We start from the raw sequence: 144,179 nt of genomic DNA, 5'->3' as shown, positions 1-144,179 counted from the left end.
AGAAAGTACATGTCAGAGTTGTTCGTTGCCACGGTGACGACGACGAGAAATTAGGTATTTTATTTCAAGCTGAATCCTCAGCCCCCTTTGAAGAGTTATTACCTGAGTAAAATGTAGTTGGAAAGTTTGATATGGAAATACAGACCGACGATTTTCAAAAGAAAGATATTAGTGTTCAGACCGAATATAAGTTTCCTAAAATGATCCGGATTGACACAGACCGTGAACTTAAGGTTCTTCGGACAACAGCTACCCAAACCAACCCTGTCATGTTTGAAGATGTATGTTATCTATACTGTCTAAATATTGCAGTTTCTCTTGGAGGGTAAGGCTAACATACTCAGAGTAGTTAGTAAAGTTAGGTGGTCAAACGGAGATATTAGTAGTGCCGACTCAGATGGGGGTGAGTCGTTGAAAGACAATTGGTTAGGTTACGAACTACAGAAATTACAAAACGAAGAAATAGCGCAAATACAAAACGACAAACCGGAGTCTCCTCCTGCGTCATTCCCGGAGGATGAGTCAAAACCTTCATGGAACCCCGAAGAAGAACTCCGATATGACCACTGGGATCCTCCCACGGTTTCTACTCCCCGAGCAGCGAACCAAGACCCTCCCACAGAGTACGCTGACCAGAGAAATGACCTCGTCGCCCCTGCTCCAATTAAGAGGAGGTTAGGCGAAGAGAAGAAAAGTAATGATGCGTTTCCCTCAGTTTGCTCTGACCACCAGAAGCAAATTGAAGAGGAAGAAAAAGAAAATAACGATTCCTGGTCTGAAAGTAGAATAAACGAAAACATTGGTAAAATCTTTGATTATGCGGAATTTGGTGCGTCTGTAATTTGTTTAGATGAAGTAGAAAATAGAGACGATCCCTCAACCTCTCCAACCCAAAGTGAATCTAACAAACAAACTGATAGTGTTAAGAATATTGGTTTACAACCTTCAGCTAGTACTAGTGCTAAATTTAGATCCTATAATGAAACTGGTGAATCACCTGCGACCAAAGAAATGAAAAAGTACCAACAAGAGGAAAAGTTAGATCCCTTACAGATAGTGTTTGTTTCGCCACCTAGTAGCGTAATTACACCCACGACCCCAGTGGAGAAATTAGAGTTTAGCGAAGGGGAAAAGACAGAAAAATCAGTATTTAGCGAACAAGATAGAACTTATACATCAGAATTTAGTTCAGAACAAACCTCCGAGTTAGAAAATAGAAGCGTAACTGATACCGACTATAGGTCCGTCTCTGAAAATTTCAACACCTCGGCTTCTTTAGACCGGTCCTTAGATCTGAAAGATGAGCCCGTTTCACATTCATCAAGTGAAGATAAGACCTCTGATAAGCAAAAATCAAATTTTTCGTCCTCTGCAAAATTTGATCCTGAGGATAAGCCTCACATAAATTTAAAACCTGAGCAAGAAATTAAAACTAGTCCGGTTACCGAGCCATCAATACCATGTAGTTTTGAGAAACCTAAATTTACGGATACAGTAGTAACAGGCAAAGTTAGCAACCCTCCTCCCGAGGGTGACAATCAAAATTCTACTATTGGTGCTAAACCACAAGTATTAAAGATCTATCCAAATGTTGAAATTCCCTCCTTTTCTGGTAATAGACATGAGTGTGTGGAACTTTTCCTGCAAGAATATGAATTAGTGGATAGCATATACGAATGGTCAACCCTAGAAATAGTAAATAATCTTCCTTACTGTCTAAAAGGGGAAGCTTTCTCCTTCTATTTAGTAGACCTAGCAAACATTTTACCTTTAAACTATAGCGAGATGAAGGAAAAACTTAAAAAGGCTTTTCCTAGTATTGAGTATACTGCAAGATTAGAATATGACGTTGATACAAGAAAACAACGACCCCATGAGAGTACTTTAGCGTTCATTTATCAGTTAATAAAGAATTTGAAATTCTTGCGAGGTTGGGTTAATGAAAGTGAATTGATGAGTAAACTTAGAATGAGTTTGTTCCCAGACATCCTCAATAAGCTGATGCTTGAAGTGGATGATTGCGATAATCTCGAACAGTGCCTACAATATCTTAGAAAATTTCACACAGCGCAAAGATTAGTTAGTCAGAGAATTAGCCATGACGTAATATGGGAAAATGACCGCTTGGACTGGTCAAGCATTAAAGAACAACACCAACCGGGATTTGTACAGGTTAGTTCTTGTTACTCAGACGAAGTAGTAGCAGAACCGGGTTACAAAATGTATAGGAACTGTCACCAAAATACCTATGGCCTTGGCCATGAGCAGGCGCAGCTTTGTACAGTCAAGATAAAAATAGGAGACCGCTGGACGCAAGCTCTTATAGACAGTGGCTCTGAAATTTCGATAGCTTCAAAAACCCTCTTACCCCCAAGATTTCCACTAACGGAAAGACTGAAGGGTTATGTAAAGCTTCGTGGAGTAGGTGCCCAGCCCACAGATTACATTCCTGTGGTGAGAATAGCATGTTGCTTCAAAGATCACTTGAAAATAACCAATCGAAAGTTTCTAGACGTAGCTATAGTTGACCCACAGTTTTGCGCCTATGACGTTATTTTGGGGATAGATTTTTTGCACAAGTATGTCACAACCATTCATTCCAAATATATGGAAGTAGCCGATGAAGACGGGAATCATGTCGAAGATCTATGGTTTACAATCCCAAAAAGCACATATGGGTATCGTCAAGGTGTGATTCATACCTTAGACTTAAAACATGTTAAACGATACTCACCATCAGTAGGAAAAAGATCGTTTAATGAGTTCCAATCAAGACAGAACGATAATGCTAGACAAACGGCTTTCTCTTTCCACCCTCATAGAAACAAACCAATTTATAGGAAACGGAACCTCCCATACAGGAGGAAGGATCCGTCTCCAGAATTGGTCACCGGAGATCACATAAACCCAGTTAGTGTACCTTAAAAGAGACAAAAACTCCCTGTTAAGGAAATTATATCTGGTGTATTCGTGTGTTCCAGGGAAACTACAAAATTTCTCTCGGAGCCTACGAATAGAACAAATGGGAAAGTCAATAGACGTAAAAAGGCAAGACGTAACCGTACTAAGAAAAGCAAGGTATCTTCCAGTGCTCCTGAGCTGGAACTTACCAATTCGCCTGACTTAGAGAAAGAGGAAAGGAACCTATCCAACTTTGACCCTCAGTGGAACTTTGGTAGCTAGTTCTACAGAAAGTAAGAGTACAGAAATTATTCCGAGAAAGAAAAAGAATGCGTCTTATGCGACAAGATATAGCAAAAGAAGCCAACACTCTGTAAAGCCACCCCTGGCCTCACAGGCGCCAGATGAGCCTGTAGAGGACCAATCAAATAGCGGACATTTAGAAACTTTAGAAAAACGTTTGACAACGCAAGGAAGTGTAAATGACCCCGCAACCCTCCCTGATCTAGAGAGTTTTGCTCAGGATCATAGTAAGAAAGAGGTTGTGCCAGAACCCTTGGGGCTGAGCGACGAACTTTTTGATATCTATCCGGACACTACTTACAAAGTACACCTTCCAGCAACTGTCCGCGTGCCGTCCAAGGCTTCATATGACATAGAAATTACCGCACCAACTGGGAACGTGCATCTTTGGGAATTCTTACCGTCCCAAGGAATTCGATATTGGCACTCCTGTTTGATCCCAAGAGGTCCAGTTTTTACTGACAATGGAAATATTACTCTGACTATTTTCAATAGTTGAGATCGAACCAGATCTTTGTCTATAAACCTTTATTTAGGGAAACTTGTTCCCCAGGTCGAGTCCTTAAATGACGAAACGGAAAATAACGTACAGGCCGTTAATCAGATCATACACCTTACTAACAAAGATGAAACAGATGACGTGGAAGTCCCTGAACAACCCCAGAAAGTCCCCCAAAGAAAGGAAGAATTAGCTCAAGCACTAAATATTGGCCCAAACTTAAACCCAGAAGAAAGAAACCAATTACTGGACTTATTGATGGAATTTAGGGACGTTGTAGCCTGGGACAAGTCTCGTCTGACTGCGGCTACCGATAAATTTATGTGCCCCTTAGAGGTCATTACAGATATACCTGTTTCTCACCCCCCATATAGAGAGACACCAAAAAAGAAAGAGATAGTCGCGGCAGAGATCCAAAGAATATTAGACAGCAATATTATCCGAGAAAGTCAAAGCCCATATTCTGCACCAATTGTGATAGTAGCTAAAAAAGATGGCTCCCCGCGCATATGTACGGATTTTAGGGGACTGAATAGGATACTAAGGCCTAATTATACGCCAGTGCCGCGTATAGATGAGATACTAGCGTTTCTGAATGGTACCAAATACATAAATACGTTGGATATGCAAAATGGTTACAACCAATTATTAATCCGTCCGTGTGATATAGAGAAGACTGCGTTCATCTGTAGCCGTGGAAAATTCGAATTTTTAAGACTACCATTCGGCCTAAGGGCCCCGGCCCTTTTTCAAAATATGATGAATGTTATATTTGGTGACATTATGTGGAAATATGTAATCTGTTATTTAGACGATTTGGTTTGTCCTAGTCCTTCTTTCCCAGATTTAATTGAAAGAACGAGAATTATTTTATCTCGACTTCGGGAGGCCAACTTAAAACTCAACCCTAAGAAATGTTACTTTGGTTACGAAGAAGCATCGGTGCTTGGTCACATCGTCGGCAGGCGAGGGATTTGTGTAGATCCTGCAAAAACGGAAGCTATATCAAAGGTGCCATACCCCAATGCAGTCAAAGAAATACGTAGTTTTATTGGACTTTGTTCATTCTACAGAGCTTTTGTCCAAGGGTTTTCTACTATTGCCAAACCACTCATTTCGTTGACTAAGAAGAACGCCAAATTCGAATTTGGGGAAACTGAGAAACAAGCATGGGATACTTTGAAATCTTGTCTTATATCTGCTCCGGTCCTTGCCCACTTTGACCCAAATCAGGACGCCATAGTCTATTCGGATGCCTGTCGAGACGGAATAGGTGGATATGTTGCACAAATTAAAGAAGATAATAAAGAACACCCAATAGCTTATTTTTCGAAATCTTTGTCTCCAGCGGAGCTCAACTAGTCTACGGTCGAGCTCGAAGCGCTAGGAGGTACTAAGACAATTATGCATTTCCATTTTCTATTGGCAGACCGTCCCTTTATTGTGCGGACCGATGCTCACGGTATATGTTACCTCAGAAATAATAAGATGCTAAATTCTCGTTTCATGCGTTGGGCAATTCGTTTGCAGCCCTATCAATTTACGATTCAACATGTCAAAGGTCGCAATAACGTGACCGCCGATTTTTTGTCAAGATGTCCGCTAAAGGATGAATTACCCTCCAAATTTGGTCAAGAAGAAGATTGTGCAGACGTGTGCAAATTAGTGTTATGTCCCAAAATAGATATAAAAAAAATGCAAAAAGAGGACGATAAAATTAGAGAACTAATACAAAAGAAGAGAGATAACCCCACTGATCGTGCTTTAAAACCCTATATTGTAATTGACGATGTGTTATATCGAGTCATGAACAAAGATAAGAAACTAGTGATACCAGAAAAGGCTATCCCCGACATATTACAAGAGGCCCATTCGTCTCCGCTGTGCGGAGGTCATACGGGATTTTCTCGCACTTACTCTAAAGTAAACGAACGTTACTATTTTCCGAACATGGGGAAAATAGTTAAGGAATACGTGCGCTCTTGTGACGAATGTCAGAGGGTGAACATCCCTAGAGAAAAGAAACAAGGTTTTCTTCATCCCTTACCTGTAAAAGAGGAATTGTTTTCCCGCTGGAGTTTAGATATTTTTGGCCCGCTACATAGTAGCGCAGGCTACAGTTATATCCTGGTTATGATAGAATATCTTAGCCATTTCGCAGTATTAGTACCGCTACGAAACATGAAAGCTCCGACAGTGGCTAGAGCCATCTTGGACGAGTTAGTCACGCGTTTTGCCCCCCAAAAGAGATACTAACGGATAGAGGTACAAATTTTGTCTCGGCGATAATGGCAGAATTGCGTGGGACGAAACGCCTTTATAAACGAGGCCTGTTCGCCGCTTCGGTTGATTCTGTAGTAGACCGACCTCCAGTGTACTTCGCTCTTGTTCGGGACGCTCTTCAGAAGATCAGGTATGTGATTATTTTTTCTAAGTTCCCCCCCTCAACTCGGGATGAGCACTTTGAGATTTGTTAGTGAAAAAGTTTTTAGATTCAATATGAGACCAAACTCCCTTTTCAAGAATTATCATTTTTCCTTACGGGCCAATGCAAGTTGCAAGTGCGGGCTATCAAATTCACTACTTTCAATAAATCGCGGCTTAGCATAAAAACCTTCTAGCACCCATTGGGTAGTGTAGGGGTTGTGCTCCCACTTAAGTGATGTAGTAAAACTTTCAAGTTGTAATTCCAAGTAACTGATTTTGTTAAATTCATCTGTATTCTTATTTTTATTTTTTTTAAAATAAAACGTAAAGTGGAATGGTCTCTTTAATTTAGACACGCTAATCCCACCTGTCTAGATTCGGCTCACAGTCTTCATATGTTCCTGGGTTTCGATTTCCAGTACCAAGCTCTACCACTGTTAGTGCACTTTCTCATCATCTTCGAACCAGTAAGCCAACGACGTTTTCGAGACCGAGGCTAAAAGGGAGTTGGATTCCGAACCAACTTTGTAATACTGGGTGGAGAGTGAAGAAGTGATCTCAATTACGATTTCACAAAAGAAAGTGTACACAATTGCTACGCCAATCTCAGAACAAAACATCATATAACAACTAACACATTTCGCAACACCTAAATAGGAAAGGCTATGAGCAATTTTTAAAAATTCCTTAGCATATCCTAGGGGTGTACTTGTCCGTTTTATAACCACATTTTTAAACTCCTATATTAACATAGCAAAAATTACATAAGACAATGAACACAGAGACTACAAACGCATATTTAACAGCATTCCTATGTAACGTAGAAAAGACTAAAAACATAAGAGAGAATAACATAGGGTGTACTCGTGCCCTTTTATCAACCACTATTTGAACACAGCAGAGATTGCACAAGAGAAGCTAGTAGCATTTTTAACATAGCAGAACTGATAAAAGAGTATGGCCTATTTTTAACCTCTATTTAACAATGCACAAATTACGAATAAGAAAAAAGGCTATGCTTATATTTTATGACATTGAGAGTCGGTAGGATGAAACGGCGGATGAGTTAGAGAATTTTTTGGGCATGTACCAAATTTATTAATTTCTCATCCTGTGTTATAATTGAATATCTATAGATAATTATATAAAAGTCAATTGCTTAGTGTGTGGTGTACTTTAAAGGTGACGGTTGTGTTTTATAGTTTTTAGACCAGGGATGGAAATAAATACGTACATTTCTATGCAACTCCTCTCACAACTACTGTCTAAATCCATCTTCAATATGGCTTTTATCATGGCTCTCATATTCTTATTTCTCAACATCCCCTCATTTTTCACCCATAAACTCCTGTTTGAACAACTGCTACTAGAAGAAAAAGTCAATACTTTCCTTCTTAATGAAACGCACCTTACACCCAAGCTCACTTGCCGCCTTCCAGGATATCATATTCATCGCCATGATAGTACCATACCAGCCCGCCGTGCTAATGGCGGCGTTGCCATAGATTTTGCACCTCTTATAACTCATCGTATTCATTCCGCTCCGATTCAAAATCTACCAGAACATCTCATTACTACTCTCTATTATAAGTTATTATGTGTAACAGTAGCCACCATTTATTTTCGTCCCGGTCACACAATTCCACTATCATTCTTTCACTACATCTCTAACAACTTCCGTCATTACATCATTTTAGCAGACATTAACTTTCACAGCCGCTCTGGTAGAGATAAGACAACCTTCACGAATTTCATTGTCACAACTACGACCGGTATAATTCGTCCTTTACCTAAACCCACCCGCCCAGAATCCAATACGACTCCAGACGTCACTATAACTTCATCCTCTTTATCACACCGTATTCACATCGATATCTTAGATCCAATAGGAAGCGATCATGTCCCAATTAAACTCAGCCTGTGAGTATCCACTACCTCTATCACCAACACACCACTCCCTCCCAGACTCATCCCCCGCTATGATAAAGCAGATTGGTCGAAGTATCGAACTTACTTAAGTCACTCTCTTAAGCAATGCCTTTCTCCCACTACGGACGATGAGTTATACTCTACCCTGGATCATATCACTAATCATATACAAGTTGCCTCCGAACAGTTCATTCCTAAATCTACATATTCACCCCTTAAACCTAAACTACCCCCACACTATATTACTCTCATATAGCGCACCCGTCAGTTTTATAAAGAATATGTGCGATCTGGAAACCGTGAAGCTCTTCAACATCATCGAGCCCTCCATCGTACAGTCTCAAACTATGTTAAAGCTTATAAATTACGACAATGCATCAAGGCTTGCAATTCTCTTTCTGATACATATCACCCTACAAATTATTGGAAGCGCTTCAACACACTCACCGGAAAATTCACCAGAACATCCTATCCACCCATTCATCATGATCAAGCACTCCTCTCAGACCAAGATAAAGCTAATCCTTCTCTACCTATTTACAGGATATCTTTACGCCTTTATCAGCTACACGTCATTTTCGTCATCATCCTACAGAACACTTTAACTTTTGCTCTCCACATCTTCAACCCAACGTGAATCGCACAGTATCTTCTCACAAAGCTCTCACTGTCCCCATCACTCCTGTCGAGGTAAAGCATGTAGTTACCCCCAAACACAACACAGCACCAGGCATCGATAACATCTCGTATCGCCATGTGAAAGAAAGACCAACTGTTGTGATAAATATTCTTGCCCTGATTTATACTTTTGTCCTTCGTGCTGGCTATATACCCTTTCCGTGGAAAACGTCTAAAGTTCTTATGTTTCTTAAACCCAGAGAAACCTCCCGACCAAGTATCCTCTTATCGTCCGATTCAGCACAACCCGGTTTTCACTACAATTCTGGAAAAAAATCATAGTACAACGCCTTCATCTCCATCTTTCACGATACGATCTCTTGCCAGTCCACCAAGCAGAACTCCGCCCACTGTTCAGTATTAACAATCAGTTCATGCGTCTTCTAAACTACATTACTAATAACTACAATACGACAAAACCATCCTGCCTGGTCCTTTTTGATCTGGTAAAGGCATTTGATAAAGTTTGGTATCAAGGACTTCTCTCTAAGTTACTCAATTTTAATCTCCTCCTCGCATACATACGATTCATTTATAATTTCTTGCCTGGACGCCTCGCATACGTTTTCATCAATCAGCAGTCATCTCATCCTATCTTCCTACATTCCGGTGTACCACAGGGCTTATCGCTCTCTTCCCTACTCTACCTGCTATATGTTCACACTGTTCACAACTGTTCAGGTCGCACTGTTCACCAACTTAACATAGCACTGCAGGAGGCGATAGATACATTTGTCCTGTTGTGTGATAAATGGAGGCTTAAGATCAATGGCAGTAAAACACAAACTACAGTATTCGTACCACCCAATAAACGCTCCAAAGTCCACCGCAGTCCCTCTCTATTAAATCTTACAGTTAACGACACTCGTCTTCAGCTTTCTAAACAGTCAAATACCTGGGACTTACATTGTAGACACCTTTCTTGGAAAGCACACCTGCAGGATGTTACATCAAAAGCTTACAGTCGACTTAACTTACTTAAACACATAACTGGTACCACTTGGGTCTTCGTTCAGAATTTCTTTTAAACACCTACAAAGTTTTTCTCGCCCAGTGCTGACTTACGGCCATCCTGCCTGGATTGCAGCTCCTCCTTCTTATTATCACAAACTTAAAGTTCTCGAACGACACGCCCTTCTTATAGCATACCGCATCAAACTTCCCAGTGCAACTCAGATTCTATACGAGCGACTGACTTTTTCTCACATCTTATTCCAGCTCGAACAACTTCGCCTTAAGTACTCTCAGACACGTCTCAAACTTCATCACCCGCTCCTCCGAGATACTATTAACGCTCATACCAACTTCGATTTTCCACATCCCATCACACATTCTTCTCTTTCCCTCCTTTTCATACTGTATCATTACTCTCTACTACCCGACCACCCAGATCTTCCACTGACTCGAACTTTTCTCATAGACCATCCTCCACCTCATATCACACCGTCATATTCCGCACAGTAGTCCTCTGTTACTAACAGGGCTTCCCTTTGTCTCTCACCAATACCTGGAGCAGCCCCCAAACGAGAAGATTAACTTGCATCTCTCCTCTAACAATGACCTTCGTGTTGTATTGTCTAGTGCACCTCATCTCATAGTCATCTCATTCTTGTCTTCTTCCATATAGGAAGTATTGTCTAATAATACAATCACTCGTGCAATACCGAGATTCCCCTACCTCATGATTGCTATCGCAAAGATAGCAATATCCACCTGCTGATTAATAATAAATTTTATGAAATAAAGTGATAATAAAATAATGAAAATTCCCTGAGACCATCTCCCAGTCCTTTCCTCCCAATTCTCAAACTTCTTTTTCCGTATGGAGAGTTTAACCCTCGGGCGGGCAGCTAGCCTCAGCTAGCAAAAAGAAAAAAACTTTCAACTTCGAAATAAACTCAGAATTCAGGATAGATCATAGATTCATATATCTGAGAAACGATTACTAACACTCTGCGAGCATATAACAGTATTTTTGTTCATTTAGGGAGGATTGTTCTGCTACATACAATCGACATCCCCTTGTAGTTTGTATTGTTGACTCATGTGGGAGCCGGCGACCATCATCGTTTAGTCTTTTTCACCTATTTTTGTGGAGAGCCACTGCTTGTACTGACCAACATCTCCGCGAGAACATATTACTGCCTAAAGTGAGAGCAGCAGTGGGCTTTTCCTGCCACCTACTTCATAAGATTGCCTCGAAAAACGTTCCTCGGAGTTATATCCTCTGCTAGGTTAAATCATTATAATGCCCCCGTCCCCGACGAGGCGAAAGGTACAGCCACGACACCAGGTCACTCTGCTGGTACGAAGACCACTAAAGCTGATACCTCGAAACAGGTTGAATCCCGATCTCGCTCACGATTTTCAATCGGACACTTCAAGCAATCAGAGCCTAAGAAACCAAGGCATTATAGCTCTGATGGAGAAGCTTCCACTGCCTCAGTGAATGCAAGAAACACAGAGATGGATTGGGCTAATGCTCCACCGTCTCCCAGTTTGCCACCTACTCAGGGTATAATATATAATTTCATATTAAAGAACTTCGATGGTAAGTATCGAACTACACGAGCAATCTTCATGCAAATCAATAAATATGTACCGCGCACTGATGTGCATCAAATTATACCTACTAGGTACGGCATAATCTTCAAATCTCCTAATCCTAACTTTCATATACATGTTCGAAACAAGGCTACCTTGAAATCTTTCGACTGCAGGCTGTGTTGACGCCGCTAACCCAGAGCCAACGAAAATCACGTCCACCTCCTCGTCGACCACCATTGGTATCAGTTGTAATCAGGGGTATTGAACCTGAACTCACCGACGACGAGATATTTGATAAGCTTTGCTAAAAGGGTCTCGAAATCAAGAAATGCATTAGGATACGTAACAACATTGGTCCTACCTACCTCGTTCGTGTCTTGACCGACCATCAACAAATCTCTGATCATCTCTTAGCTAATGGGGCCTATGTATATCGCCGCCGTTACAAGGTAGAACCGTCTCGAACGCCTCCTCCACTTCCAATCCGCTGTGAGAAATGTCAGACTTATAATGATGATTACACTTTTAACTCCACCAACACTACCAAAAATAAAAGGGGAAAATAATTGTTAAGTAATGAAATTTGTGATGTAATTAATAGTGATATGAGTAATAAATCTAGGTCTCAAGCAGCGTTCCAATACCTTGGGAAGCAACTCAAAGTAAGAAGAATGTGGATGAGGGCACTTCTTTTTTAGTTCAAGGGTAAATTTAACGCAGCGAGTAGGCTTGCTTATCTTTCATCAAAATGTACAAGGGTTTTCCATCGGGAAACAATTAACGATGGAAATTTTGTTGACGGAAACTCTGAAAGGTGTAGATATTATTTGTATAACCGAACATTGTTGTGCACAAAACAATATAGAAACTATAAATTTACCAAATTTCAAGCTAGCAAGTAGGTACTGTCGAGAAAAGAAAACAAGGAGTGGTTCAAGCATTTTTGTAAAACATAGTTTAAAATTTAAAGAATGCACTAAGTTTAAACATATAAACGATAAAAAAAATTTTGAATGTTGTATTTTGGAGCTCCCAGTGGAAAAAAATGTAATAATCTGTATATATAGGACACCGGATAGTGAAGTTGGAATTTTTATGCGTAACTTAGAAGTAATACTCTCACATTATAGTTGTACTAAATACAGCCCAGTAGTAGTAGGAGATCTAAATATGGATTTTTTGAAAGATATTGATGTAAAGATAAAAACATTATTGGGTACGTTTAATTTAAAACATTTAATAAATAAACCTACTAGGATAACTCCAACCAGTATATCAGCACTAGATCAGATAATTCTAAACTCTGACCACTTGAGCTCAAGGGCACAAGTGATTAGTACCGGATTTTCTGATCATGAAGCTCAGTTTGCTGAAATATGTGATAAACGCCTCTCTGTAACTCAAAAGTGTAAGAAATATAGTGTAAGAACTTTCAAAGTTACAAGGGTATTCAGTAATCAGAATATCAATTATTTTAATTATTTACTTAGTCACGAAACATGGGAAGGTGTACTTTCATTAAACAACGCAAATGATATATATAATGAATTCATAAATATTTTTTCTTACTATTTTGATATAGCTTTTCCTAAAATGAAACTCGTGTTAAAATCCCAGAAGAAGGGACAATGGGTTACTCCTGAAGTACTAAAAGCAAGTGGTACAAACATAAATTTACATAAACTTAGTAAGGTTTTTAAAACTGGTTGTGCAAAGTCCTACTATAAACAATATAAAAAAGGTACAAGGAACTAATTAGAACGACTAAAAGGAACTACTACCAACTTAAACTTGCTTATGCATCCAATAAAACTAAAACCGTGTGGAACATTATAAATGAAGAATTAAATGGTGACTAAGACACACCATATGTGGATACAATAATACAGGAAGGGAACAGTGTAACAAACCCAAGAGAAAAAGCACAAATATTTAACAATTTTTTTATAAATGTTGTCGCAAAAATTATGGATGATGATAACGTAAATAAATGTAAACAGAATAGCCACAAAGTAGTTACTGTAAATAATTTTAAACAAAGTTCAAATAAATGTGAAGAAACAATCTTTCTACAGCCTGTATCAGAAGATGAAATAGCAAATATAATAAAATCTCTCAGAAACAAAAATACAGCTGGAATTGATGAAATCTCAGATAATTTATTAAAAAGATGTTTCAATCAGGTGACAAAGCCACTTTGTCATTTAGAAAATATATCACTTACAAATGGCGAGTATCCACTAAAGTTAAAAATTGCTAAAGTTAAGAACTTGTTTAAAAAAGGTGAAAAGCAAAACATAAATAACTACAGACCAATATCTCTCCTACCTGTCGTTGGAAAAGTTTTGGAAAAATTATGTATAACAGGGTAATTAATTTTTTATTGAAAGAAAATGTTATCTCAGCAAAACAACATGGCTTCCTTAAAGGTCGATCTGCAAACACGGCAATATTTAATTTCATTGAGAAAGTAAGAAATATTGTAGATAAGAAAGAAAACTGTATAGGAATCTTTCTTGATTTGTCTAAAGCTTTCGATACAGTACAACACAGTTTACTTTTGAACAAACTGGAGAACTGTGGAATACGTGGTAAAGCAAGGGACTGCTTCAGTTCGTACTTAAAAAATCGTAGGCAGGTCGTAGAAATAACACATAAGAATAATAACGTTGTAGAAAGCTACTTCTCAGATGAATTATATATAAAACACGGAATTCCAGAAGGATCTCTTCTAGGACCATTGCTCTTCCTTTTATATATTAATGATTTTGAAAAAAGCATATCTTCGGCAGATGTCACCTTTTTCGCTGACGATACCACTCTGCTAGTGAGTGGAAAAAATGAGAAATTATTGGAACAGAATGCTAGGCAAACACTAAATGAAGTATCTCTTTGGATGAAGAACAATAATCTTTTTGTTAATGTTGAAAACTTCATTGCTATAAATTTTCATAACAAGTGCAGTAAACCAATATACCCTAACCTATATCTGAACCAAAATAAAATTAACTGTACAACACAATGTTCGTTTTTAGGTCTTACTATAGATCATAACCTGACATGGGAATTTCATATAGAGTCAGTTATTAATAAATTAAATAGAATTTGTTATGCACTAAGGATTATTAGAAAGAAGGTAAGTTTAAAATTAGCTGGGGAAATTCAAGTCAGAGATTTAATGTTTTCTAAATTCAGAAGAAAGCCATAAGAATACTTTGTGATAAGAAGCCGAATTTTTCTTGTAGACATTTGTTTAAGGAGGTCAATATACTTCCTCTGGATAGTTTATATTTGTATCGTCTCTTTTTGACTTTGAAAGAACACTCATCGGCATTCGTAACAAATAAGGATGTACATAATCATAATACGCGAAATCAGGATGATTTTCATTTGCGTAATCACCGGTCAGCAATGTATCAGAAAAGTGTAAGTTATGGTGGTGTTAAGTTGTACGACATGTTGCCTATTGATATAAAGTATGAAGAAAATATGAAAAGGTTCAGACAAAAGTTAAAATTATTTCTATTAGAAAATTCTTGTTATACGATTGAGGAGTACGTAAATATCATGACAAGGTAATATTACTTTATTTTAATCATGTAATTTTTTTGTACATATGACGCATGTTACACTTACTTGAGGACATTCCTCATACTTGTAAGTTCATACAAAAGAAATAAGTACAATACAATGCGGATATTGTAGTGGGAGTCATCTGACCCGAAATTGACCAAATTCAAGTGCACCTCCTCAATGCACCACGCGTCCTGAAAAACATCCGACTTAAATTTATCGATGTCGTGGCAAGCCTGCTTCTACTCCTGATAAGCCAGAATTAGTAGCTTATCAAAACTTCCGATGACCCCACTCCACCTGCAAACTCGCTGACACATCCTGTTGCAGTAGAAGATCTAATACGATTCTTAACTCTGACCTTAAAAATCATTCTGGCATTTCAACGCCCGCACATTCTCAATCATATCATTCACTCTACTAAACTTTTCTATAATCTCCATCTACATGACACATATAGCGTATCCAACGTCCATTTCCAAATACAACCTACTGTATCAACTGTCTGAACATGACTTGTCGTCTCTACAATACTATCATTCTTCTTGTCCTATACGTTATGGCATATAACCTGTTATTTCTTAACATACCATCTCTCCTCATGCATCAAGTGCTGTTTCAGCAACTTCTTTTGGAGGAGAATATCGCCGCTTTTGCACTCAATGATACATTTCTAGCTCCTTACATAACCTGCTTTATTCCCAAATAAACTCTCCGCAGACACGATGGACCCAGTGGTGCACGTCCCAAGGTGGAACAGCCATTGGTTTACAATATCGCATACCACATCGCAATATTACCTTACCACACACATTCCAGTTGCCAGAATATAATGTTGTATTATTATATCTCAAGGATATTACAATAGCAACCATCGCAACCATCTATGTCAGGCCGAGACAAGATATACCTTAATTTTTTTTGAATACCTCTCCGATACCTATCGTAAATTCATTATCTTGGGAGACATCAATTTTCATACCAGGCCTCAGCATGAGAAACGGTGATTTTTGGATTTTATCGTTCTTCATACAACCGGCAAATTTCATGTTCTACCACAGTCAACTCGTCCGTCTAGCAACACCCCACCAGATATCGTAATTTATTACACAGCGATCAAATTTCATATCACTATTGACGTTTTAGATTCTTTGGGGAGCGATCATGTTCCAATCAAGCTATCCTTAACTACCAATACTTCTCCATACAACACCATACCCAAGAAGAAAGTGTATAAATTTCATCAGGCTAACTGGCCAACCTACCATGAGACCATTGCACACTCTCTCTCAGTTAATTTACCTTAATGTTAGAAGATGACCTTGACAACACCGCTACCCTACTCATTCAGACTTTACAAACAGCATATTCTAACTACCTTTATTACTCCACATAAACCTAAACTTCTTCCACGAAACCTACTTCTAATTACTTCAGCTCGGCGTGCTTACAGAGAATACACACGCAGTCGTAACTTGGAAGCACTTCGCCTCCATAGACAGTATCTGCGCCTCACTCACAATTACATCGTTGCAAACAAACACCTTCTATGGACCAGAAAGTTTAACAAACTCAACGAAAACACATATCCTACCAAATATTGGCGGTAGTTCAATCAGCAAACCAGAAAATTTCAACGGACGCCCTACCCATTAGTTGTTAATCAGCAAGCACTCTCTTCTGATCAAGAAAAAGCCAACACATTTGGCCAACACTTTCAAAATAACTTCACTCCTCTACCTGGCTGGCATAATCCATAACATCTAAAAGCAGCTATCGATAGTTGATCTGACCCCAATTTATCACATTTACAACCTGATCCCAATTACGCCCTGGAATTAGATCATCCACTTCCAGTACCGATTCAACCTACTGATATCCAGGCCAGACTCTTCAACAAACGAAATTCCGCTCCAGGCTTTGACGCTACTACCTATACTCTGATTAAGAACCTGCTGTCTTCAACATACTGAGTAACATTTATACATTCATACTTCGAACTGTTTTTTTCAATACTTAGAAGTACTCAAACGTCTTACTTTTTCCAAAGCCTAATAAGCCTCCTCTGACCTCACGCTTTTTCGGCCTACGAAACTAATATCTACACTAAGCAAAATTTTGGAACGCATATTATTTCGCCGCTCCATGACAAATTTGCAGAACCACGAGTTACTACCTCTGGAACCAAGCTGGATTTCGACCTAACTATAGCATGACAGATCTCTGTTTACGACTTAGTACTTCTATTCAATCGAGGCAATAAATCTAGTCTGGTCACATTCGATCTAGAAAAGGCGTTCGATAAAGTTTGGCACAAGGGTCTCATATTCAAGTTATACTGTTTTCAACTTCCGCGCTCTTACATGAGAGTTATACATTTTTTTCTTACAGCCTGACTTACCTATATCTCCATCAATGATGCTCTGTCCTGTCCAGTCTTTTTCAATTCCAGAGGGATCTTCTCTTTCACCCCTATTATATTTCCTGTACATATCCGACTTGCCCACTATTCCTACCGTACAACTTTTCCAATTTGCTGACGATACTGGATTTCTAGCCGTCGGTCTTACAAGTTAGTACTATTCAATATCACCTTCAACTGGCCATTGATGCTTTTGTCGACTGGTGAGACATCTGGAGATTTGAAATCAATCGTTTTCTTACCATTTGGACAACGAAATCCATCCCCCGCTTGCTACGTCTCCATGTTGAAACTATCCGGTTACAATCCATAGTACTCTTATATATCCGTATTTGACGTAGTATTTGACTCCAAGCTCACTTGGATGCCTCATCTCCTTACTGTCATCGAGAAAGCCAAACATAGACTCTATTTACTAAAGCGCCTAACAGGTACCACGTGGGGTCTAAATTCTTCTCTCTTTCTCAATAAATACAAAGTTTTCATGTGCCCAATTTTAATTTATGGCCACACAGCCTGGATATTAGCTCCCCCTAAATATTATCTCAGATTAACCATTCTCGATTAGCCATGCATTTCGTTTAGCCTTTCATATCCGTCTCCATCATTCGACACGCCTTCTTTATGAGCGCGTGAATTTTCTTCCATTATTATCACATCTCGAGGGCCTCCGCTCAAAGTACATTCAGAAACGCATTGAGGCTATTCGTCCCATATTCCTGATCATTCTCCGCAATGACCGAGACTATGACACTCCCGCTGTATATTATTCCACACCTCTTCAGCATCTGATGACCCTTTACCATCTCAACATTGGCCAAGACAACATTGATTCAGAAGTTTCTGGCATTTATCATCCTGGCATAGTTTCGCCACTGATCTATCCATCTCATGCACAGTAAACCATCCACTAACAGGGCTTCCTTTGTCTCCATTAGTTCCTGTGTTACCCCAGAAACAGAAGATAATAGTATTTGTCTTACTAACATCACCCATGTGTTGTGGCGTCGCAGCACTTCATCCTCATACCATCCATCATTACAGATCTAATGACTGTCGTATACTTAGCTGTTACAAATAATGCTTTCATAGCTCTTTATGTATTCAACTAACCATCTGTTTGATGTATCTATTCATTTCAGGCACCGCAGTTAAAGCAAGACAATAACTTGTATGCCAGCCAGCCAGTCTGGACCAGCACGCACTGCAACTGAGGCTTGTCCTCACTCAATTAATCACCCTCCCCGTGAAAATGAATAGTTTCAAATAAATTGATAATTAAATAGCACCTAGACCCTTTAATAATAACTTGGACCTCTTATGCTATTCTCTCTAACTCTTACCGAAAAAAGGGTGCAACCCTTTGAAGGGTTAAAAGTAATAAAAAAAGTTTCCAAGTTATAAAGTTAAAAAGTGCCCATCTATATTGTGCCCAGTAGCTATGCCTGCAGACAATTCAGGATATCGTTATCAGAGATGCCTAACAGTGGAAGGAATTGCTGACGAGTTAGCTGGAATTGATTCATCATAAACCATAACCGATGATGTTGTTACTATTCTCCAGCCAAGTGCCAAAAGTTATATTTCATACGAAGAAAAGGAAAATGACCAGGACATTGTTGAAGTGGGCGTTGTCGATGTTCCGGGAGAACTCGAGTTGCAGTGTATAGTTGTTCATCATCTATGCACTGATAACCAAGACGATAACCTGTCCATGAACAGCAAATGTACTTTTGAGTATGAAACTCTTATATGGAGGAAGAAAGAACTCTGAATTCGAAATTTCTGAATAGTGACTGTGATGGTGCTGCAGTAACATCTCAGAATCTCAAGGACAAACTACAGAGCCATATTTCGCTCCAAATGTTTGAAGAATTCAAAACGTTTGATGTGTTAGAGCATAGTGTGAATGAAAGTGTTCTCTATGCTTCTACTATCAGGTATGATACCAAGTTCGTTTTCTCAGTGGAAGAGTTTTCCTCGGCATTGTTATCCTTTCAGGTTACAATAGATTGCCACAACAGAAGCTATATTGGAGCCAGAGTGAAGGCATAGGTGTTTCCGTTGTATCTCAGTCAACGCCAAGAAATTGGTTTCAGAAGTTGTAATCATTTCTACATTTCAACGACAACAATGGGGTAAATTTTGACAAGCCATTCAACCTTCGACCATTGATCGATATGCTAAATTTAGGTTTTCAGAAATTCGATGTATTTGAAAAGCATCTTTCAGTGGACGAAACGATAGTAAAATATTTCGGTCACCACAGACTGAAACAATTCATGAAAGGAACGCCAATTCGATTTTGTTACGTTTTGGGCTATATGCGAAGCTGATGGTTACTGCTTCAGTTTTGATTTGTATTGTGGACGCGCATCTGACGATAACAAGGATAGGATACCACTTGGAACAGAAATTGTTGAAAACCTTATCACTATTGTAACTGACCCACTCTCCTACGAACTGTTCTTTGATAATTACCTCACTAGTTTCCAACTTAGGTGTGAACTTAGTTCGTTAGTGTTCAAAGCAACAGAAACTGTTAGTGAAAATAGGTTGAAGAAATTTCCGCTTGCAAGCAACAAGAAGCTCCAAAAGATAGGAAGGGGAGCCTATGACTTCAGATTTGATTGAAGAAACGTACTTGTAGTGGTAAAATGGAATTTTAACAAGTCTAACACCTCTGTAACAAATTACGATGAGATAAAACCTACTGGACAAGCCAGAAGACATTCCCGTGAAAGAAATGAAAGAATTACTACTCGGTAATCTCAAATCGTTGCAAATTGAAACAAGAATATGGGAGGGGTTGATTTGCATGATTGGCTGGTATCAAAGTATCAAGTTCCTATCCGTGGCAAAAAATGGTATTGGCCAATATTCGTGTGAATGCTTGATATGTAAATTGTCAACGCTTGGTTGTTACACAAAAGGGTGAATTCGCAAAAAAAAAAAAAAAAAAAATAATAAAAAATTACTATGCCAAGCTTTAGAAGAACAATTGCCTTGTCAAGTGCTTTTGAAGAAAAGTTAAGTCAAACGGCAATGAATGGTCATTGATGCTATGACGCTCTGCGAAGGGTTTAAAGCATCAAAAAACAAAAGGCAACAAATACAACAGAAGGGAGGTCGAATGAAAGCATGTTTTTCAAGTTTTGGCTTAGAAAGCCAAAAGCCAAGCACGCCTCAACTGGCCAAAAGCTTTCTTTTTACTAGGATAATATAGAGGTTAGATATTCAAATAAATGACAACACACTAATATTAAATTGACAATACCTTGATTTTGCATGTGTGCCACTTGTCAGTATAAATGTGGTAAGAGCTGCCTATAGTAGCACCCACACTCGTCTAGAATTCTATAACTTTTTAGATAAACTAGAAAGTATGTTCTATATCTTGATACGTATAGCATAATTTACGTAGAGACTCCAGATGGACCAAAGTTTTACACTGGCAATACCTTAGATGAGTTAACGAATGAATTAGAAACATATGGAAGTAATTTATTTATTACTGAATTTTGTTCTGTAGGACCAAAAAACTATGCATTTGAAGTATACTACCCCAAACCTGGTGAAAGATCAAATGTGTGTAAGGTCCGGGGTATTATACTCAATTATGAAGATTCCAAGAAAAAAGTATTTTTGAAGAAATAAAGAATATGACTCTCTTTAATAACACGTCACGTGTATAAGTGATTTGAGTTAACAAAATTACTGAAAGAAACGATGACATTATTATTTCTTAACCAGAGAAAAAATAGCAATTTGTTTATACAAAAAGAAAAATATGTGATTAGAATTATGACACCCTTCCATTTGATTTTAAAAAGCACAAAATTGTATCATGTACCTTTTTAAGTTTATTAGCAGTGATATAGAATGTAATACGGAATTATGACATGCCTTCTCATGCATTATAGCAGGGCCTACTGGGTGCTAGAAATCATGTTTTATCAGAGTATTTTTTTTTAAATACTATGATGAAAAATGGAAAAATACAATATGGTGCTATGTTGAGTGGAAGCCTGTGTACGAACCTCTCTCCTCCCGTTGTACATTTAAAGAAATATTGCCCAAAACAGTAGATGTTTCATCCCAAGCTGGTCCACATCTTGTAATTATTGACGACTTAATGCGTGTGTGTGATGTACGAATTGTTGATTTTTTTTATTAAAACTACCCCCCACCGAAATTTATGTGCTATTTTTGTAGCACAAAATATCTTCCACAAAGCCAAAGGTTTGCGAGTTAAATCATTAAATATTCATTATAGGGTATTTTTTTAAAATCCTAGAGACCAGACTCAAATTAGTTATCTAGCACGTCAATTATTTCCAGAAATTTTTTTCAAGAATCGACGCAACCCGAGATTCTCGTATTTGTTTGGTTTTGGTTGAAAACAGGAACATCGTGTTCAAACGAACATTTTCCCCTCACATTCTTACAATTATGTTTATGTATCTGTAAACAAATAATATCATTATTTTTTATATTTTAAACACCAATTTTACTATTATATATGTAAAAATGATTAGTAAGAAACTGCGCACTTACCAAACCTTTTAGCCAAAGCAAAACGTAAAGTACGGGATGCAATATTACAGAATGCACATCCCAATTTAATTCGATCTATTTGTTAATGCTCCTATAACGTATTGCAAGGAAACTTTATTTTAACTGAAAGAAAGAGAAAAATTGGGAGCAGGCACGTAAGCGAAGGGGTTGTACGCATGAATATAGGCAGTAGAAGAGCACACTTACACGTACAATACTTACACTATCACTGAAAATTCTTTTCAATATTCTGTGCACTGAAAGTAAGTACTTGTATTCACACTCTCACTGATTCATGCAAAATGTTTCAAACTATATGTTACTTATAGCTTTTCTATTTGATATAAGGCTAACCGTCTGCTCGAGTGAACCCTTCCTTCGGTCTAGATTGTCAGAATAACCAACATTCGACGTTTGGTCTCTGGGACGTGGGATTCTGAGTTCGATCCTGTAGTTACCCCTACCCGTGTGACAGCAACATTTCGGCAAGGATATAGATTAATGACCCATATCTCCTTTAGTTATAATAATGGAAGAAAACAACGTACCGTGAGGGGTTCTACCCTGCATTCACTCGATATCGCTCGCACCGCAATACAATGTGAAGTGAGTATTGATATTTGATAATGAACGGAACCAAACTGGCTACTAACCTGCCACGGGGGTAGGCATTCTATAGCCTTCTCCTATATTTTCTGAGAAATTTGACTTCGATCGTATAATGAGTAATTGTAGCAACGTTTTCCATCTTTGATCTAATATGCGATTACACAAAAGCTCAACCCAGACCACAAATATTCCTGTCAGTTAATTGTATATGCGTCCCTGCACCTTTATTCCATGATGGAACTTAGGCACATGTAAGTGCTTGAAATAGTAACAACCCATTCCAACTCCGTTCTTTATAGGGTACTCAATGTAGCTTCCCCGTGAAGAAACACTTTCTAAAACACTAAGGGAGCACTTGGCGCTAAAAGAATTCAATATTTCATGAATATAAGTATGTTCCTCTAAAACAGAATAGTTCATCTAAAACACTTCCTTTTGTAGTTATAGGCTGCATAAAAAATGAAGAAATGAAATTCAATGGTTCGTAGCTCCAACATTATGGAACCCATCTAGTCGAATCAAGACTTCCCTAAAGAACTGGTGTATCTCCTATCCAATATCCAAGTTTCAGAATCCTGAAGTTCTTCCGCAACAATTTTTATAGAGTTACTTGGTGAGTACTTCAAATTATACGCCCATAGCGAATCTGCCTCTTGTGAAGGAAAGAATCGTTGTAAGGGTCCGCTTGATCCAGCTGAATCCACATTAATGAATCCATGGCCATGCTGATGTCTTAATAGTTACTGCTGTTTCATGAAATGTCGAATGAAATCACAAAGTTTCTCTGGTAGCTTCAGATAACATTCTGGCCATCTTTGTGCTACGATCCCTAATGAACCAACAATCAATCCCCTCATGACTAGCCTTAAGTCACATGATGCCCAATTTAAGATATCCGAAACACGATTGGTGATATGAAAAACATACCTTTTGAGCACGCCATGATACTACTTCTGGTTTTCACATTAAAGAGAAAAATGTCTTAAATTATCCTCGAAAACAAGGCACAACTGCAGGAAACCGTGATCATTAGATCAACTGAAGAATTACAAGTTCAACAGTCTTGGAACAAAGACCGCAGAGACTACCTCAATTCATTTAGTAACTCTGCCTTCAACGTCATCTGAAAATTCAACGTCAACACTTCCTCTGAGTTTACCACCAAACACAATAGTAACTAGAAAATGATTTGGAAACTTCACAATGGGAATGGACACTTTTAAATGACAAATATATTCCTGTGCCCAACATACTACCGCCTGCACCCGAGGAGCTACAACACATAATATCCTGCAACTGCAAGGGTGGCTTCAAAGAAAGAAGTAACTGCAAATGCAGGATGACAAGGCTTCCATGGTCCACAACGTGTGGATGATGTTATGAACTGTATCCAAAGAAAGTAGTTAACTATGAGAATAAAGCAGACGAAGTCCATTTCCTCTCTAATGAAACAAGTTTAGAAAATATTTATCTTTAAAAGATTCATTTTTACTTTATGTATAATTGCAACGTGTTTAAAAAAGAACCGCTTGGCTGTATTACGTTAAAGTAGACCATTTTTAATAATGCGATTTTTTGGATTTTGAGTTTAACGTCCCCTTCAGCATGATCGTGTATCTACTGATTAACTAGGAATCCGAATCATATAAGCTCCCGTCGGGTATCGATCAAAGTCTCCCACGCTAAAGGTGAGGTTGCTAACCGATTAATCATGAAGAAGCTCACACTTAATAATGAATTTAACTATGTGATGATGATCGTAAATATACCTTTTAACTATAAAATGCATAAACGAGAAAGTGGCGAAGAATATGACGACTTATCGTCGCCGGAGCTCAGTGGTCACGTAAATACGTGAAACCACGACGTCCTTTGTTTAAATATTTATACACTCTCAACTAGTGATCCTAGATATATAATAAACACTTATTTGGAAACCTATGCCATTGGATTATATCGAGAATTTTGCAATATCTGCAATACTAAGGCTTCCAGAGTAAAAGAGAGGAAAAAATAAATTGTTTATTCTAGTTTTTTATATATAAATTTTATTTCCTTGTACGAGAGTACATGATTTAAAATGAACAGTTCACAATAAATCCAATTGTTTATATTTTATTCGAACCCTATTTGAACTACGGAAGCCTATTCTTTTAGATGTATGAGGGATTTTAACGATTCCTTTCTTTTCTCCAGCGTTCTATCATTTAAGCTGTCCGGAATTCCATGAAGCGAGAACGGAGATTAGGGAACTATCATATGTAGTTCCGGACATCAAATAAAGGAAATTTTCAAATTTTCAGCTCCATTTGTTATGTTATTACGTAAAGCGTCTGGCCTAAGGTGCTCACAAAATGGTGGCGTGAATTGCAGGCAATAGTGCAGATCATGCCAGTTAAATGGACCTCTCCTATGGAAACATGAAAGTTTGCTGAAATTTTTTCATACGAGTAGTTTTAAGATATCTGCGATAGCAAAACTTCCATAACCAAGCAAAGAAAAAGCAAGTTCCTTTCATTTCCACTTTTGAGGGGTTCAGTCGTTTCGTGCATTCTTGTATAGTTTGTAATTAAACCAATATACAGCTTGAACTGAAGTCCTACTATTTGTCATTCATTTAGCACTTATTTCAGTTTTGTAGGTTTAGCTGTTTGTATGTAACAGCAATTCTAGTGGTAACTTCTGATTTTCCAGCACTCTAGACCTTAAGCGCTTGGAATTCCAGGAAGATACCAAGGAAGATTAGGAGACCTTTGATGTTATTCAGGACATCTAATAGAACAAATTTGACCATTTTCAGCATTAGACCTTTTTCCACAAGGTTCAAACCGAAAGTGACTGTGCTAAGTGGAAGCAATGGGAAAGATAATTCTTTGTGTGTAGTTATGACCTTACTTGACTCCACTTTGTCATGAATATTCCACTTTTCTCATTTCAAGCCTGATCCGTAGGACTAGATTTACCGGTGTGGCACGATCTGTCGTGTTAAGTGTATCGCCCAGATATGGACAATTAAACACCCCAAAACTTCCTCTTTTTTACGACCTATTTAGGGGTGCACTCGTCCCTCTTTTATTACCACATTTCATCCCTCATTTTAACATAGTGAAGATTACACAACACATGCTACAAGCATTGTTCTCAACATAGCGTAGATTATGAACACACAGCAGAGAATAATGGGGTCGTACTGGTTCTCTTTTTTGAACCCCTATATAACATAGCAGAGCAGTTAAAGAGTGTGGGACCTTTTTAATCTTTATGTAACATAACACGCAGATGTCACAGAGACTACGAACAACTATTTTCGCAATCTCACTATGTAACATAGCAGAGATTATAAAATATAATATACGACCTTTTAGGGTGTAGCTACCCAAACCTTCCTCCTTTCTCATCCAGGGCTTGGGATCAACAATGGTGGAGTTAAAAACTTGGGCTATTAATTTTGCATATATTTTACGGAGATCATCAAATACTATTTTTTGCCTTTTACGACCATTTTTTGACAGCAAAAGAATATGTCATATGTTTTAACATAGTAGAGCAGAGATTAAAAAATAACTTTACCACTTATAGCACACACACACACACATACGTGGTTGAAGTAGAACTTAAACTCGCTCCAGGGACCATCACACGTGGTCTCCCGAGAACTTAATTTCATTCCAGTGATTATCACATTCTCATAAATGAATATCATTAGCATCAGTAGTAGTGATTAATAATTTATTTAAGAAAACCTGTAGTGAATAAGCAGACATTCGACATGCTAAATATATAAAAGAGTAATGTCCACAAAATTGAGATAAATCACCTTGTGTACGTCTATTATTTCATGTATAATATAGACAATTTCGTTTAAAATCCTTACATGATATCTTATAAAGGGTGGTACAATATAGCTAGCGAAATACTTTCCCACACTCATACTAGATATATAAACTGCAACCCAATGTTCACCAGGCTTCTTGCTGGACTGAGTATAAATAAATATGACTTCCGGAAATGTATGAATTAAGTGAGGTAGCTCATCCGCTGCATATACACCTATAAAATTATTTTAGGCAAATTTTGTTGTAATGCCTGTTAAAGTTCAAGGGTATTTAACATTCTAATTAATTAAAATATATTTTTCTCTGGAAATCAATTTCTAGCTCTGGGGAGAATTCATCGTAAATAATAGCTGTTAAGGATATGGTTGTCCTTTAAAACGAACCTTTAATGCACACATCTTTGACGTTCTGGACTAATATAAAATGCAGCACTAGCACTAGAATCACGAGTATAATCTAATAATAATAAAGAATATTCATTAGGATATTTGGCAAGAGAAATATCATTACTTCGAATAGAATAATAAATATCAGACCCCGTAAATATCGTAGAATATACTTGCATATATAGCTTATTATCAAAATCTGGATTTAGTGGTTTGAATTGTAGAGGCGTTACGTACGTCTGATGAGGATCTTGGCTAGAAAATCGGAACGTCACGTGTAAATATGTTTTTTATAATAAATAAGTGCAGTCTTGTTCAGCAGTGTGTTTATTTTTCTAAATGCCTGCGTTCTTTATTTTTTCATTTTCTAAAGATTGTGCTTTAATTTTCGCCCCCCATATAATATCTTTTATTAGCATCATATAGTGCGACTTACTATACTATATGTTAATTATAAAATAGTGATAACAAAGAAGTTATAAAGTTGATTGTGTAATGTAAATTATACTTTTCAAACAAATTATTCATTAGTGGAGGATAATGGCAGCAATCACTCTTTGCCACGTACAGAAGACACTGTTGACTTAACTTTAGCTCGTACGGATATTTTGATCTTATATAACTTCATTTGACTTACATACTTTGTCATTATCTTGTGCTTGATACTTTTTTCTTTTATAAAGTTTATTTTTATATTACTTTGATTCATTTATGTATTTTTATTGTTATACAGTTTTCTCAAGCAGTTACTGGAGTAAATTTCACTCGAGTAGAACAAGGACAACTTTAATAGGAAAAGGAAAACTTTACTCCGAAGGAACAATCGTAAATAATTTATTAGTGACGAAATTCTGTAAAATTGTTCTCTTATTTCAAGCATAGCCTAAGTCTTGAATGTTAAAGACTTTCGTTGTATATTGTTTTGTGTAATACTTGACTTTAGCTTAGCGTAAGTAAGTACAAGTTAAACCATAAGTACCAAGCGACTGCCACACAGTTTTTTTCTGAGTTGAAATATTTGGTGCATATTCCAATTCCCACTTTCTTGTTTTCACGCTAGATATCTTTGCAATTCGCGTTTGTTGTCTTTGCGATATTTGTTAGCCTAGCATGGTACGAAAGTACTGTGGTTGCTAATACGCCTGCGTTTCTGTGTGGAGTTGCTATCATCGTAGTAATTGTTACGAACTCTTTCTACCATCAACTTACTTTTTCCAAAGAAATAGCTGCAAAAATTTGCTGGATACAAGTTCCTTAGCTTCCAAAAGTCAATCGTACTACTGAATCTCAGTTCGGTTCTTTTCCAACTGAGAGAGCAATCAAAGACTGGCGAAGGCAAAATAAACCTTATTGAAGACCCTGTAGGTAAAGAAGACCATGAGAGGCAAGTCAGCGAAATGGTTAATGAGTTTCGATAGGCTGAGGAAAATTTTCACAGACATAATTAATTGTAATGAGCGTTTACAACGATGACTAGCGTACGATTTTTATAATAAATAGAACCAGACTCAATACCTTTATGTATACGATAGGTACAGTAGCGGTTTTTTTTACTTTTTTCTAAATTTCGTGTCCGAAAATCAAGTTGCATCTTATACATTGGAGTGCCTTATACATGGGGAAATGTTTTATTTAGCAAATATTCGTATAATTCTAACTTTGAAGTTTATTAAGATTTCATGAAGGACACTCAAATATAGTAATGTTGTCGTTTCATGAATTGAAAATTCTTCAAAAATGCTAAGTTGATACCATGGTTTGAAATCCCGTTTTCAAACTCAGGTTACTGGAGCATGTATTCTGCATTCATATTTATAGACCGTATTTCTAAATTACTGTATCACCACGAGAAAAAAGTTTCATTTCTTCATGTGAGCATTATGTGAGACCCTTGGGATGTAGGTTATGTTTTTTTTATTCAATTCTAATTTATGAGATAGAGAGGGTCATATTTGCCGAAGGCTGGCAATATGGATGATGTTGGTTTACATTTACAGTCAAAGGGATCTTGGCATATGATGAAGACCACGTATTTCGTAAATACAGTATGATAGAAGATTCAAAATTATGTGAGAAATTTGCAAAAATACTTATAATAATTATATGTGAATTTTCTTGCTCCCTTTGTTTTATTCAATACTATTTCGGATATCGAGAGAAAATTTTTAGTTCAAACGTTAATGAGCGAACAGGCATCTTTCGGAAATTTTGGGCTTACTTTAGCTGGAGCGGCGCAAAAGATAAAAGTGTTAGTGCCGAACACAGCATACGGTAGTTGAAAGGGCGGTACATTAATTTTTTTCAGTATATAGCTATCTCATCTTGAAAAATTGTTGTGGAATTGCAGGAGGATTCTTAAATATACAGTTTTGGATTGGACACATACTAGTTCCTAAGTGATATCTTGAACTGACTACGATAGATCCCATAATAGTGGACCGATGGTCCCATAGTCTCGTTTTTTTCGCGTTTTCGGCAGACTTTAACAACGAAACTATGCACGTTCGACCACAGGTTAGTTTGTACTTTCTGTCTTATTTATCTTAATGAGGCATCACCTCCCAAACGTTATTTCGAAACACTCTGTATTTATGTATGTGTTATCAATGTTTTATTGCATGCGTCTAGATGCGTGATTGTCCGTGAGTAGTGAAAGTGAGGGAGTGTATCATACTTATTTTTCTAATCATTGTAATTAATTTTATAATTACTGTCATCATCATTATCACGGTATTCTGATTTTATGTAAATGTATACCTGCTCAAATGTTGTACATGGAGGCCAAAGCTACCAGTAATTGTGCAATGTGTGTAAGTCAGGTAGTTGTCCTGTGGTGCAGAGATACACACACGTTACAGGAAATCTAGTGCATTGTCAGTTGAAAATATGCTAAAGATTAGTTTCTGTAGCATTAAAAGGCCGGCATATTTGCGTTAGGTGCACGTCCAGTTGAGAATAACTCTTTAAGACTAGAAATATCTAGGAGCTGAGTATGGCAAATAGTGCAGTCCTAACGAATGATCATTGTTGTTTTGTTTGTTACAAGTAGAGTAGTTAGTAGTTAAACCTTTCTTATAGTCATCAATCATATTATGTATGTAGGTTGAGGTTGGATTTGTAATATTTGTGCATGTGTTTCAATATTTGAATTGGTAGTATGGACATGTAAATGCATGAGCCAATGAGGACTTATTAAATCAGATTTTAGTAACTAACTGTGCTGAATGCATCAATGAGATGTTGTTTTAATATGTTGTGCATATAGCTTGCTAAGATAACTATCCAGAGGTTTTTGAGAATGAGAATGGAAAGCGATTAGACATTTCTTCCACGAGCTCATAATGTTCGATATGGTTGCAGGTAACTTCCTGTTACAAGGACGATTGCTAATCAAAATCAATTTCATATCGGAATCAACGTTCTTTGCAATTGTTTCATACATTTATATTTAATTTTAAGTATTTCAATATACAGAAAACTTGCTTTTCCGTTATAAAAATTGATTTCCGTTATGTGATGTTCTAACGATTAGTGTTTTCTGTGTGTACAAAAATTAAGTCTCCAGTAAGTAGGAGCGTTCTGTCCTGGACAAGAATTGGAATTGCGTTGAATTTATTAAATCCGGGCACTATTTCGGCTATTGAAAATCTAAATTTTCAATATTTGTTTGTTTAATAGTTCATCGTAATATAGTAGGTTTGGAGTAAAGCTCGTTCACGGTGTTCCATGTTTTATTGTGGCTTCCCTGAACTTAAAATGGACTGCTGCTATTATCTGTAGTGGACTACTACTATTATCTGTGGATTTTCATTGTGAATACTACCTGTAGAGAGTCGGCAACTACTCGAAAGGCTGACATATGGGTTTTGTGCCCATGGAGGCTTCCCAGCTATGAATATATTTTGGCAAAATATGTATTCATTCAAATTTCTAAATTATAAACAATTTTATTTGGCTTGAAATATTTCGGCAAATCACGTGATACATAATTTTTAAGTAAGGTATTTCGGATTCATGTTAGAAAGTATTAGTGGTCCAGGGAAGAATATTTATTTTATTTATTTACTCTTCATCTGGTTGAACTTTTCTCTGGAACACTTTAGATTAATAAACACAACCACCAACATAATTTCATCCGTCAAAATAATTTCATAGCACATTTCCAAACTGGGTTTTCATTTTGCTGATTCCCATAAGAACTAATACTAAATAATAATAACAAGTTCGTTCTTGGTTACAATGGCTTCCACAGCTCATGACATAGTTACCATAGGAAAGAGAGGAGTCTCACTGAAGAAATATTTTTTAAGGTTAAGAAGTCTCACTGAAGTCCTAAAATTTGAACATGAAATTTGCAATATTACAATGCTTTTTAAAATCTACTCGATGAAATTTATGTCGCCTTTCGCTACGCATGCTTCGTCCTAACCTATAAATTCGATTAAAATAATAGGGTATTTAATTGATGACTGTGCACCAAGATTCATTTTTATCACACTATCTGTAACATATTTTGGTCAACACAAAATATTTAACCTGATAGTATAACTGAATTTTTAACATTTAAACATGTGTACATGTTTTAGATGTGAATATATTTATTACGGTTTTAGTTGTGTTAACATTAGTCCTTTGCCACTACTTGGAAATTAATTTATTTAGAATGTTCGAATTTTAGGATTTGCGAGCAATAGTAGACGATTGGTTGGAGGACAGAGAAGTGTTGACCAGTTATTCATTCTACTGGTCCAAATTCTACTATAATTAATATGTATACGTTTCCTTTAGTCAACGTGAAATAACGTGGAACGATAAGCTCACAGAAAGCAGATATAAAAGTATTTATTTATACAACTTATAAATATTACCGGCTACCTTAAGCTCTTCATGTTTGAAGGATGCCGTCCCTTCGTGAGCAAATTATCCAAAGGAAGGGGAAGGAAGAAAGCGGCATTAGAGAGTGTTATGTCCATTCCGGCATTTATCTAGTGAGAATGAGGAATGCCCAGGAAAAGCTTTACTCTCGATGGCTATTTAAAAAAAAATATATTGTATTGACAACACTGTTCACTGGGTGCTGATGCCTAGAGACACGATTTTTAGGTGACACGCAAAAATGCAACATTTATATAAAAAAACTTATGTACGTAAAACATACATTTTTCACTACTTTTTAGCCTATAAAATGCTCACGAAATTTTGTCGAACTAACAAAATTTACAACAAAACTCAATATTCCACGAAATTAATGCAAAAGTGAAAAGTTTTGACGCTTTTGGGGTTTATACGTTACCATTATTTTTTTCCTTCTGCATACTTGAACGGGAGTAAACGCTATTAGGTCATCATTTGTCTACCACAATGGAATATGAAACAGAAAGATGTCTGATGCCTGCCCTCCCTCAGTTTGTCTCTTTCTTGTCAGTAACGATTGTGGCCCCAGATGTGCCTCGTGTGCTTCTGAACGGCAAAGCAACCGGCACAATGCCTAAAGATCAAATTTTTCGATAAAGTAAAATAATTTAAAGATTATGATTACTACGTTTTTGATGTACGTCAAAAAATAGTTATGTGTACATTTTGTAATATTAGACTAGAATGTTCGTACTAAAGAACAAATATAACACCAGAAAACATTGAAACAATTCTTACCAGTTATTTGCATAAGTATACTGTAAATACTAAAGTTTTTTCTGTTAATGTTCTCTGTGTTCGTTTTTTAAATGATACTTTCGTTCAATGAGGATTCTTAGTTTTATTTCTTTTAAGAAAAACTCAAATATTGTTTAATATAGTCATTGTTGAGTAGAAATGAAGCAGAAATAGAAAGTGACTAATTACAATTGCCAAGGAAAATAGTGTTCTTACATTCAATTTTTATTCACCGATTTTAACCTGCTTTACGTATATTTTTATAACGAAATTAATAATTCTTATTTACCACAAAATCGTGTCTCTACTGATGCCTAAAACAGATGAATGTTGTTTCGTGCAAAGTTTCACTTCTCCCTCTTTCTTTTGGTCTTAGTCGTTATCATGGGCGGCGATTAGGGGGGGCAAAGGGGGGCAGTTGCCCCCCCACTTTTTTGAAGTAACCCATTAATGTATACATTTTTATTTGGAAATGTGAAGTTTTTGTATGTATAACTGCTTCATAGAAAAAATGGTACCATATAATATTTGCCGTTGTGTGAGTACGTACTGGTTGTCTTCCCGTGGAGTTAAGAAATCTACAGCAATTGCGATTTAATTGCCACCGAAAATAATCCAAAAAATAACTTATTGGAGCTCAATTCCAGCATATTTTCACTTCTCCTTACAAGGGATCGATACGTAAGTCAGCTGCTTTGAAACTAATTGAGAGAACATTTCGCAAAAAAAAAAAAAAAAGAAATCTTTCACAAGTTATTCTTTAATTGCACAAAAATTGACAGTTCCTAAAATGTCTTTTCTTCTTGCTAATAGTAAAAAATATTGATTAAAAAGAGAGTAACAAGAAACTCCTACTTTTTCCATTGTTTTGAAGTGTAATATACGAGTGAAGGGGTGTGTTTTGGAGTGTACGAGTGCATATACCTAGGTATAATTAAATTTAGTCAATTCAACATAATTTAAGGTTTTAGGATTATTTTCTACAACTGGAGTGTGGAGTGGTTGTAAGAATTTTCATTTGTTCTAAGAAAGTGAAAACTGCACCTAATGGCAATGAACATGTTTCGGGAGGCTGTAAAAGCAAATATATCTTTAAATGTCGTAGCATATTAAGAATTTTATTTTCATTCTGCCTTTCATTTTCTGAGAGTAATAACATACATTTAATAACATGCGTGAATTAAAAATATAAGTTGTTCATTAATCTCCAGTTTCAATATAACTATTGCAAACCAAACCTCATTATCATTACTATGATTAATATTATCCTTTGTATTTATTTGTTTTGCAAATTTGTTAGTATATAATCTAATCACACAATTTTCCAAACAGAGTTTTAAGATGTTCATCAGTAAAGAATCAAATCTCTTCTTACATGTTCGTTGTTTAAGAGTACAAAGGGCTAGTAACTACTTGTGTTCCTCTTGTCAGTTTACTTATGCAATACGATATACGGTATTTTAACCTAAAAAGGTAATATCCTATTAGTTATACAACCAAGAAACTATGATAGATATACAAAATATTCAGATCATGTCTTGCCCCCCCCACTTTTAACGTCCAATCGCCGCCACTGGTCGTTATCATGGTTTGTACCATACAATTTCTCTTTCGTACACATTTCTGCAAAACAATCCAAGCCTGTTCGTTTCTTTGAACCAGTGCACTGGAAACGTGAACAACCTTGAAACATATAATATATGAATACCAGTTTTACTAATGAAAGGTAATTGTGGTGATTTCAACGTTCTGTTCAATAAATTGCTTGAAATGTTAATTTCGCTCTGAACAATATATTTAATTACATTTCATGGTACTTGCTGTAACTATACTGTCTGTGAATCTAAACGTAAGCAAAGTTCTAAGTTATTTATTTTTGTACTTCAATAAGTGTATGTGTTTGGACGTATTCTTGAGATCAACCTCCACACCTAATTTCGAGATAATGTATCCTCAAGATTTATTTTAACACCTTGTGTTTATTAAAATCACGGAACAAACATTATTTTAAATGAGACAAGGGAATAATGAATTATACAGGATGTAAATGAATTAACAGGTATAATTGTGGTTAAGTGATTACTCACATCAGAATTAGAAACAAAGCTCATGTGGACCTGTGTGGAAAAGTACATTGTCTCGGAGATATAGACTGCTAAAAACACGTAACTATTAATTTAGAAGGTTCATCGCTCCACTACTATGGGAGCGATCGAAGTCTGTCAAGACATCACTAAAGAACAAAGATGCATCTTATCCAAACATCCATACTTCAGATTCTTGCAGCACTTGCGTATCAATTTTTATAATGGTAGTTGGTGTATACTTCAAATTTTCTTAGTATTTCCAAACTACTTCTATAAAAATTGATGTCCAAATTCCTCAAGATTCTGAAAAATGGATTTTTGTAAAGGGCACATCCTAGTTCCTAATTGGTGATTTCATAAAACTACAATCGGTCACACAGTAGTGGAGGTATTGTACTTTAAGTTTCCTTTTGTAACGTTTTCGGCAACCTATAACTCCAAAACTATGCAATTTAGACCACAGGTCGATTGGATCTTTATATTATTTTAAATTGAGGAATTACCCCCAAATTTATATCCCTGAATTCATTGCACCCTGTATAAAGATAATTGTATGTAAATTCTTATTACAAAGATTACTTTGTTTCAAGACAAATATATTTTGGATATATAATGTATACATTACTTATATTAAGTTGTAATTTTATATGAAATAAATTGTCTTGGTTATTAAGGAATAAATACAATTAAATGAATTCTGATAAAGTCAGCCTTCTGCGTTTATTAGCCATTACTTACTATTGCAAAACAACTATGAATTACAATACACAACCAATTATTGTACGTAAAGTTGATGTATACTGAATGGCAAAGCTTCTTAACAACTTCATATTTGCGTACTTTTATGTGGAATAAAAATATACATATGAGACGATTTTTTTAAATTTTCGTTACTACAAGATTTCTGATAACGTCTTCCGGGTGTCTTGTTTGCTTAGTCTGAGTTGCGGTACAATATATTATGACAGGAATCCAATCTGAGTCTCTGACTTACCATGCAGAGTGCGAATTATTTCATATTCAAAGGGTGCAAAAAATGAGCAACGGTTCGAGACTCGAATCTAGGTCTCCGAGGTCAACCAAATCTCCCAGTCTAGTCGTCTACTTTTCTTATCCCACGAATGCGATTAATTCGTTCCTATAGAGGGATTGGTCTATTCTAAAGTAAGATTGTTTCAATTATTATCTAAAATCTTTATTATACATACCTACAATCACTATAATAATACTAATAATATATAGGGTTCTTTCTCTCAATGTAACGATACACGAAAGGAAAAAGAATTATATCAGCATGTGGACCTTTGTATTTATACGCGAAAAGATGTACTTCACATCAACTTTTCTAGAAGTTTTCCAGTGTACAGTCATGTACAAAAGATCTTGAACATCCATCCCCATGGTAACACTCTATATTATTAGTATTGGTATCGCACAAAAGCAAAGTCTATATTACTATAGTCTGCATCACAGGAATTCTTATGGAAAAAGGGTCTTATGGTAAAATATCTCAAGAAAACGATGACGAAAAGTCTAACACTCTACAAGGTGGGGTAAGGGCGCTATGGAGAATTTTCCATGACCGCCATGGGTTACTACTCTTGGAAAAGTCTCGGTTATGTACCTCCTGTGCCCTTCCGAATTAACATAGACTAACGATTAATACATCTTTCTGAAGCTTATTAAACGCAGATTCCAAGTATGTAACAGTGTTTCCCATTTTGCCCACTGACTAGAAGAAGAAAAATTTAAAAATCACAAAAAACTCGATTTTTTCTAAAATATTTCATCTTTTGCAACATTGTGTCTACTGCAGCGTAACAAGAAACTCGCTATTACATACATTATACATTTGTGTTAGACGTATAACAGTCACTGAGTCTTAGCCCGAGGAAGGTGTCCTAAGATGAGATGCTCTTTATGGGCTGTATCACCTATTTCAATAGAGGAAGTACCAATAAACAATTATATGCGAACACCCTGTGACCATCCTTATAGGCTCATGATGTATACATCGTTGAAAAGCTTATGGAACACATATTTCAACTATATAGCATTGATTACTATTTGACCCACCGGATAGAGGAAGAAGAATAAGAAATTTGAAATATTAAAAAGTAGTTATTTATTTATTATTGAAAAATTATAATTGCAGAATACACATGCTGTATCACGGATTTTACTGGAGGAAGTATACCATTTTATGATTACACCATGCAACATAATAGTTGTCCTTATTTGTTCCAACAGAAAAATTGACTAACAGAAGTAGAATATGGGCTATAACTACCTAACAAATGTAGGTAGAAAAAACACTGAACCACGATCTTATTGTAATGTATAATTTAGTGTTGACATTTTTTAAATGAAAAATACGTTAGAGAAACGGTGTTAAAGAACCTTCTACTCTCCGTGAGTGCATATGTCTTCTGTGGTGAATTTTCCATCATTGGCGCCACGTTTCCTAGTACTTGATATCGTTATGTGTAGAAAATATATGAATTGGAAGCATTAGTCTTTGTATGAATTGAAACCAAACTCTTAAACAAGTTGTTTCGAATATTTTTATTACAACATTTTTCATGGTAGATTACGGTTCAATGAAATACCTCGTAGAACAGTTACTAGGTATACGAGTTCTTTCATGAAAAGTAAACTTATGAAGTCTATGAATTCCGCTCAAGAAGTTAAACACAAATATGAAATTTTCATCATAGCCAGAACTACCATTCCAATGCCTGGTACTCTGTGCTCAAACAACTAGATTCGATTTGAAAGAAATGTTTTTTTCAGCTCTGCACGCATTCTCATTCATTATTTGATAGAAGCAGACATATGAGAGATTCTGAAAGGTTTCAACTTGATCAATTCATACGTGAGAGAGTGAAAATCTAAGTAAGTCTGCCAGAAGATGTGCAGTACGTTATTGAAGGTGGGTTCTTGCTTCTTCGCCTACCTTGGAATAAAAAACAAACATTTGAAGAAGTAATTCATCATTATCAAAACAATGTTCTCACAAAGTAGGGCATGCCAAAAGGTGTCCTTTATGTTTATGAAAATACGTAATGAACAAAGTCGGAAATTCATCGAAAACGGACAAAAGGGGGTTGAAAGACCAAAAGTACATTTTAGCCCTTCAACAAACTTTGTTGTGAAGGAAGATATTTCGGTTGCCAACAAACCAAATAAAGAAAAGTTTATGACTTGTCTTTCGTAAAAGTAACGATCAGCTGGCTGTACCATCAAACAAGCTTCTGATGATACTGAGTCATGTTCGTCATGAAAAGTGTTACATTAGCACACAAGTATCGTACAGCCATTATAGGTGATGACGCTGATCATCTGGTCCTTTTAATACATCACCATTAATGTTTTCATTATATTTTTCTCTTCCGCACCTAAAGCGAACTGTAAAAAGAAAGACTATCTATGAGATTAACAAAATTAAACAAGAACTTGCTGAAGAAGTATGCTCTCACATTCTTTTCGTGCGTGCTGCGTTAGGGTGTGATAAAACATCAAAGCTGTACAGCTTAGGGAAATGTGAGTCTATCAAAATGTTAAAGATGAATGAGATGTGTAAGAAAGATGCTGCTGTTTTCAAGACAGCTGGGAAATCGAAAGAAGAATTTCACATTGCTTGTCACGAAATTACAGTCTACCTTTATGATGGAAATTCAGGAGATACACTTAACGAAATGCGGTTTCAAATGCTCATATCATGGGTGGTTAAATAAACAGCTCAGGTGAAACTGGAATGACAACCTCACTCAGTAGATGCATACAACTTTCATAGCAACGAGATCACCAAGTTCAACAGTGGATGAGTAATGAAGTGGATCCATGTAGTTGAGGATGGGAATGAACATCTGACAACGGTGAAAATGCCTGAATCACCAGCACCCAATTATAAAGGTAACCTAGAAAGTTTCTGTCGCTTTTTCACCCACTACTTCTGAACATCGATACATCACCTAAGACGTACTTGGAAGACCAAGATTAGTCCCCATTGGCATCGATGACCTTCTACCAACATTCTGGAAAGGCATGAATACCAGCACGATAGAATTTGCTGGGACGTGAAGCGAACAAAGTATAAAATATATTTTTTATCTCTACTAGAAATTTGATGTGGCGTCCTCTAAGGTGAAGTATGGAATGGAACAGGTGATAATCGAACAGTGCAATGTCCGGGGAGCATGGTGGGTGCAATAGTATTTCTCATCCAAGGCGTAGAATGGTTTCCAGGGTCATTCCAGCCACATGGGGCTTAACATTGTCCTCTAAGAGGAGGGCCCCTTTGTGATTCAGAGGGGCTGGATCCAAAGTTTTGATTTATCTTGAACTCGTCTCAACTGCTGACAGTGCACAGTTGCATTGATGCTCTGACCAGGTAATAGCAGTTGCCGATGCACGATACTGCGAACAGTCTACTAAACGCACAGGAGGATCTTTTAATGCAGTGATGGTTTTGGCTGTTTTGAAACCAGTTCTTGGGATGCTAACCATTTATGAAGGCGCAGTCAAGCTTTTTCGCACAGGACATATTTCTCATCGAATATCAACATCCAGTCCAGAAGTGGCTCCTTCCTCAGACGAGACAACAAAGAAAAACAGGTGTCTGCTGGAGGTCATTCTCGCCCGGAGTCAAATCACGGGGAACCGTCATTCCAACTTGTAGTGCTTAACAACTTAATGGGAATGCTGCCAAATGGTTTCTCTGCTAACAATGATTTGTAGTTAAACTTCCTCATATGTCTGGGCACTGTTCGACTCAATTGCTTCTTGAAGATCTTCATTTTATACATGAGTTTGTCTTCAGGTATGTGGTGCGTTCTGGTTAAACCACAACTGCACCGTCCGCGTTTTCACGACGCTATCACCAAAGGCCTGACATATTTTCACAGCAGAGGCGTTTGACGCTAGCTTGAATTCGTACAGCATACCAGTCCTTTTGATGCTCTATGGAATGCCATGTTCGCTTTGACCTTACGCAATTTTACGATGTAACTGAACTGCCACAACAAGGTAGAATGTTGGATATACCCACACTAACAAGTGATCTTCGTCTTTTCTCCATTCGCATTGAACTCACGGTGTGAGGGCTACCTGAACACAGACCTCTACAAAAGGCGATAGAATGTTCTTGGTTAACTTAGACTTATTAAAATTTCTAAAATGCAGACGCAGCATCACACAGTGTGCTATCCTACAGTGCATATGCAGAAGCAAATGCTTGTACTCATTGTAGAGAACAAGTTGTAATTCTGTGGATATTGACATAGATGTTGATTGAGATATGTGGTATTATAAGCGAATATATATATATATATATATATATATATATATATATATATATATATATATATTATAGCTACTTATGACACATTTGGAAGTATGTTAATTAACTTTGAAAATTAACATGTATTAGTGTTAAACATTGCTTAGTACATTTTTCAGTTCCACCTATCAAAACCTAACATACTTGTACACACTTTGTGCTGGTACATGTAATTCCTTTTTTAACATAATACATATTCATTATAAATTGTGCATAGGTGCACATAATGCGTATGAAGATAGACTATATTAAATTTAATGTGAAAAAGCTCTAAAATAATAAAACTATTGAACACTGTACTGGAAAAATGTATATACCATTGAAAAATATTGTAATAAAATTATTTTTTTAAATTTGTTTAAAAGTTTCTTTCAATTAATACGAAAGAATATGGTTCCAATATTGAACAATCCTCAACATAGAACGATATCAAGTACTAAGAAAAGTAACACCAGTGTTGGAAAATTCACCACTTGAGACCTATGCACTCTCGGAAGTGGTAGAATTTATATGTTTCTCTCAGGTATTTTTCATTAAAAAATATCAACACTAAATTATACATTACAATAAGATCGCGGTTCAATGTTTCCTCTGCCTAAATTTGTTAGTCTTTTAAGGCAAATATTCTACTTATATTAGTCGATTTTTCAGTTGGAACATATAATGACAACTACTACATTGCATGGTATTCTCATACAATGGTATACTTCATCCAGTAAAATAAGTGATACAGCATCTGTATTCAGTAATTATAATTAGGGAATAATAAATAAATAACTACTTTGTAATTTTTCAAATTTCTTCTTCTTCTTCTTCTATCCCGTGGGTCAGATAGGGATCATTTCTATATAGTAAAAAAATCTGTGTTTTATAAGCTTTATAACGTTGTGTGCGTCATGAGGCTGTGGTGATTAGCATTGTCGCAGGGTGTTTTCATATAATTGTTTACTAGTATTTCCTCCATTGAAATCGGTAATAGTCCATATGGGGTATCGCATATTAGAACACCTTCCTCGGGCTATATCTCGGTGACTGTTGTACATCTTACACACAAATGTGTAAGGTATGTAATAACAAGTCTTTTGTTATTCTGCTGTACACACAGTGTTGCTAGAGATTAAATATTTTCGGAAAAATATAGTTTTTTGTGATTATTTTAAAATTTCTTCTTCTTCTTCTTCTTCTTCTTCTTCTAGTCGGTGGGCAACATGGGAAAAAGTGTGACATCTTTGGAATTTGCGTTGTATAAGCTTTTCAAAGATGTATTACTGATTTGTCTATGTTAATTAGGAATAGCACAGGAGATACGTAAGTAACTTATGGCGGCCACGTTGGAAAGTTCTCCATAGCGCCCTTACCCCACCTTGGGGACTAGTAGACTTTCCGGCATCATTTTCCTGTGGCATGTTTCCATAACAATCTGTTAGAGAAATTGTATTGCAATTTGTTCCCGGTTTAACAACAATTTGCCTAGACTATTTGTAAATTATAATCATGGCAGAAAGTGAAAACTTAACCTTGCAGGCTTTGTTTGTAGCCATTAATGAAATCTAGGCCTCCTGCGCACAACAAATGCAATTACTTAATGATACTCAACAACAGATAGAAAAATCCTACAACGACCTTACGCGTAAATTTGAAACGTTAGATAGTAAAATTGATAAGCACATTTAAACATTATCAACCGAGTTAGTACAAATGAGAAGTGATATAGAGAAGTTTAGCCGTACTTGCACAGATAATTATGAGAATTTATCAACTCAGTTTTAAGAGAAGTTAAATGTAAATAAAAGGTAATTAATGAGGTTACCCTCAACGTGAGCAGCAACGAGGACTAAATCCGTTTACCTAATACTATAGTTTGTCAATTGAAAGATCGGGTTAGTGACATTGGTGAACGCACTGTATTGATTGGAAATAAAGTCAGAGATTTGAACTCCGATATCAATTTAGTTAATAAGAAGGTCGAGCGTATGCAGGATAAAGTGGCATAACATGAAACTAGAGTGACTAAATTAGATCGAAGCATTCGCGAATTTTTTGAAGTTAGTATTGCAACTCGTGAAGTAGCTAACCGTACTCAGCCAATTACCTACGATGTAAGAGGTGGCGTAGAAACTAAGTTTGATGTTGTAAATCAAGAAGTCATAAACCTACGAGAAAGCATGAGTGAAAGTCAATTTAGGTCTTCCACATCTGTAGGTAATGTACCTCAGGTTGAAACTAAACAGAAAGAAGTTGAAACAAGTGTCCTTAAAAATTCCCATCCTTTTCTTGATTACGATGTTAGTCCTGTGTTAAGCGATAACGATTCGTCAGATTCTCACAATGATAATATTTCTGCTATGATAAAAACGACGAAACAAAGGGAAACAACAATAAAGAGAGGCAGCTATTACGTTATGGGATTTGGAATCTTTTGAAAAATTTTCTGTTCACGAGAACAATTGACATCTACTGCTTTTTGCGTAAATTTGAAGACCAGGCTTTGCTTATGTCAATTAAAGTAGTCAATTTTTAGATAACATTAAATTCTTCTTGACTGGGTCTGCACAAAATTGGTGTACGAACAATTGTGGTTTTTCACTTCTTATGATCCATTTGTTAGGTTGTTTTATTTAGAGTTCTAGAACGAACAAATACGTGCCAATAAGCTAATGGTATTGCAGTACAAACCATATGACCCAAAGGGCGATGGAGGTGTGTATGACTTTGTGTCTTATAGGTGCTATAAAATTCAAGAAATCAATCCCGAAATCAAAGAATCGTTGGCAATTAGCATGATTTTAAACTTGATTCCTCCATATTACAGACGTCAATTATAGACGTTTTTTTACCATGAATTTGTCTTCCTTGTTATCTGTCATACAAAGAGTAAAAGCGATTCCCAGGTCTGATAACCGTAACATCAATAGTAATAATCCTAGGTTTTTCAAAGTTAATCAGGATTCTGTCAGTAAGAATGGTAAACAGGAAAACAGTCAGAACGGTAATAATAATAATGGTGAATATGCTCAAATAAATCGAATAAAAATTCGAATGCCAAAGGAAGTCGAAAAGGAAAAAAATATTCCGTAGAAACAAAAGGAAAAAGTGGAAAAATAACAATGGTAGTTCTCAAAGGAACGAATGGAGTATGTGCCTGTACACTCATGTCTCTGCTCTAGACAGCAGTAATTTTAATGTAAATCGAGGTGAATTTGATTAAAAGCATTAACGCACTCTCAGGTTAGCATTCCTTCCCAAAGTAGTTATCGAAATGAAAACTGTGTTTATGCTCCGAATTTCAGAAATTATACTGGTTTTAGGCCTCCAAGACCAAATTTGTGAATGATACCGCAGGCAATATTGGGTTTTAAAACATATTTTCTCCCCCAAACTAGAAACGCCCTGCCTGAAGAGTGGTCATAGCAGGGAATTAACACAGAAATGTAGTAATAAGTAATGCATTCCATCCAGCATGTCAGATTGTTTTTGTAAAACTTGATAAAAGTTTAAATAACTTGGTACAGGGGGATGATGTTTTTGTCGTCTGATGAAAAAGATACGAAAGATTTTTGTAAAAGTAGTGCAACTTCCTTTGCTAATGCTAAAATTCATGTCAAAATTATGAATGAAATTTTTGACGTTCTGTGCGAATCAGGTGCTTCAACTAGCCTTTTAAGTTACAACATCTGGAAGAAAAATGACACAACAGTTACTGCGGATATAGCAATTTCTGCTTTACATCCGGCTAGGTTCAAGAAATTCCGCGAAAAAGTAATCAAAATTTAGAAAGGAAAAGGATCCAATATTTATCTTGCCAAAAATTCGACCACAAGAGCTATGATTGCGAGGAAAGAAAAGAAGAACGAGCGAGAGAGAACGACAGTTTCAGCGTCAGTCCTAGAGAAGAACCATATTAATAAGAAAACAGTTGAGCCTTATTTGTATGCATTCTTTTATAGAGAGAAGGAATTTATGTACTTAGACAGCGGTCGTGTATAAGTTTATGTAATACGAGAATGGCGAACAGATGGAGAAAAAAGGGTGCCTTCTATGAAAAGCGAGAATCTGAGATTTCTCTAGCAAGTGGACATGCGAAGAGTATTGCAGTAATTACGCCAACTTTTTGTATTAAAACACGTAAAGTTAGAAATACGTTCTACGTCCTCCGTAATACTAATATTCCCTTAATTTGTGGTTCGGACCTAATGCAGAAACTTTGCATATCATTACATATTAAAGGAGGTGGATGGAAATTCGAGAAAGAAAATTTTATCACTTCGTTCGTTCATCCTAACGGGACCGAGGAAAACAACAGAACAGCGCATGGTTCTAAACAGAAGGTCAAGGGAGAAAGGCACAATGGCCCTAGGGTACGTGCTCAAGTTGACAACCTCAAAGAAGGAGGGGTGAATTTTTTGGCTAGCAGAAATAGAGGAGAGAAACGACGGACAAGAAAGAATTCTTGTAACAATGTAGACACAGTTACAAAAAACGGGGACAATTCTCGTCTTCGACCAGGAAGACGATGAAAAAGAAGTCATCAAGAGAACCCCTTGTGAAATGCAATGTTTTGGGGATGGAGGATATAATGTATTTACATATAGGCAGTACTATTTCATTTCTTAACCAAGAGACAGCCGAGAAATGGAGACGCGCGGGCGTCAAAATAAAGAAAGGTTCTTTAGTAATACTTTTAGCTTCTGGTTCTGCCAGAACAAACGGTTCAATAACCGTAAATGTTCAATTCTATGGTCACACGGTTCGTCAGACATTGCATTTGATCCCCAAGCTGATAAAATCTATTTTGGTTGGGAGAGATTTTATTTTGAAGTCTGGGATCTCGATTCATTTAAAATCAGGAGGATGGAGTATAGATAACAATGAGACACTTGTATGTCTATTTGATACAGTGGGAGAAAATAATATAACGAGTGAAAATGAATTAAACTTCTCAGTAAATAACATTGAGAGTATGATACAAAATGTTAACTTAGAACCCCCTCTGATGGACCAATTTAGGGAAATTATATATAAATATAAAGAAGTTTTTTTTTCGGAAAAGCCCGGGTTAAATAACGTAATTGAACATACAATAAAGCTTAAAGACAAAACACCTTTTACTTCGCGATTAAGACCTTTATCGGAGGAAAAAAGAAAAAAATATGTCGAAATTATTGGACGATATGGGAGCTGAAGGTCTCATTGAGAAAACCACGTCGGATTATATAAGCTGGCCTATTTTACATAAAAGCGTAATGGTAATTACAAGCTGGTCCGTGATAGTCGCGGCCTCAATATGGCCACGGAGAAGGAAACGACGAATATTCCATTGATTTTTGAAGCATTAAGTTACCTAGGGAATAAGAAATTCTATCTTAAGCTTGACCTCACTTATGCGTATGCAAATATAAAAATAGCAGAAGAATGTCAGAAATATACAGCCTTCATTACTCATAAGGGAGTGTATATGTACATAGGAGGATTTTACCGTTTGTCCGGTTTACCACTTAGTCTGAACCGATTATTGCAGTTGGTACTAGGAGAGCTTCATTACACAAAAGTAATTACTTACTATGACGATCTTGTAATATCGACAGAAACCCGAGAAGAAATGTTAGAACTTTTAGAAGAAGTCTTGAGAAGATTTAGAAATGCTAATTAAACCGTCAGTCCTTCGAAAGCATTATTCTTCGCTGAAGAAATTGAATTTTTTGGATTTCATATAAAGGGCGGAATGGTGTCATGCACAGAGGAAAAGAGAAAAATGGCTCTACAAATTCTGAGACCGAGAACTAGAAAACAATTACAGTCTTTACTTGGATATTTCTCTTATTTTAGACAAAATATTCCAAACATGGCTAAAATCACGGCACCTTTGAGCGATCTTCTTCAAAAGACAGAGACATTTAAATGGGAAGAAAGATATGAAAATTCTCTGCAGAAATTAAAGGAGTCTTTAATTGCAGACAAGAAACTATTACTTCCGAGACAAGGGAAGGATTTTTTCCTGTTTGTTGACACTTCAAATGTCAGCGCCGGATATGTTTTATCTCAAAAGAATGAGCAAGGTAAATTATGTGTAGTTGCATATGCTTCCAAGAAACTGACTGACGGACAACGTCAATATAGCACAACAATGAAGGAATTATTGGGAATAGTATTAGCTACTGAAAGATTCGAAGTTTATTTAACTCATGCACCTGTTGTATACGTCTACACAGATCATGAAGCGCTACTAACAATGATACAATCTACTAAGCTTTCTGCGATGCTGAACAAATGGACGGCTAGATTGGCGAGATTTCCGATTGTATTGAAGTATAGAAAGGGAACTAAACATTATGTAGACTATCTTTCTAGAATAGATAGTGGACATCCGGAACCATTAGAATTCGAAGGCTCAGAACTTGCCAATGAACATTTTCCTTTGGAATCTGAAAATGATACAGGATTTCTTAAAATTCAAGAGAAAAATGGCTCTCTAGTGAATTACGACCATTTTAGAAAGGAAGAAAGTCTACTAATTGATTTTGAATACACTAAAAGAATGAAGGAATTCAAGAAGTTACAGAAACAAAGGAAGAAACCAGATAGAACCTATAGTGGAAAATTAGAGATTAAAGACGATGGAAAACTTAGTTTGTTAAAAGAGTTACCATTCTGTTTAGTAGTAGAAGAAGATGGGAAGGAGAAGGAGGGAGGAGAAGATGAGAGAAAAGAGATTTACTCAGATAAGACCCTAGTTGATTTGAAGGCAGTTAAGAAACTACAAGAGGAAGATACTTCTTTATCTCCCGTAATTAATTTCTTAAGAAACGATGCATCTGATTTTAGTAAAACCAGACTTAAAAAGCTAAAATCGAGAAAATAGTTTATTTCAAGAAATGGATTATTAATGAAAACCGTAAAAATTCAGGGAATTGAAAGAGATGTAATCTGGCTACCTAATACGTTAAGAGCAGCTGTGTGTGACGTGATGCACAATAAAAAATACTCTGCACACCCAAGTTTTAAAGACACACCACTAAAAATCCGAAAAAATTATTATTGGACATCCATGTATAAGGACGTAAAACAGTTCACGCAAGCCTGTGTAGCTTGTTCTATCTTTATAGACTCAGGAAAGGCAAAGTAAGGCTTCATGTCTAGTTCCTTAGTGAAAACCGCCGGTCAGTGTGCCTACGTTGATTCTCTGGGACCACTGAGTAGATGGAGCACAGGTGGTCATGTATATTGTTTAGTCATAGTAGACGCATTTACTCGATTAGTAAAATTCTATCCGCTTAGGAAGGTTCCTTCTAAGACAGTGGCAAATTGCCTCCTAAGTTTTTCTGTGACAATGGATTTTTTCAAAAAGTGGTGAGCGACAATCATGCAGTTTTTAACAGTAAATTATGGAAGGAAACAATAGAAATTTTAAATTCTAAGGCGATATATATATATACGCATATAGAGCCTGTGCGAATAAAAGTGAAGTATGGGTTCAACAATGTAAAACTAGAATTTCTATGTACTGTGAGAAACATAGCGACTGGTCTAAGGATATCAAACTATTGGAGTTTGCCATAAATTCTAGAACTTGTTCGTCCACTGGTTTTTCTCCATTTCAGTTGACATACGGGAGGGAGGTAGGATTTCCCTACGATAATACTGAAACAGCCGAGATGTCCCATGAATTTATTGAACACAATTACACCAACTTTGTTACGGACCTTAATAGCAGAATAAAGATAGCTGAAGATTGCGCAAATATAATGCAAAGGAAGAAACACGAGGCTTCGAAGAAGATTTATGACAAGGGAAGAAGACAACATTGTTTTAAAGTTGGGCAGAAAGTTTGGGTAAGTGCGGTGCGATTGTCTTGTGCACCGAAGAACATTTCTGGCAGTTTATTACCAAAGTACCTGGGTCCGTATCTTCTGTTTAAATAACATTAGTTGGCGTCGAATACTTTTTTGGCAAGAAACACGTTTACTAACAAAGTCGTAAAAGTTAACACCGATCAGATGGAAAGGTTTAAAAGCCAACCAGAATTTGCGAAACATCTTCCCGAACAGAAAGAGGATTTCGTAAACAGAACTCCCGAGATGATGGGGAGTGCTAAAGACGCCCCTAGAATAAAGCTCCCATTCACAGAGAAAAGGATAGGGGAAGAAAAGTTTAGAGAATTCTTAGCGTAATAGAGAACTTTAGTTTTATTTAGTCACTCTGAGGTGAAACAGCGCAATTTCTCCGACATGGCAGGTTATTTAAAAAAACATATCCTAAGAGAAGGTCAGTGTATACTTCATGCAGACCCCGTTCAGACAATCCGTTTGAACTAGAGCTATTATTTCGAGTTGACCGCAAGAAAACGTAGGATAATAGCTATAGAAAAGAACAAGTACCATCCCATCCAAATGTTGATCCGAGAGTTTGTACATTGGAGGAACTTAGAAACTCTCAAAAGAGCTAAATTCAGTGTCCGGAAGGAAGAAGACCCTAAGCCTGGATCATCAAATTCGTTTGGTTACAACGAACATGATCAAGATGATGATGTACTGTCCATCTGTGTGGACGACGACGAGATCCAAGGGATTCCAGTAACTCCGTGAAAATTTCTCGAGGTTAGTGAAAATAAAGGGAAGGATACAGTTATTAGAAAATTATCCTTTTAAAGACTCATGGCGCAGTTTTTTGAGGAACTATAATTCTAGAGGAAAGAGCAGTATTTTTCAATCAGTGAAGTGGAATTTATGATTAATTCGTGACATTAAACTAGGCAGAAGCAAAGCCATCATACTTATTTTTTACTGTGATTAATAGCGAATTGTGTTTGTTTGTGAATATTGAGTGTATTTTTTAATAAAAAAAGGAGAGAATAAAAATATTAAAGAATGAACAGTGAGAGACGTTGAACTGACGAGGAATCTGATTTTTTTCTTTTTTTTTCTTTTTTTTATACTTCGTCAAGTGCTATGTAAGGACGAGGGTTCGCTCTTACTGTGTTTATTTTGTGAATAAATAATTAGTGTACAAGTGTAAATAATTTTGTTATTGATTAAGGTAAGTCTGGCCAGACATATATTTAATTACATATATCGTATTATGTGTTATATATGTTTATAATTTCATATAGGATATTGCTTATTTGTATGTGTATATCTGCTCAAGCTATGTATTCCTTCTTGGATTTTTCTTTTCAGCTATAGTTAACGAACTCTACGTTCAAGTTTTTTATATAGATTTTCTTATAGTGATGGATGGAATTTTCCAGAGGCTAGCGAGGGTTGCTCGTTCTTTCAAAAGACTTTTTTGCGGATTTTAAAGCGAAAATAAAGTTAAACAAACTAAAAGGGGAAGGGTCATCGACCATATAAAAGGAAGGCTCTCGCCGCATAGGGGATACTGCTGGGTGACTATGGCTGTTAGAGCCACTCTTCGTTATTAAGGTCTGCCTCATTATTTTTACTTTCCTATCTTGTAGGGAACGGTCTGAATGATGATCGATGACAGAGAATAAGTGATTTCTCTTGACCCTGAGTGATGGCATTAGAATTTTCTTATATTTAATGAAATAGTAGGGACTGGCCTAAGTGATGGTCAGAGCAAGGAATAAGTGATTTCCTTCGGTCTGAGTGATGACCAAGTTTGAGGACATTTAGCTAGTCAGGGTAATAAGCTTAAATGATAGCTTATTGGGATAAGTGATTCCCGTTATCTTCTAGTGAGGAGAAGTAGGTTATAATTTTTTTTAACCTCAGAGGCAGAAAACACTTTAAGGTTTTTTCTTAGATTATTTTTTTACTAGGCCAGAGAAAACCAAAGTGATGGCCTTCTCTTTAGAGAAAGAGAATGAGTCATTGGGCTAAGTGATGTCCATTGACAACAAGATCTCTTATATTTTGGAAGGAAAGTTGTAGTCAGGCTTTTCTGATAGAGGTAGGCGTCAGATGAAACTGTGAGGGAATGACGGATCGGTGGAGTGTGATTAAGAAATTTGTAGGAGTCTGTTGGTTTAAGTGATGATCTTCCGACTTAAGGGATAGGGCTCTGAAGTGAAGGAGTCCCGTATTTTTTGTCTTAAAAGAATTTTCGTCGAATCACTTTAGATTACTTATTATCTAAATAAATATTTATCTACCCTGATATGACTAGCAGTCATTTGAGAATATAACTACCCATATATTTGATGGAATTTTAGTAATTTGATTGTGGTTTACATTGTGAGTTGATACCCTTAGAGAGCCGTAACAGATTAGAAGGAGGAAACCACAACAATCGTAACCCGTAACCCTGTATGTGGTGGACATTCTCTGCAATTACTTCAGGAGCTGTCTTTTCCTGTTATGGTTTTAGTCTGAACCCGCTGCTCTTGCTTTGATTATTCGTCTGTGGTCGTCGGTGTAGATTTATTTCTACAGTGACTTTGAAGCTGATCCATGATTCCAGTTCGTCGTCCACTTCTTATGGATGGTTGCCATCGGTGGAATTCTACGCCCTGGCCTGAATTCCATTGTCGCGTCAAGGTCGAGTGGCCTGGAGAGAGACTACTGGAGATTAGTCGTCATTCATGGTGCTGCTGATGCCGTGCCCCTGAAATTGGCCAGCTGTGCTAATCTTGCTCCACCAGTGGGATATTGTGAGTAGTGGTCGAATTGACTTTGATCATCCGCCTCCAGGTAATTCTTTATATTATTTAGTTTCGACGGTCTGTTGAAGAAGTGACTTTCATATTGGATCCGTTCAATACCGTCATTATTCCATATAATTAATAAAATTTATATTGTCTCTGTTCGTAAACTAATTGGTCAAGTATTATCAATATCGTGTATTTACCCTGTTGTTTTCAAATTATCTCATCTAGAGATAAAGATAATATATTGCTTATTCATTGCTCTTATACCTCATGTATCCACTTAGAACCAAAAAGTGTAAATCGATAAGAATGTTGTCTATTACCATGCGTTATGTATGTAATATGACTGATTAAACTCAAGGTGAACACTCCATTCAGTATGTCGATTCATACGCCGACGGGGTAGTCCGGCGTCAATATCATTTCTCTCTTGCATTAAGCGAAAATAGTTTCTTAAGTTGGGCAGATGTATAAGGTATCATTTGCTTTACAGCTAGCTTGGGTTCGACCCGTTAGTGGGCACTCCGTATTGCTTATTTTATAGTAGTCTTAACTTGGTAAAGTTAAAGGTCTAGTTAGCGACAGCTAGCTCATGTTCGACCCGTTAGTGGGCACTCCGTATTGTTTGTTATAATCCATAGTTTATGATCTGAAATTGAAGTTGCCACGCAAGGAAAAGATTCACGTTAATCCTTGAAGTATTTCCATGTCCTCTCTTTAGTTAAGAAGCTACTTTAAATCGTCTACTCGGACGCGTCGAAGACGGTGGGCATTGCTATGGTATTCACTCCTAGATGTGATGGTGTCAGGGGTGGAGTTTAGGTTCCTGGTTGGTCTAGTTCCTCCTATAAATGTTTCTACTATATGTATTATTACCGCCGCTGTTCCTGGGAAGGACTATTGGTCGACTCAGCCGCATAATTACTCCCTCTGTAATGAGATGTTTTGTAAGCAGTAATGTACCTTTGCATTATCCCTTCACTTATTACGATGTAGCTTACTAAAGTTTTCAATCTCGAATGTTTGTTCGAGGAGTGTAAACAACTGTCTAACGTATTATCAAGGATAACACCTAAACGCTGTTGTTACTGGTTATTCCATTGCGTTGGTGTGAGACTATAATTGTACGTCTCATAAAGAACAGCTGACGAAGGAATGGATGGATAGTTATTACAAAATAGTAAAACATTCGCAAACGATGAAAAGAATACTACAATAAATAGGTCAAATGTAGGAAAGGTTAAACGAGAACATTTAAACGAAGCTATTGAAGTAAATTTCTTGTATCATTTTTATGGTCAACAAATTCAAAAATTAGTGGAGGAAATACTAGAAATTTCATAATAGTGTTAAACTAAATCAGGAATTTTGTATTCAGGATTCATTAGGACGATTATTCTGCCACTCGGTGATACTAAATAGAACAGTGGTAGAAGAAAAGGAACAAGAGTAAATAGAAAATTGCGAAGACAATATAAAATTTGGGAATGTGTTGGTGCAAAGAACAGCATCGTAATTACGTAGGATTTGAATAATAAATCTCGATACCAAAGTATTATTCAACATTAACAATGAAATAACGCTGGAATTATACGTGATACTTTAATGCTGTTTGCGAAATTCATGACTAATGTCCTGGTGTATTTTACTATTACACAACTAATTAATCTCAATGTAGAATTGTATTGCACCATATCTTGTGAACAAAAAACAGGTGAGAACGAGATACCATTTTGGCGGACAAAGAACAACGACGTAGAAGACCAAGAATAATGGTGGACACTATTAAGTACTCCTCCGATGAAATTATTATACAGCTTGATGAACATTGATTCAACTGCGGCATATTCCTAACGTGACGCACCCACCATGCTGTCGTCTCATTTAATTGACAGAAAAGGCGTAACGAACTTTTAATCATAAGTGATTGAGTGGATTTCAACAAAGAGACTTACTTGTGCTTCGAGATCAAACTTGCTCACGTGTGAAATAGGCCCGATACATTGAACTTAGTTTAGAATTCACTTCCTATTGCACGAGTTAATTACACAAATAGGATAAAGTAGTACGAATATCTATTTTAATTCTTCAGGTATGTTAGATTTTAATAATAAATTGGCACTTGTGATTTTTGTTGTGTTTCCAGAATCACGGTAGCAGTAATGTAAGCGAATAAATGACGTATGTTGTAACAAGTATTTGGGAGTAGATAATTTCCCACCTATTCCCAACATTTAATTTAGGATTTTCTGGCAGATGCGACCTCCCGAATCTGGACCGTAGAAGGTAAGGTTGGGTGTTTATCGGAGTCATTGGGCGACTGACGTATACAGAGGCATTATACGTTCTGAACAAACAGGCAATTCAGAGCAAGGCTGCATTGCTTGGGGGTTAGGAACCAGGCAAGCTCTACGGGAATCGCTGAATCACGGAATAGTCCGGGATGCACTAAAGTTGTGCTGCCGTACTCCTATATGTTTAAATATAATGCGGAATGGTAACTAAGAAAAATGTTTGGTAACTCGTAGGAAGCACATTGAATCGTGAAGGGATTTCAAACAAATGTAGCATACGTATGTATTGCCAACGAAAAAAAATACTTTTAGAACAGGGGATAGCCAGGGGAAGTTTTAGTTGTTTGTGTACCTCAAACCGTGTAAAAGTAGTTGCTATATTTTCCGTCCTGGGAATCATTCTGAGACAAACAGATTAAAAATCCACAAATTTCGACGGGTACGTTATAACAAATACCTGAAAGTGTCAAATCGGTATTAAATTAATATAATAATCAATAATAAGAATAAGTGAAGGAACAACACTTGAAGAGCTTGTTCCTGCGTACGGAATTAGGATAAATAAGGAGAAAAAAGTGTGGCCATGGTTTGACGGCGGAGTTAAGGGTTTTTGCCCCACTCTGGATTTGCAAAACAATTTCTGTTCTTTTAAATCCGTGCGCAAAACAGATTAGGTTTACTTATATACTATAGTATTTAACATATTTCCTGTAGTTATGCAATGTGCGTAAATAATAGCCGTTGTACTTTAAGTATTGTGGTGCCGCTGTGGGTCAATGATAGAGCGAGACAAACACCGTTTGGTGGGTTTAGATGAATTTCTCCCGTTTCCTCCTACCCTTTTGATTCCACCCTTTCATTATTTTCTTCACTACCGTCTCCCTTAGCTTATTCCGTATAATCATAGGACGTAAACCTGCAATATTTCATTTTGCATGATTATTATGCGATCGAGGTGTGTATTCGCAACTTAGCTTACGTTACATTTCTCAAAAAGCGCTTTCAGTGACCATATTTCCTAATTCATGTCTCCATGGAGTTTCATGAGACAGAAATATGCATAATAATAAAACCAAATCTAATTTTACTAGCAGAAAATTGCAGAAAATATGAAAGAATAAAGCTAAATTTGCTCTTGACGGGAATCGAACGCAATACTGCTGCGTGGAGAGCAAGTTTTCCAATGCGCCATTACGACACTCCAGGACACATTTAATTTATATTCGTTATAATTCGATAAACTCGAGTCCTGTTCGGCGGACTCTGGTTTGAATCCACACTAGTATCCCTTGTATTTTCCCTCAACAAAAAACGTCATTCTTGAAAATAGCTGCAACATAATGTAGAAATAGGTCAGTTCTATGCAGAAATATAACAGTGCTCTCCTCAGAAGTTCCCTATTCAACAACGGTAGAGTAGTAGTGGTCCGCGTATGCCCGAATGACTCATCCTCACTCTCTTTCATGACCGGGGTGAAAGGTCAATGACCTGGCCCGGGGTCAATGACCTAGGGGTACCTAGGACCACCCCCTCTAAATTTTGGCAGGGGTGCCATGGCCCACCCCCTAAATTTTGGCAGGGGTACATAGGACCACCCCCCTTAAATTTTGGAAATTGCCAAATCTAAAAATTTGGTATGGTAGCCTAGGACCATAGTATGTACCTCTATTAGTATTGGGTGTCTATGTCGTTCCCTTTTATGGGTAAAAAATTGCCAAAAAGTCAAATTTTGGGGGTTTTTGACCTAATTTATCCCCTTTGATGAGGTATTATTACCATATATAGTTATATGGGCGTATACAGGGGTTCATTCCCTTTCATAAGACATGGGTATATTGGTGCACCCCTTGAAAAATTTGGGAGGGGTACCTTGGCCCACCCCTTAAATTTTGGAAATTGCCCAATTTCAACATTTGGTATTATAGTACAGGACCCTAATATCTATTATGATAAATTTTGGTGGTCCACCTCGTTCCCTTTTAGGGGTACAAAATTGCCAAAAAATATAAACGTAAGCAATACGTTATACCACGTGTTTGGTTTTTGGTCGATTTTATCCCCTTTGATGAGGTGTTATTACCCTATATGGTTATATGGGCGTATACAGGGGTCCATTACCTTTCATAAGACATGGGTATATTGGTGCACCCCTTGAAAAATTTGGGAGGGGTACCTTGGCCCACCACTTAAATTTTGGAAATTGACCAATTTAAACATTGGGTATTATAGTACAGGACCCTAATATGTATCGTGATAAATTTGGGTGGTCCACCTCATTCCCTTCTAGTGGTACAAAATTGCCAAAAATTCAAATTTCGGGGGGTTTTGACCTAATTTATCCCCTTGGATGAGGTGTTATTACCCTATATAGTTATATGGGCGTATAGAGGGGTCCATTACCTTTCATAAGACATGGGTATATTTGTGCACCCCTTGAAAAATTTGGGAGGGGTACCATGGCCCCCCCTTAAATTTTGGAAATTGACCAATTTAAACATTTGGTATTATAGTACAGGACCCTAATATGTATCGTGATAAATTTGGATGGTCCACCTCGTTTCCTTCTAGGGGTACAAAATTGCCAAAATATAAACGTAATCAATACGTTATACCACGTGTTTGGTTTTTGATCGATTTTATCCCCTTTGATGAGGTGTTATTATCCTATATAGTTATATGGTCATGTATAGGGGTCCATTACCTTTCGTAAGATATGGGTATATTTGTGCACTCCTTTAAAAATTTGGGAGGGGTACTTTGGCCCACCCCTTAAATTTTGGAAATTGCTCATTTTATATATTTGGTATTATAGTACTGGACCCTAACATGTATTATGATAAATTTGGGTGGTCCACCTCGTTTCCTTCTAGGGGTACAAATTGTCAAAATATAAACGTAAGCAATACGTTGTACCACGTGTTTGGTCTTTTGGCCCAATTTAACCTCTTGGATGAGGTTCTATTACCTTATATGGTTATATGGTTATGTATAGGGGTCTATTCCCTATCATAAGACATAGGTACATTTGTGCACCGGGAGGGATACTTTGGCCCACCCCTTAAATTTTAGAAATTGCTCATTTTATATATTTGGTATTATAGTACTGGACCCTAACATGTATTATGATAAATTTGGATGGTCCACCTCGTTCCCTTTTAGGGGTACAAATTGTCAAAATATAAACGTAAGCAATACGTTGTACCACGTGTTTGGTCTTTTGGCCCAATTTAACCTCTTGAATGAGGTTCTATTACCTTATATGGTTATATGGTTATGTATAGGGGTCTATTCCCTATCATAAGACATAGGTACATTTGTGCACTCCTTTAAAAATTTGGGAGGGGTACTTTGGCCCACCCCTTAAATTTTAGAAATTGCTCATTTTATATATTTGGTATTATAGTACTGGACCCTAACATGTATTATGATAAATTTGGGTGGTCCACCTCGTTCCCTTTTAGGGGTACAAATTGCCAAAATATAAACGTAAGCAATACGTTGTACCACGTGTTTGGTTTGACCTAAGATATCCCCTTGGATGAGGTTCTATTACCTTATATGGTTATATGGTTATGTATAGGGGTCTATTCCCTATCATAAGACATAGGTACATTTGTGCACTCCTTTAAAAATTTGGGAGGGGTACTTTGGCCCACCCCTTTCAAAATTCGGTAAACGTTTTCTAGGACCCATTGGTGTTCCTCTTATGGCCAAATATTCAAAATTTAAATGTTATTGACCGGTTTTATTATTGAATAAGTACAGGATTTATTACTTTTTTTTCATAAGACACAGGTGTATTTGTGTACCAATCTTAAATTTTGGGAGGGGTACATTTCTTATTGTCGTATCAATAATTGGTAATTGTTCTTTGGGTAAATCATTGTCAAATATGAGTATGATCACGTGATCAGTTATTAACCTATGATGGGATTAGGAGTCCAGGACATTGGTACATTAAAACTTTGTAGTATAATTTAAGAATTGTCAAATGAAATTACGTCATTGGTTTTGATTATTCACGCCAAATATAAACGTAAGCAAGACGTTGTACCACGTGATTGTCCTTGATGAGGTAGTGTACAGGGATTCATTTCCTTTGTTGTGGTACTTCTTAAGTTTGAGTACACACACTTCTAGAAAACAGTTGGTTCTACTCAGGTAAACAATTGACGGACATTATTGACCTTATTGAACATATAATAATATGATTAACTCTAAGACTTAGGTATATCAGGAGAAGTATTCTTTAAATTTGGGAATGGTGATAAGCAGAATTTTAACATAAGGCGCGAAATTAGAAACAATACATTGAACTTTAGTCACAGCTCATAGTCTAAGATCATTGGTGGTGATTGATTTGAAATCTGATAGCTATCCTTATTGAATCTTATGACTCATAGACGAAAGGCAATACATGCTACAACACTGGCAAAGTTATTGTTAATGCAATTTGATTGGTTGATCACTATCTTTCCTGCAATCTGATTGGTTGATCACTATCTTTCATGCAATCTGATTGGCTGATGATTTTCAAATCTTTGCTGTATTCAGTTTTAAGTTTTGTTTAACATTTAAAAATCTTGGTTTCGTTCAACATTTTGCACTCACTGATAAATATGATCAAAACCGTTTATTTGTTAATCGAATAGTTAAAAACCGGATAAAGTTTGACGGTTAACCGTGAAACGTAAATTTTTTTTAGTTTGAAATTTTTTTGCTTGAAATTTTTTTGTTTGAAAATTTTTTCGTTTCCAAATTTTTTTTGTTTCAAAATTTTGTTTGAGATTTTTTCGTTTGAAATTTTTTGTTTGAAAATTTTTTCGTTTGAAATTTTTTGTTTGAAAATTTTTGTTCGAAAATTTTGTTTAAAATTTTTTGTTTAAAATTTTTCGTTTCCAAATTTTTTGTTTGAAATTTTTTGTTTCAAAATTTTGTTTGAATTTTTTGGTTTGAAATTTTTTGTTTGAATTTTTTTTTCGTTTCAAAATTTTGTTTCAAAGATTTTTGTTTGAAATTTTTGTTTCAAAGTTTGAGTTGACATTTTTAAAAGTTTGTGCACTTATTAGTAACGAACCGGAACTGTTTAGAACAAAAACCTTTGACAACATTGTGGTGCAATAGTACACGTCAGAACCTGGGGTTGTACTTGAAATGAAAAAACACAATTCATTGAAATGGATCATTTTATTACACTCCACATACATCCATACCAGATAGTGGTTCTGGATATTGTCGATACAATGTATTTTGAACTTCTTGCACTAGTTTGTCTTTAGCATATAATTTTAATTCCAATTGAAGTCTTTTAAGGTCTAATGCAATATCAATTGGTGGAAACTCAATGTCCATTTGATCACAAATAAACTGTTTATCAATACAGGTATGCACTAGCCGGAACTGTTTAGAACAAAAACATCTGGCAACGTTGTTTATCATGTTGCAATTGTACACGTCAGAACATGATAATGCAACGTCATCAGTTTTGCATCATATATAAGTATCGTTCGAGTTAGTATTCATGATAACGTCATCATGGCTACTTGTCTGCAGTTTCTAAACACACGTGATGTGATGAAATCATTTACCAAGATTACTGATTTACAACAAAATGTACCTTATATAATCTTAGCTAGCCAAATGATCCCTACAAAGTTTGGAGTAAGAATCGTAGTGAAGCTTGAAAATGATAAGAATATAATTTTACCAGCAAGATATTTACCCATGGAACCGTCAAAACAAGAAGAACTGCTGCGTTTCTTAAATACTGGATCTGTATCTTTATGTTACAAAGGATTTTTGGGTCGAAGTCATCAACTTGAATTTAGTACACAGCCGGATTCGTCAGCCATTGTGATGAAATCATGAATCAGCACATTTCTTTCCAATGACGTCAGCTGTAGTTGTATGAATGTGGTTGGTCGGCATGACGTCAGCAACTGTGATGAAATCATGAATCAGCACATTCCTTACCAATGACGTCAGCAATAACTATAAACCAGCAAATACAGTGTCATCCCACGAAATCATTTGAGCAAGTGCTTTTCAGGAGGAAAGATGTGTACTTCTAACGATAAAGAGTTCATCTTCGCAAGCTATTATCCAATAAATATATTTCAAACAAAACATGTGATGATTGGTATCAGTGCTAGAACATTTGACCCAGTGATTCGATTGGGCAAAGCAGAACAATTTGGTGTACAACTGACCTGTGAAGAATGGCAAATATTATGTTCACGAATCGACCAAATGAACGATTATTTTCATGATGAGCTAAATGTGACCATAGTCAAATCATTAGGCTCAAATCATGAAGTGGTGCTGCGTACAGTCCTCGAAGAGAAGATGGTGCTGTTACGTAAGAAGAGTACATTCCATGTCCCTCGCAATATGGTGTATCTAACGGAAACTGAATGGAACAAATTTATCAGCGTATTTCAGTGTGTGAAACATGCAGTGGAAATGTGTAACAAAACAAGTATATTCCTGAAAAAGTACTATTTTGAAAAATGTGTTATGCATATTGTACAACATGTATCTAGATATTGTGATGGTTGTCAACATCGTTCTTGGGTGCATACCTGTATTGATAAACAGTTTATTTGTGATCAAATGGACATTGAGTTTCCACCAATTGATATTGCATTAGACCTTAAAAGACTTCAATTGGAATTAAAATTATATGCTAAAGACAAACTAGTGCAAGAAGTTCAAAATACATTGTATCGACAATATCCAGAACCACTATCTGGTATGGATGTATGTGGAGTGTAATAAAATGATCCATTTCAATGAATTGTGTTTTTTCATTTCAAGTACAACCCCAGGTTCTGACGTGTACTATTGCACCACAATGTTGTCAAAGGTTTTTGTTCTAAACAGTTCCGGTTCGTTACTAATAAGTGCACAAACTTTTAAAAATGTCAACTCAAACTTTGAAACAAAAATTTCAAACAAAAATCTTTGAAACAAAATTTTGAAACGAAAAAAAAATTCAAACAAAAAATTTCAAACCAAAAAATTCAAACAAAATTTTGAAACAAAAAATTTCAAACAAAAAATTTGGAAACGAAAAATTTTAAACAAAAAATTTTAAACAAAATTTTCGAACAAAAATTTTCAAACAAAAAATTTCAAACGAAAAAATTTTCAAACAAAAAATTTCAAACGAAAAAATCTCAAACAAAATTTTGAAACAAAAAAATTTGGAAACGAAAAAATTTTCAAACAAAAAAATTTCAAGCAAAAAAATTTCAAACTAAAAAAAAATTTACGTTTCACGGTTAACCGTCAAACTTTATCCGGTTTTTAACTATTCGATTAACAAATAAACGGTTTTGATCATATTTATCAGTGAGTGCAAAATGTTGAACGAAACCAAGATTTTTAAATGTTAAACAAAACTTAAAACTGAATACAGCAAAGATTTGAAAATCATCAGCCAATCAGATTGCATGAAAGATAGTGATCAACCAATCAGATTGCAGGAAAGATAGTGATCAACCAATCAAATTGCATTAACAATAACTTTGCCAGTGTTGTAGCATGTATTGCCTTTCGTCTATGAGTCATAAGATTCAATAAGGATAGCTATCAGATTTCAAATCAATCACCACCAATGATCTTAGACTATGAGCTGTGACTAAAGTTCAATGTATTGTTTCTAATTTCGCGCCTTATGTTAAAATTCTGCTTATCACCATTCCCAAATTTAAAGAATACTTCTCCTGATATACCTAAGTCTTAGAGTTAATCATATTATTATATGTTCAATAAGGTCAATAATGTCCGTCAATTGTTTACCTGAGTAGAACCAACTGTTTTCTAGAAGTGTGTGTACTCAAACTTAAGAAGTACCACAACAAAGGAAATGAATCCCTGTACACTACCTCATCAAGGACAATCACGTGGTACAACGTCTTGCTTACGTTTATATTTGGCGTGAATAATCAAAACCAATGACGTAATTTCATTTGACAATTCTTAAATTATACTACAAAGTTTTAATGTACCAATGTCCTGGACTCCTAATCCCATCATAGGTTAATAACTGATCACGTGATCATACTCATATTTGACAATGATTTACCCAAAGAACAATTACCAATTATTGATACGACAATAAGAAATGTACCCCTCCCAAAATTTAAGATTGGTACACAAATACACCTGTGTCTTATGAAAAAAAAGTAATAAATCCTGTACTTATTCAATAATAAAACCGGTCAATAACATTTAAATTTTGAATATTTGGCCATAAGAGGAACACCAATGGGTCCTAGAAAACGTTTACCGAATTTTGAAAGGGGTGGGCCAAAGTACCCCTCCCAAATTTTTAAAGGAGTGCACAAATGTACCTATGTCTTATGATAGGGAATAGACCCCTATACATAACCATATAACCATATAAGGTAATAGAACCTCATCCAAGGGGATAACTTAGGTCAAACCAAACACGTGGTACAACGTATTGCTTACGTTTATATTTTGGCAATTTGTACCCCTAAAAGGGAACGAGGTGGACCACCCAAATTTATCATAATACATGTTAGGGTCCAGTACTATAATACCAAATATATAAAATGAGCAATTTCTAAAATTTAAGGGGTGGGCCAAAGTACCCCTCCCAAATTTTTAAAGGAGTGCACAAATGTACCTATGTCTTATGATAGGGAATAGACCCCTATACATAACCATATAACCATATAAGGTAATAGAACCTCATTCAAGAGGTTAAATTGGGCCAAAAGACCAAACACGTGGTACAACGTATTGCTTACGTTTATATTTTGACAATTTGTACCCCTAAAAGGGAACGAGGTGGACCATCCAAATTTATCATAATACATGTTAGGGTCCAGTACTATAATACCAAATATATAAAATGAGCAATTTCTAAAATTTAAGGGGTGGGCCAAAGTATCCCTCCCGGTGCACAAATGTACCTATGTCTTATGATAGGGAATAGACCCCTATACATAACCATATAACCATATAAGGTAATAGAACCTCATCCAAGAGGTTAAATTGGGCCAAAAGACCAAACACGTGGTACAACGTATTGCTTACGTTTATATTTTGACAATTTGTACCCCTAGAAGGAAACGAGGTGGACCATCCAAATTTATCATAATACATGTTAGGGTCCAGTACTATAATACCAAATATATAAAATGAGCAATTTCCAAAATTTAAGGGGTGGGCCAAAGTACCCCTCCCAAATTTTTAAAGGAGTGCACAAATATACCCATATCTTACGAAAGGTAATGGACCCCTATACATGACCATATAACTATATAGGATAATAACACCTCATCAAAGGGGATAAAATCGATCAAAAACCAAACACGTGGTATAACGTATTGATTACGTTTATATTTTGGCAATTTTGTACCCCTAGAAGGAAACGAGGTGGACCATCCAAATTTATCACGATACATATTAGGGTCCTGTACTATAATACCAAATGTTTAAATTGGTCAATTTCCAAAATTTAAGGGGGGGCCATGGTACCCCTCCCAAATTTTTCAAGGGGTGCACAAATATACCCATGTCTTATGAAAGGTAATGGACCCCTCTATACGCCCATATAACTATATAGGGTAATAACACCTCATCCAAGGGGATAAATTAGGTCAAAACCCCCCGAAATTTGAATTTTTGGCAATTTTTTACCCATGAAAGGGAACGACATAGACACCCAATACTAATAGAGGTACATACTATGGTCCTAGGCTACCATACCAAATTTTTAGATTTGGCAATTTCCAAAATTTAAGGGGGGTGGTCCTATGTACCCCTGCCAAAATTTAGGGGGTGGGCCATGGTACCCCTGCCAAAATTTAGAGGGGGTGGTCCTAGGTACCCCTAGGTCATTGACCCCGGGCCAGGTCATTGACCTTTCACCCCGGTCATGAAAGAGAGTGAGAATGAGTCATTCGGGCATACGCGGACCACTACTACTGGTAGTGTACAAGTTGAGTTCAATTACCAAGGATTTTAGAGATCTTACCGACATATCTCAGTGAGCTGTTACTGGCCTCTCATCCAGGAAGCTCACCAATAGAGTGAAAATGACATAAAATGAACAAAGACAAACAGTACATTGAAAACATGAATGCATTTCCGTGAATGTAAACGCAACATTTACAGTACAAAGTAGGTTACACGCGTAAATACGTGTAAAACACACGTAATAAATAAGAAAGACTCGTTTAGTGAAATTTGTGATTAGAGGTGTATACATTACAAGGAATGACAAAGTGAAAGCGTCAGAATGCTGGAGGTTTGCTACGTATGCGCGTTGTCTCTACACGTATACATTCTTGCATGTATGGCACATTCTGCGACTGGTAACACGAAGTATTATGACGTCATATACGAACACAAGCAAGCAGAATGTAATCACCTGCTTGGAATGAAAGCATAAAAAGACAATATTCACAATACGTACGGATTTTGTACGGACTGTTGGAGATTCCTGCAGTATGAGTAAAAAAGGACTATTTAAACATGTTTTGCAGAAAAACGTTGCTATTTACAGCCGGGAGAGAGGGAATGTAGGTACATGCCGGTGCAAAACACAGTATTTGCAGGACAATAGAACATATTACAATCTACCAGTACTGAACGCAGCCGCTAAGTGGATTTAAACTGTTTACTTCAATTACCCGGAACGGTCAATGACAACACGAACAGTACTTATACCACACTTTTGTACTATTGGATAACTAATGTGCGTTGTACATTAGTATGTAAGGATAAAGGCAGTAATGTCCATCAAGGCTGTATACTACTATGTGTTAAGTTCCATTAATATCCGCCACGATTATTTACAACGGAACGAAATAAGCAACCTATCTTAATGTTGGCTTACCTAACCTGTTCCTACTATTAGTAGTAGTAGGGTGGGTGTAATATTAAAGGAAGAAATAGCACTGCTACTGTTGTTACTATGGGTTCACTCAAGCAGACGGTTCTACCAGATATAAAATTTATAGGCAAAGGTAAAATGCAGTCTGAAACATCTGTCGTGATGAAATGGGGAGTGTGCATATAAGTAAGTACCGACAGTGAACTGAGAACATCACATTGAATTGAATTTTGCGTGAAAGTAAAAGTATTGTATATGTATGTGTGCTCTTCCACTATCCTCGTTTATGTGTACATGCGCGTCCTGCTCCGTATGGACACATCCCATCGCAACCGCTCAGGCCATCCTGCTGTGCTCCTACCCTGACTTGGTTACATAGCATTCATGCTTTTGATTGGGAACCTAGAACATATTGGTACGTGTTTTATGAGCTTTACTTTTTATGCCATATATGAAGACTGTATTTACACGAAGCCCTTCTTAAGTTAGTCTGGAAAAGCTAGTACTCTTCATTTACTGAACGTTCAGCTAAAATAAATACAAAGCTTTAACCTAACTTGAGAATCTAAGAAATGTGTGACAATTCGGTAGACTCGTCTGCGTGAGTAGTGCCGTTACTACTACTGATACCATTATTCATAACCGCAAGCCGTAAACGTCGCCAACACCTAGTGGCCCACTTGCCGGTAAATGTTGATCGTCGCTAGAGCGACGCGTGAAGCTAATGTGCCTATGCGGCATGGTTTAGTCTAGTCGAAAGAGATATTTAGAGTCAGATTATTGAAGTTACCACCGCGATGCAGCGAGGACTACAGTTTGGTCCGCGATTCTTCGATTCGTCGCGGAGAATCGAAAAAGGACAAACACGAACATTCGCCGGTCACATGCATGCGGTTATTGTTATGTATATTTTTTCTGACGAATTGTTCCTAATGTGAGCACGGGGGTCAAGAATAACCCCTGCCTCTACATCATCAAGTGAAAAATTTTGAGATGAGTGAACTTAGATGTCAACTGTAGCCAATGATTTGAAAGTGAATATGGTAGAAGCATCAAAAAAACTAAATAGACGCGGATCATTTTGTTATAAAATTACATGGTGAACGCATTTCATCTAATCTCAAACGGTTATCGTCGAATATACACGGTTACAGGCACACTCTGATTAGCTAAATTAGAAATACATAAACGATTTATGCCTCTGCAAGCAACATTTTCTCCATCTCCTCTGTGGCCAAATCAGAAGAGCACGCGCCAAGTAATCCAAAGGTTAGTGGATTGCGCCTACCTTCTGGGACGTGTTTCCTTACTTATTCAAAGTGTCTTTTGCCTCTCTTTAATGTAACAAATTACGCATATAGGCGAATTAACATATTTCGAAGAAGTTATTTTGTGGTTCATTGACGTTTCTTCGCGTCTCTGTGGCTCGTGGGAAATTCGTGGTATAATTTTCAAACCGGAAGTGGCCCACCGCGAATTGTCCTGATGCTGAATCTGAATGCTGAACACAGTTGGCACCGAGTTGAGTGTTTTTTATAGGTATGCGTTTCCCCTCGAAGTTGAAACATCGCCCTACGCAGGATCTAAGATATACTAAATAGTGTCCGACAATGGCTTCAACTCACTTTCATTCTCTTCAGACAAGTTTTATATAGGAACATGTGAAAGATATCGCACTTTTGAGCACATCATTTATCTTTAAAAAGAGGATACAACCAGATTTTGAAAAATATATCATAATTCAATGTATGGCTTACATCCACTACTTTGAACCTGAGACAAAACCGATTTAAAAACAATAGAGAACAAACCTAATCTCCTCTCGTAAACTACTATATGAGAATGTTCTGGAGTAAGATGATGGAAAAGGTATTATGTAACTGAGTGCATTCTTGTGAGATGCAATTGACTCTAGCAAGGGGTGATACTAGTGAGAGCTACTAAGACTTTTAAGTGAAAAATAAATGAGAGATCGTCATGAAAACCTATCTAAAATGAAATGAAATCTTTCAGATTTACGTCCCACGATTATGCCGGTTAGGCTAAAGGAGACGGTGATGATGAGAGATGAATTAAATGGTGGAATGAAGAAAGTGGAAGGAAACGGGAGAACCCCGAGAAAACCTACGCACATGCTGTTTGTCCACCACAAAGTTCACTTGGCGGAAGCAGATTTTGAACCCTGGACCCCAATCACCAGAGGTGAACGCTCAACCACAGGGCCACCGCGGCCCCCTATCTAAAATGGTTCTGATACACCAAGACAACAATAAAGTCCATACTGGTAGGAAATAAAATGTCTTACTAAATTTAGTACCCTAAAACCTTTTTTCTATTTCCTACTTATAATAATAATAATAATAATAATAATAATAATAATAATAATAACAATAATAATATTTTCAGTTTAGCGCCCCTTTCAGCAGAGGCTTTATAAGAAAACCTAAATCTTAACGTACGTCCCGAACCACATGAGCACCCACCAGCAATCGAACCCACGCCAAAGACATGTATAATAATAATAATAATAATAATAATAATAATAATAATAATAATAATAATAATAATAATAATAATAATAATAATTATTATTATTATTATTATTATTATTATTATTATTAATAGGAATTGTGTTGTAGTAGTGAGAAGGAGGTATTAGATCTGATAATGATTTCCTGAACACTAGATATCCGGATATATTTAGAGGTTTTCGAAAATTTTATGGATCAATGGAAGAGCATTTTTGCAATAACTCAGATTGGGATAGGCCTATATAGAAAAGGTTCTACACCTGTACATTTATTTTTGGATAAACAAGAAAGTTGTCCACCACTTCCGTGCAATACATATACTATAAATGTGTATGGCAAGAATGACTGACAAATTAAGTAATAAAAATACTTGCATCAAGTGGGATTCGAACCAGGTTTAAAAGTATTGCATCAACACAAAAATAGACTACTTAACACGCATGGCTATTGTAACAACTTGAGAACGCCCCTTCAGTTGCATCGATAGATATAGATAGTTGCATCGATAGATAAAGATAGTTACTCACTAAAGATAGTTCTTTTTTCTATACTTTTTCAGATTCCTCGGAAGATATTACCTCTATCGTAGCTTTCCTATTCCAACCATACCTGTTACGTTTACCGTCTATTGGCAAGCCTACCAGAATTGCAAGTGATTCCGACATCATGTCAGCTTTGGAAACGCTGAAGACTAGACTATACTTCGTTGGAAGAATACTAGCATGGATCCTATTGGTAGGACACACAATTATAATAATACGTCTTGCAAATAAAATCAGAAAAGTAAACACACTGTTGAAGAAGACTGCACTTACATAATATACAAACACATTTACACGTGAAGTTTCGATCTTCTACATTCTGATGTAGATCTTGGTTATAAGATCGAAACGTAACGTGTAAATGTGTTTTTATATTAAATAAGTTCAGTCTTGTTCAACAGTGTGTTTGTTTTTCTTATTGCTAGGACCATTAGGAAATGATTGCCACGATGTAGTTATGGTAAATGAAACCAAGTACGTTTTCTCCTGTCCCCTTTCTGCTGTGTACGCAACCTTCAAGATATTTCATATCACAGACGCATGCTTTCCGAAGGAAGCAAGAGACGTCTGTTTTTTTTTTATACAAAAATCCTTTTATGAGATGAGTACCTCGTACGATCGCTCGTCACATATATTATTTAGCTGTTAACCGAGTTTTAAATTTACCACTGAAGTATTCTTTTATTATAGAAAAGTATCAATTCATTAGTTTGATGTATATTTCAGTTACTGACAGCATATATATCACTGTTTAGAAATGTGTTTTTATTATTATTTAGTTTTATTTCATAGTTTCAGTGAACATGTATGCTTGCTATGGGTGTCGCAAAAAAATTTCTCAATTAATAGTTTACTTACGTATATTCGTAAACAATGCTGGCAGCAATGAGGTTCGTTGTGGACAAGCAGACTGTTTGCGCTACTTTAGTCCCACTAGATCGCTACAAAAACATCTCCAAAAGGAGTATACGATTAGATACTACCGTTGTGATCGTACAACTTCCAAAGAGCCGAATGGAAATTTACATTCTACGAATACGCCTTTAATTTCTCTTCCTGGTACTAGCTCTACTGTTCATGTAGACTTAGGGAAAAATACACATTACATACAATTACAGTTGGCTACCTCAATCTCCATGTTATATTCTTCGTTACGTGTTCCTCGTAACACTATCCAGCTTACAGTGATAATTTATCGCTGTTTCTTGCAACATCAAAGGCTGCTATACTTGAACGTATTAATCAAAATATTCATACACATGGGATTATGATTACTTAAGAGGTGCAAAATGCTCTCGACAATGTTCTCACAAATTATGTAGGAAGCTTGTCTCCTTTCAAAGCAGAGTTCAAGCGTTTTGAGTTATATGAAAGCACTGGAACACTAATTACTCCCTTGGAAGTGACAATTAGCCAACGCTTCGACCATTCACATGAAGTAGAAGAACTATTGTTAGCATGCAAGGACCATGCAGGTCATACCTATTTCTGTAGTTTTGGAGAAGTTCTTATCTGTTAAGGTTGTTTTGGAACATACTTTAGAGCTGCGAAAACGCCTACAACATTGTGATGGAGTTATCGAAAACATTCAACAAGGAAGGGGTTGGCTGATATTATCGGTCAGGGTGAAAGGTTATGGTGATTTACTTCATCCTTTGTTTCTCTACTTTTATGACTTTGACATAAAAGATCCTCTCGGCAACCATGCCACAATTCACAAAGTAGGTGGAATCTATATATGACTTCCATTTCTTCCCACATCCCTGGCTCACAATTAAACAACATATTATGTTAGAATTGTTTCACTCCTCAGATAGTAAATCATTTGGAACAAAGATAATATTTCAGAACGTTATAGAGCAACTTAACTTGTTGCGTAGTATTGGTATTAATATAGTAACAGAGGTATATACAGGCATAATTCGCTTTCAGGTAGTGTGCTTATCAGGAGGTAACCAAGGTTTACATAGTATTCTTGGTTTCTTAGAAAGTTTTGTCTCCAATTATTGCTGTCACACATGCAGTGCTGATAAGCAACAGTTTCAGACAAAGTGATTGCAAGACAATACAATGTTGCAAACAATGTACAATTACGAAACACTATTATTATTAAACATTTTTCCAGTTAAAGAAAGTGTATCTTATTCTGTACATTGGATGGGTTTAAGCTCTTTGACCATGTAGCAGTTGATATTCGCATTGATGTTTTAGAAAGATGTTGTCGCTACGTCATGTCCTTCGTGATTGATTTCTTAGTGGTGCCATCCAAACTTATTTCACTAAATATTTTGCAGAGCAAATTATCTGCATTTGACTAGGGCCAGATTCTCACTCGTCTGCCTCTAATTGTATCATTCTTCCAGATACTACATTAAAGGTTAAAACCTCAGCTTCAGAAATGATGGTACTAGTAAGATATTTTGGTACGTTAGTTGGGCACTATGTTCCCCATTCTTCTGAAGATTGGGAACTATATTTGTATATCCGTAAACGTTTGAACACTCATAAATTCCAGAGTTTATATAGATTATGTAGAAAATTTGCAGTTCTTAATTGTATTTCTGAACGAATTGTATCAGTGTCTTATCGTAAATCATCTTACGCCTAAGTTTCATTTCCTCTTGCACTGCCCAGATATGCTGTTGAAGTTCGGACCACTCACACAAATATGGACGATGAGGTTCGATGCAAAACATAGAATGTCTAAGATTGTTGCACGGGCTTCTTGCAACAGAAGGAACATCTGTAAAACTATAGCTTTAAAAAGTGAACTGATATTAAATATATTCATACAAAGTAAACTATCTAATATATTCATGTGTGGGAAGAAAGTCCAAGTTAATGACGATGCATATAGTTAATCCAAGGAATATCCCAATTTTCAGATACAGAGGTGTGTTCGGAAAGGCGGGTTAAGATCAAAGGCGTAACTCTATATATTTCTCATATTATCACATTAAATATTTGTTTTAAATCATTTTTGCTTCTCTTCGAAAAAGTAATAAGCATTTATGTATCTTCTGCTCAAAATGTGTTTTTGCACATTGGGTATCCGAGACAGTGGACCTTGAATTACATTACAGCGCATACGAAGTAGTTGCAACGAGTGAAAGCGTGTGGTTGGATCCTAAAGCTCTTTTCTCTCTTTTTCCAAACATATTAACTGTCATGTCAGACTTCAAGATGTACATTACACTACGAATGCCAATAGATTGTAGCTATATGGAAGTGTAAGCTTTACTCGTAAACGCTCATAGTTGTGATAACATATCATAAGTTGTGACACAGGAAGTACCAGTAGCGTAGGTCAACTATGGAAATATTTCAGTATATTTCTATATACTGCTGCTCTATATGTTGCTCTACCTTAATTCAATGTCCTGTCAAATACCTTAACCTCTTAACCAATGGATAGTGTTAAAATATGATAAATAACGATCTCCACACTTCATTTCTGTCACGAACAATACAAATATACATATATCTAAGATAATTTAAGAGAAAAACATTATAGAATAGAAAACGACCCAGAAGAAACAAAAAACTACCCCATTAGCGCTTTCGCTAACGTAGCTTGATTGGACAAAGAGGGGGGAAAACAAGGAAGAAAATAATGTAAATATAGGTAAGTGTATAGAAAAGCATCAGGTGTCTCTGAGAAGGAGATAACAGCTTTATTTTCTATTGTGGTTGTGTTCCACGTATTCTATTTTGCAGGGAAGTTATTTTGCTTCTTTGCCCGCTTCGGAGATCGTTGCTTTCCATTAACGTGTATATATACAAGTTGAAAACAAAAATCCCGAAATAGGCATGCAAATGAAATAAAATAACTCATCAGGAAAGAGAATACATAGAAACGTATTCAATATAAAAAGACAACATTGTTAGCACTTCAGCTATGTGATTTCAGTGGACCCATAGGGGAAAGAAAGGCGGACGGAAGTAAATAGAGAAAAGGCCAAAATAGCGAGATAGCTTAGGTTGTGATACATTTTATCATGTATTTACTTTTTTCACCCTTCTTGTTACCCCTTGTGTGCCACAAAGCCGTGTCGGTGAAAGCACTATTAGTGTTCCATTTAAATGTTTGTGTTGTATGTATTTTATTTTTCTGGTAAGTTTATGTATATTTGATACCATACATGAAAATTCTTGAAGGCTTTAGATAAGAAAGGCCACCATGTCATGAGTGTTAATCATTTCACTACTATATATTTACATATTGTTTTTTTAATTGTTTCTACAGACTGCTGTGAACTGATATTTGTACTGGCCATCTTTTACATCCAAAATAGTGGTTCATTAATATAGTTCTAAACTAAATTTTCAGTGTACATTAGGGTTGCCATATATCGAAAATAAAAGTCCTGAACGCTACTAAATTACAAGAATCTCGAAAATGCTTAAAAAAAGAAAGTGTTATATATTCATTTACTTTCTTCCATTAGATAGAATTGTTCAAGTATTACGTGATCATATTTTCAGTCATTTTTGTAGATCTTCTCTCTAGCCAGCAAACGAAGCAAATAATTTATCCCTTTCCCTAGTAAGCACAACGTTTTTTTTCTTTTTTTTAAAAAAAGTAGAATAAATTATTATCTTTCGTAGCTTTCAGGGTTTGTTCAGCTCATTCAAGGTATGATGTTTCCTTTCACACATTTTGGTTGTTCGTGTTGTATTCGTGTTTTTCTTTACAGCGGATTAAAATATTTCAGAAGCTAGATGCAGAATGTAACAGAGATCTACAAATATTAATAAGATTGAGCGGCAAAATCTTTTGTCCCTCGACTAATGAAACGAATGTCAAACTAGTAAAAATGTGAACTTAACTATATCGGTAGTTTTATGTTTCTGTTTCCCAACTTTTGAATTGCCATACTCAGTAGTTAATAGAATAATTATATACTTAATTCTGTGAAAAAAGCAAATTATAATATTTCATTCCTTTCTTCGCTGAAATCCGGAGCATTTAATAATCTCGAGAAATATTTTTAGGGCGCAGATCTCTATTCCATGACAGTCCCGAATTTTCGAAGACGAATGGGAACCCTAGTGTACATTCAACATATATATGCGCGTTGGGGGGAAAATTAAAAAAAAAAACTCGCAAAATACTTCTCATTCTAATAGTGCAGAAAAGCAGTTTTTTGATGTAACAAACATACCAATAAACTTTTTGTGTTAAACGAAGTATGTTTTGAGGTGTCGGAAGGACGACACAATTCACAAATATGACATTTTAAAATGCATTTCAGCCTCTTTCACTCTTCTCCAATTCGGACTATAAAACATTTATTCTGCTTGTTTCTTATTATTGACGAAACAAACTTTTTGGAGGGAGAAAAGAGAATAATGAATAACAATTCTATATTCAAAAATGATAATTTTTCTTTTCAAAAAAATATTTTTATTGATTTTAGATTTATGATTTACTGTTTTTTAACCTCGTCATAAATTTGAATCGCTTCCCCTCTCTGACTCAGAAGTTTGTTTCGTCAATAAATAGATAGAACAAATGCAAGAAAGGTTTTCATAGTGGAAATAAAAGAGCGAAAGAGGCTGAAATACTAGACGAAGTTTTAAATTTATGAAACATTATCGTACTTGTGGCACCTCAAAGCATGCTCCGATTATCATAAATATTTTATTTTTGTCTTTTCCGCATCAAAAGGTAACCGTTCCACACTATTAGAAATAAAAGTTTAAAAATGCTACTTATTTCATTCCACCATAATGCGCAAATTCTTCAGTTAAATGCGTAAAGTATGCGTTTTGCCACTTCAACTTGTGTAATATTTCTGCATCATATATCACATATACATGGTTATAAATATGTTGTACAAGTGTACAGAAATTTACTATATTATATAAGTACTATTTACAAATGTACATCTTTGTATGTATTTAACATTGTAAACTTTGAAATACAAATATATTTTGTTTACTTTATCATTTTTCATATTTGAAGCTTCCATTAAATTATAATGAATTTTATTACCTATAATATGACATCTATAAACTGGAAACGTTGGTAAATAAAGGTATTGCATAACATATGTTTTTCGGCATTTGTTCTATACTTTCTACGTACCATTCGACGTGGCATCTTGCTGAACTTCCAATTTACACGCACGACACTACATTGAAGAACATTCTCGAAACAGAAGGTATTTACAGATTTCGTGGTCATTGCAGTTGAAACATTTCTGCACAAGATGTGCTTAAAAAGCAGCCTGTTCGTAGAGTTCAGGGAAGGATCTGCAATGAACCTGGGACACTATACTTCAAATACATATTCAATATTATTACGTCAACTGCTAGTGTGACCACTCTATCATTCACTTACCATTATCATAGTCTCCTTTGTGCTAAAAAACAAAAAAATGTTACATGTTAAACTAAAGATTTCATTTCCTCTTTCTCTGATGTCGCGAAAAGCAATATTGCTTTCTATGTTGAAGAAAGTAGTTTCGGAAAATAAAATCTTTGAGTTTTGCCGTGCATTTGCCGTGTAGGCTAAGGAAGACGGTGATTATGAGACTAAATACAATTGTACAGTGAAGGAACGACAGAAAATGGAAGAACTCCTAGATAACTCACAAACACGGTTTGTCTATTTCAAAACCAACTTCGCGCAAACGGGAATCGAAAGCATGGGCACCCAGAGGGAGGTAAGAAGTAGTAGTGGCGCTAGGCTTGTGCTAGTACGGGGCAAGAAGGGAGGCGTTATGGGTTGTACGTATTATTATTATTAGTATTATTATTATTATTATTATTATTATTATTATTATTATTATAATTATTATTCACCGGTTGTCCAGATAAAAATGTGGGGCGAAGATGGGGCGACAAAAAATATTTGGTGGTGATCGCCTCTCCTCATATTTACTTTCCCAAATCCGGTAAAAACCGTAAATCCAAGAAAAAACTTTCTCTGCGCTAAGAAAAAATCCGATGCAATCTTTGCCGTCCATAGCACAGCATGTTATCGCCCAGGTGTGACCAACCAACAGTGAGATGGAGAAAAGATTCATCCTTTGTGATGACTTTCTTTCGTTTCAAAAACGTCAGGTATTTGTTCCTATAGTTTCGTTCAGTTCATCTTCCGTTCAGCAATGAAACGCGGTAGAAGATGGTATACATGAGTCTTCCGCACACACTTCAACCTCAGTCGCTTACGAATTGTTTTGTTCACAGTTGCAATGTGAAATTCATGATCCATATCACGATGAGTTGGGAATTCTCTTGACACGCCAATCGACGGATCCCGCTTAACAAAATGAGAGACACTTTGCATGTAACCGTTCTTTTAATGGTTTTCGTGGATGAAGGTTTCGCAAGGGGTTCCTGTTGTGTGTAACAACCACATTTCCACGCACGAGGAGGTTAAGAATGCTACTCTGAATTGTCGTGATTCGATGGCTGCTTTTCGAGAATCCCATTTGCTGCCGTGTTACGTGATTTTGTTTTTCGTACTTGGTAGATCATTATTATTTTTACTGGCGTAGCAGTAACCTCCAGAATTCCCGCAATGCGTGAGAGACTTTCTTGTGACGAATAAAGATTTCAAGAACTAAAATTTAAGCTCACTTCCACTAGGACGCGTTATTAATTTTTCGGGGTGGATTACTATGTCACTGATTGCCTTATTTTACGATCGAATGTTGCATCAGTTCTCCGACCCATACATTTTAAGAAGCAAAGTTAACTTTCCCACGTTACCAAAGATGTGCAGCTCCGTAGGTAAGCTTGAGTATTAAAAAGGAAAGATAAATATTATGCATGTTTCCCTGTGTACAATCTTTTCTCAAGTATTGTAAAATGTCTTCAGGGGACCCCACAGGATGTAGGATTTCACATTTAGGGCAAGTGGTCCCGCGGTGGTGTAACTCGGTGAGGTCACCCGGTGGGTTCGATTTCTGGTGAGGTAACACGGTCGAAAACATGTAACAGCTTTTCAGGCCACTCATCCTCAGTGAGGTTTTCTTCACTCCCACCAGGCAAATGCCGGGACGGCTCTTCACATACAGGTGCCAGGCCGATTCCTTCCCTGTCCATTACTTTCTTCCTTTCCTTTCTCCAGTGTGTTCGCCGAGGGACGTAATCCCTCAATCGTGATGGGCTTAAACCCATAGCTTCTTGGTAATGCTCATAAAATATGTATAAATAAGTGAAATAATATGTATACCTCTATAACCAGTATATATTTTGTTAACAAACACAGAAAAGCAAACTTTTTTTGTTTGTAGTAAATATGTTTAAATAAAATCTGTGTAAATAAATAATATAATATGTATAACGTTATACCCAGTATATATTTTGTCAACAAACATAAAAAAATAAATATTTCTCCGTATAGAAATTACCTTTCGGGCAACTCGAAGGTGGCGTATGTCAGCGGCCTGTAACCTTCTTCTAACCATCTTCGCAATACACCCAAACTCCAGATCTCTTTGGATTTCAGAGGGCCGGTCGAAAAGATTTCTTTCTGTTTTCTTTTACTATTTGTTTGTCTTGTTCTTGGTTTGTAGCTCTTGTCCTTGGCCTTGTGAATCGCGCTTGTAATCCAAAATCTCCTTCTTCAAATCTACGAATCCACAACACTACTCTCTTCAATTTGAGACAAAGTTTCCTTGTAATTTGTCTTGTCGATCTTCTCCTTTCCAACTGACCCACGATGCGGTCACGAGTAATCAACCTTAATTAAGCCATTGCGATTTGCTTTATGATGAAAACTTAGTTTCAGTATTGTAGGGGCTATTTTGCTCATGTCACGTGGCTGACTTGTAATGGAGGTTCCACAAAGTAAGATGTATGTGCGATTCGAGGCCAATTGATTCTCTTCTACATTGTGGCATCGGGCCCCTATGAACTCTTCTCGTGATGTATCTATTGGGAAGCAATTAACATACTCTCGCTGTTCTGTTCGGGCCTGTATTTGATCCGAAATAGATTTTGATTTCTTATAAAATTTATGATTACTTTCGTGGTGTGGATCAGGTTTGTGATTTTTTTATTTAGTCCAAACGACGTTTTCTGAAAATCCCATACTTTCAATATTAATGGTTTTCGGAATTTTCCTATATATTACCAATATACTGTTCGGGTTAATATGACCCGAAGATGATTTTCTGTTCTGTTTAAGTAAATTTTCAATTGATGTCTTATATTTCTCGCGAAACACTTGTGTCTACTTTTTTGATGTGTGGGAAAAGTGGGTGGAAGTAATTCCTCATTTATATTACTCTGATGGTAACGTCACTGTTTTGAACAATTGGTACAGAGCGTTGTCATTTCAAGGAATATATGCCTAGTAAACCAGTAAAATACGGTATAAAATGCTGCATTGTATTTTAGCAAACACCTTACGTTATCAACCAATAGGTATATAGAAGTAAAGAATATGGTACACAGCCTGAGAGAAACCGAGGTATGCGTGTTGTAAGTGATAGTGTTTCTGAAAGAAGGGGCCATAGTATTATTTGTGATAATTTACTTCATGTCTTTTGTTTAGGCCAGTATCTTCTTGGAAAGGAAAAAACTATGCTTTGGACTATATGTTAGCAAAACATCTTTAAAAGATAAACCTGAACATCTGAACATTGTGTAAAACCAAGGTGCATCATAATCGTTTTATTTTCACACAAAATAAACGTTATAAATTATTATCAATAAGAAAAAAAGCATTGTGCTCATGAGTACTCTTAACTCGGGAAAAGAAATCAGTAAACATAATATTAAAATACAGCGGAGGCAGCATTTAAAACTGGAGCTTCAGACAGACAGATTGCTTTGATCGCTTTTGCCGTACTTCAGGACGCGAGACACATAACGCCAGAGAACGAAAATCTTGTTGTTGATAGATCTAAAGTCACAGGCACGAACACAGGATGGGATAACGGCGTGATAAGTCAGACACAAAGATGTCTAGGAAAGGAACTGCATCTCAGTTGCCTTCTTCATACCAACAAGTTGTTATTTCGACACCTGGTTACCGAATTGGATGGTGGGCCGATCGAAGCCAACGCTTATTCCGTGCCATCGGAAATAAATGATTGTGAACGTTCACCGATCGTCTCCTTTATACGTATTCCAGTTGAATGTGTGTGTGACTTGAGAAAACCAGATGGTTTACCAGCAACCAGAATTATCTCTTTGAAATTTTAAGGCGGTTGCTACTGCAATGTGTGCTACCGATGTAGCAAACAGAAAAGCAGGATCATTATCACATTCATGATGGCTTACATTGGACTGTAGGATGCTTCGCCACTACATCAGTACTGATGAACCTAGTTCAAGTTTATGTCTACTTTGCCAGTACATTGTTAAAGTATACGCTCCCGTCTGGTTTTCAATACGTTCAAATTCTTCGTGTGTAATGAGCGCCATGCATCTGTTTAAGATAATTTTGCTATCCCGTTTTCTGCCAGAAAATCTACAACACACACTTCATTCTATTCTAACAGCGGGATACTACGCTCATCATGGAAACCTGCTGATAGCTATGACAACAGATAAAAATCCGCTTATTCGAACGTTAGTATGGAGAAGGATAAAAACGTGCCGCAGCAAGAAGACTCCGAGATCAAGCCGACCAAGTGACTTCATTGTTCCGAAATTAAACTTTACAGCTGAAAAGAACTACGACGTGATTAGTTGGCCTTAATATCTAACAGAGCAGCCAATAGCACGAAACACAATGGATCAGCAGTTTGAAGAAAATACCCGAACTTCAGCTAATCTAGCAACCACTTTCCCTTGCTATAGTCAATCTGTGGAACGCACAATGAAGCTGGTGTCCGACGTAATGTTGAAAATGTGCGGCCAGAACGCAAGACATGTCTACGTTAGAGCCAAATTGAAATATAGAACTAGAATACCCCGCTTCCAGACCAAGGAGAACTACATGTCCTAAGGTCAAATGACAACGTATGCCTACTGAGTGGGTGGGCTTAACTCGATGTGCAACCACCTCCCCGTGGTGCGTTCTGGGTTATTTTGCGTACAGAGCAAAATAAGCCAAGAGTTGCACAAAGAAAGTCGTCATACATCAAGGGCTATGCCTATAATCATCGTTCACGTGGAATTCCAAATAAAATCTGCACATTAGTTCCAACAACTGTGCTAATATGGCTATATTTTGATTTATAAACATTTCAAAATCATTTACTGGCATTACTACAAGTTTCTTTTCATAAAATAATTGTATTATAGCCATCAGGTAACTCTAAAAACGTCCACAAGTAGCTTTTCTGTCATTGGTGTTGTGCGTGTTGTCTAACCAACACTCAAATAACTAAGTCCGTTGGGACAGGGTAAGGGGTTGTCCAAAACAAAATCAGTAAAGTCGTTGCCACTAATGGCACTTTTCCGTACTAGCCGTCATCGAAATTCAAACAGGAATGGAAAACGCTACACTTATTGTCAATTGTGTTATATTCTCTTTACTAGTTACCAATCTTGTGAACACTAATAACAGTGAAGCAAAGCATGTGGCATGTGAATTTTATGAATATGAGCAGCTGCCTAGTAATAAAATTCTTATTAAGATAAGTGATCTTGTTAAAGGTGAAAACAACTCATGTTCTAAGTTGAAATACAGTAAACTATTAAAAAAGTTCAATATTTGTGTTTAAATAAAAATTTCCTAAATTCTGGTTTCACCAAGAGAATGTACGTATGATGATGGTGGTGGTGGTCTTCTGTCCGAAATGATTTCTTGACCCGAATTTTCGTTTGCAAGGTGAACCTATGTCTGTTTGCTATTGGTTTCGATGGGATGATGATGAAGTCCTAAGGACTGTGACTACAGTTCATAGTGGTGCCCAAACCACTTGTATCCGCACGGAGATTTGAAGCCGGTACCTCTTATACAAGACAACGAGTGTAACAACTCATCAAATGGGGACAAAATGTACACGTAATGCGTTGCACAAAAGTTTAAAATCATTTAAAATGTTTCTCTAGCAATATACAATTAAAAAACTAATAATTGTTTGATAAGCGGACGCTTCGGGGTACAATTTAAAATAGATGGGAACAGAGCAGCATGATTAAAATTTGATTATTTCCTACTATGGAAAACATATAGACACCCCGCTACGGAGCTGAACCCCGATCTAACGAACAAAACTCATGTGGTTTAACTACTACGCTATACACACCTTGACGAAAACATCCAGAATGAAGAGTTATGGTGCGAGAAGGTCGTTCGTGTTTTCAGAAAGCATAAAGAGTTTGCATCATATTATTTGTTTTCTTGTGGTTGTTTTTTCCATTTCGTTTGTCAACGCAGAATTTAAAATGTTTCACCAGAACTCGTGTGTGATATGACAGTCCGCACTAGTTTAATAGCACGGCTAACAAGGTTCTACATAACGCGTTATGACTAACAGTGTCCGATATACAGCAAATATTTTCCTCTCATTTTACATGAAAAAAAATATTGTGGAAATTCACAGCAGACAAAAAGTTGGGTTCGAGAAGTTTCTAAATAGTGAATATTCTGGTCAAAGAAAATGTTCAGCTCAATATAAATAATTGATCAAGGACATTAGTAGAAAGGGAGCGTTTTCTACACTTGAATTGAACCGGAGGGTTTCTGATTAAAATGTACTCTGTGTATTTCCTTGTTTGGTTATTATGTTATTAGGAGGGTATTAGGAGGGTAAAGAGTTATTACCTGGCCGTTAAGTGCACAGACTGCTTCCTGGAAAGGTTGGCCGTTAGAAATAGTTTCTAGAAAGATTGAATGACCTGCATCACGTGATTTCTTTACAGGGATAGATTCTATAAGAAACTCAGCATATGTGTTGGATCATAGGCCAAAACATACTCGTTGCAGAAATGTTCTTAAATATTTTGTATCATATTCATTATTTATTCTTTCGCATCGATACGGCGCTCATTTTCATAATGTAGAACAATCTCTGATTGTGAACAAATTATTTATTTTTATTGAATCGTATGCATGGTATACTCAACAGAACAGCTTTGCTGTGATCTTATTATTTATTTGTTGTTTTGCATGGATACGATGCTCATTTACATGATGTAGAACAGGTATGGGGTGAATATTGTAATTATTTTTAATTGGTTCTTAAATTTTTAATATTTCGCAATACTTTTTAATGGATCGCTACGATATGAAGCTGATTAGAATAGCTATGCTGTGATCATATTATTCTAGGGATCGTTTCTTAATTATTTATTTTCTCGTAATAACTCGTCGACCAATCACTGATTATGACCATATGAAAATGGGGAAGGAATAAACATGATTCATGTTGGACATATCTTATTAATTCGTTCATTTGCTTAGCAACTTGTATCTTGAGGCATTGTATTCAAAGTTGGGCAAATTTCAATTGAATTAACAACTAACAATTAATCTGTAAATTTAATTGTTAATTGCAATTAACAATTGAAGTAAGTAAGTGTTAATTGCTAATTGCACTTGTCCATTAATAATGGAGAATCAATTGCAAATAATCAATTGATTGAAAGTAATTGTAGTGGAAAGTAATTGCAATTCAATTCAGTTATTCAATTGCAATTGAAATTAATTCGCAATTAATTCAATTGCAATTGCTTTCCACAGCAATTACTTTCCATTGATTGATCAATTGCAATTGATTTTCACTGATTAATTTTCAACACTGTAGTTCAGAGAGGGCGTGGGACAATAAAACTTTAGCCATTACCAACTGACTCACTATCTATTGTGACCCACGACTCACCGTGATTTTCTCTGACCCTCCATGAACCACTCTCACCTCCTGTGACCCACAGACCCACCTAAACCCATTGTCATCAACTCTGACCCTTGATTCTAGCCCTTTTCTCTACTCACTACAAAGTTTAAACTTGTAATAAAACAAGCCTATGAAATTATCACTCATCGGGATTTGAATTTCTACGATTAATCGCTCAAGCACCGCTCTATTACAATAACGGCGGATCTGACCTTTCTAAAATAAATAAAATAAAGAGCTTTTTGTGTCTGCCTGTCTATCTTTGTGCGCCTTGTGAACCAGACGAGTATACTGAAAGTTTCCAAAATTTGGAACTAGAGGGGTCTCGGTGGGACCTTTACCGGTACCCGCCTGGGGACCAGACAAGTTTACCGAGAGTAACCAAATTTTGGTCACGGGTACCTTGGTCCAGGTCCCAGATTAAGGCGAAGCGTTCTGACAAAATTTGAACCAGCGGGCGTTTACCGGGACATGTAAAAGTAGTAGAAAATGACCGATATTAATGTCGATTTCATATTATATTTTTCTTGAATCATTTAAAAAGTTTACAGTATACGTTTGACAACTAATTTATTTTTTAATAACTGTAAAGGCATTTTACAAGTTGAGATTGTACGATTTTATTCAATCCCAATATTTGAGCATAGTTATGTAACTAACGATATAGTACATAAGGAGAGTTTCTACAAGAAACGAAAATATAATTAAATTAGCTTCTGATGAAGAAGTCCATCAAAATAAAGAAGCAAATTTTGTATGTCCTTGTTCACTGTATATCTGTTCTAAAGGGATTATGCAACGAACGATTTTTTTGTAGGTTCAAAAATAAAATTTGTTCCAACTAATTTATTAGGAGAATATAATTAAACACAGTTTCTAAAAGAATTTTACTATTCCTGCATTTTAACAAAGAGTTTCCAAACGAAACGAAAGAAAACATAAGCTAAGTTTGTGTAACACAAGAAGCGTACTAATTAAATTTGCACAAGAAACGAACGAATAAGATAATAAGACTCATAGAAGGTTTCTAGCGGTTTACGTGCTAATTATTAAACAGAACACAGCTATGTCGCTGTAAGAATATTATTGTAAATAATATGAACAAATTTTTTAGGTTCACAATCAAAAACAACAAAAGTTTACAAAAAGGAACGATACAATACATAAACAGAGCTTCTATATGAATCCAATTATAAGTAGGTTCTCAATCGATGATTGATCATACATAGTATTTTTCTCTTAATAGAAAGTTACTCTTACTCACATTCTTACATTAAAAATGCACAAAACTATTTTCACATACGCGTATCATAAAATGCACAGAGTTTTTCACATATATTATAAAATATAAAACGATATTTTTCATATTATAAAACGCAGTAACTCTCTTCACGTACGCGCGCCATGAATGCGGAAACTTATTTTTTCATACTATTAAATGCAGAAATTATTTTCACATACTTACATTATAAGATGCAGATTTTTTTTTATAATATAAAACGCAGAACGTCTTTTTCATATTACAAAATGCAGAAAATTATATTTCATATACAGATGTTAATGCACACAAACGTTTCATTCCAAGAAATAATTTTTCACAGAATATTTTAAGTATGATATTGTAAAAATTATTTACACATAAGAAATATTTAAATGTGTAAGAAAATAGTAATAAAACAAGTAATATAAAGTGAAAAAATATCTACAAATTTTCATATCGTATATTTTACTTACAAATACAATTGTGATTTTAAAATGTTAACATTGCTTGAAATATTGTTTAATGCAATGCATATTTTACTTATAAATAGAATTGTGGTTTTTGAAATGTTAATATTCCTTCAAATATTGTTTAATACAATCAATATTTATACATTCAATTTGTACAATTATAGTTGGCAAATTTGATGCTGAAAGTCTATCTGTTTTCATTAATTTACATATATTGTTTTTAATACTTTGTGGTTGATTAACACAGGAGATTTTTGTTCTCCATTTTTTATTTACAAGTTAAAATAAATATAATATTGCAGATATTTTTGTAACAATAACTCTGTAAAAACTTGTTGTATTTGTTTAATAATTTATTATGTAGTTTGTATGTAAATGTCCAATCATCAATTTGAATATCACTATGCATTGATATAAATTCTTCATATTAGGCATCAAAAGTAAATATTTTAACGCTAGCACGCCATGTGTTAAAGCATATGATAACATATTCTACAGTAATTCGTTCGTGTTGATCTAAAATACTACGATTTTCAAAACAACCGTAACATAAAAGATTATGTTGTGGCTTCCGTCTTTCAAAACACAGTAACACACATTCTTCATTAATAAAAAATGAAGTACACTGATACTCACAATGATCGTATACATTTAGGGAACCACATTTATACTCACACTGATGATTGTTGAAACACATACTTATCCAGGTCTCTATACGATTCTCTTAAATCGGAAATAGGATAATCATAAAACGTAATCTCCTGATATGTAGTGTTACATTTTTTAAAGATATGGAATAATGTTCGCCTCTATATATTTCACATGCATTTTTAGATAATGTTTTAATATTTGTCGGTGTGTTCCTTTCTTCATTAGGAAATTCCACCAAAGATAATTTAATTCTTCATCAGTGCACAGTTTCTTTCTCACTACGAATCGGAAAACTTTCACAAAGTAATAGTTCAGAAATTTATAATTTTCTAGTATTTGTTTTACACAAGCTTCACTTACTTTAATTTTAGTACAATCACATTTTATGTCATTGAATATCATAATGTCATCAGAAATTGTATTTTGATTTACTACTTCCTCTTCAATGGGTGTTTCATTTGGATATCTGAAATCTCGTGTATACACAGGAACACGTATTATAAATTGTGGGGGATAAATAATCTTAAATGTTTCATTTTCTTCTTTACGAATGTCAGCATCGTTTGGCTGCAGAAGAATAATTTACTTTCGTTTTTCAATTCAGAACGTTTTTCACGTGTTGAAATATACTTAGACTTTACACATTTAATTAGTGGCAACGAATTATTGTTTTGAATTTCACCTTTTCTTTTCTTATTAAATAAAGAAAAAGACTATGTTCTTACAAGTTTAACATTATGTAAGTCTATTTATTTTTCACTTTGCACCCTCTGAAACAGATAGCTCTTGACCTTACACCATTACAGCCTATCAGTAACTTTATATATACTACTACAAGCACAGGCATGCGCAGTATTGATAGTGCACACGGATGCGCGACAAAATACACAGAAACTTGGAATAAATATATTAAAACTTTTTTAATGCAATATTTGTTTACGTAGTGAATTACAACCCATGTGTTTTAAATAAAAAGATATTTAATTCGATCGGTCAGAACAATATCACTCGTTTTTTATTCTGATTGATTGTTATAATTATGTATATGACCTTATGAAGATATACTTAGAGAAAACCGATTTTTTATTCATACGTATGGAATACTAATATAACAATTCAGTATTTGGATGTTACAACACTATATCCACTAGTAATTATTTACACAAAGTAAATAAACATTGGAGGAAAAATTCTGACATATACATGTAACAGTAGACATGTACCTGTTACATTGTGGATTATAAGAACTGTTAAGAACTGGAAACACTGTGATAGCATCAGTAACATTTACGGTATCCTCATGCTTTACCGCGTTTGCACAAAAAACGATATAATAATAAATAAACTTTTTTTGACAGCAAATGAAAATGTCAAAAATGGAACATCAAACTACTCAGTTCTGGGGACAGTAATTTAGATAGTGTTTTGCATTAACGTAAATTATTTCCTTCATATGAAAAGAGGAATCTTGAGGTTTTCCTGCTACTGCAAAAGCGAAGAAGACTAAGAAAATAATGCATTGAATCGTATCATGTTCATGCAGGCATAACTAAATTAAGACAATATCGCAACGAACCCGGGCATCAAGCAAGTTGCAAAAATATTCTACAATTCATTGTACAGAAAATGGACGGAACAATCATACACATTGTAGTTAAAAATTGTTGACGTAATTTCTTACTGTTAGCGCAATAGAAGGTGCAAGCAGTATTGCAACTTTGGTGATGAACATTTGGTTGTCACATTATATACAAGTCGATGGAGAACCAAAATAACATGTTTAAGTTTGAAACAAAATGGGAAAGATCGTGGTAATTCTAAAGCGTTATGAACTATTGACAACAGTTGGACTTAATGTATTATTACACGGACAATATTATATGTTTGCAAAGTTCAAACTTGCAATTGGGGTTTTACTTAGAAGAACAAAAGTATCTAGTGAAGTCAAATAGAGTGTCATGTTATCGTTTCATTACAAGAATATAATTTCGTTATTACAATTGGTACGCATGGAATTGGTGAAACAAGTTGAAGAAGTCGGTGATATGATTAATCAATTCCGTTATGGTTTTCCTAAGCTGGTTTACTGTACATGGAGAAGAATAGTTGAAACTTATCATCCCAAGGGGATACGTGTACGCATCGAAAAATATCAACAGCTTTTGATCGAAGTTTACAGATATTTTTAGAGTGGACCGGATATTATTGTTTTAGCAGAATTAAATTAGCATTTGCTATCACCGATCTTTATCGTGAAGGAATCTTTCGCATTGGTACGATAAAGAATTAGACTTGTGAAAAGTTCAGTCAATTAATACGAGGGTCATTCGGAAAGTAAAGAACGTTTTGCGCTAGCGCGTGCGCGTGTTCCCCCACCCCCGCTGCCGCTGGGTTATTGACCTGGGCATGCTTTAGCCTCAGTCTGGCACCAGCTGCGATCCGCTACGGTCCGTTATTGCTTCGCTGTGCGACTGTAAAATGTGCGATACAATTACTGATCCCGCCAAGTGTGAGGTTCGTAGTGTGATACGATTTTTGAATGCAAGAAAAGTGCGTCCGATAGAAATTTATAGACAAATCACTGATGTGTATGGAAATGTAATGAATGAAGCATCAGTTCGTATCTGGTGCATTATGTTTAATGACGGACGGACGAATGTGCACGATGAGGAACGCTCGGGAGGGCCTTCTGTTGTGACTGACGAACTCAAAGGAAGAATTGAGCGGAAAATTCAAGAGGATAGGCGATTCACTATTGATGGGCTGCACGAATTCTTTCCTGAAATTTCAAGAACTGTGTTGTACGAAATTGTCAGTGCTGAACTTGGTTACAAAAAAATTAGTGCAAGGTGGGTGCCTCGACTGTTATCGGAGGAACACAAAACCAAGCGAATGGGAGCCGCATTGACTTTTCTCAGCCGTTACCATAATGATGGCGATGAACTTTTAAATCGTATTGTTACTGGAGATGAGACGTGGATTTCGCACATCACTCCAGAAACAAAGCGCCAATCCATGCAATGGCACCATTTAAATTCTCCGAAAAAGCCGAAAAAAGCCAAACAAATTTTGAGCACCAGAAAGGTTATGGCTACGGTCTTTTGGAATCGTAAGGGTGTTTTGCTCGTTGACTACATGCAGAGAGGTAAGACCATAAATGCAGCTGCCTACTGTCAGGCGTTACGTCGACTTCGCCGCGCGATTCAAAACAAAAGGCGCAGATTGCTGACCAGCGGCGTCATCCTCCTCCACGACAATGCCCGTCCTCACTCCGCGGCATTGACGAGGGACTTGCTTCAGCAGTTTAAGTGGGAAGTTTGGGAGCATCCGCCCTATAGTCCAGACTTAGCCTCCAGTGACTTCCACCTATTCCCAAAGTTGAAAGACTTTTTGGGTGGAAGCTACCACGGCAGTGATGATGAACTTAAGGGAGCTGTTAGTGATTGGTTCAAAAGTTTGGCGGCAACTGTGTATGCCGAAGGCATAGGAAAACTTGTACCACGGTATGACAAGTGTTTAAATTTACATGGCGACTATGTCGAAAAGTAACTTAAGTATCACATAGTATGTAACACAAATTTCGCCTTTGTATATCAGTTATTAAAGTGTTTATATAAAAACGTTCTTTACTTTCCGAATGACCCTCGTATTAGTTGGTGAGACAAATGACTTTTCTGTTGTGACTGCTGGTGAACTATTAGTTGATCCTCTGAACTTAAAATCACATCAAGTACAATGTATGTTAGGGGTGAACCAAAATTTAAAATACTAAAGATTGCATTTCATAATTATACAAACTTTGGACTATAGGGGATGGAAATAATTATTAAGTGCAGGAGTGAAAAGGACATGGAAGAGCCGGAAACTTACATCCGTTCATTATTTGATTTCGTAATACAATGCCCGTTAAGAGATGTTGATAAAAGCTCCTTTGTAGGATAACAATTTAGAGGTCGGCTTCAAATCCTGAACAAACCTCTATATATCTCATGGAAACGCAAATCAGAAATTGAACCAGGAGGTCATTTTCTTTATAGTAGAAAGTACTCCCAATAGGAATGAGGAGTTCTTTTTAATGCTAATGACCTGCTTAAGGTGCATGGGATATACCTCCAGAAAGGAAAAGGCGAATCATTAAGAAATATGAATCATTCGGTGAATTTTTAGAAGACAAACAAATTCCTATTTAGAAGGATCTTTATTTTAAGGAATGTTAATGGCTCACGAAACTCATTGCCAAATATATGAGTTGAAGAACAATCCAAAACACTTGTCAAAACAAGCAATACATTTATCCAGTAATTGGAAATAAAGGCAATAGAACAAAACATGTGTACTCTCGAAGATGTTAAAATTTTGAACAGTACCTATCACGAATAACAAATCATTGTATATGAAAAAAAGAAATCTTTATACTTGAGAATTTCGTGTATTATTTACACACATAAGGAATAGCAAACAGCTATTCAGCTTATATGAGGACAAGCATTGCCAATTGGTCACCCACGTACTAACCTATTGGGAACAGAAAGATTTTGTAAATCTTGCTGGCAGTAGCATAATAAATCTAAAATTTATTATTTTTAGTGAACATCTTACTATCACCTATTTCGTAAAATTGTTCATTCTTACATTATGAAACTTTTAACAGGCACACACATCACCTCAAGATTTAAAAATACTTATCTGCTATAATAATCATAATATTTGTACCAAAGAAATATCTTCCAACATTTTAAACTGGTTTATACACGGTTTTAACTTTGTAACGGCGTTAATAATTTCTTCTTCTGAACATTTACCACGTTCCCTCATCATTATCCGATGAAAAGTTTAGTATTATTGCTGTGTGAACGGCATTGCACAGTAAGTATTTTAAACTTTCTTAGAGAATTACAACAGTAAATTCAGTTGTTATCAGTTTCTTACGCTCACAAATCAACTCATATAAATCCTTTGCATTCTTTGCATGGGTAACTCACCTACAGAACACTGACAATATCATCGAATGAAACACATTTCTATCAATTGTTTGCATTATTTTTTCAATCACGAACACAATTCCTAGTTTGTTTAATCACACTGATTTCTATCCTGAATTTAAAACTTCTTAAAGTCTTTCTGCAAGAGTATTTCTATCAAATTGTTTAATAAATGCACCATTATGAGTTGCTTCATAAGGTACTATGATGCATCTTCTGAAATCGATGCAGAATTTCATCTTGTATTTCTATATTGCTATTAATTCTTATCACACTTGTCTTCAATATGTATTTTTTATCTAACAGAATGCAGTTCTGGTTTATTGTGTCCTCTTGTACATCCACTGCAAAGCAACAAGTGTCTTCTTTTAGACTCCCACATTGAAAGGTGTTTATTAAACATTGAATGCTTATGTGAATGGGATTGCATTAGCAGGTGAATATATCTTCACTGCTATCTTCATTAAATATTTTGATTTCTAATTTCCAGCACCCAGGAAAAGAAGTAGGAATAAACTGAATTGAAACAGTTTTTGAAGGTATTCTTTTCATGTACAAATGTAAAACTGTATGAAGAGAGATGAAATACACAGTCACTCATAGATTTATCCTTTTCTTAAATGTGGTATTTATATATTTTAAGTGACCCCATTCTAGAACTTTCACCGGAACTTTTATTGTTTTATTTGGAACGGCCACTTAAAACAGATTCGTACAACCAATGTTTAATAAAGGGGAAAAAGCAATTGATCCTGAAACACAGTTTTTTATTTTGTGTTATGAGTATGTTATATTCTTTTATGACTGGAATGTATTGTATTACCATGTATAGTTTAAGAATATTTTTCTAAGATCTATGATATATCTTCTCATCAGAATACTAACATTATTAGTTAAACACAATTCGAAAGCTGTTCACTATATCCACCTAATTATTTTTCAATGTATATGTCCCCACAGATTGAATTCGCAGATCATGGCGAACCATTAAAGTTATATTTTAATTTGCTCTCGTTTTAATAAAGACTAAATCACATATGTTGTAGTATAAAAAGTTTAAAAGTCAGAGAGAGACCTTTCTAATTCCTGTCTACTAGATCCCCCATACTTTGGTCTTTCCATTCTTTATTTTCCTACGTTGAACATCCTAAGGTACTTATATTCTTCATTTTCTTACCTTCGACCATACTTAAGTCTAATGCTGAGTTTCCTACTTTGAGCACGCTCAGGCCTTGCCAATCCCCATTTTTATATTTTTGAGCATTCTTAGGTTTTCCTGTCACTCATTTTACCACTTTGAACATACTCTGCTTCCAGCACTGCTTGCAAAACAACATATCCACAGACTACTTTCCGCGTAAAATTCAGCAGAGTTCTCACCAAGATATAATAGCTGTTTTACTATCGCAGAAAGTATGTACGCAGATAACCACAACGAACAATAAATGAAAATAACACACTTCAAACGCAATAGGTAAGATCAAGTGATAAGAAAAACCCGTTGAGGGTTAAGGACCACGACAATGTAGTTGGGATTCCATATTGTACGTTCTTGCCTTTAGTGCTTGTGGTTACGGACTTATCTTACAGTTGGTGCCGAAACAAGCTATTTTGCCTTTACTGCAAACACATGCAAATTCACATTTATACTCAATAAAGCTCGGAATTCTAACATTGATCACAGAAAAGTTCACTTTTTATCGATAGATAGATACTTTAACCTTCGTACTTAACAAACTTAGATAGTGAAAAGCTGAAAAAATCAACTAATTCTTAACAATATTTTAGTAAAGTGTGCAAATTATAAAGTTTCTAACAGCACCCTCCAACCCCTTATCCTTATGTTCGAATAATTGTTTCATGAACTTGGAATTGCTTTTAAGGATAAAATGTGGTATATCGCATATTTATCTGTTTTCCTTTTGTTTTCTGGAACATATATGCTGTACATTGAAAAAGACTAAGTACTTATTCGAATATCTTTATATGCATAGGTAATAGGTTACACATCTCTGATGTGACGGTTTCTGGTTCGATCCCCCACACTTATGTCTTGCATCATTTCATTTCATTCGTTCATACACTTATCTTAAAAAGAGTTCTTCATTCTAGCTAGAAACATATATTTCATTTCAAGATTTGGGACCATTGATCTTCTTGGTGTTCAATGGCTTTAGCTATATGACGTACAATGTATGTCAAGCCTAATGTTTCTACTGTTATTTATCATTTATTTAGTGTTCAAAACAGAGAAGCTACACAAATTTGGAATTGATCCTAATATTTCTAGTTTTCCAAAGATTTGTTGACAAATTTATAAACACGTTAGCCATATCTCAGCATTGCTTTGAGGAATTCAATTCGTATTGAATCTCAAGATCAATATGTTGGAAAAGAAGCAAATGATGTGAACTATCAAATTGTTGTTGTTGAGAAAGAATAAAGTATTATAAATGTAGGAACATGTTTTGCAAAAAACATTGAGTTTACTGAATTAAAACTTTTTGCAGACTGCAATAGTTCAGTAGTAAAATGATAATTTGAAACCAACAATTGTCTCTCTTAGTTTAAAGAACATAATCATGCCCTGTTAACCTGATATTGCAAACTGGCTTAAGTGGTAGAGCAATCATAAATACTCCAAACACCATCAGAGCTACCTCCATAGCTAAGCGGGTATAATACACATCTTTAGCAGGTATTTTTTATTCGTACGAAACAGTTTCTAATCCCACTTTCAAATGTTCACATTGAGGGTTCGATTCTCCGCTCAAGGTCTTGTGGTTCAGTCCCTGTTAAGCTGTAGGGCCACGTTCCTGTAGCCTCGTTGCTTAAAGGGAAGTCAACTCCAAACACAACCACCAACACCATTGACTATTTTAACTGAAGTTTACCTCAGTCCTACAACGCAAATGCTATGTCAAATAGATATCTAGTATGTTAAATAATTACCATCGTTTTCACCTCACGTGCAAATGCTGGTAAGTTCAAAAAAACAAGCTACGTTTTCATCAATTAGAATGACACTTACCATACAACTTATAACCTACTTTTCTTCCATTCTTCCTGCCTTTCCACACTGAAACTGTGCTCCAAAGAATTTCATGTTCGCATTTCAAGCTAATTCTTTCAAACGTGAACCTTCCGCAAACTTTATATCTATTTAATTAAGGATAATACACCTTTGATGCATATTTTCGTATAAGAACAGTTCTAGTTCACCGATCCTTGGCCCAATAAGTCTGTGGCGGACAAACATCATGGTAATGGATTTTTCTTGGTGTTCTCCCCATTCGTCCCAGTTTCTTCATATACTTTTCAAGAGTTTTTATAAAAAGCGTCTCCTTTAGCCACCCGGTATAAGTGTGGGACCAAAATTCAAAGATCACGTTTCATTTTTTCCTTTTAGTATACTCTATTAGAAACCAATTATTCACTTTACCAGCACAAACTATACTAAAAACCACCATTAAGTTGAATTCAAATCATTAGTTGAAAACCGAATAACTTTATTAGTAAGTAGAAGTAATACTGTTGAAAATCACTTAAGCCGTTAGCATTAAGAAAATACTACCTCCATTCTTATTGAATCAATATGCGGCACCTATCCAGCCTGTAACTCTATGTTTCATATAGCCTCCACTTAAATCATTGTTTGTTTTCTACTGTGGTAACCTGTCAGACCAGCAAAACTAAATAAAAAAAAGAAAAAAATATTCTATTTTAACAAATATTTAACAAGTTTTTTCATGGCTAAGTGGTTAGTGCCCACGCATTTGGCATGTGAGACCGGGAGTTGGATTCCCGGTGGAAGGTCATGTGGTTCGGATTATTCCTCAGGAAGAATATTTTTTGTGACCATTTACAAGAAATTGTCTCGTTGCTGAAAGCGGATATTAAACTCAAAATCTATCCATGTATCCATCAGAAATACTTACCATGATTTCAAGAAAGACTTTACAATTTGCAGTCTATTAAAGATAATCTTATGTGTCCTGCACAGAATAAATTTTCATTACACAATATTTACTGAAACTGTTACCAAATATGCTTGGACTGTTAAGGTTTAAAAAATTCAGAAGAAAAAAAATTTCCACGTTACCCGCAGAACAATTTACTTACAAAATGTACACATAATTTTTAATTCAAAAATTTTTCTTTTAACTTTTCTTGCCCTCTCCAGTCTCACAAATTTTTCGACAGCCTTCACTATTATATCATCCTCCCTCTCATTTAAAAATATGTCAAGTTCATCCTTATTAACCACTACCCCCACCAATTTCACTGGTGCATCGACGTGCCGTTCTCACACGTCTCGCACAGGCTGTACTACATCTTCTCTTCCTTGATCCGTTAGTGCTTCATATGTATGTGGTACTGCTACTGCTTCCACAACTTTTTCTATTTTTGGGTAGCGCCCTTTCTTTTTTCCACTTGTTTTCCACCTCTTTTCCCCATTCTGGCTTTACACCTGATTCTTCTGTTTTCTTACTCACATTGTCCAAAAGTCTGTACATATCATCTAACCAATCCACGGGATCATATGTTGAAGTTCTAGGTTCTGGTTGCAGCTCCATTTATTCTGCAAATAAAAATAAAAGTGTAATTAGTAGAAGATATTTCCATCAAAATAGTAGAAATTATTATTACTGTTTTAATGTACACAATATAGAAACACTAGCAATGAAACTTCGTAAGAAAAGTCACAAACCTCTGTTATTCAATCCACATACGAGATTAAAATATTAGTTTTCTTAGCGGGCAAAACGTATGTACGAATCTGAGGGGTAATTCATGCAGTTTGCATTGTTGGTAAAATCACCACAAGAAATTGTTGTTCATGTCTGGAATGCACGTAGGATTCTGAGTGGCAGCATCACAAAAAAACTTTCGAAGATATGCAGGACCTACGTTTGATTTCCCGCGGTTTGGATTCAACATTACCCCGTAGGACCACGTATCGTGTAGCCTCGCTGGTGAACATGATGTTAAACTGCAAATTAACTCAACTAAATATTAGCTAAAGTTTTCCACGGTGAATAAATGCTAAATTTAAAACTCAACAGAAACGCTAAACAAAAAATTTCGCGGTTGTGAAAAAATCCCGTTCTTCAATCCTACTGAAAACTCATGTGATTCGGATTTTCTCCAGCAAACAAAGTTTCCATGCTATAAAAAGAAAAGTTCATACAAAATTATTTATTAAAACGTGGTAAAGCCTTTACTTCATATCTCTGGGATCAGAAGTTAAAACCCGGGTCGCGCCAAGTTGTCAACACTATGTCTGTAGTATCCATATACTTTCTTCATATATATTTTTAAAGAGCTTCTTATAAAAAGCAAAGCTAAAGAAAACCATCAACGCCAACTTTAATGTAACAAGCATAATAGTGAAACTAAAATATTTCATTTTATTTGTTTATTTATTTATTAAAATATAAAATATTCTTCTCTTGCTAGACAAAAAATAAGATTGTTCCGACTAACTATATTACCAGGTGTTAAATAAGCAAATATGTTTTTGATGGCAATATTATTATATTCCTTGTATACTTTTTTTCATTCTTGGGATACCCCATACTTTTATTCCATTACTACCTATATGTTTTCAGAAGAGAGTCAAATACATAAAACATTTGTTTCGAAGCAGATTATCAGCTCCATTACCCTAACAATAGTAATTTAATAGTAAATCATTAATAGAAACTATTATATGTACCAACACCAGTACTACTACTGCCTAGTGGCACAATTCTGAATTACAAGTTAGATGAGCGGTGGCTGTTCTTCAGTGCTTACATGTATGGGAGATTGTCCCATATAATTCTATATTTTAAGGTTGGTATAGTACTGTTTATTTCAATAAATTATCTATTTTTATTACTTGTCTCTAATGCGTGATAAAGTGTTAGCACATATTCTGTATTTAAATCTTAATTTGGTGCACTAGTTAATACTATCAAAAGAAAAAAATGTCTTTCATGCGTTAGGTTATCTCTCACCCACAAGATTGAGATATCTTTCAATATCTCCATAAATATGCATATATGCTCTAGTGGTCCTAACATGAAGTATTAGGCTGAACACGGGCATGAATGCTTCCTCTCAGTATTGCAGTAAGCGTTTAATTGGGAATGTATAATAGCATGAAACCAACATTGCCTTAAAGACCTGATCTCTCTCTCTCTCTCTCTCTCTCTCAGTATTGCAGTAATCGTTCCCTTTGGAATCCTATTACCAAAAAGATGTAGTAAATAGCGCTCGGTGAATCATAAAGTCTAGAGAATATTTACTGGTAAATGGCATACATGAACGACCTCTCTCTCTCACTGAGGCCAGCAGTGTTCGCTTTGAGAATGTTTAATAGCAAAATACCGTACAATATTTCTTGAGTCATGGAACTACTCCAGTTCATTACATATCGCAAAATTTACAATGGAAATACTGTTCCGAAACAAGTCCAAAGGAGACCCTACAAAGCTTTCAAGTTCAAAAATAAAAGAAAGTTTTTTTTCTTTCGAGTTTAAGTGTAGAAATGTGCCACATATTTACAGGAATCTCTACCCATCCTCGTAGAAAATAGCAAACGCAATTTCTGCGATAATCAAATCTATCTCGGGAAACTGACGGTGTAAGCTGAAACCGCTTTCTTTATTTTTTTTCTTCCCATTCACGTTGAAAATAAAAAAATGATGAAATAAATCTCGGGAAACTTTTCGCCGCAAACTGAAATCTCTTTCTTTATATCAAACTTTTTCATCATAGAAACACTTTTTCGAACACATTTAAACATCTTAAAATACTACGGAATAAATGACTAGTATATTTTTCTCTCCAATCATTCTTGTTATCCAAAGCAAGACAAAAATCAATCTTTCTGTTGAAGTTAATCATTTTACACTACACTAAATAAAACAATATTTACTACAGATGTCGCGGCGGAATTTTATCGGCTATGTGTGTGTTTTAAAATGTTCTTTGTATATCTAAACTGTTCTCTTTTCCGGAAACACTTCCCAATATGGTCACAGATTCTTAACAAATAGTTCAGACAATGTATTTACATAGTAACTGCATTATATTTAAACTATACAGTATCCAGAAACAATCAAAAATGTTGGTCAGTACACTATTGTATTTAATCCAGCTTGCAGGATTATGTAAAAGCATGCAGTTTTAAAGATCATAACGAATTTCACACATCATTCTGAACTAAACTATGAACTATAATAATAATAATAATAATAATAATAATAATAATAATAATAATAATAATAATAATAATAATAATAATAATAATAAACATGTTAATCATATAGCATATCTCCTGCTATACTTCTTTCTTAGTAAAGTTGCCCATCAGACAAGACAAGGACGTACTCTTCAAACAATACAGAGTTTCGAATTGCCTATGAGAAGAGAGAAACACGTACTCTTCAAGGAACAGTTTGCTGTTTAAGTTGTCCACGAGACGAAAAAAACACACAAATTTCAAACAACAGTTTCCTTAAACACAAACAAACTCTTTCCTGAGCAAAACAATATATTCACATTAAAAAACCACATACGTGTTACAGTTTCGCCAACTAACATTTTGGCTTCATCAGACACTGTCAGATGGTGTCTGATGAAGCCAAAGTGTTAGTTGGCGAAACTATAACACGTATGTGGTTTTTTAATGTGAATATATTGTTTTGCTCTGAAAATAGTTTGTTAGTGTTTAAGTATATACAAAGCAAAGCTTCTAATTATAGAAAATATAACAGTTTCCTGCCTAAGTTGCCCATGAGACGAGACAAACACATAATTACAAAAAAAATAGTTGGCCGTAAAATAATTCATAATTAACTTTACATTAATTAGTCACTCGCAAAATTATAGTATCTAAATATATTATATCGATTCATGAACAAATATAATGTTAACAAAATTCGGGGTTTTGCGGGCTCTTAGTCTTTCAATCAATCTTTTAAAAAAGCAGATATCTCTCTTTCGTGATTCCAGTGCTAGTTCTCTTCTGTTTGTGAAACACGGTGGTTCAGTGAAACTCTAAATCATGGGGGTGAGGTGGCGCAGTGATAGTCTAAATCGTTCGTGGTCCGGGGGCTCATTGCTGTTTTTTTTCGTTTGGGAACCACGGTAGCTCAATGGCAGAGTACATATCTCTGGTGCTTGGTGGTTCATAGTTCGATTCTATCTTGCGTTAATTATTTTCTTAAAAACACAATGTGTGTATTTCCTAGGGGTTCCCCCGCTCGCTGTCATTACAAATAAATCAAAGCAATAATAATAATAATAATAATAATAATAATAATAATAATAATAATAATAATAATAATAATAATAATAATAATAATTGTAATAATAATAATAATAATGTAAAAACTTTATTGGATTTGATGTCGTCACTTGAAGAACACAGACAAAATAGGCACATTTAATACCAAAACTTCTTACTCCACGAGATATAACTATGTCACAACACTAAAGTACGTTTTTGTTTCAAAATGCAGATGCAGTATATTTTTATATATTTTATTTATTTAACGATATAGGAAGTGGGATATAACGTACATTGATTTTCATCTTTTATTATCGCTTGGGTTCAATTCTCTCATTGTACATTGAGAAAAAAAGGAAACAATATTCCCTTTCCAGACAAAAATATCAGACACCTGTTGAATCTATAATGATCAATAATGTGACAGAATACATTCAATAATAACAAACGAGAACTCACAATAATCAAAACAATTTATCAATTTTCTTTCTCTCCTAATTTCATAAGTATTGACAAAAGACATATGGTGGTATATGGTTATTAAATGTAAATTTATTCAGAATAATAATCAGTTATCACACTAATTCATACTGTGCATAATAAGTGTAGTCGTGACAAATTTATTTGGTAGCGTCGAGTATGTCTGTAATCGTGGAGAGCTGAGCTATCCAAAGGAGACATTTTGTCGGGTTTAATGATCTGAGATGCTCCACCGAACATACAAGAAACGGAAATCTGCAAAACCCTGGCGAAAATTCATTTATGAGTTGTATCATCAAAATCAACATTGTTGAAGCGGGGTAGGAGTACCAATTTTCATTGAAAAAAAAATAAACGAAATGCATTGTCCCAAGATTTTCCGATACCCGTAAAAGTTTTATTGCTAATAAATTTTAGTAACCATGCATTTCAATGAAAATAAAATCTCTTGTCATTTTTATATTGATTTAAATTTATTGTTGTTGAGACAAATAATCTTGTGTTTCTGCCGAAAAGAAAAGAACATCCATTTCTGTGTCTCAATACACAAAGACCAATAAGCTCATATAGGAAAAGATAAATCTGTCCCGCATACTCTTTCATGAGTGACAATTTGTCGCCAGAGAGTTGGTGCTGAGAGGCCAAGCATTAATCCGGGTCATTGATATCAGAGAGAGACAATGGGACCTATAAATCCAACCATTCAGCGTCATCCCAGTTGGCTGCGTACCCATTCAGCCCTGTTCACGGCCAAGAGTTGGGCGGGGGATCTTCAACTCACACAAACGTTGTCTCCACGAAGTGAGAAAACTGGGTAGTTCGGAAAGGAGAGAAGGGCCGTTTACCTGTCCACAACAAGGAAACTGTGAGCATTGAGGGGGAAGAGGTAGGAAAGTGATTGACAAGTGTCTACCTGACCATCTCCCTGGTTGAAGCAGAACCCGTTAGTAACAGGAGATGGTGGGCGTGGGTCAACTGAATATGCTTTAACAATCTGATAGAATACCATTTTTCTGCGACCGGAGGACTTGCAACAAAGCACCCTGTCAGTTGCAAGGGAGAAGCGCTAGAAGATGGAGGAACACTGGATCAATGTCCTCGCGTGGTAACGAAAAAAAAAATGAAAAATAAATAAATCAATATTCATTCCATCTTCAATTTCCTGCAAATCTTATTCCTGTTCGAACATTATTAGTATCTTTAAGAACCATGTTAACATATTTCCATTCGAGTTTCATAGAATGTTTTCTATGTTCACAAAATTTTAACATCGAGTTTGTCTAACAAGCGAAACGTAAAAGACAAGAAAAATCCACTAAAATTATTTGGGGTAAGCATAGGAAATCCATGCATAATGTGGGAAATTACAGGGTCATATTTCAAAGGGATCTCGGATGGTATAATCATATTAATTATTCTTAATTTAATGATACTTTTTAAATGTAATCATAATTTTACAGTATTGCTATTCGACATTCCCTAGGAATTTTTAACAGCGAGTAATTTATTACGAGCTTTTTTAGTACAATCGCAATTAAAAATTGTTCATCGATTAAATTAGGGAAACCACTTCTGCATGATACGAAAAGTTCAAGGGTAATATTTCAGTGGGTCCTTGGATGGTGTAATCATATTAATTATTTTTAATTCAATCATACAATTTAATTTGATCATAATTTTAAATTGTCAATTAAAGTAACGTGTAGGATCATGTTTCACACAGAAAAGAGGTCATTCAACCTTTCAGAACCACCTCATCCCCTACTAACGGTCGGGTAATAAATTCTTCTCCCTCCCAGGAAGCTGCCCAGAGATACCAGGTCCTACTGACAAGAAAATAGACAGAGTACCACTTTAATCAGACCCCCTGCAGTTGTATTAAAGTGTAGAATACTCTCACTTTCTACTGAGATTTACTAGAGCGTCGGTTTCTAGTTACGATGGTAAAGGGTTGGATTGTAAATAATTTTATTCTTTATTATACGCTTGCGACATTGTTCATGTTCGTAAGTAAGAAAAATATTACACGTTTCCATGTAAATGGCAATTTGGATGAGGCAACAGGTCATGGGTTTATGTTTATGGGATAGTAGTACTTTTATCAAATTATCACGAATAAAAATTAAATGAGTTACGGAGTGTCGTAATGGCGTATTGGAAAACTCCTTGCTCTCCACGCTGTAGTCTTGCTTTCGAGTCCCGCCAAGGTCGAGTTTCTGTTCTCTTTTCTTTTCAGTAATTTGGTGATAAAATTTCATTTGGTTTTACTGGCATGCAAATTTTTGTCTCATGAAACTCAATGTAGACATGAATTAGGAAGTATGGTCACTGAAAGAGCTTTCTGGGAAAGGTAATGTAAGCTAAGTAGCGAATACACACCTCGATCGCATAATAATCATGCAAAATGAAATATTGCAAGTTTACGCCCTACGAATATGCAGAGTAGGATAAGGGAGACGGTAATGAAGAAAATAATTAAAGTTTGGAATCAAAAGGGTGGGAGGAAACGGGAAAACCCAAAGAAAACCCACCAATCGGTGTTTGTTTACTACAAATCCCACTCTGGTGAGATGGGATCGAACTAGAAACCCAACTTACATGATTTGATCTATTTGTCATTGAACCAAAGCGGTCCCGCAATACTTAGTGTAAAAGAGCCGTTATTTACGGGCATTTCGTAACTACAGTAAATATGTTAAATACTACAGTATGTAAGTGTATCTAATGTGTTTTCACATGTATTTGAAAGTACCGAAGTTGGTTTGCAAATACAGAGCGGGGGCAGCTTCGACCCCCTACCCCGCTGTGGGAAACCATAGTAAAACTTTCTCCCTTATTTATGCTAATTCCGTACGCAGACCAAGTCCTGAAAGTGTTGTTCCTTGACGGATTATTATTATTTATTATTATATTAATTCAATACCAATTTGGCACTTTGAGGTGTTAGTTACGTCGGAATTGGTGGATTCATTTATTCATTTGTCTCGGATACAATTTCTCAGACAGAAAGTGCAACGAAACCTTAAATCAATTCTTATATATATTTTTGCAAGGATTGAGATTCACACACAACGAACCTTTCTCCTGTATACAAACTGCTCCCAGAGATAGTATTAGTATCTTATACCTACAGTAATATTTTCCGTTGGAAATGCATACTATTGCTCAATTTTATGAAATTCCTTCAATGGTCCTTGCTGTATCGTACGAGCTTCCACAGTTTTTTCTTAGTTACCATTCCGCACTACATTTAAACATATTACAGTAATAATTGATCATTGTACTAACACCTGGCTATCGTCGCTGTGCAAAATTTCTTCATAATCTGATGAAGGACAATGATTATAAGTAAGTTTGTAATATATGATATCAAATTTGAAATTTTGCAAGTAAAAGAAAAACATGTAATGATAAGTCTCATATTTGAAAATAAATTCGAGATGTTTTTCTCCCTCCGACCAATGCTCTCTGATGCCTTGATGCTCTCAACTGAGTGCCCCACTTGAATTTCACAATTAGTAGTGTAATGTTCTGAGGTTCAGGCGACCTTTTACATGTCTACTTACAAAATGAAAATATGGAAGCTGTCCATTCATTTTGTGTCCAATTCTAAATTTGTACTTGTAACTGTTTCTCTCTTTTATCACATATGCAATTGTAGTTCTCCAATGTCTTCAGCTTTGACATACAATGCCTTGGGATATACTTCAAATTATGAAAGCGTTTCACAATTAAGGTCACTCAAGTTAAGCATTTGTTTAAAAGTATTTTTACAATGAAGTAGGGATGATTCGCTCTTCTTACCCTCCTGAAGTGACAGAATTTTTATTGAAGCTCTGTAAAGTCATTTTGGATCTAAAGACTAAAACAGTGTTCATTCCAACAGCAAGACTTTAGGTTTTTCTGCATTTTCGCTTCACGAATAGGAAAAATATAAAGTAATATAGTATCATAATAACTGCAAGTCGGAGATCATCTCATTTTGGACAAATGCTGCAGACGCTATTGGGAATTTTGACAAGAGTATGAGAATTTTCACTGCTTGGCAATTATGCCACCCACCTTCCTTTAAAGGTAATTCGGTTTCAATACCTCCCGGCATATACTTTTGCCTAAACTGTTGGAGCATTTTGACATAATTCAACATATGGGCGTACCATCGAGAAGTGTCCCTCACTCTACATGTTTGTTTTGGATTTGACCAAATAGTGGTTTCTATCGAACTAACTATTGATCTCACATGAATAATCGCAAAGCTGATCGAACCTCTTACAATGATCTCGTTTGTGCAGATGTGCTGCACAAATACTTTTGTACCGGGTAAGAAATATTTCAGTGGATAATTTGAATATAGTTTAACTGCTTGATGTTGATATTTTATTCGTAACGAAAAATTAATCGCTTGTAGTGCCTGCATCAAACGTTCATCGTTGCTGAGATTGTCCACAGGTAAATTCAATAGACGATGAACTACAAAAACAGACTGAAACCCAAATAAAATTCAGAATGAAGTCACTCCAATTTTTCTATGAGACATGTTATTGACACAAGTAGTGGTAATTTGAAGGAATTCGGGACAACGTGCATGCAGATTCCTTGTGGCGAAGCGAAAGGCATTGTGAATAGCTCCGATTCTACTCTCTGTGTGCCGCAAGATCTGGTTGTTGGAGGTAAATACATACTTCTCTTCACCCCCATGGTAGCAAGAAATTCCTTGGTCTTCATGGATGTATCGGAGGGCTGTTTGTCCAATTATACTCTAGTATGGTAACAATGTGATCCATAAAAGTTCATAAAAGCTTCAAATGTCGGGGATTTTACTGGAGCCGTGATGACGTAAGCAATTTACTGGTCCATGTCCAGATTGAATTATTGTTTTTGTTGTGATTAGGATGGAAATAACCGTGATTCAACATCAATGGAATAACACCGAAGCAGTACTTTCGTGAAATTGTTGAACAGTCTCCACAGATATTTTGTTAGACCTTTTGAATAACGACCAGAACATATTATGTAGCTACAGAGGAGATTCAGAGTGTGATTGAATCTCTGAGAATATAGAATCTTGTAATTTGTTACGGGGATAAAGCACAAATCTCTCCTGTGGGATGCGTTTAATTTTTCTATCGAATGATCATATTTTGTGTGTGTGGTGTCTTCAGACCGTAATGTCCATATAATCTTGCTAGAAACGAGTCCCGATGTTGAAAGTCTCCAACATTGATTCTCCTATAAAGAGCCAACATCAACATCTGATCATCGTGAAAAAGGCTTTACATCTTCATCTAAGCTTCCTTGTGAAACCGGAGGTGGGTATCGTACCAAGTAGACCAGCAATGAAGACCCTTGCTGCCACGAGGGTGTTGAATTGTAAAAGAGAATGTGGTGGAGAAATCTCTCCATGTTACGAGTTTGCCACTGCGATAGTGACAGCTCTTGAGTCCCGCAAATTCCAATGTCTGTATAAATGATGAATTTTTGTCCTACTAGGTACTTATCGACTTTTTAAGGCCAAAGAAGACTGCTCTTAACTCAAGCTGATAAATCGATGATGGACGTTGCTCCGGATGGCAGTGGTTGCAAGTTAAACTTTTCTGCAAACAATACGACCAATGCCGACCAAGCTGGCATCTACAACCAAACCATCTGAGTTGTTCGTGGCAGATTATATTTGAAGGAGCAGTGTAAGGGCGTGGAGCATCGGCTGGAATGCAGGCTTGCATCGAATGCTTCAAAGTAAAGCCCTGGGGGAACATTTTTATTGCGTTTTAAAAGGGTGCAAAATTGATGGAAATGAAAAATTCACGAAAATGTTGCCTAAAGCGAAAATTGCCAAAATTGCTTTAACCTCTGGGGCTCGGAATTTTCAACACTCTCAATTTTTGAGGAATATGGTTTAATATGAACCTTCTCGAGTATTACGAACAACATTTGAATTGGTGACACCAAATATAGATTTGATTAGTTTTAACAGTAACTAGTATTTTTGCGGTGAGGCAAGAAATTTCCCCAAATTCTCAAACAGTGCTTTGAAACTAGGCGCTCTTATATAGAGGTGGTGCACATACATGGTGGGTGTACGATGTTTGATATGCTCCAAAATATCACATAAAACGAGGTGGGACATTATCGTGTTGTTATCACACTCCATTGGCATGGCATTTAGTTGGTTCAGGGAGTGATTCAGGTTGAGAGACTGAGATTAAAAGGAAGTTAACGTCGATCGCTCTTATCTAATGGAACCTGGAATAAGTATTGTTGTAGATCAAAAGATAATAAAAGTTTTGTTCCCGAAGGTTCTTCATAATGTCTACCATATTGGGAGGGGAATCTCGAATAGTGACAGATTTCAAGCTCATTTTAAGCAAGTTGATGCAATCACTAGGGTTGTCTGAATGAGGTTTTATGCACGACAAACGTTACTCCGCGTAGCATAATTGTTAAGTACTATAATAATAATCTCTATAATCTTGAATTTTTTTGCTAGGAGCGAAGTTCGTGACGAATAGTGTAACTAGAAGATCGAAAAGATTCCCTATTTTGAGGTCTAACTACGCTCCCGAAGAATCAATATAAGAAATATCAAGGCCAGGGTATTTGAAAACTGTAGCATACTTTATAAGCAATTCCCTACGTTATTTTTTCTTTCTATCCCTTAAGTCTGGATTGATGGTAGATTTGGAGCAATTTATTATGTGCCAAATTTTAGCATGTATTTCTTTTGCTTTCCCGTGCTTATGTTTTGATGTCGGAGTAAATAACTTCCTAACGGTATTTACCTGTAGCGTGCCTGGAATGTCAACTTGCTCAGGCTCTTTAGCTAAAATCATTGGTTTATGAAAAGAAAGGATTCCAATGCTCAATTTATGACGGTAACCTACAGATCGTATGAGCCTGCTGCAGTATGAGCAATAAAGCAATGCTTGTGATACATCTTAATAGGTGTGTAGATGAGAACAGAGCTAAAATTGACATTTAACGGTATCCCTAGACAAAAAAAGAAAAAGAGCGGGGAGGGTGTCTTATTATTTGTTTATAAACTAGAGTGAAGTGTTCGTTGTATTGTACCTGGGTTGTAATTTCAGCATGTAACTTGCTAGTTCCTGATGGTCGTTGCTCCCTAATGCTAGAATGAAACCCGAAATGACGAAATATTCACTTGTTTGCCTGGTATTGAATGACAACATAATGGTCTGGGAGAAAATTGCTTGCTAAAAGATGGAAAATTTTAAAATGGGGGTAACTTAAACAATAGAGTAAAAGATTTACCAGTTAACTTAATTTTTATGTACGCTGCGTCTGTCAGCAAGTGTGCAGTGCTTTTTTTTGGATTAGAAATGAAATGAAATATTACAATTTTACATCCCATGCTTATGCCACCTAGGCTGAAAGAGATTTTCCTTATTAGAAGTACATCAGGTCTCCGCGGACCAAAGGAGTCGTTGAAAATGGGAGGATGGCATAAGCTGGGAGAGTATAAAATTTGGGTACAATGGGTTAATCTCGGGTAAGCGTTTTAGTTAGCTAAGAATCTATCAACTGTTTCGGAGGGTCCTTTAGAAAATACATGTAAGTGAAGGATTGGATTATGATAGGAACGAGGTTTACACTACTAGAACCCGGGGTAGCCATTTCCAGTTAGTTTAATATGAGTACAATACTAGAAGGGAACAAATCGCATATTGCACTTAGACAGAACCATAGGAAAAGTATGTAACGCCACACGAATTTAAGTAGCAAATGTCCTGGATTGCACAAAATAGCAACAAAAGTAGTACAACCATATCTGCTCTTTAAATCTGGGGAGCCATATGCCATATAATACACATATAATTACTGAAATAGAAGGCTCTGTGCTCTCCATATTGCCTAATAATGAATCATAACAACATAAAACATATCTGTAGATAGTTTCCTCATAGAATAAATGCTAACTATGATAACTAACATATATACTTCTAATAAAGATCTGCAATTCAGATCTGTAATAAAGATATGTAATATTTGATATTACCTTGATCATGGTTAAAACTAATACTGAATTGTAATCAAACTAAGGGTTATGCAACATATTGAAAATTATTATGTATATCTCAATTACCGCTAGAATCCATATCTGTCACAATGATTGGGATAAAGGGGTGAAAGTTAATGGTAATGTAAAATCTGATGATTACGCAGCAATTAGCTTGGTGCATCTTTTATTATGAATCAAGGAAAGCTGCAATGTAGTGGAATGTGCTTACAAATCTTAAACTTGATACAAAACATACATTATTTTCTGAAATATTACTGGGCAAACTAGGCTTAGGAAACAATGAATGTGAAACTGCATTCTCACAAACAAGTTAATAACAAAGGTTTATTCATACAACATATGAGTATTAATAACAATGTTCGGGCATATGAGAGCTCAGTTCTGAGAAACTTCAAGTGAACTGTACTACTTATTGTAACTAAGTACAATAATGTTAATATATTAATGTACCCAACATACATAATTGGTTCCATCTCTGCAACAGCCAACTGACTACAATTGTCACAAATATTGTCGAATACAGACTATATGTTACACGCGACTAACTGCCACATAATGATCAGCCGAAATTGGACTACTATTGACTTCATTAGAAAATGATGAATAACCACTTGTTTAAACACAAATTGTTTTTATCTAGGTAATATTTTTCTTTTAATTATCATTCCAGTTTTATCTGGACATTACTAGACAGGAAAAGTTGTGTTCATGAGATCATTCACGACGTCCGCCTTTCACATTCTAAGCAAAAATATTTTTCCTTAGTAATTGTTTCCTTACAAAAATGTTTAGATATGTTTCTTGATATCCTTAACCAAACGGATGTAAACAATATCTGACAAAAGATCTTCTCCACAGTTGTTTTCAGATAGAATGTAGTTGTAATCTAGCTTGTGATTTTCTTCAAAAGATATTTATTGTATTGATTTCTTTGAAAAAAAAACAATCTATTCTACATATACCTCATAGTATTTTGGTTCAGATTTTTTTGGGTAACAAACACTATATTGATACTTTGCAAAATGTACATACTTATTATTTAAAAGTTCTGAAAGATATGCAATGTTTTCTTTGTAGGTTAAGGCATTAAGAAGGTTAAGCTATCTGCTGTTTCACTTTCAACAGAATTACAATTTTATATGCATTTCCTCTTTATATTTTTGTGAGAATACGTGAACGATCAATAGCAAATAAAAGCCTTTTGCGGTTCGGTTTGCGTTCTGTTTACCATTTGAAAATGAAACGAAATGAAATTATATCACTTCGTTAAGTGTCCCACAGTTATGTCTCATAGGTTAAGGGAGATTGATCAGAGAAAGTGTATTATGTTAGAAGAATGAGTTAAATGAGCAAGTGGAAGGGTGCTAGTGTCAGGAGAAAACCCACGAGTATAATGTTGTTGACCCCAACGTTACTTGCTTTTATCCAACCAGGTATACCCCATGAATCAGGTAGCTGATTAATGTTGGGTTTCTGGACTCGATTAGAAGGGGAAGAACCTGTGAAATTTTAAATGTTCTCTTTGTGTCCTCGATGTGTTCGTGTTCCTGTCATAGAAGGTTACTGGAAATAACTGTAAAACTAGTATAGCCCGATATATAATAGAGACAAGTTAGTGACATCATTTGTGTGAATCAGAAGAGAAAACAACAGAATGTGGTCTGAGGATCGGATTCTAATTCAGGGAAGAGACACTTGTGGGTTCAAATCCTCTTAGGACCACTTTCTCCTTCCTGACATTGCTTGTGAGGATGTTCTGTTGTATAGAGAATTTTCTGGACTATCATATTTTGTCACCACAGAAATCAGTGTGTTCCTCATTATTAAAGTATTTGAATGTGAACGTGAATGTGAACTAATTGCTTAATACAATTCAAATAGAGTGTTTTCCTATTATTTAAAAGAACAGTCTTAGAGTATGGACGCATGGATTGGTCTCATAAATCATAGGTCCTGTAACCCATTCTTCTGAAGTAATTACAAAAAAATTATCGTTTGCATTTTGATACATGCGTTATATAATAGATGAAAAATATTTTAACCCCTAAATGCATAATTTGTGTCTCACTGGCCCGGCCCCTTGAAGAAAGTACAATAATTTGGTTATTTTCTATATTTGAATGCTAAATTTCTTTGACATCTTCCAAAATATATTCAGGGCTAGGATCATATAGGCAATTTACTTAAATTGCCAGAAATAATATATATATATATTTATTTCATTTATACCCCGTTATTACATAACATGGGTCTTAGCGGCCCGCTAATGCTTTTACCCTGTTTTGTCTACCATTTCTCAGGCAAACGTTTTGTTTTTCCTTTCTTAAGTTATATTTATGTACTTTCCTGTTTTGGAAGTGAATAGTGTCTTAGAAGGGGAAGCTCCTGAGACTGTGTTGCAGCGGTGTTACTCTCTGGAGGAGAGTATAGTAAGAAATTATTATGTTTATGTGTATTATTGTCTGTTATATATATATATATATATATATATATATATATATATATATATATATATAAAATATATAATTAGCAGTTGAGAACTAAATTACTTGGATGGATGTAGCTATGAAAGAAATCCAAGGTTTCATTGGAATATTAATATTGGCGGGAGTTGAAAATAACGGAGACATTTCAGTTATCTTGTTCTTTTTATGGTAATCCACACTATCGAGCATGTATATCTTTTGAATCGATTTGAAACAATAAGAAAAGTTTACAATTTGATGATAAAAGGACCAGGAACGAAAAGGTACAAACAGATCGTTTGGCTTCTTTTCGATGCTTGGTCTCTTTCTTGAATAACTGTAGAACAAAATACGTTCCGAGAGAAAGTGCGACTATTGACGAACAGCTTATTAATTGTACAGGGTGATGCCAGGGTGATGCCACCTAGTAAACCACCTAAGTATGGACTTGAAATATTTTGGTTGTGTGATACGAGAAGTTGCTTTGCATTGGACGGAATGATATACACGCAAAGGTAGGCAGATAACCCTGTAGCGAAAGATTTCGGTAAAAACTTAGTTCTTGAGTTAATAAAACGCTTTGAGGATTCAGGCACAAATGTTACTTTTGATAATTATTTTTCTTTTCTTTAGCAAAGGAAATCCTTGCGAGAAAGCTGACAATGTTTGTAATTATAAAACAGAATAAGAAAGATGTTTCACCTATCATGAAAACTAACAAGGAACGTCCTGATCAATCGTCTGAATTTGGCTTTTGCGAAAATATGACTATGGCAAGTTATGTCCACAACCACATTACAGGATAGCACAACACACAGACAAAAATATTACTCTAGAGATTTAAAACAAAACCGGAGATAATCATATATTACAATAACAGGAAAGGAATTTTAGATTGTCTGAACGAAATAAAAAGAAACTACACCACAAAACGAAAATCAAAAAGATGGCCATATATTTTGTTTCTTAACATGCTACATGTAGCATCTGTAAATACTTTCCTTGTGTATGAGTCACATGTGTATTTCTTTTCGAAGAATTCATTCAAGAGAAAATATCTCTTTAAAAAGCAGGCAAAAGAACTAATGTTATCCTACATCCAATTAGGAAATAAAAATGCTAATCTTCCGAAAACAACATGAACTGCACTGTAACTCTGAGAACTCAATTCCCTTGAAGACGGAACATGAAGAAGTGTCCAGCAAGTAGAGACAAGAAAAGTAAAATGGTTTGTGTTCACTACGAACGAACTGTATGTGGTGAACACAGTGTGATTGTGCACAGTAAATGCAAGCACTAATGGCTTAGCTTCAAAATGAAATATTTACCGTAAGGATTGTCAGTAAGAAAATTAAACATATGTTATTGTGTAAACAAATTTCAAAGTTTACTGTAGACGGTAAATGAGTATGTTACCGCAAAAATATGCTGTATTACATTTATTAGGAAACTTTCAACGAAAATTATTTTATACTAATACAGTTTGTAATATATATATATATAAATATATATATATATATATATATATATATATATATATATATCGGTTGGCCCAAATGTAGGTATACAGTCCCGTACTGATGTGCCGAATGTATTTCATATTATTTCTTCTTTTTATCAAACAGACTTGCTTCTTCATTACTTGTTTTCGATGTCTTTTTACTTATACTTTAAACCCAGAACAGCAGAAGGAAAAAAAATCATAAGCTAGAATGTTATACTTGATCAATGCAGGAGTATATGCCTACTTATGAGTCACCCTGTATATATGGCAAGAATAAAAAACAGTCATTTGAGTTTCATGACTGTCTGAAAATGTGTTTTAGTTCTGAAATACAATAAAAATTATAGAATAAAAGCATATTTTTCATTTATTTAAATGCGGCCTGAGAGACCCACGTTATGCATTTATGTAAGAAAAATTGACTATGCATTACGGGGGTTAAAGTTCTCTCGGTCTGAGAGTCGAAACGATTTTCTTCGCAGCTGAAATACTAAATTGTGCTGATACTAATTTGTGCTGTCCACAAAACGATAAGAGTTGAACAAAATTACATCGCGTACCTACAAACATGATTCGTACTGTCTGAGAACGTAACCTATGTAGCAAACAATTCACAAATTCAACGTGTATAGCAAACAATTCGTGAATAGAATACGTTACTGTTTCCTACTTAGTTTCTCTTAAAGTTTCCGAAGTTTCGATTTTCATACATTCAATTAGCTAATAACTTCTTTATCCTCTCTTTCTCCTTCCAGAAACTAATTCTACCAAAGTATATTTTATAAAGTATTTTGTAATCTTATAATGTCTAAACCAATTGGATTTCCTTGTTACTATTAATTTTAATACTTTTTCTTCGTTCAGTCTTCTTAGAATAGCTTTGTCTTATTTTCTCTGTCCGACTGAGTTTATCATTCTTCATCAGATATGCATGTCTAATATTTAAAATAATAAATACAATTATGATTACAGTAAAACATATGTCAAAGTACAGGAATGTAAGTATGACTGTGAATATAACACAGCTTCTTCCGTATAAACTTTCTAAATATGCGCAAATTAGATATAATTGTTTTTATTAATATCTACCTTCTCCATTAATTGCGATAACAACATTTATAACAGCAAAGTGACACATTTGCTGTGGGGCGTGCTTCAACCTATTACTTTCCACACAACCTCGAAAAAAGATTTCTCAATAAAGGATTGTCTTTCTCGTATGTATTACAATATTTACAACTTGCCGAAAAGTGAATTTTAATGTTCCGTTCCTTAACACATAACCATCATATAAAAGGAATTTTTCGACTTACTAGAATGCTTTAATAATAATACTTGTTGCATTATATTTTCTTATATTTTTGAATTTCCATTATCTTTCTTTAAGAATGATTGCGCATTGAGATTCTCCACGTAAAATCGTTACGTGGGATATCATTTTTCTGGTATCCGTTCTTTTCGAGAAGCCAGCGGTAATTTTTTACTGAATGTATTGAGTACACTTTGTCTAATATATATAATTTGACAGTATTTACAATGAAATGGTTATCAAATATGATTGCTTTTGAAATGTATTTTATCAGATGTGATATTAGTTCGATGTTTACATTTTTAATTACTTACTTATTTTCATTTCTTCCCGTCTAATTTTATCATCCAAGGGTCATATATTATGCCAGAAATTTTAAACCGAGAATTCTCATTACAGTTGTGAGTATTTGGTTTTGGAAATTAAAGTAAACATTAATACAATATATAAAAGAAATACCCATTTTAATATCACATGATTAGCTTTGCGATTTACTTATGTTAATAGTTATACACTTTTAAGACTGTGCTAGTGTCCATGTAAATGTTGGAAGGAAAATGCAATTCCCTCTGTATATATCTGACGGAATTTTCACGGATTAGGCTCACTTTTGTTGCATTTAGACAGTAAGCGAGTTTCCCAGTTAATGTTTGAAGATGAAGATTTATTCTTTGTAGAGTTTGTCAGGAAAGTAAATGTACATTTTTTCTGAGTTTGGCATTCCTACGCTCCATCCATGGAGAGTATGAGAATTAAATCAATAAAATGTTTACTGAGGAGCAAGAAGAAAAGTCTAATCTGAACAAGACATTTTACAGGGGCAAAAGCTGTTAATGCGAATAGTGCATAGTATAAATAAAGGGCGACACCGAAAGAGAAAGCCAGAAACAGCTGCAAAACGGAGAAAAAAGAGTAAAAATGGTCGAAGTGGGAAGAGAAAATACAAATACAAACAAATATTCCAAAATCTAAGTATTTACCAAGCAATGATCTTGGTGTTGTGGTTAAAGCGCTAGATTAGAAATCCATAAAACAGCGGGTCGAATCTGCTCCAAGTAGTATATTTTTATTTTTCTAAATAATGCATACAGTACGAAAGGTGATAAAAGAGAGCGTATTACCCATTTAATATGTTAAGTGAAAACGAGTTTAAAATTTCGGTGAAATTTATTTGAGAAGTGAAGCATCGAAAATGAGGAAGCAGGTATATTGAATCAGGAGTTATGTCAGAGGGTGGTGATCGGAAAAAATGCAAATTTTCCCGAATTTTGCCCATGTGATTCTCTACTATAGGCAAATTTCTTCAGAAATGTGCGTATTGCAGAGACCATCATGTCAGAAATGCCGAAAATTTATATGCACTTTTGAGCCGATGACCTGAGCCGCCTCAGTTGGAACGAGGCCATGGCTCCGCTGGGATGGGTCACCTACTCGGCTCATGTGAACCATCGGTTCGAGTCAGGTAAGTTGAAACTAGCCCACCGACTCCGCTCAACTTAGCCGATAGCTCGGACCGGCTTGTTTAGGTGAGGTGTTGGCTCGGCTCACTTCCCGGTCCGATTCGGTAGTCAATGAGCTGTGAACCGAGCCGCTCGAGCCGTTGGGGTCCCTAAACCAGCTCCCAGCTGTTTTGAACTTGTTTGGCTGACGCCTATATCTTTTAATAATTTTTGGCTCGAGCCCAAATATTTGCCCCTTCCGAACTCAAACCCAGAACAGGACCGATGTCCTTGCCTCCTGAAGACTTTTCGACGACCGAGATAGCAAGTCCATTACCTTTCACTATACAAATTCAAACCGCATATCTCTTAAAGATTATACACGGTGCTTATATAATAATAATAATAATAATAATAATAATAATAATAATAATAATAATAATAATAATAATAATAATAATAATAATAATAATAATAATAATAATAATAATAATGGTACTAAAAGTTTTAAACTTGCAATAAACTTTGGCAAAACATACTTAAAAGTAGAGATTTCGGGGAAAGGGTATGTTGTATGTTGTAAGAAAAATAACTGTAATAAAATAACTGAATATCACGCAACAGTAAGGCATATAATAAACTAATTTTGAGGATATGCAGAGGAAAATATAAAAGTTTTGCTACATTTATATCTGCACAGGCCATAACTCAATGAGCTCTGAAATACAATCTAACGAAATAGCCTATGAGATTCAGTCTTCAGAGCAATTGTTACTTAATGAATGGGCATACATTATTTTGAGAATCGAGACAAGACGGGAAATGTTTACGATTCCCGATTCTCATCGTCTCGTCTCGATTCTCATCTCCAAAGCGAGATATAATTTGTGTTAGTATTGTCCCATCTCGAACGCAAAATGTTAATTCTAATGTTATTTTGTTTTTTTTAGAAACCAGATGAGAAATTCCTCTTCTCGAGGGCAACAATAAACAAAACCGAAATATTCTTTTCAAATGTGACGTTTCTACTTGTAATGGCATGGCCTGAGCGAAAGTTAGCTCCTAGCTTTTAATCTTCTACGAGATAATAATAATTATTATTAGCTTATTATTATTACTATTATTATTCCTGAAGTTTTGATAGTTAAAGTATTGAAACATCCTAGTATTCAAAATTCTCAATATAATAAAACGTATGTCATCGCCAATCAATCGCCATCTAAAATCTTAAAGTAAAAAAGTGTGCGACGTGGATTAGAACAAGCACCTTGACCACTGAACGGCGATCGCTACGGGGTATACGATTCGTGTTTAGTCTGGTTACGTTAGGTTTCTTTCCCTCCGCTTGCAAAGTTGTATGTTATATTTCCTCGATTCAAACCGTCTTTCGTATTTGTTTTGTGAATAATCCTCGCCAAACTTTATATTGCGAGGGTCATTAAGAAAGTAAAGAACGTTATTGTATGAACACTTTAATAACTGATATACAAAGGCGAAACTTGTGTTACATACTATGTGATACTTAAGTTACTTTTCGACATAGTCGCCGTGTAAATTTAAACACTTGTCATACCGTGGTACAAGTTTTTCTATGCCTTCGGCATACACAGTTGCCGCCAAACTGTTGAACCACTGACAATTTCGTACAACACAGTTCTTGAAATTTCAGGAAAGAATTAGTGCAGCCCATCAAGAGTGAATCGCCTATCCTCTTGAATTTTCCGCTCAATTCTTCCTTTGAGTTCGTCAGTCACAACGGAAGGCTGGCCCGAGCGTTCCTCATCGCGCACATTCGTCCGTCCGTCATTAAACATAATGCACCACTTACGAACTGATGCTTCATTCATTACATTTCCATACACCTCAGTGATTTGTCTATAAATTTCTATCGGAAGCACTTTTCTTGCATTCAAAAATCTTATCACACCACGAACCTCACACTTGGCGGGATCAGTGATTGAATAACACATTTTACAGTCGCACAGCGAAGCAATAACGAACCGTAGCGGATCACAGCTGGTGCCAGACTGAGGCTAAAGCATGCCCAGGTCAATAACCCAGCGGCAGCGGGGGTGGAGGAACAAGTGCACGGGCTATCACAAAACGTTCTTTACTTTCCGAGTGACCCTCGTAATACCTTGAGTTGTTCTTAAACCTTTGGTTTACAAGTTTGCTTTTTCTCCACATGAAACTACAGATAGACAGATTTAATTACCATACTTTACATTTGTTTCAAAGCAGTAGCCATTACCTGGTCAAAGACTTATGTCCGTCACGTTACAGATTAACAAACAGGTATTCATTTTCCAAAGCGGAAGTTTCCGGATTTCGGAAAATTATGGAATTCGGTAAAATTCCGGAATTTAGAAAAAAATCCGGAACTCTGAAGAAATCCAGAATTTAGATAATTCCAAAATTTAGAAAAATCTAAAAAATCGGAAAAAATCCAGACTTTTTCGAATTTCGGAATGTTTACGAAATCAGAAATTTCCTAAATTCCGGATTTTTCCCGAATTGCGGAATTTTTCCAAAATCGGATTTTTCCGAATTCCGGAATTTGTCCGGTGTTACTTTCGGGAGTGCGGAAAGTAAAAATTAAGGACTTGGCCATCCCTAGTTTACACACAACCTTTCAGAACACTAAACTAATAGGTGTTTAAAAACAAACAAGTAATGCAAAGACTTTTGTATCCTGCAAACCGTCATAGATTAAAATCCACACCAGTTTCAGTATCTAACCAGAAATTGCTTGTATCTAGCTACTGGAAGCTGAGGTATGAAGAATTGTATTGTGTCTTATCCTTAGGTGTCTTATACAACCCTGCGAAACACTGAACTTCTAAACGGCTTTCGTTAAATCTAAGTTGTAGTATTCACAGTTACATCTAGTTGTGTCTACATGATCGGGTTGGTAAAGCTTTCTATATGATAGAGTTAGTAATTCTTTCTCTGCTCTCCCGTAAAGCTGTGATACGATCTACTACAGGATACAAAACGAAATATCAATTTAACTGAAGTTGTTGTATTACTACACATCTTCCCGTTCTCTCGATATTAATTGCTAATATTTTGATTGTAAGTGAGATATGGCGTTTCAATTATTACTTTTGATGAAATAGTTATTAAAAAGAGGCGTTGCTACAAACAACCCCTATTATTATAATTATTATTATTATTACTATTACTATTATTATTACTACTAATACTACTATTATTATTGTTTTATTTACCACTAATATTGTCTACCACTACTTGCAATGCAATGTGTTACTAAAAGCAAACCAAATAACACTTTTCGCTATTCACGCTCCCGAACTCGAGATACATGATTTACAGTTCTCTGTGTTAGGGAAAGGCACATTTATTGTATTATTCATTCAAATAACATTTCACAAGTTACTTCACTTTCAATATGTAACTTCATATCATCACTGACAATCGTCTTGTTCCGATAGTAAAATATCCCCCCTGCAATAATGAAAGCAAAAGGGCGTGAACCTTCTTTAGGTGATTCATCAGGTCCAATATTTCAATAAAAGAGGATAAGTCCCTGCACTCAAATATTTCAGTAAACGAGGAAAAGTCACTCAAATATTGTGAATACCAATTTATGGGCGAATTTATTTCGCTTGGAACCTATTAGGAGTTTGAAGGACCGCCATTTTGAACATTTTCATCCTATTATTCTGGCTATCGAACTCATTCAAAATATTTCAACAGTTAATGTTTGTGCCATGTTTCGTCTCAATTCGCTGAAAATTACAGTAGTTATGGCATTCACAAACAATTCTGTATGTATATACATAGGGAGAGAAAAAGTTTTTTGATCCCTTCTCCCTTCTCGCTCCTGTGCTGTGTCTGAGCTAAACTGGTCCTCTTTGCAAAACGTATTGACTAGCCTAAACTAAACCCAAGTCTCTTACTACTCTACGTAGAAACGTGGGCGAGATATTTAGGGCATTTAGTGATTGTATTTTTAATAACCATGAGTTCGATCTCCTCCACCTCCATTTTTACGTCGGAACGTACAATTTTTATTCTTTACAAATTGCAAATGGTATTTGTATTCAAAATAAGAGGAATTTTGGTGGGATTTGTTCGGATATTGTTCTCTTTCGAAATGAAGACAAGAAGAAAAGCAATGCACAAAGGCAAAAAGTATTATCAGTACTAAACATTACCAATAATAATTGCTACGAAAGACTAAACACGACCTGTTTTAAGATCTCTCATGAGCTGTATATATTATTAACAAAAAATTTAAAAAATCTCCTTGCAGGGAATCGAACTGCCGTCCTTCCTATTTCTAAGAAAGCACCTAAACCACTACAGCAAGACCATGGCTAGGGGAATGTTTAGCTGTCGGCCTATTGGCTCTATTTGTGTTTTATGTTCAAACTTCGATAATTTTTACTCTTTTTTCCGTTTAGCAGCTGTTTTTGGCTTTCTCCTTCGGTGTCGTTCTTTGTTTACACTATGCACTATTCGTATTCACATCTTGTGCCCCTCTCCAATGTCTTATTTGGATTAGAATTTTCTTCTTGCACCTCAGTAAACATTTGATTGATTTAATTCTCATACTCTCCGTGGATGGAGCAAAGAAATACCAGACTCAAAAAACAAGTGTACATTTACTTTCTTGACAGACTATGTAAGTATCTGAGTCTAATGAATGAAGAAGAATTTCATAAAAATGAAACTATTATATAAAAGAGATAAAACGAAATTAGAATTAAATTATATCATTGTTAACTAAATTGCTGATATTTTTTGCAATATTGAAGAAAGATTAGATCTCTACAAAGCTATATGACTCTATGGCACGTCCTCAGGTTACGGATTGAGGAGAAGGCCTCTAGATATAGAGGTTAGCTGCGAATATACTGAATAAGCAGTCGCTGACCGCCGACTAGGAGTGGTCCTCCAGCGTTGGGGTTTGGGTAAGGCTAACAACCTCATCCTGTAAAAAGAAAGGCACTAGCTCAGAAATATTCACAAAAGCCTCGGACAAGGACTGATAACTTGGCACGACCTCAGCAAAAGAAAATGGACATGAGATTTGGAACATGGAATATTAGGAGTCTTTATAGGGCAGGCGCGTTATAATCCGTAACAAGTGAGTTACAGAAATACAGAATGGACGTAGTAGGAGTTCACGAAGTTAGGTGGGAAGGAAATGGACCTGCGAATTCCGGAAATTTGATATTCTTTTACGGGGAAGGAAATAAAAATCACCAGTTACGAACAGGGTTTTTCGTTCATAAACGTATATTACCAGCAGTTAAACGGGTTGAATTTGTTACTGACAGACTTTCTTTTATTACTCTTCAGGGACGGTGGTGTGATATTGTTTTAAATGTACATGCCACAACTGAAGATAAGGAGACGATATAAGTGATAGATTTTACGAAGAAGTGGAACAGATATTTGACCATCTCCCGCGATACCATATGAAAATTCTATTAGGGGATTTCAATGCGAAGGTAGGACGATTATAGGGAACGAAAGTCTGCATAAGGAAAGTAATGACAATGGTGCTAGACTCGTGAACTTTGCAACATCCAAAAGCCTAATCGTGAAGAGTACAAAATTCCCACATCGGGATGTTCAAAAATACACTTGGACATCACCAGGCGGGAAAACACAATCAAATTGATCACGTTTTAGTAGATAGAAGAAGGCAATCTAGAATAATTTATGTCCGGTCGTTTAGAGGGGCTGATTGTGACACTGACCACTAACTGGTAGCAGCGATAATACGAGAGAGGTTATCGTTCAATAAAGGTAATATTCATTGTCCGAAAACGGAGAGATTCAATTTAAAGAAATTAGAAGAGGTAAGAGGTGAGAGCCAAGTAAGAGAGAAATACCAGATTGAAGTTTCGAATAGATTCTCGCCTTTAGAAGATTCGGAGTGCACTAATGTTGAGAATACCTAGATTGAAATTAGAGATAGCATTAAAATTTCTGCGAAAGGAAAACTGGGACACGCGGAAATCAGGCGGGGATCTTCCAAAAATTTTAGAACAAAGAAACGCGATATTGTGAAAGATAAAATTAAGGAACTTGAAGATAATAGTAACAATAAAACCATCCGGGACATGTATAGTTGAATCAACGAATTTAAGAAAGGCTATCAACCTCGTGCTTATATATTAAAGAAACCTGAAGGTACAGTTCTCACTGACACGGATAGCATCTTAAATAGATGGAAATATTTCTTTGACGATTTGCTTAACACGCAACCAAAACTAGTGCGTGTGGAGAAAAGGAGACACACACCGCAGAACTGTACAATCCAGATCCCAACCGAATAGAAATACAAACCGCTACAAAGAAATTAAAGAAACACACATCTCCGGGTGTAGATGAAATTCCGGCTGAGTTAATTTTAGCTGGAAGCGAAAAATTGTGGAAAAAGATACACTAACTCTTTCTCCTTATCTGGAACAAGGAGGAATTGCCACAAGAGTGGAAAGAATCAATCATTGTTCCAATTCACAAGAAAGGCGAAAAAACTGACTGTAATGATTATCGAGGCATTTCTCTTCTGTCAACATCCTATAAAATCCTTTCAAATATCCTATTAGCAACACTGACCCAATACGCAGATGAAATTATTGGAGATTATCAGCGCGGATTTAGACGAAATCGATCAACTATCAACCAAATATTTACCACTCGCCTAATACTAGAAAAGAAGAAGGAATACAATACCCCGGTACATCAACTATTTATTGATTTTGGAAAGGCGTCCGAATCGGTTAGGAGAGAAACATTATACAACGTTCTTACATAACTTGAAATACCGAGAATGCTAATTAGATAATTAAGGTATGTTTAAATGAATCCCAAAGTAAAGTCCGGGTTGGAAATATTTTGTCCACGAGCTTTCACGTCGAAAGTGGCCTGAAACAAGGAGATGTGTTGTCGCCATTAGTATTTCACTTCGTTCTGGAACACGCTATAAGGAAAATAAAAGATAGCAACCAGGGCCTAGAATTGAACGGTATTAACCAGGTTATGGCACATGCTGATGATGTAAATTTAATAGGGGATGATAGGAGAACAATAGAAAGAAATGCAGAGATCTTATTAACCCATTTGGGCTCATTTTATTAACCTATTCGTGACGTTTTGGGACCCCTTGAGCTGAAATGAAAATCGGGGTAAACGAGACAACATTTTTTCTAATGTTGGATGGTACAGTGTGCACGATAAGTTCAGCGACATCCCGCGTCGTGTCACGTGGTGTGCATTGTGTATGGAGATTTTCAAGCAAGCAGAAGATACAATGTATCTCTCTAACAAGTAAGTATATTATTACATCGCTTTTCTTTAGTACCTCAGTAATTTTATTCTCAGAACATGTCGTTTTAATAATGTTTATTAAATTTCCTGTTATTCATAGCAAAACATAGTATTATCTTCACATTGATTTTAGTGTCGACATTTGTCGACAGTTGTCAATGAAGGACCGTGAACTCCACACTGCCGGCATTCACTTTCCCTCTCTCGTGAGTGGAGGATAATATTGTTTTCACGTCGGAAGTTTAAACTGTAGATTAAAATAGGGCATTTGCCCCCTCATGTTTCCAACTGGGAGGGGGGAAGGCAAACCAAGTATTTTGCCGTCACTTTCAGGTAGAAAACAATGTATTTTTATTTTCTTATATGTAAGAAACACTATAATTTAACTTCCTTCATTAACATAGTGTCCCCCGTGGTTGAGTTGTCACTCTCGTCGCCTTGTAATCCAACGTTATACTGTAGATCCGGTACTTTGAACGTCATCATCATCATCATCATCATCCCATGGAAGGCAATGGCAAACCATCCTGGGTTCACCTTGGCCAGGGACCCTCGGGTCAAAGACCTGCCTTCAGAGAATAATAATAATGAAATTTCTTATTTGAATCGATGCCGTGCAACAATTCGTATATTCCCAATCTTCACTGAAAAAGAGATATATAATTGCTGTTATTTATAATTCAACGCTAGCAATTATATATATATATATATATATATATATATATATATATATATATATATATATATATATATATATATTCATATATAAATTCATCTAATTTCAATTTGGCGGTGGAGGAGATAGCTTCCACTCTAGAAGAGTGTGAGCAGACTGAAGAGTTTCTGGAGGCTAAAGTGTTCATCGAGCCACCAGAAAACGAAATGCTGAGTGATGGAGACAGTGATGATGATAATCCCTCATGTGATCTTAACTAGTTATCAGGAAATCAGCTTCGAGCGGGAGCAGAGCTGGTGTTTAAGAAAGTAACAGAAGAGGGAATGGTGCAGGGTAGATGTGGTGATGGTTAAACCTAGGCTAAAAGAGCTATGTGATTCTGATTCTCAATTAGAGGGTGAAAATTTGTGTTCCGGGAGTGTTTCTGATACAGAAGAACAACCAAGTGTTCATGAAAGTCAAAACTCATTTTACGCCAAGAAAAAAAGAAAAGTTTCTGCAGAAATGCGTGATTGGAAGAAATTTGATATTCCAGACAGTACTCAAAAGGAATTTCAACGCCCAGCATTTCTAGAAAGAGATTTTTCACCTGTAGACTTGTTTCAGATATTTCTGACGCTGATGTTATAAAATTCATCGTTGACTGCACAGTGCCATACGCCAAAGAAAACGGGAACATGCCTTTCAATTTGTCTGGTGTTGAACTCCGTTTGTTTTTTGCTATTCTTTTTTTTATCGGGTTACTACGTTCTTATCCGAACCAGAATGTACTGGGAAACAGCTGACGACGTCCACAATGTTGCTGTGGCAAAAGCTATGTCCAGAAACTAGTTTGAGGAAATTTTGCGGAATTTGCACTTTTGCTACAATTCGGAAATAGATGCAAAGGACAGATTTGGTCAGATAAGACTAGTGTGGTGTATGCTAAATGAAAGGTGGCGTAACTACTGGCCTGGGAATCCATTCCTTTCCGTAGACGAATCCATGGTTCTATATTTCGGGCGGCATGGTGCTAACCAGCACAAATATGGTAAGTCGATATCATTCGGTTACAAAATGTGTTCACTAGCTACCAGAGTTGGCTACTTCGTGCAGGGCGGACATTACCAAGGTGCGTTAACGGGTAATATGATGCCTGAACTTGGTGTTGGTAGATCAGTGGTTATGGACCTCATATCGGAACTACGACAGGAAAGACAGTTGACACTTACTTTTGACAATTTCTTCTCCTCGGTTCCATTGGCACATTACCTCAAAGAGAAAGGCCATCAGCCAACTAGAACAATAAGGAATAAAGGGTGGAAAGAGCACCCTTACCAGACCCATAACAACTAAAAGAGTCGTCGAGGTAGCTACTCTCAAGTAACAGATGAGAAAAATGACATTACATTAGTTCGGTACAATGATAACAGTGTGGTAACAGTCATTTCTACAGCTTGTGGTACGCATCCAAGTTCTGCAGTGAAAAGGTGGTCAAGTGCACAGAAAAAAATATATTTGCCCTTAACCAGCTTGTGTCGTCACGTACAATACATACATGGGGGGGAGTTGATCGATTTGACGAAAATATTGCAACTTATCGCATTAATATTAGAAAACAGAAGTGGTACTGGCCAATGATTTTTTTACGTTCTTAACGTGACTATGAGCAATGCATGGCAGTTATATCGCTTAACGCCTAAAGGTTCTTCAGAGAACCTGGACTTCCTGGGATTTACTAGGTACGCTGTGCGGGCAAACTTAAGAATGTTCATCAGACAACGTCCTGCAGCTGGTAGACCAACCATGAAAGTAAACAAACGGGTACCTGATGAAGTGCGCTTGTCGGGCAATACACACCACCTTGAAACGTCTGAAAAGCAAGTGAGGTGTGGGCTATGCGGAAAACCTACACGAAAGAAGTGTATCATATGTCAAGTTGGTTGCCATATGAATTGCAGTGCGGTGTTTCACAGAAGTTCCTAAAAGGCTAGTAATGCGTGTGAGATGTTCAAAATCATGTAATATTTATTTAGTAAGAAAATGATCATTATTGGGGTAATTATAACACTTAAAACATACATTTTAATTAGAAAAGTAAAGTGTTAACATTAATGTCTAGAAAAAAATACATTCACTGCAATAATATCGTTTGTATTAGGTAATATAATATTGTATTACAGTATAGTTGAAGAAAATGTGTCTGCAGAAATTTTGCCTTTTTAGGAAATAATGTCATAATTATTTTTCACATAAACTGAAGAAGTTGTAAGAACATGGTATGCAATCATGTCATTAGCTAATGAGTAAAAATAACAAAATATGCAAACATTTTCTGCTCTTTTTTCATGGTGCCTTTCATGCCCATTGTCGACATTTGTCGACAAGAAAACGAAAACGCATACTGGGGCCATTTCTGACTATTGTCTACAAATGTCGACATCCAATATCTCAAGACCTATGCACTGAAAATGGAAAAAATGCATTTCAGACATTTACTTTGTCCAATGTAAAGATTTATCAACAATAGAAACAAATATTCGAAGAAAAAATAGTTTGGGCACAAATGGGTTAAACGCATGCAGGGACATTGGCTTAGAAGTAAATGCAGAGAAAACTAAATACATGGAAGTGCGTCGCGACCGGAATACAGCAAATTATGGATGCGTTAAAATATTAAATAATATATTTGATAAAGTGGATACTTTCAAATATCTAGGATCAATATTAACAGAGGAAAATCATATTCACGAAGAAATTAAATGTCGACAAAAAGCAGGAAATTCGTGCTACTATTCGGTTCAAAATCTCTTGTCGTCGCGAATTCTGTCGAGAAATTTGAAGCTTAAAATATACAAAACGATAATCATGCCTGTTGTTCTGTATGGCTGCGAAACATGGTCATTTATTCTAAGGGAAGAACATAGACAGAAAGTACTTGAGAACAAGATCCTGAGATGAATATTCCGACCTAAGAGGAACGGGAATGGGGAATGGTGGAAACTTCATAACGAGGAACTAAATAATTTATATGGTTTACCCAACATTGTTAGGGTCGTCAAGTCTAGGAGTCTTAGGTGGGCGGGTCATGTAGCTAAAATGGAAGAAAGTAGAAACGCTTTCAAAGTATTGACGGGAAGACCAATCGGGAAACGACCATTAAGAAGACCTAGGCGCAGATGGGAGGACAATATTAAGATGGATCTCGCAGAGATTAGAATAGAAAGTAGAAACTGGATGCAGCTAGCTAAGGATAGAAGTAAGTGGAGAGCTTTTGTGAACGCGGCATTGAACCTCCGGGTTCAATAGGCCACAGAGTTAGTTTAGTATATTCAATATCTCTAGCTAAGCTAGTACTTAGAGGAAATGGGACCAATGTAAATAGGGCTAAAAGAATTAACGGATACGATCACCATTTTTACATATTTTCCATTGAGAAAGAAGTATTCCATAAGGAATAATAATTGAACCTTATTGACATTAATGAAACTACAAGAAATTTTATTACAATTATCTAATTACAAATGAGGAAGGAAAATGTTACACTTTGGTTTGCAAAACGAAACAATGAAAGTTTACCTGAAATGTAATTCCTAATGCAAAAAAATAATTTTAGAATATGTGTTTCATTCCAAGGTTTTTGATTTCTTAAGGTAATAAATGGATAGAATAATTTAGTAGCTAGTTATGCAAGAAGTGCTATCGCGGAAACATCCTTTAGTTTTTATATTGTCTCTTATTTCCACTCCTCAATTTAATTCTATTTCGGAATGTTATTTGTCACACTTTGCTGCATATCCTTAATTATTAAATATAACCTTGTACTTACAATTACACTTTTCTGAAATTATATATCAAAGTCGTTAATAGTATGATATGATGCAGTATACCACATTGTTAATTACAGTATACTGAATCTAATATTTAAAATAAAAATATCACGTACACATTTAAAATCAATTTAAATTTATCTTATATGTGCATTAAAACCATCAGGACAAAAATACACAAACTTCTTTTGGTACATGAGTGAGTGCCAATTTCAGAGAAATTGAATTATTGGATGGCATGGTTTAAGATCATCACACAAACGATATACGTTGGAAATTGTTGTTGCCAGCAAAAGCGAAGACTTGTTTAATATAGGTTTGATTGCAATGTCCGGAATGAATGAATTTTCTCTTAGAACTTACTACAAAATTTGAAATAGTTGTTACCCATTACAGTTCCATGAGTCTCTCGCATATAACTTCTAATGTATCGAAACATCTTCCCACAAGGTTTCGAAACTACGAGAAAGTGTAGCGTAAATGCACATTTGTTCTTGCATTTTAATTTTGTACAGGGTATCTGCCTCAATTTTGCAATAGAGAATTAAGATAAAGGTTAACTAGGTATTGTGTTATTAACGGAAAATTGGTTTATTATGTTATCTTTATGGAAATCATGTAAAAACATTTTAAATATCAATTAAAGAAACGATCAATATAATTGATGTACCATTACAATACAAGCAGTATCTTTGTTTATGGATTACTGAATTATATTTTTCTGTGCAATTCAGGAGAAAATATATATTTCAAATGTACCATTGTTATATATATCGTTGTCTGTTCTCCAATGAGTGTCGTATATACAAGGCAATATATCTAATTTTTAACACACAGACATTTACTGCACATTATACATAACAAGAACAAATATCATAAGTGAGTGCAAAACTGGTTGGAACAAACTGATATATACATCTTTCTATCTATATCTATACCTATCTATCTATCTATACATATATATACATATGTATGAATGACATTTGCGACAAACACGAAGGAAGTTTCAGATTTTTTTTTACTTTTATCAAGAACAAAATCCAGCTGATCGTAATTTCGATAATAATTTCGGCCCCGAACTCCTTGTATATCAAACTGATTATGCATTGGGAAAAAAATTCTGAACATATTAAAAACCTCGTACTTGCCGTTAGGCGAAACAGGTTCTGATACTTTGAAATTTGATGAATTAACCAATCACATACGTTCTTAAAATCATTGAGTTTATATAAAAATCCCAGACAGTTAATATGTTTCACGTTAGCAAGATAAGCTGTGTACAACATTAATTAAAGGTAATTCTCATTCTTAAACGAATGTTATTTAACTAAGATAATATTGTAAAGTAACTGTGAAGTAACAGTAATATGACTGTGAGATGACTGCAAACTACTCGCTTAATATGTAAAATTATATTTTATTATATTTACGATTATCTTCTACAATACCAAGAACTATTTAATTCAAACAGAATGAAAACTTTATATTAATGTTGTACACTGCCAGACAGTTTGTGTAAGCATGTATTTGTTAATTGTCACTTTTGAAATTGTAAATAAACACAACTAGTTTCCTTCTTTATTTTCCGCATTCCGTTCCCCATAATCTGATACTTTCTGGTTTAGTGAACACCAGACTCATCATTTTACAGCTAAACAAAACAACGGAAGACACATCGACAAGGGGTATTCAACACAAGGTTTAGGAAGGTACAGAATCATCGGAAGGAAGCACATCGCACCATTGGAGGACGACCGACTCCATGACTCAAGAATACAGTTCTGTTGGTTAATCGCCGCAGATACATTCAAGGCTAATATCTGATTAGTGGAATGAAGGTGTAGGAGAATATCGTAGAAGGCAGATCGTGAAGAGAGAACTCGACACTCTCGACCCCCTAGCAGATCAACAGGATAGATATCATGATGTTGACTGATTAAAGCGTTTCCAGAAATCTTCCAGAAAGTCATTCATCGCTCCAGATGAACAGGACGACTCCATTCTCATTGAAATATCAGGCAAGTGCTCATCCTGAAGTTTCTAATTTAATCCTTTCTCTTTCTATTACCTCTGCCACGACTAGCCATTTTCAAAATAGAAGCGTTTGAATTTCATTTAAATTCAATCATAACTTTGCATTTAAGTAACGTGTTGAGCATCAGTTTTATCCCCAATTTATTACATACATTTAATGTATATTTTAGAGATTTTCCTGAGCTACAACTGATGGCACATCATCAACACATGCTGGAGATACTTGTGAGACTTATGCCCTTGAAAATATTCCCTAGAAACATAGCTGATAATCGTGAGAATTACTGATTACTTTGCTGTAACCTATGTTAATTTCATGAGTACATTTCATGAGAAGGGATATAGTATAACCACTCATATAAAAAATCAGCAAAATATCAACACACAATTTAAATACGTAATATGTTTCATCAATGTACAAAGACTAACTCTGCCTAACAAATGGATTTGAGAAGCAACTTAAGGCTGTTTCCTCTTTCGCAATACTCCACTGTCAGATAGAACTAAATTCGCGTCATATAATTGTTAATTGCATTTCCTCAGATATCAGTGGTAGAGCGTTCACCTCTGGTGCTTGGGGTCTTGGGTTCGATACCAGCCCCCGCCGAGTGAACTTTGTGGTGGACAAACACCGTGTGCGTGGGTTTTCTCGGGGTTTTCCCGTTTCCTCCCACTTACTTCATTCCACCATTTCAATCATTTCTCATCTTCACCGTCTTCTTTAGCCTAATTGGCATAAACGTGGGACGTAAAACTCAAAGATTTCATTTCATTTTTTCTTTCAAGATAAAAAACGAATATGTGAGGCCATATTCTCTTTTACCAACAGTAAGTGATGTAAATTAGTCGCAATCTGACAAACAATAGAGGTCATAATAGTAATTGTTAAATGTTAATATTCAAGTTGCAATGTCACTACATTTATCGCAGATATTTACTTATGGTTCAATAATTATATATCATATTTATGCAAACAATTGAATACAAATTAGAACAATTGACAACTTACACACTATTAATATTGTGGATAGTTATTGTTTGAATGCATAAATAAAATTCAACTATTTCAACTCATAGAAACGACTGGATTAGGTACCAGGTAAAAGAAAGGGAGAAGAAGTGATTTCGCTATTAAAATATATAATGAGTACTCGTCATAATTATCTTTTTTTCTTGAAGATGCTGTAGATGTTCGAATTGACTAAGAAATTCTCCGACGTTGCTGCTCGTTTTCCTGGTGGGGATGCAATACAATAAACACAGATTATTCTGATTGCATTTCATATCTCATCAAATCCTCAAAAGTGATGAGTGGAAAGTTATATTGGAGCTCAATTATGACATTTGAATGCTATAATGTTCTTCCTTTTTGAACACTCAGGTACTGAAGACCCTTACGGCCTGGAGATGGTGCTGGCCTCCAATAGTGGCTGTTTCTTCACTGGACATCTAAAAACACATTCTACACAGAGAAATACGTTCCAACAGTTTTGATGAGAGTGAACGATGAAACCCATAAGTCTTATTCAATTTAAGGGAATGTGACACGATGTTTCAAGGAACAGTAAAGGATGTTTAATGTTTTCTCTTACTAACGATAAAATGAATTAAATGATTTTATAACTACCTGTCTGGGAACGTACGGTATAAGTGATTTGTCGTTTTAAGTTGGATTGAGGAATCAAATCCTTTTAGAAAATAACTTAAATGATTCGATTTAAACTATAATTTAAATCGTCCGATGTGGATGTATCCCTGATAACTATTCACTATTTCCAGAGTATAACACACAACTGCCCACCACGAAATTAAATATACTCAAACTTTTATTTCTCTCTGCACATATTGATTGTTTAAAAATTCAATAATGAAATAAATCAGAAATACTTGCTGAGAGATTAGTGTAACCAATAGTAAAGAAAAATATGTAAATGATGTTTTACTTCAAACCAACGTGCGAGAGTTTTTCTGAGAATTACATGTTTCAGTTGATAGCGATAAATTGTGTTAAGAGATAAACTTTAACATTAGCCAGGGGATTGACAACAACTGGAACATTGTGGATTGACGACAACTGGATCATTGTGGCAATATATTCCATTAGCATGTCCTAAAACAGATGTGGATACTTACCCTTTTGTTAGATATGAATAGTGGAGGGAAGTGGAGTAGGAAAACTTAAACGAAATAAATGTACTTATACGAATGAAATAACATACGTTTGCTATAAATATGAATTCAGATAGCATAAACGAATATTAAAAATATACTTGTATACAACTAAATGAAATTATAATTCACAAACTTCTCTAGATATTTATTATTTTTTAAATTCAAATGTAACAATGTAAAATGAGCGTGAGAGAGAATATCACTGCACTGCCTAACTATCCAAAGAAATTATAGTTTGAGAAACACAAAAAGAGTGTTGAGTATCTCAAAAAGAGTATTAATTCTAGTTCGATGAAAAACGAACGTCAAGATCTTTAATCTCGAAGCATTCGCGGAATTTGTCACCATAATTCAAAAATGTTACATTCCTACAGACTGGCTTATATTCAAACCTTGGTGAATCTTCGCGATATAACTATTCACAATATCCCTCTTTCCCGAATTGGAATTTTATTTTATTTTTATGTTTTCGTATCTTATATTTTCAAACCTTTGCATCTTCTGACATATATTGATACTTCTACAAACTGATATCGAAAAGGAAATTGAAATGAGTATTCTAAATTGTATAAAATTATCTAAGTCTTAAAAACAGATGTTATTGCATATTCGTACGGTGACATTGTGAAAATGATGTGAACTGTCGAAAAATTAGAAAAGAATATACAGCTTTCTTTATGTGGATTCGTTTCCTATTTTGTCCAAGAGTGTATAATAGTAATATTCCTTTTGCAAACTGATGACATGAAATATAAGTTTGAGCCTCAGTTCGAAAATTTTGCATGTTCTGAAAAGTAACTCAATGAAGGCGTGAAGTTAGTGAAAATAGTGGGCGACATCTTTCTTCATTTTTCACAAAGTGACAGTTTCAAAAAAAGAAAAATGTAACTTTAAAATAATTCTAAAGAGTTACCCAATATTTCCTTCAGTCTTTTGATTCGTTGCATTACTACCAGCGGAGTGGCAACAGTTTAAGGAACGTTGTTTCTTAACACTACTGCCCTGTCGTTCTCAAATGCCATTATGGTTTTGTGAGGAGTTCATCGAACGTACGTAGTTAAAATATTTCAAAAAGATAATACTTCTGTAATTCGAATGAAAAAGAGATATTTGGTTAAAATGTAAATTCCATGTAATAAAAACGTATCTTGTCAGAAGACTGTCTTTCAGTGGGTGTTTAATCTCTTACGTGTCTTTCATCTGATAATCGTTTATAATCATTTGATAATGTCTTCTCTTAAAAATATAAAACAATCATAAAAATTCCCACTTATCTTCCAGAGTAAATGAATGAATAAACACATCAATGAGAGACCTAACGGGCAGGTAAAAAATGAAGAAAACTTGTAACATCTCATGAGATATAACAGAAAAGACATTAAAAAAATTTTCTATCTTAGAAATAATAAGATGTTGGCTGATAAAATAATATACAGTATTGTATGCTGATTAGGGTGAAGCGAAAAAAAAAACGTTTCGAATATCTAATTTTAATATGGCTCAAAAGTTACGTATTTGCATGCTAATCAATGTAAAATAACTTTAAAAAATCCCACTTTGTATCTTCATTTCGCGCAAACGGCCTAACATTTGGAAAAAATATCAAAAAACACCAAAATTTATTTTTACGCGACAAAATCAGATTTTTGAGTACAGAATTCTAATAGTGCTCCAAAGTTGTGAATTTGCATGTTGATCAATTGAAAAATAACGAAAGAAATCACATATTGGATCTTGAGTTCGCATAAACGGCGTAAACTGAATAAAATTACACAAAACACAAAAATTTATCTTTATGCGAAGAAATCATATATTTCAGTATATCATTTTAAAAGGCTCGAAAGTTGCGTATTTGCTTGCTAATCAATGGCAAAAAACTTTGAATTTTCAGTTCGTGCAAATGGACTGAATGTTTTAAAAAATGACAAAAAACGTGGAAATTTACTTATACACAAGGCCTATACACATTACTTTTTTCCTTTCTATCGAATCTAAATACTTGATTTTAGTTGTGTGATGGCATGTTTGTTAATAATTCGCTAATGTTTGTGATTTTTTACATTTTATTTTCATAATGATTTTGCAGCTCTTTGCGCATTTGGCAACGCTTTTTTCACGAAATGGCGCAGAACTCCCTACCAGTAGGTGGTTGCAATTCGAGTTCCACTCACATCCTACTCAACTCTCCTACCAATTAGGGTGTTTTAAATTATTTTGATTTAGTCAAGTACGTTGTCTTAAGTTCAGATTTCTAATCAAATTTTTGGCATTGTGAGTCTTGAGAGCAAATTTGCTCTAATGTAACCATCTCTGTTTTCTTGTCCGTACACTTTTCCTACAGACTGTGTGGCAAGTTTCAGAGATCTTTCAACTTCTTGAGTATGGCATGGAACACTTAAGATGTCAAAATCATAAGCAGATTTGTCATGCATAAGTGATAAGATGCATAAGCGGGTGATAGCTTACATTTTCTCCAATCTATCAACCCACTGTAGTCCGTGGCATCAAAATTTATTGAAATTGCCATAAAAGTTGTAACAGATTTCAACTTTGGATCTCGATTTCTTGTCTCTAGCACTCTCCCGTAACCCAACACTCGTACACGCATACTGTCATAGCTAACAATATGTTCTTTGGATGAGAGAAGAACACGTTTCTCTAAATCACAGGATCAAAAATTCTTTTAATGTTGTTTGGCAAATGTCTAATTGCTTGAACTAACTTCAAAATATGTTCAGGGCCATATTTCAATGACTGATACCTCTTTATGTGGAACCAGATTGTAACACATGTCTTTATAATGTGGATTACAAGGACTTTGAGTTCGTTTGTAGGATTTATTTGAGAAAGACTCGGTTTTCACATCTCAACCTTCGGAACTAACTGAGAGGTTTACTACCTCTTATAGCCACATCTGGAGCACACTGCCGTGTCTAAATTGCTCTGCAGAACTTTTTGTGCGAACTTCAATAAATTTTGATGCCTCGAACTACATTGAGCTAATAAGATTGCTGAAAATATAAGCTGTCACCCGTTCCAATGCTCGAAAGCTTGAAAACAGAAATTTACGCTTGACAAATCTGTTCATGAATTTGACTTCTTAAATTTTCCATGCTATACTCAGGAAGTCGAAAGTGTCAAACTTGTTACGGAGTCTGCAGGAAAAGTGTGTGGACAAGAAAACAAGATGGATACATTAGAGCAACTTTGCTCTAAAGACTCACAATGATAAAATTTGATTAAAAAGAACTGAATTTAAAACTACGAAATTCACTAGATCAACATAATTTAGAACACCCTAATTGGTAGGAGAGTTGAGTAGGATGTGAGTGGAACTCGAATGGCAGCCACCTCCTCGTATGGAGTTCTGCGCCATTTCATGAAAAAAGAAGAAAAAGAAATCGTTGCCAAGTTAGGCGAAAAGCAGCAAAATTATTCTGAAAATAAAATGTATAAAATCACTCATTAACGAATTATTAACAAGCATGACGTCACCTAATTAAAATGAAGTACTTAGACGCTAAAAATACGAAAAAAGTAATATATGTATATTCCTTGCGTAAAGGTAAATTTTCGTGTTTTTTTGGTCATTTTTTACAAACTTTAAGGCCCTTTGCGCAAACTGAAGACCCAAGATGTGATTATTTTCATGATTTTTCCATTGATTAGTACGCAAATGCGTAACTCTTGATCCCTTTTAGAATTCTATACTCAAACATTTGATTTTTTCGCATAGAGGTAAATTTTGATGTTTTCTATAATTTTTTCAAACTTTAGTCCGTTTGCGTGAACTGAAGATCCGATCTGTGATTTTTTAAAGTTATTTTCTGTTGATTAGCATGCAAGTACGCAGCTTTTGAGCCTTATTTTATCTCGATACTCACAAATGTGATTTTTTCGCTCTAGCATAATGCTGATATACTATATATTTAGTTTTCTTTAGTTTTTATATGGTTCGCGCAAGCTGTTGTAAGTTACATTTATTGAATGTATATACAAGAACAATTTTTCTCATATGCGTCCAGCTGTTCAGGAATTTAAGAAAGCTGTGGAAGTAATACCGATATAAACTGCAGAATGGAAACGTGGGTATAGTGCTATGAACCAAACATTGAATTATCTAAGGAATCGTATATAGATTGTAACAATTAGCAAGCTCCTTTTGTATCTATAAATGGTCCACCTTTTGCGTTTCTTTAATGGCAAAAATTTGCAACAATGTGGTTAAAATTGAAGCATCACAGTGCTGCAGACAAGATAGCCAGAAATATCGAAGAATGCTCACATGCATATCGCTGTTTTAACTTAAAGGTAAATAATGTTTTTTTTTAAATACAACTTTAGTTTGTTGTATGTACGTACTTTTTGTATTACTCTATCTTTATTACATTTTCTGTTATTAGTTTGTGTTTTGGTAATTGAATGTTTTGAATTTGAACATAAAATATTACTCTGATTAGAAGAAGCTTCAGGAAGTATTTTTGGCCATCTTAGAACTTTGAAGCCCCACTCCCCCTGATGTATACGCAAATGCACTACACATTGTGATCCACCTATTCCCCCATGGGTAAATTAACAAATCGATAACTGACTCTGTACCATAAACGGGTAGGTTATGAATGAATAGGGAATTAGCAGTCAAACTACGAATCTATTATTCTTTTCAACTGGTTAATCTGTTCATTTTATGTTTTCCGGAAGCCAGCTTTTCGTCGATAGTTAACCAGAGTAATCGGACTTCCGTTTCAGAAGCAAAGACAGTATCTGACTATAGTTTATAAGTTCGCTATAGTGTGTATCACATGAGACGCAACTGTGTAATTATCTGGCTCATGGATTATGGGATAGAAACACCTTTGAAGAGTTCCAGTGCGTTTCGATTAATACGCCTATACTGGAGACCTTTCGGTAAAGAGACCCGGAAGGGTGCTGGTTGTGCATTCTTATCAATGCAAATAAGCCTAGAACTTATACATGAGTCTTCTAGCTTACACCATGGTTGACAAGTCGATCATGATCAAAGCATGCTAAATTTTGGATAAGTACTCACTACATTTTCATTAGTTATAATGTAGGATATTTAAACATATAATTGCATTAACAAAGGTAATTTACTATTTATAGAAGCGTGGAGGGTATTTCCGGTATTTCCGAGTCTCTTTCTTATTAATTTATATTAACTAGTTTCATTTTCAACGTAATAAAATAAGTTTAACGCGTTGTCCGGTTTAATCCTTTGACAAAGAGTCTTGAGTACATTTGTGTTTCCTTGTAGGTAATATGTCATATTAATGTACTAAGATGAAGAATTAATATTAGGATGCAGGTTAGAATACTCAACTAGTTTTGCAAGGTTTGATAACTTCACATTTATATTCAATTAAGTACGTCAGTGTACTAAGGCTACGAAATATATTCAAAACTCCGAAAAAATATATGAAAAAACAATTCTATGTTATATTCCTGAACATGGAAAACAGGTATAATGTCAGCAAAAATTCCGTCCAGAAATCCTTCCCATCAAATTTGGACAAATCTTGAGTAACCACGGGCCAAAGCACGCAATAAAAATGCAGCTAAAAATAGTATACGGGATAGGAAGTGGGTATGCCAAGTTTTGTGTTGATAGACGGAAATAGAAGATCCTGATTATAGCTGGATTTGACCATTAAGCCTTCGGCCTTGGCCTGGGAAAGTTCCCTGCGCGGTGGGTGGTTAGATGGTATTCCTGTCCATGCTGTTGATTTCAAATGGTTATTTCTAAGAAAGATGATTATTATGAAAATTATGATGAGATTGTACTGTTGCCCAAGTTATTGTTTTGGTTTTATGTAAGATGAAAATACAGACAAGTGAATGTGTAATGTTTTGATGACGAAGGACAACAAAGAAGTAATGCAGAGTAAGAACTATTGTGAGAGTCGTTGTAAAATTTATGTGTTAACATCAACACAAATTTTGGAATGTGACAAAACTGTCAGATTACGGGGATAGACGTCTGGAGATTTTGTCTATTTGATGATCATTGCAGAAATGTGAATTTAGGCAATGAGATAAGCAAACACGTGGAGTGACGTGAAGCAAGGTGGCAGTTTGGAAATTGACAAGTTCGAAATAAATACCCTACCAATATTTGAAGGAGATCATTCGAAGAAGAGCAGTCAAAGACGTGCATTCAACGAAGAGCATTCTAAGACGATCAGTCGAGGAATAGCTTTCTAAGTATTACGATTCAACGAGATTTATTTAGGGAGAGTTAGTTGTCAAAGAATAGTCACTAGCCATGGTGAAATAGTCTCCAGTATAATTTCTATAACTATTTCACGTTCTAAGATCTTGGTAGTATCATCATTACAAGTGGTTGGAGTCAGCTCTGCTGCGCCTTGCTTCCTGAGAACCATCATCAACATCGATTCATTAGGTATGTGTTTGCTATCTCACCATCGTTGTCAAATAGAGAAAATAGTCAGACTTCGCGGGTTGTGATCTGATAATGTTTTGTACATTCTCTACACAACACACAGTACACTTTAATAACATAATTCTTTACTGAAAATGTAAATGTTTATTCATAAAGGCACACGAAGGGGGGTTGACATGGTGGAGGTGATCTTTGGTTCGATCCCCGGGACAGGCAGTTGTTAGAAGTAAATTACCCACCAATGACTTGGTGGGTCGATCATTGGTTCGATTCCCGGGCGGTTCATTGTTTTAGATTACTAAGCTAGTATTGATATGGTAAAGCAACCTTGGTTTAATCAACGGTAGGATAATTTAAAGTAACAGTTTCTATCACCCAGTAAGTAGTTTTGTAGTAAGGAATCATGTTATCGCTACTAAACAATAACAAGGTGCATTTCCCTGTATTACAGGATGACGCAAGTCCGGCGACAATGTTTTCGTCGTCGAAATATAATAGTTTGGACTCAGGAGTATTGAGAAGTTTCAAGGAATATAACCCAACTTATAGTGATAGAAAGGAATCTATTTTTAAAGACAACATCCTGTCATTGAGATATAAAAAGTGGTTCATGGTGCAATTCACAAGGAAGAATTTTTATGTAAATGAATTGATAGAATTAGGGTTCAAAAGACACTTTTTGTCCACTGTCCGGAGTTGTAGAAACTTTATTGACTTTGCGTAATGCGATGTTTTTCGCATTAAATTCCTCTGAGCCAAATTATACGATTTGTGCTATATTTAGAGCACGTGTAGACCAACTTAAAGTGGACAGTTGGCTAGAAAGATTCCGGAACAATTTTAATTGTAGTGCGGCCATCCAGATAGCAGGTCTAGTCCAAACTTTTGCAAGATTTGGTAAACAAATAGATATAATAATGGATAGTGATGAGACTCGCTTAGATTTGGCAGCATTTGCTGAACTTTTCATGCAGAGAAATATGTCGTTATTTAGTTTATTTCAGAATGTAGTATTTTAGAATTAGTAGGTTAAGATTAGTATTTTAGTTAGTAGTATTTTAATTATTAATATGTTCTAGTTTCAATATAGAGGTAAGATTTGTAAATAGGTGATTATTTATTACCAAGAAATAGTGTTAGGTTACGGGAATATTTATTTTAAGACTTTATTATTATTAGTATTATAGGAAATTATATTATAGTATAATTATATAAGAATAATATATATAGGCAAGTTAGCTGTAGAAATGAATTAAGATATATGGAAAAAAAGAGAATAATAACAAGAACGATGAAACATGTCTTGAAGGCATGGTACTATGACGAAATACTTTCCTAGAAAGAGGAACATTGCAATGTAAAAATTTAGATTATATGAGATAAGTAAGAACTGGAAGATAGATATATTAAGTATATTAGATCATACTATTCCCGAATACAAGGACGAATTACTATAAGCTAAGCGTCAAATTAAGGTAAAAGTTAGAAATATTGGGAAATTAAACACATGGAATTTAGATAGACATCTCCTAAGAAAGGTTCCCTAGGTAGATAGGAAATCACATTCTCAGGAAGTTCAAGTTGGTGGAAAACCACACTTCGTTGAGAATATTTTTTTAAAAAATTTCAAGCACATAGGTGTTCGGCGACAAAGAAGGAAGAGGCACCCGCTAGGAGAATTATGACATGTCTCGTTTTGATCGTTTGTAAAGCAGTTTAATATTTATTTAAAGTAGAATTCAATTTATCTAGGAAAACGTCGAAGGAATACGGAAAGTTAAAAATTAGATTTTAGTATGTTAGTAATTTTAGAGAGTAGTGAATATAATTTGTTAAATGTATTGACGAGCTTATTTAGTAATCTTCTTTGAAATAAGGAAGTGAAATAGATAATAGAGATAGATAGATCTTAGAAATATAAGTAAAGAGACATAAATAAATAAATACAAGAATTAGACGTAATAAATGCATGATTAGACTAATGTTTTAACACGAATAATGACATATGTATAAATAGATATATGAAGATTATAAGAATATAGAGTAAGAGAAAAGAAATTATGAATAATGAAGAATATAGTGAAATAATTGTAGAAACTACGTAAAAGTAGAAGAATAGAAATATATAAGAATAAATGAGTAATAGGATACTCAAAAGGTAGTACAGATTTATAGGGTTAAAAAGGACAGTGAGGATCACTAGTCAGAAGAAATTCCTAAAAGATAGAACTAGAATAGTTGTGGTTGAAATTGGTAAGTCTTATCTGAGATTAGACTCTGGTTGCCATATCAAAGCAAGGTCAATTGACAAAATAAAGAAAAATATAGATGAATTTAAGAGATAGATTAATTATATTAAGAGTTACTTTAAAGATTAAGACATAGATAATAATACTGGAATAGACGTATAAGAAGTTAAGACTTCAAATGATTTTGACCAGACCTAAGATTCTTTTGTTCTTTGAATGGTTATCATACGCAGAATTTAGGCAAAGCATTGATTTTGACGATTGATATTTCACGATAATGATTTGAATTAAAATTCTATTATGGATTGCACTCAGGGCATGTAAAATTTTTAATATTGTTCGATTTAGATTTTCATTTTAGTTAATAACAATATTAAATAAAAGTGTATGGCTGAATCTTGTTATGACATACATATAACTCTCACTATTTTTCTTTCACGATTTTGACATTGTAAATAACATATTTTATTTAGTATAGTTAGGGAATAAGTTTACTGTAAACAAAATGGGTCTACTGATGGACTGCCAGGCAGGCGTCAGTTTAACAACCAAAGCCTCATCTGAAGTCTGAGGAAAAGCGGACTTCCAACTGAAAATTGAATCTGTAGACCTGTTTTGGTTACAGTAATTGGTAGATAGGTTAGTAGAGTTCTATACAAATTCACGTATACATATATTTATAAATACATTTACATATTTTATATCGTATGTTAATTAATAAATAATGTTTAGTGTAAATAAATTAGCAGCAAAATAATCATAATAACATAAAATGATTATAACATAAAATGAACCTTAAGGAATAAATTTGTAATATTGCTGGAAAAGAATGAAAAATTGGTTAAAAAGTAAAATAGAACAAATTCAGGTACTTACATAGCAGCTAGGAACAAGTTGGCTAGGGGGTATCAATCCTAGAACCGTAAGGCAAGAAGCGTAACCGATAGAGAAAGAACAGATGCGAAGCGGCGACCGATTGTCAGAAATCAACGATGATTAAAGGAATATAGTTAAGCATGGTTAATAATAGATAATATACAAGTATGACTAGGATAGACAAGGAAGTAACACGATACGAATAGACAGAAAATAGGAAAAACTAGAAAAATAGAACATCAAAAGAGAAAAAAGAAAGGAGATATATCTAGAAAATCTATGATTAATAATTTTATAATACATAGAAATAGCTAATGAAATAGATAGTATAAAATATTAATAATAAAGACTAAATAGGATAGCTTCAGCGACAAGATATTTATATAAATGCTAATGAATGTTGTGTTCACGAAACAATAGATTAAGTATTTTTTTGAACTAGCTAGTATCATCGTATTATAGTATTATAGTATTATATACAGATAAAATTGAGAATAAAAAGCGTAAATAGGAAAATAGGATAGTAGATTTTATAAGTACGTATATTTTAGATTAATATATTAAATCATTTAATTTTAATCACAATATAATAATATAGGGATTTACGACGTTTAAAAGCATTTGAGTGTTGATTGCATCTCGTTGGAGGCTGAAGCGAATACACGCAGAGAATCACGGAGGAATTTGCTCGATGCGGATTTCCGAGGTTCTCCGAAGATTTCCAATAAGGTACGAGGATGTACGATCTGATATCGCTTAACTTCGGAACACCAAGATGGCTGAAGGCTGTAGACACCCCTACCATCAGTGTGGGAGGAAGCGACCAGGGCGATAAGCCTGGTCAAGAATGTATTTGTTAAATGCAAAGATTTAAATTAAAATACATGATTAAAATAGTCTAAAATAATGCTAAATAGTTAATAATGGTTAAGTTATAGCAGTATATATTTAAATATGAATTTAAATAAAGATTATTTAGAAATACAACAACAGGAATGTAGCGTTATGTGCAGATTGAAAAAACGACGAAAATAAATATGTAGTGACTATTTTAGTACTATGAGAAGTTACATATAATAAGAGAACAATAAGAAACACATTGCATCTAGGAAGCAAAGTTATGCGTAAGAAAATGCAATGAGCAATGAGAACATAAGCACCTACCGTACGAATAACGGGATTTTAGAATACAATCGAAATGAGTTGGTAGACAGAAATATGAGTTATATTATTGTTAAATATCTAAAATTAATTTATAGTACCATCAAGTCAATAAAGTTTATAGTTTTTCCTCTGTTTATTATAGATTATCGTAAATAATGGATTACAGCAAGTTATGCTTTTACGTTGCGATTTTCGTACTGATTGTACTAGTAATCATAATTTGTATGATTATAGGCTATATTCTAGTTAAAATAGGGAAGTTAGACAGTAAAAATTGTAAGATTGTTAGTACCAGAAGCGAAACTAATTCTGAAAGTTTTTATGAGAATCAATTATAGGCCCACCAACAGCACCTCTCTATTCCGATTTATGCAAAAGTAAATAAGAGTAGTAAAACATGCACACAGAAGTTAACAACACATGAAGATATAAATCCACACACTATTTTCCGAAACACTAGTAATCAAAGTAACACAGATCACAATTCACTGAGAATGGTTATTTCACATTATAGCGAATTTTCAGATAGCAAGCCACAAAACAAAAATCAAGAGGACATCACTAAAATGTTGGAGAATGCAGGTCCAGCGGATTCCACGAGTACGTTAAAACACGATGATTTTTCTTGTTCACGGGCAGAGAATGAGGTGAAAACACGATCGACGGACAAGGAAACAAAAACAAATAAAAACTGCTATGTGCCTTGCCAGATTTTTGTGATATAACCGTAAAATTATTGAAATTAGGCAGATACTCGAAAAATGGATCTATTTCGCAACTAGAAGTGACGCGCACTGAAAGCGGAAATCTGTTCTTGATTTCGTTCAAGGCAATGCTTTGGAATTTTCGAACATTAGGCAAATTTGCGGAAATGACAGTGTTGCCAAAGACATGATGGTGGATTATCATGGTTTTTGCTAATAATTATGGCGTTATAAAAATCTTATGTTCATAAAAAATATAAAATGATCTGTGTTGGTGAAGGACTATGGAGTATAAATGTTTAAGTGTTGTTGCGAGTGTGTGGAATTAATAATCAATAATTTATTTAGTATATCATTACAGTGTGATGAAGTGGAATAAAAACTGAGATAGGTCAGTAAAAATGTATCAGTTGGAGACCATGAATGTGGAAGAGCAAAAGGAATTTTCAATGTGGGACTCTTCAGACTAAAGATATACGTATATAATAATGAAGAGAACAATATGTTCGAGTACTCAGTGAGCATCTAAGTGTTTGTAGTACATAAATAAAAACCATAGAGGGCAGGAAAACGTTTCTATGAAGATTTTAATACCTGTAATTATGTAGATAGATGCGCGAAATTGTAAAGATTTAATTAATTACCTTATGCAGATATGTATTTAGATTATTATCTTGTTAATATTATCATGATTTTATGTTAAATTCGAGGTGATGGAACAATATTTATATTGTATTATTGTTTGTATTTTTGTATTTCCCAATCTCATACTTCGATTGGATCAGCTGCGAAGCACCTTTGCGTTTCAAAGGGGGCCGTGTTGAGGAATTAGAGTTAAATAAATTTATATTTTAAAAATTTATAATAATTGGCTCAAATAAAGACAATGTATCAAAATTGAAAACAAAATTAGAAGATAATATTAAAGATAAGAAATTACAAAACGTAAAATTAAGTAGAAGAAAATTATGATGAGATTGTACTGTTGTCCAAGTTATTGTTTTGGTTTTATGTAAGATGTAAATTCCGACATGTGAATGTGTAATGTTTTGATGACGAAGGACAACAAAGAATTAATGCAGAGTAAGAACTATTGTGAGAGTCGTAAAATTTATTTGTTAACATCAACACAAATTTTGGGATGTGACAAAACTGTCAGATTACGGGGATAGACGTCTGGAGATTTTGTCTATTTGATGATCATTCCAGAAATGTGAATTTAGGCAAAGAGATAAGCAAACACGTGGAGTGACGTGAAGCAAGGTGGCAGTTTGGAAATTGACATGTTCGAAATAAATACCCTACCAAGATTTGAAGGAGATCATTCGAAGAAGAGCAGTCAAAGACGTGCATTCAACGAAGAGCATTCTAAGACGATCAGTCGAGGAATAGCTTTCTAAGTATTACATGTCTTCAGTATAATTTCTATACCTATTTCACGTTCTAAGATCTTGGTAGTATCATCATTACAAGCGGTTGGAGTCAGCTCTGCTGCGCCTTGCTTCCTGAGAACCATCATCAACATCGATTCAGATTGTATGTGTTTGCTATCTCACCATCGTTGTCAAATAGAGGAAATATACAGACTTCGCGGGTTGTGATCTGATAATGTTTTTTACGTCCTCTACGCAACACACAGTACACTTTAATAACATAATTCTTCACTGAAAATGTAAATGTTTACTCATGAAACTTGGCATGTGTTTATTTCCATGAAATTAGTTTCTGAATTTTCCCGAACATTGTAGAGAATGTTCAGAGGACAATCTCCCTGCGTTTTGAGCTACGCATTTGCTATAAAAGTCACACGAAGGAGGGTTGACAATTCTTTCGTTCCTGCTGGTACAGCAATGATTATTGAGGCGGCAGTAAAATAAGCACTAGTATCAACATATATGCCGACAGTGAACATATGATGAGCCCATACAATATATCCTAAGAATCTAATTGCTAGTATAGCTTAAATTATTCCTAATACACCAAAAGTTTCCTTTTTACCACTTTCTTGGGTTACAATATGTGAAATTTTACCAAATCATCGGTGAATTAAAATGTAAACTTCAGGGTGACCAAATAGTCAGAATATTTGTTGATATAAAATAGAGTGTCCTCCCCACCGAAGAATCGAAAAAGGAAGTATTGAGGTTTCGGTCAGTTAAGAGTATTGTAATGGCTCGTGCTAGTACAGGAAGTTATAGTAGAAGTAACACGGCAGTAATTACTACGGATCAGACAAATAATGGTATTCGTTCTAAAGTCATTCCAGGGGTTTGTATATTAATTACAGTTGTAATAAAGTTTACTGCCCCGAGGATTGAAGATACACCGGCTAAATGAAGGGAGAAAATAAAAAGGTCAACAGAGGCCCCAGCGTGAACAATGGCTCTGGAGAGTGGAGGATGTACAGTTAATCCAGTTCCTGCACCACTTTCTACAATGCTTCCAGTTAATAGTAGAGTTAATGAAGGGGGCGTAATCAAAGTCTTATATTATTTAGGCCGGGGAATGCTATATCAGGTGCTCCTATATTAAGGGAATTAATCAATTACTAAATCCAACAATCATGATCTGCATAACTATGAAGAAAATTATAATGAAAGCATGGGCAGTGACAATTACGTTGTAAATTTGATCATCCCCAATTAAGCTACTGGGACGTCCGAGTTCAGCGCGAATAAGAAGGCTTAGTGATATGCCTACTATTCCCGCTCAAGCTCCAAAGATTAAGTATATTGTACCAATGTATTTATGGTTCGTAGAAAACAATCATCGTTCCAAAGCAAATAAGATGGCCGAAGTATTAGGCGATGGATGGTAAATCTATTTATGGTGTAGTAAACCTCCTGTTAGGTTTTATAGTCAATATTTATGATGTCGGACTGTAACTCCGGAGTAGTAGTTAATATACTAAGATCTGAAGGGTTGCATTTTATTTACGGCTTTGAAGGCCACTAGTTTTTTTAACTTCAAGTCTTTTGTTTAAAGAATAATGACTGTTAGTGGCAAAATAATTATTCCTCTTAGTGAAACGATAATGAATGTTGATCTAATTGAGGTTTCTTGATTTTTTTCGGTAAACATGTGCATATTTGGTTTTGGTGGTTAATAATGAAAGCAGGGTAGGCAATTCGTATGTAGTAAAAAAGAGTAATTAGTACTGTTATTATTAAGGGGAGAATAATAAATGATGTTTGTTCAGCAGTTTTTATGATAACGATTCACTTAGGTAAAAAGCCCAAAAATTGGGGGAGACACCGTAAGGACAAGACACTAGTAAAAATAGCTAATTTTGTTGTTACAATTATTTTATTGGAGAAAGTTTGATTAATATGAAATATTTTGTTTATTGCGAAAAGGGTGACTGCTATTGCCGAAAGTAAAGCAAAGAATAGGAAGTAAAGGGATCGTGTTATATCACTTAATAGTAAAGCTATTAATATCCAGCCAGTGTGATTAATTGATGAGAATGCTATGATTTTACATAGTGATGTTTGATTTAGGCCTCCAGTTTAGCCTACAATTAAGGATAGAATGAAGGTCAGGCAAATTAAGCTTGTAGGAGTTAACCTATAGGAAAGCAAGCCAACGGGCGCCAATTTTTTTCATGTTATTACAATAATGCAGTCTATTCAGAGCATGGCTCCAAACGTAAAGGGGGCAGCCCCTATTTTAAATAGTAGAGAGATGGAGATTAGGTAATATGTAGTTTCCAGCTGTATGTAAAGTAAAATGATTGCTATTAGACGCAAGGATCTTGCAATGGCTTAAACTAAAATGTATTTTAGAGCAGATTCGGTATGACGTTGATTGTTGGTCTTTGAAATTAGGGTATGAAGGATAGGAGATTAATTCCAAGACCAATTCAAGTACCAAATCATGATGAGGAAGTTAGGGAACTAAGAGTCCCTAGCATAAGCATTGTGGAGAATAGTAGAGTTTTAGGATTAGTGAGCACTAGAAAAAGAAGAGTAAATCTTCATATGCGGAGTATGAGCCCACTAGCTTATCTTTCTACATCTTAGTGTATGATGCACGTTGATTTTTGTCGTCAAGAGTGAAAGTTTGATTCTTTTGGGTGTAATAAGAGTATATTAAAATGCTTGATTTATCCTATCACGATAATCCTTTAATCAGGCATCTTATTATTTAATTATTATTTACAGTGGTATATAGGAGTTTAAATAGATCAATATGACATTATAATGACTTTGAGGAACATTATATATTAATAATAATTAAGAGTTGAAAATATAATAAATGCTCTTAATTAACCTGTGATACCTGCTAAAGGTATATTAATACGCTTAACGTATCCATTAAGTGCTAGTTTTTACCGCATATGTGTAGAGAGAAAATAAATATACTTGTACAGGATACAATTTTATTTGGAGGGAAAAAAAATGTATCCTTACAAGGGGGAAATAGGGTTAAGTAAATACTAATTTCTATCAATTAAAGTTAAAGGTGTAAGTAATAGCTATTTCTTTTAGCATTATAAGTTAATAATAAAGTATTATTCTGTCTTTTCTTCCCTTATTTATCTAGTTGTACATGTAATTTTTGGATAAGAAGGTAATTCTTGTTGGCCTTGGTGGTAATTAACGAGATATAATTGGTCGCAGTACTTGGTTTTGTTTCTTAATTAGTGTTTGAAGCAGTTAAGGTTTAGGGAGATCGAGCGAATTTCATGCCAGCTGCCGCGGTGAGACGAGGGTGTCGGAGGGAAGAGCGAAAATAAATGGTTAAGGTGTATTTATAAATATGAATCGGAGGACTTTATTTTTTTATTTTTAGGTGAAATTATCATTTGGAATAATATGTTCTCTGTTTGAGGCTATGAAATTATTTGTTAGACTAGGATTAGATACCCTATTATTTTTAATGTAAAATGGAATACCTGGGTAATAGTAGTAATGTTCTTGAAACTCAAAGGATTTGATGGTATTTTAGACTATTCAGAGGAATCTGTTATATTTCTTAGACTTATAACCAGATCTACTTTCATCCCCATGCTTTAATAGTCGCTCTTGTCTCTTAAATTTGAATTTTGTTTTCTTTTATCCCAATCAATCTTATTGCTGGAGAACACACTGGTCTGTAAGATGCTCGCAGTGCGCATCAGTTAAGACACAAGTACGGCATTCATCCCGTAATTGATTTTAAAACCATCCGGGCTATTTCTGCCATAAGCCCGTAGTTTCGTACTCTTACATGGTAATAGATGTTTTTCGTGAGATCTCTATAGTACCTATTTTTTATTTAACCAGTAGCAACAAAACCCACCGAAACCTCTCCCACCCAACCACCTTCTTGGTTGTGTATATTACATTTGTGTAGTTTCGTGTATAAGTAGGATTCTTTTTTTATAAATAATTTGGTATTTTTTTTTTGCTTTGTGTGATGATTTTACAATGACTGAAGTTTCTGATTTCCCTGTGGTACGACGTAAAGGTCGCTCTGCTTTCTCTAGGTCAACAATAAGATATTTTCGTTTGGATAGTTGTATATATTCACGGTTTATTGAGCACAATGCCCA

This window comes from Thermobia domestica, chromosome 4 (genome assembly GCF_964235325.1).
Source record: "Thermobia domestica chromosome 4, izTheDome1.hap1.1, whole genome shotgun sequence".
NCBI lineage: Eukaryota > Metazoa > Arthropoda > Insecta > Zygentoma > Lepismatidae > Thermobia > Thermobia domestica.
Note: the sequence above shows the minus strand (reverse complement) of the source record.